The sequence below is a fragment of the Rhamphochromis longiceps genome, linkage group LG19 (assembly GCF_057381845.1).
Source record: "Rhamphochromis longiceps isolate RC_006_pf linkage group LG19, R_longiceps_female_GT1.1, whole genome shotgun sequence".
NCBI lineage: Eukaryota > Metazoa > Chordata > Actinopteri > Cichliformes > Cichlidae > Rhamphochromis > Rhamphochromis longiceps.
Genome location: NC_140575.1, coordinates 24,894,288 through 25,037,298, shown reverse-complemented (window position 1 = coordinate 25,037,298; position 143,011 = coordinate 24,894,288). Strand labels below are relative to the sequence as shown.

General features: G+C 41.0%; 8 protein-coding genes and 2 pseudogenes across 10 annotated transcripts; 9 read left to right on the top strand and 1 right to left on the bottom strand.

Annotated features, from left to right (window-relative positions):
- The first annotated feature begins 36,191 nt into the window (after positions 1-36,191).
- On the top strand, positions 36,192-44,422 carry lbh (LBH regulator of WNT signaling pathway). Its single transcript, XM_085392318.1, has 3 exons — positions 36,192-36,401; positions 40,839-40,941; positions 43,536-44,422. The coding sequence occupies exons 1-3, from the start codon at positions 36,373-36,375 to the stop codon at positions 43,755-43,757; spliced, it is 354 nt and encodes a 117-aa protein (XP_085248444.1). The 5' UTR covers positions 36,192-36,372; the 3' UTR covers positions 43,758-44,422.
- Positions 44,423-51,203: 6,781 nt separating this feature from the next.
- lclat1 (lysocardiolipin acyltransferase 1) lies at positions 51,204-73,567 on the top strand. 2 transcript variants are annotated; one of them, XM_085391156.1, is made up of 6 exons: positions 51,204-51,344; positions 67,766-67,933; positions 68,392-68,590; positions 68,849-68,995; positions 70,330-70,446; positions 71,402-73,567. In XM_085391156.1, exons 2-6 carry the CDS (start codon positions 67,766-67,768, stop codon positions 71,926-71,928), a joined length of 1,158 nt encoding a protein of 385 aa, XP_085247282.1. In that variant the 5' UTR covers positions 51,204-51,344; the 3' UTR covers positions 71,929-73,567. The 2 variants fall into 2 exon arrangements, with proteins under 2 accessions (XP_085247282.1, XP_085247284.1); XM_085391158.1 differs by lacking the exon at positions 51,204-51,344 and adding an exon at positions 59,608-59,756.
- On the top strand, positions 59,770-61,720 carry LOC146646857 (uncharacterized; annotated as a pseudogene).
- LOC146646856 (uncharacterized) lies at positions 61,223-67,755 on the top strand. Its single transcript, XM_085391155.1, has one exon. The coding sequence runs from the start codon at positions 61,998-62,000 to the stop codon at positions 65,094-65,096; it is 3,099 nt and encodes a 1,032-aa protein (XP_085247281.1). The 5' UTR covers positions 61,223-61,997; the 3' UTR covers positions 65,097-67,755.
- Positions 73,568-75,660: 2,093 nt separating the features above from the next.
- On the bottom strand, positions 75,661-79,984 carry LOC146646854 (protein yippee-like 5). Of its 2 annotated transcripts, none has more exons than XM_085391929.1 (3): positions 79,615-79,984; positions 77,901-78,044; positions 75,661-77,794 (listed from the first exon to the last, which is right to left on the bottom strand). In XM_085391929.1, exons 2-3 carry the CDS (start codon positions 78,039-78,041, stop codon positions 77,570-77,572), a joined length of 366 nt encoding a protein of 121 aa, XP_085248055.1. In that variant the 5' UTR covers positions 78,042-78,044; positions 79,615-79,984; the 3' UTR covers positions 75,661-77,569. The 2 variants fall into 2 exon arrangements, with proteins under 2 accessions (XP_085248055.1, XP_085248054.1); XM_085391928.1 differs by having other exon boundaries at positions 77,901-78,072; positions 79,615-79,841.
- A 4,321-nt stretch (positions 79,985-84,305) lies between these two features.
- On the top strand, positions 84,306-98,518 carry LOC146646853 (phospholipase B1, membrane-associated-like). The gene is made up of 43 exons (XM_085391377.1): positions 84,306-84,366; positions 85,085-85,128; positions 85,240-85,303; positions 85,508-85,571; positions 85,719-85,753; positions 86,969-87,035; positions 87,124-87,172; positions 87,840-87,905; positions 88,005-88,070; positions 88,154-88,209; positions 88,328-88,385; positions 88,489-88,596; positions 88,708-88,749; positions 89,102-89,170; positions 89,307-89,384; positions 89,500-89,560; positions 89,653-89,711; positions 90,282-90,355; positions 90,437-90,480; positions 90,784-90,892; positions 91,000-91,051; positions 91,956-92,036; positions 92,547-92,612; positions 92,692-92,792; positions 92,878-92,959; positions 93,588-93,692; positions 93,806-93,901; positions 94,016-94,087; positions 94,196-94,273; positions 94,397-94,457; positions 94,537-94,595; positions 95,206-95,273; positions 95,365-95,408; positions 95,547-95,646; positions 95,747-95,798; positions 95,926-96,006; positions 96,820-96,885; positions 97,035-97,129; positions 97,452-97,533; positions 97,640-97,744; positions 97,893-97,988; positions 98,097-98,171; positions 98,261-98,518. Exons 1-43 carry the CDS (start codon positions 84,306-84,308, stop codon positions 98,516-98,518), a joined length of 3,249 nt encoding a protein of 1,082 aa, XP_085247503.1.
- Positions 98,519-100,939: 2,421 nt separating this feature from the next.
- Positions 100,940-113,844, top strand: LOC146646852 (serine/threonine-protein phosphatase PP1-beta catalytic subunit-like). Its single transcript, XM_085390996.1, has 8 exons — positions 100,940-101,020; positions 104,954-105,085; positions 109,999-110,229; positions 110,304-110,408; positions 110,532-110,603; positions 110,884-111,035; positions 111,757-111,891; positions 111,990-113,844. The coding sequence occupies exons 1-8, from the start codon at positions 100,969-100,971 to the stop codon at positions 112,092-112,094; spliced, it is 984 nt and encodes a 327-aa protein (XP_085247122.1). The 5' UTR covers positions 100,940-100,968; the 3' UTR covers positions 112,095-113,844.
- Positions 113,845-117,949: 4,105 nt separating this feature from the next.
- On the top strand, positions 117,950-123,002 carry manea (mannosidase, endo-alpha). Its single transcript, XM_085391983.1, has 4 exons — positions 117,950-118,571; positions 120,100-120,209; positions 120,367-120,443; positions 120,564-123,002. Exons 1-4 carry the CDS (start codon positions 118,070-118,072, stop codon positions 121,195-121,197), a joined length of 1,323 nt encoding a protein of 440 aa, XP_085248109.1. The 5' UTR covers positions 117,950-118,069; the 3' UTR covers positions 121,198-123,002.
- Positions 123,003-126,867: 3,865 nt separating this feature from the next.
- Positions 126,868-128,441, top strand: LOC146646850 (4-galactosyl-N-acetylglucosaminide 3-alpha-L-fucosyltransferase 9-like). Its single transcript, XM_085391457.1, has 2 exons — positions 126,868-127,088; positions 127,351-128,441. Exon 2 carries the CDS (start codon positions 127,359-127,361, stop codon positions 128,439-128,441), a length of 1,083 nt encoding a protein of 360 aa, XP_085247583.1. The 5' UTR covers positions 126,868-127,088; positions 127,351-127,358.
- A 9,568-nt stretch (positions 128,442-138,009) lies between these two features.
- LOC146646849 (4-galactosyl-N-acetylglucosaminide 3-alpha-L-fucosyltransferase 9-like) lies at positions 138,010-139,151 on the top strand (annotated as a pseudogene).
- Positions 139,152-143,011: the final 3,860 nt, after the last annotated feature.

The following is a 143,011-nucleotide window of genomic DNA, read 5'->3' as shown; positions in this document are numbered from 1 at the left end:
CAAAGAAGAGAGTAGTCGAAGAGAGCGGACCATACGTCAGTCTGCCCTGAGATTACCTTTGACACAGTCCCACCTGTCAGCATGGACCTGAATTAAGCCCCCTTTTCTCTAAACTGTACTGCACAGGCTTTTTGGTGCTGTGCCAGAGTTCTTCTTTCGGCTGACCTGTGTCTATCTCGCTGGTGTACAGACTAGAGTTAAAGAGAAGCAAATAGCTACGCCATCTGGCCGTTGTCTGGCCTTAACTGTCTGTGGGAAAAATGATGGATTCTATCTGGAAAAAAGGCCAAACACAGAACGGCTGAGGTCAGTAAGTTGAGGAAATCCCAAAAGTGGGAGACAACTGTAGATCTTAGTTGTTTAAATGTTCTCCTCATGTGGATTTGGATGGTTTGAGAGCTGCTATTTTATGTTAAACCAGAAGTACAACATGTTTTTGTTTTTAAAGAGGTTTACATATTCTCTATTTTCTGATTGCAGTTTGACTGGCTAGTATCAGCTCCGCCCTTTCTGGTGGTTGGCGGCTGTCGTCATGCTGACGCATGTATACATTTTCCTAATTAGATGGTTGGGGGACCCAGACGACTGTTTGCCAAGGCCAGACGGGGTTCTTCCCTTTCCTCTGTGCAAGATGACATCATAGTCTGATGCTGGACACCCTATCATTGGCGTGATCAGGCAGGACATGATGTGTTTAGGGAGTGACAAAGACGACCACAGAGTCCTGTCACAGTCCACTCCACCGTGCAGACCAGTGTTAGGAGGAAATAGCCCATATGCCAAGGAAGTGTGGGCTGTGCCACTTCAATCCAGGAATTCTTATCATGTTGACTTTTCAAAAGGGATGCACCACATTGCGGTTTCTTCTGCAGCTGCGACAACAAAGTGATGAATAGAGTGGCTAGTGAGGAAGGGATATGCCCACAAACTCACCTCCTCCCTCTTTCTCTTCCCCTTTACGCCCACAATTAATCCACGCGCACACACACACACATACATATACACACCCGTCTTGAAACCTGGGGAGAAAGGAGAAATTTGCGAGCTGTGGGGCTCTGCGCAGCCACTTCTCCAGTGCTGTGGCCATAAAACAAAAGCACTTGTAACATGAAAGAATTCCTGAAATTTACAAGAGGAAGTGGAACATCTGAGAGACTATGTTTGAATTCTCAGTGCGCTCTTCTGGGCAAAGTGTCAAAGCTGGGGTGGTTGCTGCTGGTAATGCCCTCCCCCCCCATCCCCTCCCCGACAATCCAGGATCACCACCACAATTCCCTCAAGCCAAATCACCCTCAGTGCTGCTACACTCTTCTTTTCAATGCTAAGTGTACTTCCTGTTCCCCATTACACTGCCATGTCTTAGTGATCAGTGAGACCTCAGTAAAACGTGTCCACCTTGAGTATAGGCACCTACCCTGAGCTGCTCTGGGGCCTTCAAGGGCTTCACTTTGAACCTGGCAGCTCCAGGGAACATTCCTACTTTGAAAGGTTTATTTGGTTATCTCTCCAAATGTCCTGAGGTGAAATATACTGTTAAGTAAACTTAGCTGATACAAACCAGTTGTAGGCATGCAATAGTTAACAGATTGTAACCGCTCATGAAATGGTTGCTGCCTGCACTGGAATAGCGTGCTGCACATTGTCTGCTTCAAACCTTCCAACATCAAAAATAGCAGATTTTTTCTCATGATGCATCAACAGCCTGGGATCGGAGCTTTTACTCTTTGTGGTTCACAATGTTGTATTATATATGTCTTATGGAAATAAGAGCTCTGTTTGTGTGTTTAAAGTATGCGCAAAGGTACAGCCACTCTTGGCACAAGTAAAAGTGTGTGTATGTGTTTGTGTGTGTATGTGTGCAGTTTCCCAAAATTCAGTCTGCATTCATGTGGATAATTATAACTTTATGTTGATTTTTTTCCCCCTCCCTTTCTTACAACCACATCTGCAGCAGAGGCAAATAGTAGAAAAGGGTGGAGGCCAAACTTTTTAGCTCTCCTCTGTCTTTCTCTTCTCTCTGTTTCTGTCTCTGCACTCGTTATAACTGAACCACCCCGCCCCCTCGCTCTGTCGCTCATCTTCCTCCCCAGCTCAGACCACCTACGCTCTGAGCCTTGGGTGGACCCAGAACCATTGCTATCAGCGCAAGCGTACTCAAACATCCCATAATGACTTCCACTTAGAGCCAGTCCATAAACACTCTCAGATGCACAGAGACACACTCTGAGGACTCAGGCAGGCCCGCAGCGTGATGTTCTCCTCCGCAGAGGCTGCAGTCACTTAGTTTCCTTAATTCCTTTCTTAATAGGAATCTGTTTGTTTGTTTGTGTGTGTATTGGTTCAGTGCTGTTTATTTGGCTGCCTGTTTTATGAGATTTACCAAATGTCTTTTGAGCCACCCTAAGAGCTGTCCTAACCTCGTGTGTGTGTGTGGCAGCATTCACATATTAAACTTAAGGGTTTTTACTGTAACCTGTTGAGTTTTCCGGCAGTGGTTAAACCTGCGGTGAAGCTACCTCCACGAATCTTTGGTCGTCAGCATGGCTTCATGACTTTGTACAATCCCCAAAGCTGCAGTCCACGCCTGTGTGAAATGATGTCACGCCGCGTTGTGTAATTTAGTTTTGCATTATGTTAAATGCCATAAAATTCATGTACACTGCAAGGGTGCGGTCTGACATATTCCTTTAACTCATTGAATGACCTCAAACCATTTTAACTGCAATGCAGTGCCATGATAGGTTTAGCAGCATAGCGAAGAGGATGATGTGTGATTTCAAATGTCAGTTTTTGTTGCCGTTATTTGTTTGTGTTCCCATGGATGTCACTTTTAATCCAAGAAAGCAACAAAGTGATACAGAAGTAATAAAATGATAAAAACAGTCTGACAGTTATGCAGTGATGTGATCAACATTTATCCTCTACTTCAGCCGTAATGCATGTTATCCATAGCTTATATTCAGATATGTCACACACAACTGAATTATTTGATAAGTATCAAATTCATTAGTGGCACTTACACCCTTACACCTTCTCTTTAATTCAAATCAGCCAGTCGCATGGCAGCAAGACGACATGCTGAAGTTCAAGCTGAGCATCAGATTTGGGAAGAACGGTGGTCTAGGTATTTCAGAAAATGCAGAATGAGAATGGTTCAAAAAAGAGGAAACACCCAGTGAGCGGTAGTCCTCTTGGTAAAAAATCCTGTTGATGTCATCAGAGAAAAATGGGTAGTCTACTTCAAACTGACAAGATGGTAATAGTAACCCAAACAACCACTTGTTAAGACCAAGGTATGCAGAAGAATATCTGTGAATGCAGAGCACACCGAAACCTGAAGCAGATGGGCTACATGACCCTAAGAGCACACCAGGTGTCTGCTTGTCAGTAATGACAGGAAACTGGTGCTATGATTAGAACAGGCTCACCAAAATGGAACAACAGAAGAAAACTGTTGTCTGGTCTGACCCAACTTCTGCTGCAACATTTAGATGGTATCTTCAGAAACTGGCGTCCATCCTGCTTTGTATCGATGGTTCAGGGAGCTGGCGGTGGTGTTACGGTGTGGAGGGTATTTTCTTGGCACATTTTGAACTCCTTAGTACCAAATGAGTATAATTTCAGTGACATAGGCTATTGCTGCTGACCATGTCCAACCCTTTATGACAACACTCAAATCACCTAAAAGTGGTTTCTGTACTCAAAAGGACTCCGCAGTCACCAGGTCCCAATAGAGCACCTGTGGGATGTGGTGGATCAGGAAATTCACATCATTGATAAATTTGCAGCGACTGTGCTAAGCTATCATGTCAGTGTGGACCAGAATCTCTGAGGAATGTTTCCAGTACTTTGTTGAATCCATGCCATGAAGAATTAAGGCAGTTCTGAAGCTAAAAGGGTGTGCAACCCAAAACTGGCAATGTGCACCCATCCATTTTCTTAACTGCTTGGGGCTGGAGCTTATTCCAGCTGTCATAGGGTGAGAGGCAGGGTATGCACTTAACAGGTCACCAGTCTATTTCAGGGTGAGGTGAAATTTATGAAGAGGTATCGTTGTGTCTGTAACTTAAGACTGTTGAATATTCGTACTTCCAGATCCTTAATGACATTCTTTATTGACATCACAGGCAATTTCTATTGCAACCACTAGAGTTGTTATCATAGTTCCATGAATCTGCCAGTTAGAATAAGTAGTTTGATTACATGCAAATTCCAGATAATTTTGTTACATAGTTAAAATGTGTAATGTGAAAGTTTATGGAATCAGGTCAAATGAAATGTACTTGATTAGTATATATTCAATCATATTCACCATAACGATTTATTACGTGAACAAATTCAAATAATTCAACTAAATTATTTAAATAAAACCTTTTTGCTCTATTTTTTTTTTACATTTTATATATTCCAGTTGAACTTCACCTAAAATTACAGCTTCATGTGTATGAGGGGAAATAATCATTTCTTTTGAGTGAATAGCCCACAATCTCATCGCTAGTGATCATCCATTACATGCAAGCCAGGTCAGCTTGAAACAGTTAATGTTAGAAATCTCTGAAAATATTAGGTTTTTGATGAAATCCCGGATGCAAGTCTAGAACTAGTGGTAAAAAGAGAACCAGAGGTGCACACGGACCAGACCTTGAGGGGAAGTGAACTGATGCTGCTGTTTTTCCACAGTAAATGAATTCGTTAACAGTTCTGGACTAAGCCAAAGTGCAGAGATGCCAGGAGGGCACTCGCCCTGACAAAGAAAATAAAAAGTAAAGATCCTTGCACACATGTTAAATGTAAAACTATTAAATAAATGGATTTTAATGAGTTAAATAGCAATGGAAGGCAGCTGTTTCCACTGTTTTAAATCTTTATGTTACGTTAAGCTGATGGGAAGAAGCTTTATATTTGACAGTCATGAAAGTAGTATACTTTTTTAATCGAACTGTTGGCAAGAAAACTAAATTGTTTTTCCCTAAATTGTCAAACTATTTTTGCATGAGCAGATGAAATCTTTCACTAACTTGGACTTGATCGTGACAGAGGAATGTCAGAGAAATTCAGGGACACCATCTGTATCATATCACCTGCAGTTTATCTACTGCCGAGATAAACACAAATATTCACACATCATTCTGCGCAAAACTCCTAAACACATCATACACCCCTTGTTGTTAGAGATTAGTCGGGCTATCTCTTGCCTGCTCTGACAGGATTCAAGAGATACGTCTTTGAAAATGGCATTTTTGCCAGCAGACTGTAAAGACTTTTACGTGACAACAGAGCATCTCCTGAAGGCTGCAGAGGAGGTGAGGAGAGAAAAGAGAAGATTGAGATCAGACTCTCAGCTTCTCCGCTCCCATCGTCCATCAGTGTTGACATTTTAGAGTGTTTTATATCATGTCAGAATGTGGTTGTTGAAAATATGCCACTGACACTGTGGTTCTGAGGTTTAGCTGTGGAAAATCGATTTGAATGTGTCTCGCTTTATCGGCTGTTTAGGATTTGAATAGACCTGAATAGACCCTGATATTCTATATGAATGACAGGCATGCACATGTACTCATGGTCACATACAGAAATGACTCAAAGGCAGTAAGATAAAAACATCCAGCAGCGTCTTTCATCTGGTTTCTTTTATAATTTTTCCATCTCGTGTTTATCCCTTTAGTAAAACTATGCATCTTGTTTTGCAATCAGTTTGCGTTTAATCTGTTTGGGACATTGTCTCCCCTTCCATCAGTACACAGGTGTGTTATCGCTGCAGTCCTGCATCCTGCCAAGCGTGGGGTTTCACAGCTCAGGGGCCACTATCTGGACTCGTGCTAAACAACTGTGTTCACATGTGGGCCAGAGGGCGGACATATCCACAGCTCACAAGATCAGACACAGAACTAAGCCGTGCCCTGATATGCCTCCTCTAAGGCGATGTTGCAAACCTCACAGATAAGCAGATTCACGATATCAAGCATGTGATGAGGCAGGTTGGTGTTACTCTGAGATAGGCAAGGGTTCCAAAATAATAACGACATGTTAGGTTGTGAAGTCGAACATTATTTGGGTTATCTGACACATTGTTTTTTTTCTGAGTAACTGAGAAAAGATCGTTTTGCTTAATGCTCCGATTAAAGTTCCAAAGCTGGAATTTAAAAAATCCCACGAAGACCAAACATGGCCAGATAAAATCATTCAAATACACCGAGCTAATTATAGAAATGTACTTAATAAGCAAAGTTGAAGTTGATCATTAAATCTGTCTGAGAGCATGCGTATATAATTAAAATAGGATCTGTCATTGTATGTAAGTTTCCAATTATTGTTTATACTTTTTTAAAAATCATAATCACTGTGTTGGTGTTTGTTTGTCTAGCTCTCCCTTTATACAGAGAGATAGATTATGGGTATTCCAACAATGTTGAGGCAACTTTATGCACAGGCAATTGCTCCAGTGGAAAATGTATATATTTTACAATGCATGTTTTTATCTTTTTTTGTATCGATCACTATGGATACCTAAAAAGAAGCATTTACAAAGCAAAAATCGCACAAACACAGATGTGTTACACTAATCCACATTTTTGTTGTTCCACATATTTGCAGTAGAGTATCATAATTCCATCTTCCATGCTACTGAAGGCTGCTATAATGTTTTTAAAACATGATGTGTGTCATGGTTACAATATATTTCTAATCTCCTGTCTTTATTCAATAACACCTTTCTACTGACATGAGTTACCGCATTGGCATGAAGCAGTAGTTTCCCTCTCAAGGTCACGTAGAGTTCGTTTAGAAGGTGAGTCAATTTCTATTCTAAGTGTCAATTAGTGTTTGTGACTCAGTTTTGGGTCCATTTTCTTTGAGTCACCTAAACAAGCCATAGCTGTTCCCACAACACAAAAAGACTTTCTTGTTCCTTCCAGGTACCCACACAATAGCTGCCTTAATTGACTCGCCTTTGATGTTCCCAGTTAAAGGCTTTGTCTGTGTTGTGTCACTCAGCAGGCAACATGAACTAATGACAGTCTCTGCCTCTCACTTCTGAATGGTACGATGTGGTGGGGGTATTTTTAAAGTATTTTCTTAGGAGACCCTAAAGCCACAGCCACAAAACTGCAACATTAATTAGATGAATACTCCATGGGTTGTTGTAAGTTAGTAAGCCAAGTGAGTAAGTAAACAGTCACTGAAGCCACATCCACACTAAGGTGGATACATCTGGAAACCTTATTTGTCAGAGAATATTGCTTTTAATGGAAACAGAATTTCAAGTTGTTTTCTGAGTTTTCTACCCAAATTTAAAAGATGAAACAAGAGCCAAATGGCAGTGCTAGTCTAAGATTGCACTTTGGTGACCTCTATATCGTCTCATTAATGAACACAGCACGGTTAAATGTTACCAAAGGAAAAAAAAATATGCCTCAAGTCACTGTGAACCTTTCCTGTGTTAAACCACATGTATACATGAAAAAAACATGTTTTGCATAAATCATAAAGAATATCTTACTAATATTATCTTACTATTATTACTATATTGATGATATGAAATAGATAGGAAGCTGCTTCATAAGACCTGCTGAACTAAACTTCTGTCTTGTAAACTGCTCGGATATTTATTTGATTGAAATGTTTCCGTGTATCTGACTTTGATCAGGCTCGGTGATGTTTCTGCAGCTGCCGTTGTCACATGGCGAGTCTAAGCTGCGAACTGAAAAGAGTACAGCCATTATCAACTCATAAGACAAACAGCTGGACGCATTTACACAATATATCTCAAACTGCTGTTGCTCTCATCTTTATACCAGAAACAATTAAGGCTGCTGAGACAATCATTAGCTTATGTAAAATATCATTTTCTATGCAGACTCAAGTGTGATCACGCAAACCATCTGATTACCTCTCCTTGGTATGTGCCTGTTTCCAAAAACCTTTTTTTTTAACCTAAATGAGTACACAACAGTAATTTGATCTGACTGCATCCATATAAACATCTACTAACCAATTTATTGGGTGTGAATAATGGTTGCCCAATGTGGATGGAAAGCCAAAACAGAGAGGAAAACATGAGTTTAGTCAGCTTTCCTGACATGACCCAAGTCACCTATATTTGCACCCTCGCACACTTCATCCCCTTTATGCACCTCTATCTCTGGGGTGCTGAGAGGAGAGATTTTGGCTCTATCATCACAGCCTGAGTGGCTGCAGACAGGAAGAATCGGCCCATCTGCTGAAGTAGTTGCGCTGTTGCTGCTAACTGTTTTTTTCTTGTTGTTTTTCTTATTTAACATTAATAACAGACTAGGTTTCAATTCAGTTCTGTCCAGTGTTTGCTTCGACGCGATAAAATAGACAATATGCATATACAAGGTGTACACGAAACTATAACCACCTGTGCAACTGTATAAAAGACTCCGCTACAGCCCTCTTTGTAAAGGTTATAGTGTTGATATTCTGTCTCCATGGAAACTTTTGTTCTTCACTTCTTATGTCGTAAAGCACTGTATCGTATGTGCGCTTTACTCGATCGATACTCTTGCTACAACTTAAGTGCACACAGTTTCCTACACACAAGCGATCTTAAGGATACCCTCACTGAATACCTTTACTCTAATGTAAGGAAAGTGTATTTCAGAAAAACCACACCACATAACCCAACACCACAATGGACTGGCACACATACGCGCTCAACACACACATACAGAGACTTCAAAGGAAACAGAAATTATAGCCTGCATACTAACTGGGGCCTGGCATACTCTCCTTGGCTTTCTCCTTGGCTTTCCTTCATCTGAAATAAATACACCCACAAATATAAAACAGGCAAATACAAAACCAGTGAAACACATGTTTTGTTTTGTTGTTTTTGTTTCTTGCAGCCCAAAGACATTGTTTTTCCTTTCATTTCAAAAGGATATGGACTTTTTTTATTTTATTTTATTTTATTTCAGGTGATTTCTTGATGTGATAGCAGCAAACGTAATCTGTGGCAAAAAACTTTCCAGACATTTCATTGCTATACATTAATGTTTCTCTCGATTAATGCTAGGATACCCACATGTGTTGAGTTATCTTGACACCTTTTTCCCCTTTGCTTTACTGCTTGAGATTAGTGGCATGCACAGTGCCAATCCTGCATGCTGGAGACCAGATAACAGCCTGTGAGGGTTCAAAATGTTAACAGCTACACTCTTAGCGTGCTAAAAACCGTTACTATCTCGTTACGGTTCTTCAAATCTGATAGACTGATGGTCTCACTTTGCATCTTCTCAGACAGAAGGCAAATATAGGCATCATATTTCCAGGGATCGTCACAATATATTTCTCCCTGCAGACAAAGTTTAACAAAACCATTCCAGGGATTCCTGGGCTCTGAGTATTATCTGCTGTTTGCAGCAAGAGTGCAAAAAAGGAGGCAACCTTTTAAAGATGAACATCTAAGCATTTGGAGTTGCACAAAATGTTTTTGACGTGTCAAGCGAAAACCTTTAACAACCAGGGGGACTGTATGTTTTTTAGTGCGGTGAGTTTATAAAGTACATCTGCTTTCTTTGTTTGGACGGAAATGTTCTCTCTCATCTCTTTCTTCCGCTATAAATCAGAGACCACAATGGCGCAGTGAATAAAAGTCAGGGACAGCACAGCTCTGTTGTACATCTCACTCGCAAAAGCAAAGTCTGTTTATGCTTTCATACATTTGTTTGCGCTGACTCCTTGTCTGTCTGTCAGCCTCGTCTATCCATCTTTTAAAATATCTTCATTTTAAAAACACTTGGCATGCTTGTTTCAGGAAGTAAACACTGCAGTGGGGTGAAGTGGACTGGCATGCCTTTGTTAGTTTAGATGATTAAATTCATTCTCCTTGTTAACTAAATGTTTTAGGGAAATTGTGGCGGATATCATCAATTTGCCCTCTGTCATTTTTCCTTTCTGACTTTGAACTGTATGCCCGCTGTCTGATTGGCATTAAGCTTGTGGAAAGATCTGGTAAGCCATTGTTTTGGCAGTTATTCTCTTCTTTGTCTCGCTAGCACAAAGCTGTTTTCAGTATAATTTCTCTTACAACTATTTTCAATATCCAAGTCTGTTCCAAACACACACTTATAAAGAGCCAGCTGGATGAGGCCCACTCCACAGTCTGATCTTTTTAGCGGTGCAGTGGAGAGCACAACCACACCACTGAAGAAATAAGAGAAAAGATGGGGCAGAAAGAAAGCAGTGCGGCGGGTTCGAGCCCTTGACGTTCTCACATTATCCCGATGTGTGAACTGAGACTGTGGGTTGTTTCTCAGTTGGATTGTTGTACTCAGAATATCCCCCTGTTATTAGAGTTCTTCACTCTGATATTAGATGGATCTGCTGAGATTTAGGTCAACATTAGATTAATGTGTTCACTAGTCAAAAAGACTGCTAATTTTCTGTATCTCTCGTGAGCCTTTTTACTGAGCAAATGTACACCAATACATGTGGCAGTGATCAAACTGAATGGCTACTGCAACCTAAAATACACAAGTTATCTCAGTAAGTGTAACTTTTGGAAAAAAAAAATGTGAACCAATAATTAAATTTTCAGTTTGACCTCATGGTGACAGTATTGTGTTATTGTTGTTCTCTTTCAAACCTCACTCCGTATCTTATTTTGGGATTCTGATGTGACCAATCACAGAAGCCCAAGATAGACCAGTGAGTTCAAGGACACGGCTTTCCTCGACCCCTTTATTATAATAGCCACTGGCTCGACACGAGATAGTATTGCTTTTTCGTTTTCTACCCTATGAAAGCTCCTCAAGAGGTCTGGAGCACGAGTTTAATTGTTAACAAACACGCAGCTGTTAATGTAGTTTTTTAATGTGGGTTTTACTGGTTTCAGGATTAATTGTTATTACACTGTAATTATAGTTTCATTACAAGAATATATTTTTCTGATAAGTTGTTGTATTATTGGAGAGTTGCATCTTATCAAGCTAGCACATCAACTAAGCTTCTGTTTGTTTAGCTATTTGCTAGCCGTCAAAGCTAATGGCTTCCACCTGTTACTATAACCACATAATCCCAGTTTACCTGGCTGTTTCAAGGCATGGGCCACCTGCTATGATTTGAGAGGAGATATCCATCTTATTCTTTGGTTCTCTAGGGATGCAGTGCATGGCTGTGGCTGTGTCATGGGCCTGGCGATGGCAGGGATTGATTTGGTTCAGTCTCTCCAAATGTCCTGGCCAGGATAATCAGCTATCACGGCCAGGGGGTTGAGTGAGGAGGCTGCAGACTAGTGACCTGAGGAAGACACGATGAGACTTTCCACATCTACCTTCCCTCGCCAAAGGCTCTGGAGCATATATTAAAATTACTTGGAGTTCATGGCAGTGTTTCTGACTTTGAGGCACTTCTTGCTGTGCTGAAAAATCATCAAGAAACAGTACAACAAAAGCACAGGAGGGAGTCTACTTTATGGGACATATTGGAATAGATCTGTTTGCACTGTGCAAAAATGCACGTCTTCTGTTTTATTCGCTAAGAAATAACTTTGGAAATGTGATTTTTTTCCCCCAAAACTTTGCCTTCATACCTAAGTTTAGGCAATTGAGCTTTCTCACATGAGATCGTGGGCACACTGCTCAAGAGTTGCCTAGCATATTAGACAAGGCACAACAATTGGTTGCTAGGGAAAAAATGTGTTTTCCACAACTGACCAGCAGATCATGGAGGTTGCTGCTATCAGTGGGTTTAATCAGTTGCAAAGAGGATGGCGCACCAAAAGACTATTGGTGATTGCTTTGGTTGCTAGCAGATAGTGACAGTAGCCTGCAGTTTTTCAGTTTTTCCCATTCTTCTGAAAATATTTGCTAACTACTAACCCAGCAGTAAAACTTCAGAAAGAGCAAATGGAGTTTTGGAGTTTTGCCTTTTAAGCAAAAGTAGCTCAATGATGCAGACAACATTTCAAAAGTTGGAAATTTGACTCTGAAGTTAAACAAGCCTTCTGTTTGTGTCACACTTTTTACACTTTCACTACAGCTTTGAGAAAGTCACTAACACAACCGTTTAGTTTCACCATTACCGGAGACAAGTTCTGAAAGATGACTCATGCATTTTAGATTTAAATAATTGTATTAAACTGCTTGGATGACGTTAGAGGAAGATGGTAATCACAACTAGAAGACACTGTCTTTCACAGTTAATACAAGATGATGCACTCTGCCATCATCACAATTAATACTTTGTGCTCTACATGTTAATACACTGGCTTCATGCTTGTCAAAACACAGCACCTTTTATGCAAGCCTACGCACCAGTCGCATCTTTACAAATCTTTGCAACTCTTTGCAGCTCTTTGCAGTCTTTGCCAACATGTCTAAACATGCTCGTACAGCCCACGTACTGAGTTCTTCTTATCTGTGTGTCACATGCAACGACACTCTTCCAGCATAACACTTGTGTACTTTTGTCTATTGCAGGGGTTTCGTTTTCACAGCTTGGGCCATCAGCCTTATTGGTTATGATGATATTGTAGTCAAAGAAGTAACTGCTGACAGTCCAAATGACACTGCTAAAAATACATTGAATTGAATAAGAAGCACAAGAATATTGTATGGGGAAACAGCTTAAACAGTTTAGCTGTAATTGGATTTTTAAGGTGACCAGTAAATGAAATCTCTCATGATATAATGTATCAATAAGTGCTAAGGGAATCAGCTATGAAAAGAAGCCCAAGTTCTAATAAATCAGATTTTTCTGTTTTTGTAAGGTTTTGTGTTTTTGTAGAAATGTTATAACATTTCTGTCTTTCTTCCATCATTATTTGCCTGACCACAAGAGGACGCGTCACAGTAATACGTAAAACATCTTACTTTAAGTGTTTGAGCAAAACAACTGACGCTTTTGTCTTCAGGAGAGGACAGGCACATGTGTAAGTACAATTTACAGAAATGGGATTTCGATGAGGCTGCACTAATGCATGCAGTTTGCAGCGGAACACAGTGGAGCAACATATTGCCTGGGAGGGGGGTAGAGAGTGATGGAGGTAGAGTGTGTGTGTGTGTGTGTGTGTGTGTGTGTGTGTGTGTGTGTGTGTGTGTGTGTGTGTGTAGGGGGGTGGGTTGGGGCTGAGATCACAGCTGGGAGAATGGTGTGCTAACCTTGCCAAAGCCTCAGCACATGACTCCCACCACTTGTCAAAATCACCATGTGTGCAATAATGTGATTACAGTCTGGATACTATTATGATTTAGAACAACAGCTTGTGTGGAATGGAAGAAACGCACTGCCCCATAGTGTGTGTGTGTGTGTGTGTGTGTGTGTGTGTGTGTGTGTGTGTGTGTGTGTGTGTGTGTGTGTGTGTGTGTGTGTGTGTGTGTGTGAGTTGGCGGTTAAGAGAGGGTCTGCAAGGGGAGAAATATGGGTAACAAGAATAAAGAAGGAATGCATTGGATGTGTGCCTGGACACCCTCCCTTTTTTCTTCCATCTATGCCCTTCAGGGGGACACTGGGTGGGTGTTTCAGGGTGACTGTTTGGGTCTTGTCACAGATTTACAAGTCAGGGGAACGCTTTATGTCATTTTCTCCTTCTCTGTAGCCCCTTGCACCATCCACAGTCCCCCTTCCTTTTATTCCAGGTTACACAATCATTGCACTGCACACAAGGGGTTGTCATCACAGGTGCAGCCGAGATTGGCCAGGATAAAGGAATGTTTCCAGCTCAAGATGTTTTTCCCCCTCTTTTTCTTTTTTCCTCAACCAGCTCCTTCCCTTCCCTTTCTTGTTTTCTCATTTCTGATATCCTGCGGTTTTTTCTATTATTCATGTTTGTTGTGACTTTTCACAAATAAAGGATTGCCCTAATACATATCTCTATCTTGTTTTCTTTCCAAGCATAGTGGGGGGGGGGGGGGGGGGGGGGGGGGTTGCTTATTTTTTTGCCTTTTTGTTTGTTTGTTTTAAACCCTCAATGTTTGCCTTTATTCACCCTGATAAAAACAGGATTCTGTCCCCTCCAACTACCCTGTCCAGTCAGGAATAAACTCCTGCACCAGTCATCAGTGCGTGCCCCTTGGCTAACTCCTCATGAACAGTCAGGCAGCCAACAGAGCAGAGGCGTAATATCACCAATTTGCCAAAATCATGAATATGTGCATGTTTGTAATTATCCACGAAGGTCTTGCAGCTTCTGAGACACTGAGAATAGCGAGCCTCCTTTTTGGTGGTATAGCCTTGGCTACAAGGCCAGATGGAAAAGGGAGGGATGGAGGAAAGGAAGAAGGGAGGGAGTGAGGTAGGGAGGGGTGCAAAATGTAACCAAGCAGCCCAGCATGTAAGAAGCTGGACCTGATCCACACGATGCCAACCGGGCATGAAGGCAGCTCTAACGATTCCCTCCTATGCATCTGGAAGTGGGAGAGAGAGAACGAGTGAGGCCTAGACCCACAATGCCACCCATCTCGGAGCTCAGCAAAGGAAAACAAACGCCAGCGGTCACAGAAAGGGGATTTCCGGTTAGAGTCACCTAATACCTCCCTGGAATTTCAGAGGGTTGGAATCCAGAGTTGTGGAAGAGCCAGGCTGCTGTAAGCCACAAAGCAGCAATATAATTCCACTTTTAAGTTTCTCCTTTCCGCATTAAACTAGGCTTAGCATCAGGCTCAACATCTCCCTGTCTGGCAGCTTAACTCAGATGAAGGAAATAACAGTGGATTTCACTGACAAGAATACAAAGATAAAGTAAATTCTCGAGTTTTATAAAGGAACAAAAGCACAAAGCTTATGACTTCCCAGCTTTTTTTTTTTTTAAATTTGTGCTTTTCTCAAGGCTGGATTCTTATTTGTAACAAGTTTGGGCATTTTGCTAATAAACTCCATGACAGGCACTTGGCACAATCTCCCTAATTACACTGGTGTGAACGAGGTCAGGTGCACAGTCTCAGCCACAACCCAGGTGACGTGATGTGTTTGATGTGTGTGAGCCCTGAGCTGACCAGGTGGTGTAGTTGCTGCTCATAAGCAGCATTGTTCAGTAACCCTGGTAGCGAGGCCCCTCATCCGGGACCTTGCCTTAATTCTTTCACCAAGTCTGTTTTCACAACAGATGTTGTTACAGAGACAAAACCCAGACTCCTAATAGAAATAGTTTCAAAAACTCCCCGTTGGCTTTTTAGGGAGAGAACCGACTGCGAGGCATGTGTAAGGTCGTGTGTGCTATGGGTTTTGGTCCAATTGGTTTTATGACCTCTTTTGTGTCTTGTGATGAAACATCTGTGCCGATTTGTGGACAGACTACAGCTGAGAGCATGTATGCATGTCTCGTGTGTGCTAGGTGTGGCCAAAGCTGTTTACATCTTGGATCTGTGCTGTGTTCTCCCCAGAGTGGTTCATGTACTGTGAGCACTCCAGCGTCTAGTTTCTCTAAGCACTTCAGGCAGGGGTTTGTGCGCTTCAGTGTTCCTGTGATGAGTCAGCTGTGCAATGGAGTGTGCGACATTTATAAAAAATGTGATCGTGTGAGCACGCCGCCCTGGTCCTGCTCATCGTCCATGTGACCCTTTGCTCTGACACAGAATTGCGGTGTGAACGAGCAAGGTCATCGTGCGCTACAGGCTGATGGGAATTGAGGCATCTGTCTGCAGTGATGAATAGCAAGCACCTGCACTACTCACGGAAAGCAGAAAGACTGAGAGCTGGAGATGAAGGGAGGAAAGAAAGTAAATGTTCAGCTCTGAAATTGGCAACAAGAGACCTCACCTGCTATAAGGCATGGAGCAATAAAAAACAGCCTCCCTGCAAACCTCCCCTCATGCCTCCCTGAGAGCTCGGGTCCACCCTCGCTATCATGCGCACAGATGGACGAAACACACACTCACACACACACACATACACACAGACAAACACACACCAGCTCAACCCGCTTTATTTGAGATGTTTGTCTTGCTAATGTGCAGTACCTCTGGGAGAATCAGAGTTAATGCAAGGAGACCACAAACTCTGCGCTCTGTGGTCTTAATAAAGACTAACCACTCGCCGAGCTTGGCCAGAACTGGAAAGGGAGTCCGAGGGGAGAGAACCAGAGAGAGAGAGGAGAGAGAAAATGAGTGTTGATGAAGCGAGAGAGAGAGTGCAGGAAGGGATAGAATGGGATGGCAAGAGAGAGAGGTCGGGGATTGTTTTACAAACAGAATTCCTTTAATTAATCACCCTGTTTGAACAGCTGGCCTCCTCAAGACAGGTCGTAACGGGATCCCTACATGGAAGTGCGGATTACAGACGCAGATTTGGCAGAAAAATATTAGCTGTCAAATGTTGCAGCCAAGAGGTGCGCGAGAAGGCCCCTGTTTCCTGGTGGTGAGAGAGCCACAGACAAGGGGGGTTGCTTAACATGGCTCCCCGAGGACTGAGGCTACTCGAGGCAATACATGAGCCCGCAGAGGGGTGGGCCGGGGCGCAGCAGTCGAGGCCAGCAATCATCCCCCAGGACTGAGACCAGTGCAGCAGTCTGGAAAGAAGGTTTAGTCTTAGTGTCAGGCTTCGATATGAGACTGTAAAATCAGGAGACCCCCATGTTAGCATTTATGTACAAGCTGCGTATAAACAACTGAGAGATGCTGTCGCGAGAGTGTGCAGTATCCTCGTGGTACGTATTTATTGTCAGTGTCCCTATAGACGGCTTCACATCATGATTAAGAATGCGGCTGTGAAACAGTTGGCTAGTGTTACTTTCTAAATAAATATATTTGTATGTAGGTCAGATTGTAGACAGGTCATTAGAGTTCTAACGGAAGGCTCTGCATTACATATATTCATAAATATTAACCAGTAAGCGCTCTGTATTAGTTCCTGCTCAAGGACATAAATGAATTTGTACAATATCATGTCGTTTAATTAATCATTAGTGACTGTATTCTGTCATGAAGGAAGTGCATTGGCATGACACTTTTGCCTAAAGTTAAGTATTTTGCTAAGCTTAGTGGACTTTTGCAAGCACATTGTTTAGTGAAAAATTTTAAGGGATTAAAGGGACATTGAAAAGTTTATATGTCAATCTATCTCCTTTTTTTAAGCGCTTCAATGCTAGATGAAGCAGTCCCATTAATGCAATCTGATCATGGCATTAGTGATACTGGGCTCAGAAACTGGCATATATCAAACACAAAGTGTTAATGTTGTAAAAATTCCATTTCTACTCAAACACAATATTTTCCTCACCCTAGCGTAGGTAGCTGGATGCAACAAACCTGATGAGTGAATTATAATGAAATTAAACCAAAAAAGGTGGCACAAAACACAAATCCAAATGGGATGCAAACCAAAGTCTTCATAAATTTGCAACTTATGCAACCATCACCCAGCCTCCTAATGCTGATTTTGTAGATCTCTAAAATGATGTCATTATCTTACCTGCATCAGTATTACAACCCACGTCGATGCAGCAGATGCCTCAAAGCACTGGTGACAAAAGATGCCCTGCGAGTAATGTGGGGTACTTTGTACACCACGATAGATGCACTGGGGTTTAGTATCTTTGAAAACAGAAGAGAAGTTTCTTACACATTTTTGCCTACTTCCAAGGCACACAGAGAGGAACAAGGATGTGAAAAAGTCAAAGCTCCAGCAACATTTGTAGTATATAGCAGAGTTATGTTAATTGACCTATGGCTTGTGGTGTAATATCTTTGACATGCAGATAGGAGGAGACAAAGATCGAACCTATGATTGGTACGCCACCCAAACCAAAGGTATGTGATTATGCCCTGGAACAAAAACGACTTCATTAATACACACTACTAGCATGCTGTAAATTGATTTTACGATGTTATTTCCTGGCCTATGGTTTACCAAGTCAAATTTCAAGAGAGTCAAAAATATTTTCACAAATGAACTCCAGACAGTGTTAGAAGAATCAAGCTGAAGCAGTCCAGACTTACATACACAGAACAGCGCGCAGCAGGAGATAGTCTGCTTCAGATACATTTTCAGAATGGGAAATATTGTGTTTTGTGTGGTCAAGATAATTTTAGACTTAAATATAGCAATGGAAACAATATATATGTCTAGCATACAACTAGCTTAAGATTCTCAAATAATGCACCCTTGTACATTTTTATCCAAATTTTATCTGTTAAGCCCCAAAATAACCCTACTCGTCTAATTCACTGGGGTGAGGGTATTCTGTGCAGGAGGTAGGACACACAGATCCAGTCAGAGTCACAGGACAGTAAGCCATGCCATAGGCTCAGCTGTACAATACAGAGATAAGTCTGAGCTCAATGGTTTAATCAGCTATGTCAGACATTTGCGTTCTACCACATTTTAAATTGATGCCTGAAGACAAAGTCATGGATTTATGTTCAAAACCAGGGTCTTTTAAAAGTTATGGTGGATGGTATTGATTCTGCTATAACCAGGGGAGGCTAAAAGCTCTTTTCTTGGCAGATTTTTCTTTCACATATGGGACCTTCTGTAAGAAAAAAGAAATTCCCCTACTGCCTCTTCGTCCTCTGTTTCTCTATATCAGTTTTTATGTTCCCTTTTCCATCTTTGCACCCTCCCTCTGTCTTTGCCTGAATATCTCATTCCATCCCGTCGGCGAACGAAGGGAAAAGGGAGTCATGTTAGCTCAGGTGCTTGATTGTCAGAGCTCTCACTTACGCTGTATTTATGTGGAGGGTAAGGTGGAAACAAATGTTCACTGACCACACACGCAGGCACGGCACAGCATACTCACACTTAACCAAGATTTGTCACTGTAATTGTGCATACGGCAATATTATTCTCAGACCTTCCACGCTACCTCCTCTCTGCTTTCTCTCATGACCATGATGTAATTACCAAGGAACTTAATTAGTCATTGAGAGACGTGGAGCAGGCACAGCTTGGAAATGGGATTTACCATTTCATGCGTCTAAATCTGAATCATTTCCTTTGTTATATGATGAATGCCAGTCACAACAACAACAATAATTTGTAGAAGTAAAAGCTGTTTCCTATTTTACTGTGGGGCTGCATATACACTAGAGAAAGTTAAGGCCTGCCTTAAACATCTGTCCAGCTTTCCTTTGAGAGCCCCATAAAATTTCACCACCGAGTGTTATGGTGATTTTTCCGGGTTTTTCTATGTATCCCAATAGGGAGGCGGCAGCTTGCTCAGTGAACTGAGCTCAGTTCAAAGCACAGAGAGGAGCTTGAGGAGTGTAGAGGAAGATGATGTATTGCAAAGTGGACCACCAGGCCTACTGCTTCAGTGTAACCCTTCTGTGCCTGTGAACTTGTGTGTCTACATCTGCAAATACACCTTCTCCCATGACACACACATGCAAACACGCATACAATAATAATTAATACTCTTGCTTAAACATCCTAAACATCCACTATAGAAGATGAATTAGCCTCTATAACAACCTGCTCATTATTGCAGCGGCATTTTTATACTTTAATTGTCGTTCGAGAAATTTTATAATCTGGCGAAGATTAGAGGCAGCTAAACAGAATCCAATTTAGGGCGGAGAGTTACATTATGTTGTTCATATAAACATTAAACATATCCAGGAACCTGTTGCAGAATGTGTTCAACTGTATTGGATCAACATCTGAGACTATCATTAAATGCATTTTTTTTATATAATTGGGTTGGAGTGGGTGGAAAGATGTATACTAGCGATGTTAGAAGACACTACTTTATAACACATTTATGAACCAAACACACACCAGTACTCCTCTCTTCGTTGTAAAACAGAAATACAGAAAATCATTCATCAGCCATCAGACTTTTTAATTCTCTAAATTAAATGGTTGGATGCTGTCAGACATATAAAAAATAAAGATAATCTCATGTACTGTATAAAATCATTTGAACATCATTATATTTCAGGCTGAGCTGGAACTAGGGGTAATTTTGTTGTTTTCATATGTTACAAACTGAATTTCATGTGTTCTTGTGGTGTTTCCCCACTTAGGAAAATGTAGTTTAATGTGATGTAATACTTTATACTTGTTTTCTTCCTTTACTTGGAATATACACCCATAGGGTTTAAAAGGAAACAGTGATGTACTGGAAAAAATGGAAACTGGAACAAACTGAGAGAAAAACAATGAGATGAGTAACTTGAAGGACAGGGATGCTTTACTATGGAGTAGCAAGCAAGACACAACAAGGGCTTCTCCACCAAGTACAAATTCATGTATCACTTGGGGATCAAATACTTAATTTACTCAATGACAAACTGACTAACATATTAGAAATTGTTCATTTCTTCGTAAGTGAGCAAACCAAACTAATTCTGAAGGTCTTCAAATAATTGTCTCCCCCACTGTAGCTTCCATCCATCCATTTTTTTAATTGCTTATCCATTTTAGGGTCATGAGAGTGCTGGAGCCTATCCTAGCTCTCATAGGGTGAATAGAGTACACCCAGGACAGGGTGCCAGTCTATCATAGAGAACCAGACAGTCATTCATGCTTGCACTCACAACTACTGGCAATTTAGAATCCCCAGTTAACCAAATAAGCATGTCTTTGGACTGTGGAGCAAACCCACACAGGCACAGAATATGCAAACTCCACACAGACAGGCCCCAGACTGTTGATGGATATGAAGTCAGGACCTGTTCACTGTGAGGCATCAGTAATAGGCAAACTGTCCCACTGTGCCACCCTCTATTTACATCAATATTGATATTAGTTGTTTTAATCTGTTTATTTTCTTTGACAATGTTACAAAAACTCAGCAGTGAAGTGACCACTCAATGCAACATCACACCCAATTCCCAGGTGCTTTCATGAGACTGTGGTCTCCACCTTCCTGTTTAGAGTCTTGTGTCTGCATGTTCTCATATTCTGTGACCATGCATATTCTTGACCTATTTGCATATTGTTACAGCAGGACCTGTTTTCCCACAAGAGCGAGAGTTCACATCTGTGAGCTCTTGTACGTGCTCGTGTCAGAGGAACGTGTATATTAATGTTTGTTTGTGCATTTGTGTTACGTTAGCTGGATTAGCGCAGCCCATTTGCATCATCGGAGAATGTGCATGTGTTGAATGTCTGTTATCTTCTCTTTTTTTTTTCTTTTTCCCCTCTAAGCACTTGCTTGTGTGTCTAATCTAAATGGATACGGTCACATAATGAAAGAGTTCTATACGTAAGCAAATACTTTATGTGAAGTATAACACAGATAGCAAGAGGCTGAGGGGGAATATGAGATACAAAAAAGAAATCAAAACAAGACAAAAAGACTAAAAGGTGTGAGAAAATTACTTTGGTGGCGCATCTGGGAGACTTGAGGTGCTCCCACGTCCCTCTGGTCTCTCCCTCGGACGACCCTGCTCACCTCTGTCTGCGCTGAGAGAAAGGAAACGGACGAAGGATTTACTGTTGGGTCCTGACTTGTACACATTCCTGGTGTTGTTTTTCTCCCCTCGGCCCCTCGGCCATACCAAAGGCCTCTAAAACAACAGGCTGTCAGGTTGTGACAGCTGGCTTCAAACAGCTCCTACAGCAGCCCTGCACCCAGGTTCCCAGCCGCATTTGTATCTGTGTGTGTGTGCGGATGGTTATGTGCCTGAGCGTGTGTGCGTTGGTGGTTAAGTGTTTGTTTGGTCTGTACATGTAGATGTATAGCTGCTTGTGTTGGTGGCTGTGTGTATCTACCACTTTGAGATAAGTAGGCCTTCACTCGCTGAGACTTAACATTTAAACCTCTTTGGTGTGGGTGTGTGTCATATCCTCACACACACACACACACACACGCACACACACACAGCCAGGTGGCAGAGTGGCTTTGAAGCACTATGAGCCTTCTTATGATATTCCTGGCTATCCAGGTGTGTGTGGGCTGGCCCGCCTGTCTCAGTCAGAGAAGGCCCTTTTTGTCTGCGCTTTGTCAAGCAGGAGAGGACCATTGATCCCCATGACCCCCTCCCCTGCAGAGAAGTACCACACCTCACGATACCAAGATGCTCCCATGCAGCCTCAGACGTGGGAGCATGCAAAACCCAAGATTGTCTGGAGGATGGAGGTGTTTTGTATGTGTGTGTGTGCTGGGGAGCAGAGGCTAGTACAGAAGGTGTGGGCAAGGATATGGGCTCCTTTAGGTGAGCAAGAGCAGTTCTTAATACTAATGGATTAATTGTTTGTACTCCACAGATGCTCATGGTCCACACTCAAATGTGGCTTTTCAGTAGTAGGGAAGGATTAAAATTTTTGGCTAAAAATTGGCAGGCAGGAGATGTTTTTAGTGGGTTGAGAAGACAGCCTAACAGAGGAAAATGTAACACTGAGTTAACTTATCGTCGATCCATTTACAGTATGTGCTTTAAATAAGTCAGTGATGTGGTGCTTGTCCTACAGGCTAGCGCCTCAAATTTATACCAAAAATCTTAGGATGCCGAGTAAATTGTAAATAAAAACCAAAAGCAATGATTTGCAAATCTCATAAGAACATATTTTATTAACAGTATATCACATGAAACATTGTTTGATTAGAGAAATTGTATAACTTGTGAAAAAATATTAGCTCATTTTGAAGCAACATGTCTGAAAACAGTTTAGTTCTACTTACTTTCCACACGGCTGAAAAAGTAAGTAGTACTAAAAGGAAACACCTGGTGGAACATTTTACAACTAATTAGGTTCATTGCAACAGGTCTGTAACATATTTGGGTACAAAAGAGCATCTTAGACAGTTTCTCAGAAATGAAGATGGGCAGAGGTTCACGGATTAGCAAGACAAATGACTCTAGAAGTTGTGGAACATTTTCAGAATAATGTTCATTAATGTAAAATTAAAAGACTGAATATTTCATCTGCTACAGTACATTCAATCATCAAGAGATTCCTCAAATCTGGAGAGATTTTTTGTGTATAAAAGACAAGCCCGTGATCGTCAGAACTATGCGTGGTGCTGCTTTATAAACAGGCCTGATTCTGTCATGCAAATCATTGCATGGGTTCAGGAACACTTCCAGTTCTTTGCAGGTTAAAACTATCATGCAAAGACAAAGTCATGAAAAGAATATGGTCCAGAAACACTGCTGTCTTCTCTGGCCTAAGCTCGTTGAAAATGGACTAAGGAAACTCTTCTGTGCTCAGATGAATAGGGATTGAAATTCTTTGGGGTAAACTTGGATGCTGTATCCTCTGAACTAAAGAGCAGATGATCTATCCAACTTGTTATCAGGTTCAGTTCAAAAGCCCGCATCACTGATGGTATAGGGGTCCATCTGTGCCTATGGAATTGGCAACTTTTTTTTTGGAAAGGTACCTTCATTGGTGAAGTCATGGAATGCCCTGCATATTTTAGCAATATATTCTGTACCTTTACTTATATCGGCCGAGAACAGAACAACGTTCCCATTCTTTCAAACCTCCTGCAATTACTTGCCACAGTCTGGGTGAGGCAGACTGTAAGAATGGCAAATGGACTAGTTCTTATATAGCGCTTTTCCACTCTTCTGAGCACTCAAAGCACTTTACACAACTTGTGCATTCACCCATTCGAACAAGCACAACTGACATTCACACACATTCATACTCCGATGAATGCATCGGAGAGCAATTTCGGGTTAGTATCTTGCCCAAGGATATTTGGCATGCAGACTAGGGGAAGCCGGGAATCGAACCACCAACCTTCCGATCAGTAGATGACCTGCTCTACCACCTGAGCTACAGCCACCCATGTACTTGCCACAGTCTGGGTGAGGCAGACTGTAAGAAGTGAAGAAGGTGGACCCAAGTGCAGACACGCAAAATAACAAAACGTAATATTAACTGAAAACAAGCCGTTTATTAGAGGCTGGATTAAGAGATACAAAACAAAGGCAAAGGCAAAACTAAATCATAACCTAAACTGGGTGAACTAAACATAACAGAACCCTGAAACATAGTGATGTGACGTTCTGTATCGAGGCTTCGAAGCGTGTGTCGAGTAATGGAGGGGGCGTTTCCGCGAAGCGCGTATCGAGGCTTGCTTCATTTATGGGAGGAGCTGAAAATGATGACGTCCGAAGCCTCGCTGCCCGGCTGTACCACGTGACTGGTTCAGGAAGCGGTTCGAACTTTGCCGCAAATAATCATTTTCCATACTGCCAGCATAAATATACACAGTATACTGCCATCACTACAATATAGATGTTTTACACACTCCTTTTGTTGTTGACATTTACAGGCTGTGTGCAAAATGCCACACTCTTCAAATTCATGCCAACTAATATTTTTACGTCCAGTAGGTGTCCTGCTAGAGCAAATGAAGCTTCAAGAAGCTTCGCGTTGGGGTGAACCAATTGGATGAAAAGCTTCAGTGCTTCATGAGGCTTCATCTGCCCATCACTACTGAAACATGGACACCTGGCATAAATTCATAATGATGGAGACAAGATAGCATAACAGACGCGCTGACACGTAATGAATGAACACACACAGACTAAAAGCACACAGCAGGTGATCAGGGGAAGTGGAAACACACGGGGAAACAGCTGACACAAATGAACATAACAATGTCACAGTGGAAGAGTAAAACTAAACACAATGAACACAGGATCACAAGACCTCTTCAAAATAAAACAGGAAACATAATGAGACACAGATATGACAACATGAACTTGACAACACAAGACATGCAGACATGAAACACATGAAGGGCAAGGGAGACTTAACATAGGGGTAGGAAGACACAAGGGGAAGCTAATAACAAAGAGCTATAATGACAACCTAGGCATGATAGAAATAAACTTAGGAAACCTAAAGGACTTAAACATAAACTAAAAGTCAAAACACTGGGGCAAAATGGCCCAGGATCGTGACACTACCCTTCACATTCCCTTCACGTGAGCCTTTCTCAACTTTTTAGAGATGTGTTCCTGCAATCATGTTCTGAGTTTAAACATTTGATGTTTTCTATATTCTTGTCACGGTCCTGGGTCGGTGACCCAGTGTTTTGAGTTGTGCATTCTTATTGAATTTTGATTTTGTCAGTATTTATCATTTCTAGTCTTTTGGTTTCAATGTTAGCGTTCTCAGTATTCTGGTTTATGTCTCTGTGTTCCATGGTTGCTCTGTATCCCCTTGTCAAGTCCACGTCTATGCATTATGTTTCCTGTTTTACTTTGTAAGTCTGTGTTTCATGTCTAGTTTGGCTTCCCCTGTTCGCATTGTGTTTGATTACTCCCAGGTGTGCTCACCTCCTGTGTCCCATTCCCTCGTTATCCCTCCGTGTATTTTAGCCCTGTGTTTCTCTCAGTCAGTGTTGTGTCATCCCCTCTCCATATTGTGTGTGTGTCTCCTTCTGTGCTCCCTGAGAGCGCCATCCCTAGTTTCCAGGTTTCCCAGTGTTTTTGTTATTCGTTCCCAGTTTCTAGTTTTGGTATTGTTTTTGCAAGTTTTTGTTTTGTAAAATATGCTACTGCAATAAAGAAGCCTCTTTAAGTTTATTCCTCTGTTGAGTGTTTTGCGTTTGGGTCCCACATCCTGCCTGCCACACAGCCGTACCTTGACAGATCTCTTGTAAATAAAATATGGGTTTTTTTTGTAAAGCATTGCATTGTGTTTTTGTTTGTTCAATGTTATTGTTCAGTACCTTTGATGATCACATGCAGGTATTTTCTTCATGTTTCCTGCACCACTATACTGAGTCTTGAAGAAAAAAAAAACTATCATAGCTCTTTTTAATATTACACCTCCAGTTTAAACCAGTTCAAAAGTCAAGAAAATGTTTTTTCTTAAGAAGCCAAATGGCTTTGGATGTTTCTTAGTGCCAGAAACCAAGCCATTTTAATTTCACTTGGCCTGCTTTTGAAAAAATCTCAAGGATGTGGTAAACACTCAAGATTAGTCATCACAGTGGTGCACCCCATGCCTCAATCCGATGCCCTCTTTTATTTTTTTATATGCTTCTGCTAGAATTTGTCTTTAGAAATCCTGTATCTGTTATAATTTCTAAGACACACTGCTGTACCTCAGTGAGAAGAAGCAAACAGACATTTCCTATATGTAATCATGTACGAGAAGAAGCTTAAAAAACAACTAAGTACATTCCATGATTCAATAGCTTGTAAAACATCCTTTGCCACTGAGAACTTATTTTCTGCATGACTTTATAAGTCATTCACGTGTTTAAAAATGGAGGACTGTCTGTGGTGTGACACCATATGGCCATTGCTAGCGAGCATGACTGCATGCAGTGAAGTGAATGAACATTTTAACCACTCGATTTCTAATTGCATTCAAATACGGGAAGTTTTGGTGGGGAACCCGCTAAGATAGGTAGTCTCCTAAATATAAGCGATTAAAACAGAAGAGCAAGCAAAAGGGAGAAAAGGGAAGTGACTTCGTTTTTGTCTGAAGCTTTCAGCTGCATCACATGGTTTTGATCAGCAGATGAATGTTGCTCAACTGCTTTGGAACTTTCCAGAATGAATTATTGCATTATTAATTGATAAGTCCAAAGCCAAAATGAACTACTCAAGTTCTAAATATGTTCAGAATAACGAGGTAATTCAAACTGCTGACGAAGACCATATGATAAATGGGTCTTAAGGGGAGATTGTTTTGCTGTTGTTTTAATGGTCTGCAATGAACTGGCAATGTCACAGGCAGCATGTTTACTTTGTTAATAGTTTAGTGTTGCACAAAAGTGGCATCTGTGAGAAATGTTTTCAACTTTTCCTGGTTAAACTACTTCACTGCTCCAAAAAGACTGTGTTTTTTTCTCACCATCACACTGTGGCAGCGTATATGCACCTTTGGTGCATTCAGGTTTGTCTCTTACTGGCCATTAAGTTGTGAGTGATTTTATGGCTCTTCTGTAGTTCTCTGTTTTCACAAAGGAAAATCATATATTAACTTGCTCCCTTGTCCGCAGAGGGGTCAAAGTCCCAGATCAGCCACAGATCAGCTTGCCTGGAGCTGAATAGGAGTTTGTGTCTTGCTCATTGACACTTCAGCAGGGCATTTAAAGTTCAGACAAGAAAAAAAAGAGTACTCTTAAGTGTTTTCTGTGGTGATTTTATGTTAAAATGTGTTTAGAGCACCGAAGTGCACTTTGGAAACTATAATGTGGAATTTAAAAACAGTCCTTCAGGCCCGTCTCTCATCTGAACGGTACTTTAGGCTCAATGCCACAGTGCAGAGCGAAGGCACAATGGGAGACATCACAGAGTCACGGCCTGTAAATGTTAGCTTTAGTTTCTTTTACATCAACAATTTACCCATCTCTAATTGGAACATGGCCCACCTTCCTCTTCTTTCTATCTAAACACATAGACATGTACACGAATAAGCACACGTGCATTCACTCATCTAGATATACGCTGCACCATGCGCGCACACACAACCGGTGGAGTTATGGGAACATCTGGAGGAGCTCATCCAATGCACAGACAAACGTTTCCTGGAGAGCACCAAAAGAACCATCAAGGCGTCTTCAAACGGCCCGCCGCTGCTAACACAAACACGCTCACAAAGCTACACACACACACATACACCTCTTGGCTGCCGAGGTAAAGGTCATATCAGATGAACCAAGGGAACAAAAAGCATCTCTTTGCACTGTGTGATATTGCAGCACTTTAGGTTAACTCTCCAAGCACAAGGGCTAGCTTTCTTCTCCACCAGGGTCCCATATACACATCCTCATGCATGCTTCTCTGTCAGGGTCTCAGACCCAATAGGATACAGACCGTGAGGTATGAGGTGCATCTTGTGAAACACTATGAGTATGTCAGGGTCGGTCAGTCTGGCCTCTGACAAGCTCCTATATGACACCTCGTGTGTAGCGGGGAGGGATAACCGTTGTGCTGCATGTGGATCCCTGATAATAGTAGCTGTTTATCACACATCCACATACAGCATGGAGTAGATTACAATATATGTTTACTCTCCGTTTGTTCTGGAAATTTTTCTTCAGTTCGCCAAACACCAAGGATAAAATGTAAAAAACAGACAAGCAATAAGTAAAAAGCAAGCATGTTCAGTGTGACACTAGACATTTAAACAGTTTCTGTAAATGTCTGCGGCTTAAAGTTCTAAAACTCCTCATCAGTTGCCAAAATTTCCCATTGATACAGTAAAACCTGAGCTGCTAGTGAGCTAGTCAAGTGTAGTTATTTTGGTCATTTAAAGTCTGACTTGTCATAGGGATTGAGAACCAGACAAACAGACTTAAGCTTTCACTTTAACCACCACAGCCACATGGTTGCTGGCTGTGCTGTAGAATTGGGCTTTTAAAAGTAATTCAATCAAGTGCTTTCTAAACCTAAACTCACTTTAATCATCTTATTCTCTCGTCCCATTTTTTCCATCTGTCTGTGAGACACGGCAGAGAAGCACAGTTTATCATTATCACCCCCTCTCACCTGAGACCTCACCTCTTGTCTCCCCATTTCGCTCTACTTCCTGACACCCCCCACCACCGTCCACCCCTTTGGGCCCTTTCACCCTTTCTCTCCCCTGCCACTACCCATCTCTTCACACATTCTCTCCTCCCCTCTCTCCCCCTCTTCACCTCGCTACCACCTAGTGAGCACATTTCCTTACTCCCTCCCTGCCAACAAAGGGGAAAAAAAGCTTCTACTCATTAGCGGATGACCCTTGCCCCTAGGCCACATTTTAAGAGGCTCTACTTGACTCCTGACATGGCCGTCAGCAATCAAAACACGCACACATAGACCTGGAAAAACGAGGGGAAAGGCCAGCGTGTATTGATGCTTTCCCTGATGTGTGTGTGACAGCAGTCTGACAGCAGACAGACAGGTTCATGAACTACCGCACAAGCTCTGCGGTGGTTCCCCTGTCCCCAGGCTGGACTGAGGAGAAGGTTACCTACAATGGAGATGGATCACTCCCTCTCTCTTTGCTCCCCGTGTGGCTCGTTTGCAGGAGCCCCATTAGCTTTATCACCGATCTGTGTGTTTACTCATTGAGAAAGGTGAAGGGTTTAAGCCTAGCATGTCAAAGTCGGTGTGTAATGTTGTCGATACTTTTGTAATTGCTCACAGAAGTTGGATGGTGTAAGCTTGTTTAAGATCGGATGTGTTTGTGTTTCTAATTTCACAGACAGGATGCAAACACACACATATGCTGTTAATCGCGCTGTTGTTCTCTCTCCCTTTACCACGCACACACATTCTTCTAGACCTGGAAAAAAGAGTGCGATTTTGAAACCTTCTTTGCATGATTGTGATCACAAAATTTTGCTAAGTAACAGCAAATCAGCAGCAGTGTGCGAGCTAGCCTGAGGATTCTCCTGTGCAGGTCAGTCCTTTAATGACAAAGCTGACAGCATATTCCCAAAGGCTGGGTGCTGCTCCTACAGTAATAGCCCTTCATTGTTGACAGATTCATGTACTCCCCTCGTTTGATGTGGCTCTCTCCTCCTGCTTTAACCTCTGTTTGTCTGCTTTTGGAAGCTTTTTTTTTTTCAAGGAAAACTTGGCTTTTCAAAGGACAGCAACCAAGCAATTAAAGTCTTCTTTTACCGGTTTTACTGTGTGGTAATGAGACGTACCTCTCTGTGTCGCTGACACTAATATAGGCATGTCTGCTCTTAATATGGCAACAGGGCTGGCATTGTACCAGCATATAATTTTTCAGCTATAGTGGAATCAATAACTGTGTTTTGCAGCACTTTAAGAGAGTTTAGATGTTTAGATCTGAAGCAGAATTATGGTCATGTAAATATTTATATCCAAATTCATAAACATCAGGCTGCAACATCACCTAAACTAAGTCATTGGTATTATAGTGAAATCTGGAGATGAATAGAAATATTGAAGCATTTAAGTCATTCAGAGTGTTTTGAGGTGAAACTTTGAAGATCAGGGTTGGTTTTCAGCCCTGAACTGTGAAGAAATCCTAGCTGAGGCCTGTGTACGTCAGTCCACAACTCTAACTCTGTATTTGGTTTATTTTCAGCCTATGTGTCGATGTTTAACACGAAAGACTGCAATATCCAAGCACTGAGCAGCACCAGCGACATGTGGCCACCAGACTCCTTCGCTCTTTCTTTCACTCCTCCCCACCCTGTGCTGCTCCTGCTGTTCCCCTGAAAACACTGTGTCCCATGGCATGAGCAAACATGTTTGGCCATCTTTCCTGTGAACCGGGAGAGTGACTCCCCTCTTTGCAAAGCCCAGAAGACATCCTGACCGCCTCTCAGTGTAACTCAGAACTTGTGAGACAACAAACCTTGATGATGGCTTTGGGTGACCTTTTAAAGGTATTTTAACAACCCAATGTACCCACTATTGAAATATTTGGTGGGGTAGGGTAATTTTGCCTGTGTGAAGTGGGGAAAACAGCTAATCCTGTTTGAATAGGCTACCCTAGTGTTTGAAGTCATTATGGCTCGCAACAGGGCAATGAAAGTCACCGTCCTCCACACCAACCAGGATTAATCATGTAGTGCCACAAATCAAGAACACACCAAAGCTGAATCACAGATAGGACTGTAACAACGCTATGCTTCTGGATGGTTGTTCTCTCCTGCATAATAAGCATATAACTTTTACAGTTTTAAAATTTAGTTTAGTTTTTTTTTTTTGTCTTATTGTCCTACAGATCCAGATGCAGAGAAAGATGATTTGACTTTTACAGCCTTGTTGTTTTTTGTTTTTGAGGTCACCGTGCCGGAGCCTTGCCTCACTTTCATCCTACATCTAGATTTAAAAGTGTCCACCAGAAGATTGCTTTGCAAACATGGCTATTTACTCGAAAATCCAAAATAGCCAGGGTACAGACACTGTGAAGTTGTTGTGAAAAGATTTCTTTTTAATTGACAGATTTTTTTTCCTTTCCCCAAATGCAGCAGTTCTTGAACTTTTCCTGGCAAGCTCCACCTCAGAAGCAGGAACAATTTCACGAGCCATACGCCACAATTTTAAAGTTTTTTTTTCTCTTTACATTTATTAGGATTTTTTTTTTAAAGAATCCAGTTGAACTTTTCTGGAGAAAAGGTCTGCATGATCGCATCGGTAAACTTTATTTAATAAAAATCCATTTTTATTTAGCTCCTTAATTTTCCCACTAGTAATCCACCACCTGCAGGGGCACCATATAATGAACCATTGCTAGAGCTGAGCAGATCTATCTAAATATCGATAGCATTGATACTAACGCTGGTATTGGTATCAGACTGATATCAAATTGACCTTAAAAATATATCTTAAAGGACTATTAAAAAATATCAGAACCTTTTTGTTCTTACTGTCGCATGCATTTTTGTGGTCTATAGAAAGAGCCAGGCACATTTACATTTAAGGTCTAAAAATGAAACAATTTCAAAATATATGACAAACTGAAAGGTGTTTCTTCTTTTGTTAACTTCCTTATTATTATAGAAAGTAAAAATCACAGTGATTTAGTGGTTATTGTGTTCAGAATTTGCAAATTGGATTATGATTCATCTCATAAATCATGAGACACTGCTCTGCCCTACAAAAGCTGCATTTAAAGCTTAAAAGTATTGGTATCAATATTGGTATAGTCAATACTGGCCCTGTGTTTACTTAGTATCGCTTAGGACTGGTGTCTGAAATAATATGCGCTCCAGCCCTGCCATGTAAAGATGAAACTGGGTAAAATATATATATATAAATATTTATGTCAGCAATCAATGTGAATTAAAGATCTATTAAAGACCAAATCTCATGGGGGAAAGCCTACATAATCTCTGCTTTGTGTTTGCTTTGGTCGGTCTCCCATGGTTCTCTCTCACGGACGATTGTGTCACACAAACGCGCCACAGCTCTGAGACCAGGTGATGACAGCATTATGGTAGTTAGATCCCTAAAGGGTTATAATAAGTGTGTTAAAACATTATATAGTGCTCGGCGGCTTAAGAAGCGAGCAACAGCTCTTTCACCTGCCCTGCTATCCGCTCTATCTGGAAGCAGCAGACTCCCATGGATGTGTGAGGTCTTCATTTGTCTCCCTAAGCACTGATAGCGGAATACAGTAAACATCTGAGAGAGTTATTGCTGGGATTGGATTAATTACATGCAATCTTGAGTTTCTGCAATGCATCTTTTGTTCCCAGACAAGTCACACAACATTAACAAGCTGTCAAGCTGTGAATTGAAATGGTTTGTCTCAGCGACTTGTTTTGAGCGCCCGTGTGTGTGTGTGTGTGTGTGTGTGTGTGTGTGTGTGTGTGTGTGTGTGTGTGTGTGTGTGTGTGTGTGTGTGTGTGTGTGTGTGTGTGTGTGTGTTTCTTTACCTCACCGTTTACCCCACTAAAGAATACACGTCTTAATGGTGTGAGCGACACACATAATCATGTGTTATAATTTTCATATACATCCACCGAGCTCAGTTTGTGAATAAGATGAAAAAGAGAAGTGAGGTGGGATGGGATGGAGGGTGGGGGGGTAATGGAGCTTGACTAAACCAAGTGCTTGTACATAAATTGACATGTGCAATTAGGGAGATGTACACAGTCCCCCTGGTCTGTTTAAGATCTGGAATAGTTTCCTAACAGTTTCAAGATGCCCTGTTTTGGCTTTGGTTTCAAACCTAAATCGGGTTTGACCTTGCTGAATAATGGTGCCGGTGAAGTTCCTTCTGTTCTCTTTGGCCGAAGTCCAATTCCACTGCGTACATGACGGCAAATACAGAGCAAGGTTTGGCCTCGCTGGAATGTGACAAATGGTGAAAGAAATTCTGACCTGAGCTTGAAATTCCTAACACTGGATTTTGCAAGGTGGTTATAAACACTTTTGGTTTTGGTTTCCTGTTTATATGGTGAATAGAGGTTGGAGGGGGCACTAAAACTGTTGGAGCTGAGGGTTTAGCTTGCATGCTCGCACACTCAGTCTGGAACCTCTCAAAATGAAATGCTTTGGGAAACTCTTGCTGTTTTCTCTTCTCTCTCTCTCTCTCCTTTTTTTTCTTTGTCTGGCTTTTTCTTGGCTTCTGCTTTTCTTTCTCTGTAAACCAACACACGTTCTGGTAAGTTACCTGACCTTTATCTACATTTCACACAGGATAAAATAGCAGATTGTAATAACAGAGTGGCACATCAAGGGTTAAAGACAGCTGCCAACATCTGTAGCTGTGGCTAGCTTTTAATTGTGAGGCCCAGCAAGTGAGCGAGCAGCATGGTGGAGAGGGGGCCGGCAGGCCGCATATTTCAGCCGAGTGTTCACAGACCAGCTTTCTTTTTGCAGGACATGTGGACTCAATGACGGCGTCCAGGGGTGTACTCTGCTCCTATGAAATATTAAATGTTCTCGGCCCCTAAGTGCAGACAGACCACCTGCAAGCGGTGTGGCGTGCGGCAAGCCCGGTGATCAGATGTCCCTAAGCAACACACATGCACAAACACACATGAATGAATAAGAAAAAATTACAAGCACTCATATTCCCAAACAGGGTACAACATACAGGAATGCACATGCTTACACTAATGGATGTAAACACATATTTTTTTAAAAAGAAAGGGGATAAAAAGCAATGTGAAAATGGAAACTGTCAGGCTGATGTATGGAGGAGAGATTTATTCTGCAAAAACATGTTTCCTGGCTGTAACACACAGAACTGCTGCGCATTCTTGAGACTGAGAAATATGTCTTTACTGTGCTTCTCCAGTAGGTTTCTGTTCAAAGCTGTGCTCAATGTCAGCAAAGGCAGAGAACCATGATGATGAAAAAGAGAACGAAAATAAATAAAAGAAGACCATGACAGATGCAGCATTACTTGGTATGATCATAGTCCAAGAAGAAACCTAAGCCTACTTTGAAAAGCAGCCAGGAACACAACGGGTGCTTGTTGACTGCCGTCCCCTTCAGGGCCTCGTTCATTTACACATTGTGCAGTTGGTCCTCGGCCTCCCCTCTGCTCCACCGAGACATCCATGCCTGGCCAGATGTACAACTGTTTTTGTGAAGCCATGAAAAAAAAGCAGCTGGTGAGCACATCTGCAAATTGAACAGTGGGGGTCGCCATTCTCTTGATTCTGTGCTTTTTCAGTGAGGGAAAGGATTGCTTTAGACACACTATCCATTCTACTGTGTATTTGGACTGTTCACATTATCAGATTTAACTTTTCATGGTTGTGAGATAAGTTAATGTAATTAATCCTAAAATCATTTACAATTAACTAGTCATCAATTATAATTAACCAGTATCAGGGCTAGGAGAGGCATTGATGCACAAATAGAAGCGGGTCTTTTTGTTTCATGCAGTGTGGTTGCAAAATAAATCATGTATTCAAACACTGTGCTTTATGCTGACAAACAGTGCAAAGCTCACTTCACAGACACATCATTTCTAACCTATTCATTTGCAGCATCGTAAATATTTTCCTTAACCTTTTTTGTCACAGTTACTTTGATAGGTCAGGTTTTTTATTTCTATATTTAGAAATCAATTTTTTTTTACAGAAAAAAGGCATAAGGGCTGTAATAAAGGGGGGGGAAAGAGGTATTGAGTGCTAAACTTTGAGGACAATTAACATAAATAATATTTTTTATATTTCTATTTTATAAACTCAAATTAAATGTGTTATCCTAAAAAAGTAACTATAAACTGATTATGTTTGTTTTACAGCACAGCATCCAGTTTTACTTGTGAATGCGGTAACATCTTACAGTTATAGTTTCATGCAGTTATTGAGAGGGCTGTAAAACAAATCACTTTAGTTTAAATTAGTTCATGCAATTACTAAATATGAGTTTAACCTGGCTAGCAGCATTTTCCTGTTGGCTGCCACCCATCTTGTTCAGTCCCTTCTCGGAAACTTCTTTGACACTGGTGACATCATGTGGGCATTTGGTGTCAGTGAATCTTAAATCTTGCATATGTTGTTTCTTGATGTCTTGTTAGGGGATGCCAAACTCAGTGCTGCCCATGACATCATGTGACAGTGATGTGATGATGTAACTGGCTGAGTCACTCATACCTAAGGTAGCTGCTAATGGTATATAAATATAAAGGATGGCAAAGAACCAAGTGAAAATACCTGTTTATATTTGTAACAATATGCTGCAATGACATCAGTGGCAAATGCTGCTAACTTTAGCTCCAGCCTATTCAAGGGTGTGAATGTTAAAGTCCTTTACTATGCAGGGGCTTTAAATAAAATATAACTGCGGTGAGATATGCAGCCCTTCCAACACCCACACAGTGCCCACAGTGCAGGGGCTTAAAACTACATGGACACATTGTTGAACAGCTTTGTGCTTGCACCACAGGAGTTCATACCCAGAGGAGCTATATTGTAATGCTCAGCTTTCTATCTGTTGCTGAGGCATTACCTTTTACCTAAGTCTCAAAGAGCTGGCAAGTGCCAAATATAGCATATAGACTTTGCAATCCAAATTCTTTTTTAGTAACTAAGCCATGCCTGTTTGACATGAATTTGCCTGAAACAAGATGTTGTGTCAATGGCATACTGAAGATGTTTTTAAATAGGAGAACCGTATAAGAAATATTGTAGATACTAATTGCTGTATCATAAAGGCGTTTATTTCAAAGTGTTTTGAATGAGTGGGGCAACAAATCAAACTTGTTTTTAGTTGGTCACAAGGGGGCAGTGGAGTCCTACCTGCATTATATCACCAGCCCCTGAAGAGTGCACCTGCTCTTTCTGAAATAAATGTACAGTACATGGCGTGCTCGGAAAACGCAAATAGGCATTCTGTGAGGTATGAAGGTCGACTATGTGATATTGACCAAAAACACAGAATAAGCATGGTGAGGTCATGGAAAACAAAATCCGCTGACAATAATTTGATAATAATCTGTGGTCATCTTGTGCTTGCATTCTATGATATAACACAGTAAAGGCTTGCAAAATAAATAAATAAATACCATCCTGCGTTGTTGCCGAAGTCTACAGACATTGACTTGCCCTTGGAATATATTTATGAATGAGCCTTTCTTTCCTCCTCATTTGGATAAATGTCACGAATAAACTAGCGGGCGAATTGGAGTGCTTTTGTCATTCAAGGGGAGGTAAGGCTGTCATTTAGTTGCCTTAGAGACTGCAAATCATCGCGCAGCATCTCTTCGCCCGTCCCCAATGAGCGGGTTCAGCCGCGTTTGCCGTCATCAGGGCTGGAGGCTGGATGAGCTCCAGTCAGCCTGTGCTCTGATTGGCTCTTGTCGTTAATGAGCTGCCATTGAGGATTTTTGGCTCGTGCTGAGGAGAGGTGTGTCTCTGGCTGCTCGAGTACACGCCTCTCGCATAAATGCTCCGCCACAGCTGTGGATCTGATCAGACGCACCAATTTGAAGGGCAGGCTTTCGAGACTTCGCTGAACAGTGACTTTCGCTTTGCGTGAGCATCCCGTTTTGCTTTTGTGGTAGACAAAGAGAAAAAAAAAATAAATACATACATAAATAAATAAAAGTAAAGAGAAGTAAGCGGCAGCAATTAGATCCCCCAGCAGAAGTGACAGCAGGTGTGAATTCATGTCTGTATTTTCACCGCAGATATACTGGTGAGTACTCTGTTTTCCGTTCGTACCTGTTTATGTGTGTGCTTTTGTTTATGCATTTTAAAAATCGTAACTAATTATATGTCAGGCGCTGGATTTCTCGGCATTGCACCTGACAGACAAGAACAATGAAGGATTTAGTTGTTTCGTTTAGATTGGTGATTTCCCTTAAAATCAGCCACCCTATTTTTGTTGCTACACCCACTCATGTTTCCTTTGAGATTTTCTGTGGGGTGTTGCCCCTGAAATTGGAAATGTCACAGCACTCAGATTGGAAAACGAGAATATTGTAGGTCTCGGTCTTAAAAGAAAAAAATCAAATGGTTACCAGGATATTCGGTAGGTTTAGGTACTGCTCCATGCGCCAGTTTAGAAAGGTGCATTAGTCTCACTGTGCTGTCATCATTTTCAGCTTATTTCAGTCCATTTGACAGTAAATGTAAGTTGATCTCTTCTCACTTTCATGCCATTTTTGGAAGCTCGGAACAAATAGGCTTACTTTGCTGTATGTGAATGTAATAGGACCTTTGCTTTCAGTTTTTGGTCTTAAATACTGAACGTGCAAAAAGAGAAGTGCGCCCTATCTATTACTAATATCTGTTATCAGTGTTACATTTTCCATAGCCGGCAATCAGTAGCCTACCATGACTCCATAATTCACTCTTTGATGGAGGAATAAGGAATGTGTCTTTGTTTGTTCGGGCATTTTTAATTCTCTTCTGTCAAATATTTTCCTTTCTTTACAGAGGATATGCAAGCTGCTTTGAAAAAAATGGTTTTGCGAGCACTGTTAAAACCTCAGTAGGCCTCTGTTTGTCTCTACCAGGAAGTTCAAAATCGACCTCTTTGTTTTAACCACACGTTGCTTTCTCGCCTGAACTTACTTACAGTAGGCTTGCGCTTCTGTCAGAAACCTTCACTTCTTTGGTTTTATCAGAGTGGTGTAACTGTTTCAGAGTGCGAAACAAGATTGTTATGCTGCACTGAAGTCTTTGCCTTTCTCTGTGCCAACAAGAAGACATTTCTCTCCCAAAATGCCATCATCTTGTATAAAATACTACATCACATATAAAGAGAAAAATGTCTTCCATTGGTTGAGTTTCTCAAACTATTCAATATGAGTAAGCACTTGGCAACAGTGTAAAGAGATAATTTTCCACATACATCGCAGAGGACACTGATATATGATGTGTTTTCAGTGATGGTCAGCCCACAGGAATCTGGATTCAACTCATTTGTTCCTGCTCACTTCTGAGGGTCCTACTCATTGAGCCCCACATACCTGCAGAGCTGGGTGACTTGGGTGGTGGAAAGCACAGCACTTGGCACTGAACCTCATCAGCTTTGCTCTGTGTTTGCCACATTGCATTAGATTTATGATCGTCGTAGTAGTAGTAAGGACTAGCAGGGGTGTTCAGAGGGGAAACAATGTTAATAATGCAAGTTGCACATTCCTCTTGTGGCGTGAGATTGTTGCAAAGACCATTTGGGCTCCAGTCAGCGTCACTACAGAGAAGCAAGGAACTAGCATGGAGCTAGCCTCTTTGTAGTTCAGGGACAGGTGAATAAAACAACAGTCACATTTGTTTAACAAGCAGACTCAGTTTTTGTTCACGTTTTGAAAAGGAAGATTTTTGACAGCAGTTGGAAAGGCTTTCCTGTAGAAACCCAAAGAAGTTCATGTCGTTTGTATGTGAAAAGGCTCCAGCGTAAGGTCAGCGTTGTTAGGAATAAGTAGAGCAGATTTGGTACAGCAAGCGCTTTAAAGAGCTATGCTTGAACCCAGCAATCAACTAATTAACTGAATTGCTCTAAACTTTGGACATATGGTCAAGAACATATTGGACCGTAGTGGCCTCGTGATGGTACTGGCTATCTATCTGTGGCCTGGCTCGCTGAGGCATTAGGAAGCTGGCAGGACCAGGTATGCATTAGGCTGACTGGGTCAAGAGGTAAGAGATTAAGTGCCATCTGCACCACCAGCCTCACCGATTAATCATTGAGATCATGTATCTTTAATGTGTTTCTTGCTTACAGAAATAGGCGGTCTGTTCCTTAACTCTGTTAAGGTCACATGTAAGCGTGCGAGTTGCGGTCATGCTGAATGCATCTAATCTATACCACTTGGTTGCTTGGATAACTCCTGCGTCCTCTTTGAGAGGGGCATGTCGTCGATCCCTCCCTGACACCTGAAGCAGTAATTCCAGGACTATTTGTGCATGTTTGTTTCCTCCCAGGTTGACTTGTTACTCGTGCACCCCTACTTCCTCCTCATTGTGCCCCTTTGTGTTTTATTAGGCTGATGTTCTGTTATTCTTAGCTGAGCAGGATGTTTATAGATCCCCGAACAGAAATATGACTGGCAAGTCCTAAGTGTTTATCTTTCTTTTCCTTCTCTCCCTCCCTTTCCCCTCTTCTCCTCCTGCTCAGGTCTTCACTGTCATCCTTCTGTCTCCACCTCTGCTGTTTTTGCATGTCTGCCTCACGCTCCTCTGAACCCCACTCAGCGATGATATTAGTTAAAGAATAACCTGAGCTGACTTTTTTTTTCCCCATCCTAAACCTTGCATATCCCTCAAGCCTCCTCGGTTTATTTCTGGATATCCGGCTATTGTTTCTGGCCAGTCGTCTCACTAGCGCAGAAAAGGTTACTTAACAGTGATTCAGACGGAAGCTTTTTAATTTTAACATTTTCAGAGCCATTGTACACCCTGCTATGATGGCAGTCTTTCTTCCTGAAACAACAAGAGGTTGTGTATATTTAGGGATGGAAAAATTGATTATTTCTATGCCCCAGGGGTTAAAGATCTCGGTCTTATATCTCATGATTCAGTCCCCCTTGTTAATAATCCCATCTTAATTTAGGCTACATAGAAACTGCAGTATGTGTATAGGTACATGTGTTACATTCAAAAGTTGACGGTACTGATTAAAGGTTCAGATACACAAAGCGGAGACCTAGAAATCCTGGGTTGTACCAGGGGTCAGTGAATGATCTGAGTGCTGTTCTAGCCTGTGGCTCTCTTAACTTTTTAATGTTAGGTGTTCTCAGTACAAAATGTAATAAAGTTCTTGTGGGTTGGTGTCATCTTGACAATTTCTCAAACAAAAACAAAGGTCAACAATAAAAATCTTCCATTCAAACATCGAGGTTGAAGCAATGCAGAGGGGATTGTCAGGACGCTGTGCTTTGAATGAGTCATGCATGGAGATAATAAGGCAGAACAGTACTTTACGCAGAAATTCCACATAATATATTCCATGTAATGGCAGATGAAGTGAAAGTGAGGGTTTGACAGATTTGTTTGTAGAGAGACTTCAGTTTTTTTCCCCTTATCAATATATATTTATTTCTTTAATAAAATATGTCTCTGTCAGAGAATTCAGCAGATCCTTAAAAAAGAAAAGTTATACCATAATACCATTTTCACCAAAGCCTACCTTTTAAAAAAATATAATTTTCATGCTTCTGATGCATCTAAAAATAAACCCTCCGTCTGAATTTCTGATTTAAAGTAGGTTAAGTGAAGCCCACACATCTTGTCCCAAAAAATAAATAAATAAGCAAGCCCATCAAACTGGATAATGTGAGCATGTGAGTGAGCTTCTTGGCATGCTCTATTTTCTTTGTCCTTTTTAGCCAGTGACCACACAAACCACAAGCCTGTGGCCACTGACCACTAGGCACCAGGCTTTAAATAGAGAGCGTGAGAAGGCCGCTCAGCATCTTGTCTCAAGACAGCATCTATGCGAGTCTTGGGACCTGCTTTAAGCGTTACTGCGACAATGCTGGATAGTGAATGCACTGAGCTTGGATAAACAACCTTTTGCTACTTTCATCTAAAATGGAAAGTTTGGCCAAGCTTTGATGGAACTGAGTGCATCAAGTTCCTCCCCAGTCAAATACCACAGCACGCCCCCAGCACACTCTCACAATGACTGTTCTCTGGTTGCTAGCGCAAGAGCACATCACTCTGTATTGAGAAACGGCCACCTTATGCAAGCCGCATCATGAGCTCTGCAGCTTTGCAGTGCATTAGCAAAGCAGACGGACTGGATGCGTGTTGTGTTGTGGTGGAGATGTGCAGAGTATAAACAAAACTGTCAAACATCAGCAGGGAAATAGATCAACCATAACTTTCAGACCTGGGCTGCAAATAGATGGTTTGATAAGTGTTTCTCTCTCTCTCATTGGCATGCTTGTGTTAGTTATTATAGCCTTTGAACTTTTATCCGTTTATCTTCACTGTATACAGTCTGCGCAGTAGTATGCCATACAAAATACACGGGGATTACATTATTATTGATTAGAAACATTTGGATAATTCAACACTATAAATCTTCTTAGTGTTTTTATTTTCTCTGCAGATGCCGGGCAACTGTGCTATGATCGTCACTGTGTCTAATCACATTGCTTGTCTTCTTCTTTCAACCCTACAGTCCAGTGTTTGTGCCCAGCCGAGATATGACTGAGGTGATGATCAACAGCACCCCCATGGAGGACATGAGGCTCAGCCCCAGCAAGGACAGACTCTCCTTCCAGGTAGGACACACGTGCATGCATGACAGATAAACAGCACTTCCTTCCAAATTCCCAGCCTGTGCATTTTTATGCAGCATTGTCATTTCATATCTGCTTTTATCCATTTATTATCTTGAATCTGAGTATCATCTAATGATATAGTGATTATTTTCTTTCTTCCATCATTACGAGCGAAGCAAATATTAGAATTATTACAGATAAAAATCTGTGTTTTAAGATAAAGCAAGAATGCCCACCTAGATACTGAGATTACGATGATAAGAAAGCATTATAGCTAAATTGCACAGCCCTTGTGCTGTTTCTTTCTTTAAAATTCTAATATGTAATGGAAAGGACATTGCAGATTATAGTTGTTACAGCCTAAAAGTCTGTCTATCCGACTGACTTGTCCGAGGTCTGCACATTCAAATTATCCGAGGTACGTCACAAAAATAAACCCTCAACAGATTAGTGTTTTTAAAAGCGGCTATCAGGTGGTCTTGACAAGTTGTAGCCAAAGGCTTTGTTTTGCTGTCAGCTGAGCAGGGTCATCTTAGAAATGAAATTATTTGAATATGCAGCTGCTTCATTATTTTACTGTCTAAAAATTAAAAGGCTTTCTGTCAATACTCTACGGGAGGGAAATTAACATGAAGATGGAATACTTATCAAAGAGGTCATCTCCTGTTAAGTTCATTTTGATTATTTAAAACTTCATTATAGTGTCAAACTGTGTGTTTGGTGCATTTATAAACCGTATAGAGCTGTGTGTGAAGACTATGACTCAGAGAGGATGTAGACTGACCTAGAGGAAAAGGCCCACTTCCTCTCCACTCAATTCACACCACAGCTGTGAGTCTGTCTGAGAGGGGCCAAGAGAAAAGGAGGGTGCCAGTGTGTCACTCCCTCACTCTTTCTATCCTTATCCTGCCCAATGTCCCAGGATCTCCTTAGAGAAGCCCTGTATGAACTGGTGATGCTCCATCAGTAGCTTCCTCTATTATGAGTTCCTAGGACTTTGACTCTAGTAACCATGGCCATGAAATCCCAGATGCTATTACAAAAGCTACTAAAATAAATATGAGCTATGATACTAGATGGTGAAAACTGAGTAGATGTTGACTTTCTGAATTATCACAAGGCAATGTCATGATTCACAACTAACCACGCTAGAAGAGCTTAAAATAGCCTACATTGTGCCTGGGTGATGTGTCTTCACTTCCTGTCATTGGAAGTGAAAGTGATTACATGTTTTAGCTAGGGGTCCGAAGGCAAGGTCACTCACTGCCCAACTCCCCTTGGTGCTGACGCACAGTGAGGATTAGCGATGCTGGCCAGAAATGCAGATCGACTCAAGCATTACACATAAATACGGATCTGCGTGCACACATAATTACATGGCATTTACTTGGCACAGTTTGTTATGCACCTGGGTTTGAAGAATGTAAAACAAAAATGACTAATGGACACGTACAACCTTTTATAACCTGGGAGATTTTCCTCGTTTGCTTTCTTAGCTCTTTTTCCTCCCTTCTCATCTGTCTCCTATGGAATTCATGGAGACTTGGACACAGCTGGATCTCCTCTATCTCTTGTCTCACTTTCTCTCCTGCCCCATCTAATGCTTTCTTTCCACTCGGCTCTATGCCCAGACAGCGACATCGCCCCCCTTTACCCCACCCCCAAATGTCTAGGAATGAAATATGCAGGTCTAAAAATATTCATCCACTTTATCCAAACAACAGCAAAAAAGAGGGGGGGAAAAAATGCTGTTCTTGGACCAGGAGTGGCAGGCTTTTTTCCCCTGGGCCATTCCTCCTGTTTCTGAGAACAGAGAAAGTCTGAGGTTGATGTCAAATCTTGCCAGGACAGGGAATGCGTGTAATCTCTGTCAGTCTGTCTCTCATGCCCTTCAGTTCAGATCCAAATATTTTAGTGTGACACGCCACATTTATCAGCATACATGGATTTGCAGATAACGCAACAGATTTCGTGTTCTTTCCGAGGAGATTTTTGACTTTACATCCACAGAAGTGTTCAATATTCAAAAGCTGACTGTTACAGAGATAGGTTTCCTAATTATGCACAAATCATGTCGCAGTGAAATTTTACTTTTTTTAACTCTTGGTTTAAAATGTTATGATTATGCTATTGTATAATCCTCAGAGTTGCGGGTGACGCTCATAAGCGGCTATGAGGTGCTTGGCACAATTCCTTCCAAGACATTGAGATTAAACATGAGGCAGCATTTATCCTAAGTCCTGCTAGAGATGCCTCATTTACCCATACAGACCCTTGTGCAGCATCTATGCAGAAAGCTGGTATAACTGAAGGAATGTGGGTTGGGTAAGCACAGGTATGCCACTGGGATTTTAATCAACCCGTTCCTATCGCAGATGTTTAGTCTTCGCATCACTTCCTCCTTCGTTGCAGCCCTATAGTGGTGCCTGCAACACTTGCACAAGATTCAAGTTAAGTTGTAGGAATCCAAAAGTCTTGCTTACAAATAACTTTTTTGGGGGGGATAGCTGACGCTCCACTACATTTCAGAGCCCAACTAGTATCCCCATTCAGTTAATGACAGATGAATAACCATTTGTGTATTTTCTCTACAGATATTCCCAGACCCCTCGGATTTTGACCGTTGCTGTAAGCTCAAAGATCGCCTCCCATCCATTGTGGTTGAGCCGACAGAAGGAGAAGTTGAGAGCGGGGAGCTTCGCTGGCCTCCAGAGGAGTTTTTGGTCAGTGAGGAGGAGGAGGAGGACGAAGAGGAAGAAGAGGAACAGAATAGCAGCATTCAAAATGGACAGCCAGCACAGAACTCGCAGCACTAGAGGCTGTGTTATAGCACCCATACACTCTTTCTTCTTTCTGATGGACTGTCCCGTTTCATACACTGGTTATACTTCACATCAGCACTCCAGTTCACTCAACTGACAGATGCCGTCTCGTTTCCCATGACACCAAAAAAGAAAAACAAATCCCTCCACGCGAGAAGCAATATGCACACATAAACACACTTTTATGACATCGTAACGTATCCTCCTGGACTGCAAATCAATCAAAAACAGACTTGGAAGAGATCAGACAATGCACACCTCTAACCTTCACCTACTTCTTACCACCGTGTGTGTCTCGGCCCAGACCAGATGTCCTGTTGGACAGCGGCAGCTCAGTGCTCCATGGACAGGTCTCGCACTGCAGGATGTTACTACTGCTCTGTACCTAACTTCAAAATGGCTGGCGTCATGACCCCAGAGGCTTCCTACTTGTATGCAGAACTATTGTGGTACCCGTGGGAATTATTGTACAGTACACTGTCAATGTTTGTGTTCAGAATCTGGTTTGCTATGTTATTATTATTATTATTGTAATTGCCACTGCTGTAGACTTGTCTGTTCTGGAGAAGCTGAAACTTTGTGACTTGTCTGTTGAATGGATTTTGTGCAAAATGTTGTTGGGAATGTTTTAGTTTTGGGAGGTTTTTGTTTTTTTTGGGGGGGGGGTGTCCTTCACTGTCAGCCACTCGCATTTAAAGAAATTAAAAAAATAAATGGGGGGGGGGGGGAAGAAGTGTTATGAAAATCAGAGGTGAAAAATGGTATGCATGATAAATATATGTGGGACGTCTTCATTTTCCCCAGTTATGTACCAAAGTCAAGTTATGCTATGATCCCCCTCATGACACTGGCCTCCTGAAAGCCTTATGATGGACAGTATTTTGATGATGCAGCAAAATGATCTGACTGAGAACAAAAAGTGTCACCGACAGGCTGCTGTTCAAAGAGAAAAGCTGAATAAGGATATGTAAATACTTGTTCCTAGTGAGCCGACTCCCGAGGCCTTGTAGTGCACTGATCGTCTTTTTTTTTTTTTTTTTTTTTCTTGATTTCTTTCTAACTTTTTAGAAAGACAAAGTCTGAGATTCACTCTGAGCTGTACACATTTGATTGTCTTTCCCAGTCTTCCTCTTTTTTTTTTTTTTTTTTTTTTTTTTTTAAACAGCCATACTTTTGAAGCAACACCATGAAGTACAGGTTGTAGAGAATTCGCACCGTGGGCCACAGTTTGCAGAAGTAATCTTTGTTCACGTCGCTCTTGGAACTCCTGATGTTTGCCAAACGCTGTTAATATTGTTACTGGTTCTCTGGTAGTAATGTCAGTTTATTTGCCTACAGTGTTTCTGTGTTCTTCTCCACTCAGTCATCATGACTTGGTGTATGTGGGGTCAGTTTCTAACTGTTGTAGAAGCATGTCTGAGATATTGTCTTTGTATTTTCTCATTTTGTGGCATTAGGGCTGTGTACAGAACATCTCTCTCTCCTGTCACCTGCAGGTCCCACATTGTTTTTGTAAAGCTCAGGGAGATAAGCCGCCATCTTTCTCTTGTGTTTTTTTTTTTTTTTTTTTTTTTTTTTTTTTTTTTTTCCCCCTATTATTTTTGTATTTAGACCACTCTTCTCAGTGACTATTACAAAGGCTGTAAATAAACATTTGAATTTGCTATCCAGCTGTGTGAGTCTGACTTCCATGTTTACAGTACAAGTTAATGGCTGTTTTTAGAGGGGTAGTCCTCCAGCACATTTGAAGTATCTTCCAAGAGACTTTACTTCAGTGTTTACTTACATTCTCTATCTTAACCCCTACCCCCCCCCCCCCCCCCCCCCCCCCCCCCCCCCCTCTCTATTCACTTCACCTGCAATGGTTAGAGAAAAGCGGTATTACTTCCTGCTTCGCATCTTTCGCATACAGAATCTCTTTCTCTCTCTCTACGAAAACAGATGCATGTATCAAATATATGTGTGTGTGTGTATATATAGAAGCGAGAGCAGGCCGCATGTTACTTCCTGTCTACAGCTTGCACACAGTGTTACACCTAGTATAAGCAAAACCTCATTCCTGAACACTGAACCGACTTCATTTTAAGTTCTTTAAAAATGTATTTATTTTTTAAATGGTACGTTTAAAATAAGGTGGTGCTATCCAGCAGTATAAAGAACGATGGGTTTCCCTGCCAGTTTTTTTTGAAAGACTTCACCATTTTCTGCAAAATTAAGGATAGAACGCTGTCTTACCCCGAGGAAGCAGCTCCTCAAGCACTACTCATAAACACTCTCCAGAATGAAACGAGACTAATAAAATGTGGTTGAGTGGAAAAGCTGTAACCGGGAACTGGGGGGGGGGGGGGAGTTAAGGGACTAAGCAAAAAGCTTTCTGATCACTGTTACAATGGAAACTTCTCAGGTGATTTGCTGCCATGTGCTCTATTTGTGACCCTCGAGGTCAGCTTGGATTGCCTGGTACTGGGAATAGTTCATAAGAGTTGCTGCAGTAGGCCCTTTGGGGGCCAAGGGCCTCATATACTGGCCAAGGTGGTACTCTTGGGGCCTTAGGGTCACTTCCTGGAAATGGAACAATGAAAGGTCATTCTGTCCCGCTTCCTTCTTCCTGGAAAAAAATGGAACATAAAGAGTTATTAATACCCCCCAGCTGATAATGGTGGTCGGCTGCAGAATGTGTGTGTCTGGCCCAGGAAGCCGCCACGTCTGGTTTTGAATAGACTAGAAAATGAATGTCCTTTGTGACATTCTTAATAGCTGTTTCTTGATCTCAGTGGAAAAAGTCATGAGATCATGGAAAGAAGAAATTACAAGAAGTTAGAAAAGGATAACTACAGCCCTTGGGGAAGCTGACTGAACTTGCATCCAGCTACGCAATCATATGACGTCAGCCAGAGACCTCTGAACTCCACGGCGTCCGTCAAATATTGCTGAAGAAAGCAATATACGTCAGGTTTAATAAAGAAAGGTCCTGTGTTTCCGAGGTTAAGGGAGATATGAAAGCGGGCCCTCCAGCATCTTTCCATGGAACTTTGACATTTTAAGCAGTTCTTATTTTCAGCTCTTTTTCGTCAGTCACTTTGGAGCTGATTAACTCAGTAAAGAACCTTTGAAGTTAGACTTTTTGCAACCCTGCAAACTGTATTTGTTTTTCCCCCTTCAAACCTAACTCTGAAAACCAAACTGAGACAAGCAAATGGCAGAACAATAAAGTTATAATACCCTCATCAGGACAAGTTAAGATCTGACTGCAGAAATGTTTATCCGTAACACCCTAAAATGTTCCTTGAAACAAGTTCAAGCTGTTTCCTCATTCGTGTTTTTTTTTTTAATAATGCTGAAAAGTAAGAAAGTGAAAAGACAGGACTTAACACCATTTGCATCAGATTTTTTTGTTGTGTTGCAAAGCCACTGTGAATTAAACCTATCACTAAGGACTTCTACAGCACACCAACATTTTGCTATCTGAAAAAACAGTGAAAACTCAGCTCCAACTTACTCAGTTATGTTGTTTTTAGGTAAATTAAAGTAAATGTTTCCCAAAATGTGCATCATTTCTAAGCATACTTTTCTATTAAATTTAACTGTGGCCTGTATGAATTTAACTAGATTCATCTTATATTCAGTCAAAGTTTCTTCACACTGTAAATCTTTTTTGCTAACTGTAGCGTTTGTGGTCAGAGGTGACAGCATTCATTTTGTAAGATGACTGCTTGGTCAGAGTCACTGAGAACCCTGTGACATGAGGGGGGGGGGGGGGGGGGAGTGTGTCTCGCACACCATTGTTGGCATGAGATGCAGTATCTTTAAAAGTGTGTGAGAGCGTGTGCGCCTGGCTGTGTATTAAAACTGCTGTCAGAGTCCTCCGAGTGAAGTCACTGATAGCTCTTCTAGCTCATTCTTGGAATTCTTTCCAATGGAAACAATCCCATCGCTGATCCCGGTGTGTCAGCAGAGTCTGACCTGCCAACCCCTGAATTCGCCTCGACTCCCAGCTATAGTCCACATTAACACTGTTTCACTATCACTCCTCTGCGCATAAACTCACAAGAACCCCTTTTTATTTCCTAAAACATATCATTAAACAAAACGCTTACCCTTGATGCAACTTTAGATTTTTCCCTTTTTGCTCCACTTTGATTGTTTTCTTGTTCTTTCGCTATCCCATACTTTTAATCTATTCTGTTGTTCCAACAACATTCCCATACTTACACAACAGTAGAAATGCTCTCTGCATTCCCACACTTCAGGTTTTGTTTCATTATAAACAGTTCCCTTGCTATTTTAGTGCTACAACCTTACTCTGTAAGCCACTGAGTTTTATTCTTTGTGTTCATGCATAACTGTGCCTCTGTGTTTGTGCGAAGCTTGCAAAGGGGTGCAGGGGCTTGAAGGTTTTATGTACAACTGTGTCTGTTATTATGAGCACCATGTGCGTAAGGGAAAGATTCTTTTCCCATGGTTCCTCAAGTGTGAGAAGAAAGTAGAGCTCTCAGGACATGAAGCAAAAACTCAGATAGTTATTTATAACCTGTCTGGAGTCGACCTACCAAGCGTAGACACATATCTGGCACTGTTTGCGAGGGAAGAGTTAGAATAAGATACATGGAGAGGGATGCAAACAAGAAGGGGGGACTAAAAGGTTAAGGAGTCAGGGGGGTAAAATGAAGGATGATGAGGAGGGAGAGCATAATGACACCTGCGCCTTGACATTGCTAAATCATAGGTCAAAGAACTTTCGTCTCTCTTGGTGGCCAATCTAAATAAGGCTCAGTGAGATAAGGTAAAAGGCAACCATAGTAAAAGTGACACCTGTGATTTTGTTCAGCGCCATTATTGCCCAATAAAATGTAACCAATGTACTTTCCAAATTACACTACAGCATTGATACATGTGATAAACCAATCAAGAACAAAACACCACAAATTGCTATTTGAAACAAATCCTGCATCCCTGCAAAGATAACCGGACTCAAACATGCGCAACTCTGCAAATCCGCTCTCTGAAACTCATCAGACAAGACATAATGCAACAGTTGGATGCACAGCTAAAAGCCCAGAGGACTGATGAGTCAGAGCACCCCAGGACTGAGCTCTCTGTTTAACAGTGATGCAAGGTGCATCTCAGTTTAAAGCTTTTAAAGCTTTGATCAATACAAGACCGCTGGCGTCCACTTTGTGTCGGAGTTTTGTGCGTTAATGTGCTAAGCCACAGGCTGCTGCTATTCCGTAGAGATCAGAGTGGAAAAAGTGAGGACAGAGAGACGGGGACATGGAGTTAAACAGACAGAAAATAAAAATGGAGTGACAGCGTTGTGTGTGCCTTGTTACAGATGTAGAGCTGAGACATGTAAGTTTGTAGAGGAAGAGAAGTGAAAGGGAAGAGGATTTAGATCTAACCCTCTTTGAAAAACCAAAAAAGCGCAATAGGTCATCAGAGGCAAGAATGTTATATAAAAAAACAAACCAAATGGGTTTTTTTTTCTTTCCAGTAAAACCTCATTAAAGGGCTATCAATAGATTCTATTCAAAATAAACCAAAACACAGCGTACTATGCCTAAAAAGTCACTCTCTCTCCCACATGGACTTATGTAAGCGGAAAGGCATGTTTAACTTAAATCAGTGTTGTTGCTCATGTCGAGCGCTATCAGTCAGTTTGGTCATAACTTTCGCTGTAAAAAAGAAAACAAAGGTGAATTACACTAACTACACTTACCTCCCAAGTTGTCTTTTTATCAGCAAACAAGTGTTTGTGTTTTAACTTTTCCGTGGATTAAAAATACTTGAGCTCTCAGATAAGGGGAATTCTCTTAGGGAATATGTTTGGGAGAAAATGAGCAAAATTCTTTTGCTAAATTTTCTTAAACAACCGTCATCAATCTTGTGGAGCTGCTGCTTTTTATTCGAAGGTGAGCTGCCACCAGTCTGAAAAAAGTGATGGAGCTGACCCTTGAAAAGTTTATACTGATAAAGCCATGCAGTTCAATTAGTCTCTCAGATAGAGTGCATGCCACAGGGAGCAAGTCATGGAAAAGTCTTGAGTTTAACTAGGTGCACTCTCTCTTTTACGCTGTCTGTCAGTCCATCTCCACCTCACTCCCCATGCGTGCACACAGAGTAGGCTGCCGTGTGCATGCTCTGACACACTAAGACGCATCGACCGCTCTGTGCACACGCATCCCTCAATGCTGAGGTAATTTGTATTAGTAGAACAGCCCATAACTGTGGGTAAAAGAAACAAATGACATATGCAAAGATTTACACTACTTTAAAAGGCTGCGTTGGAGGACTTGAGATGTATATCATCAGTACCTGAATGACGTCTGATATATGACTAACAAGAATCCTACTGAAGAACAATTTAACATAAGTAAAAAGATTTTAAGCTCTGAAGAGAGAGAGATTTAATGTGCACAAAGGCAGTTATCTATGGAAACATATCTGTTCATATCTGAACATTGTTTGAATTTAAAGAAATTTAGGCCACTGCAAAGGCTGCATATCTTGAAAGAAAGCCTGATCCAGCTTCAACCAAGAGCCTGAAATGATTAAACTTCTGAGTGTACTCTGTACTTTCCCTGTTTAATGCTAACCAGTTTTAATGTTTAAAGGAATTGTGTTTTGATTAGTGAAATCAAAACACAGGGTTTTTTTTTATGTTTTCCGTTGGTTATTTCTGCATAACTGTTTACTTTTCAAATGATCTGTTCTTACCCTTTGTCGCCTGTGACTGCTGCTTTGTTAATGATGCACTGACCTCTCAATGCGTTATGATGAGGACTTGTACAATAGATAATGAGCAAAATGTTTAAATATGCATTGCATGCTTTTCTATAAAATAGTTGAAGCAGCTCACCCTGGGCAAGCAGCAATAAAAAGCATTTCAGACCTTTTTATTAATTAAACCATAATACTGCTGAAATTATATATGATGAATAAGCGTAAAATGCATAAAACCATACTGTGCACAAAAAGTACTTAAGTACTTCTTTGCTGGATTTTTCTCTATTGTCAACTACTTTCTTTTTGCACAACCTACGACTTCAAAGGTGCAAACTAGTTCGACTGCTGCTAAAAATATAAGAAATGTGTCAGTGAAAGTCACTATCAGCTTGCGAAATCTACGCTGCGTTCTCTATGAGGGCTCTCCTTGGCAAAACCTGCTCCACATGGCACAGGTCTGCGGTTTTGAGACCGTCATTTTCCTTAATGAAGCTATCCTGTGCAAACAGCACCCCCCGTCGACTCCTGTCTGTAAAGACAGGTGAGAGGTAGCAAGTTGAGAGGTCGGCTTCAGCTAGCTAAACGTTATGGCTGATGCTGCAAGTTTCTGTTTTAATAGTAAGTAAATGCTTTCGTATAAAGCGAAGCTGCCTCGGCTCCGTAATTAGAGCAGCAAATACTTCACGAAACAAAGCGGGTGCGAGGCAGTTTCAGCCGGTGTTCTACCGGAGCTCCTCTTGCTAATGTTTGCTAGTTAGCTAGCTGCTAGTATGTCGCAACCCAGCGTTTGGACTTACCGGAGCTAACGTGACTAGCACACCCGCACCGATCGTTGATTGTGAAGGATAAGCACGAAAGGTGGGTATGTTTAAATTGTATGTGTTTCACAAAACTCGATGCATTAGCCATCACCATTGAAAGTCTAGTAGTTTACCTTAAGGTAGCTTCTCGTTTAATAAATGTAGCAGTTAGCGTGTACGTTGGGAGATGAGCTGTTCTGTAGCCAAGTGATTTTAAAGGCAGTTTGTGGAAAGGCAAAGTGGTGCTTGTATGGTTACCCCTTCCTCATAATGTGTTCACCGTAATAGAGCACACACTGTCAGAATGTAAACATTAGCGTCTCCATTAGCCAATCCATTTGACTGCAGTATCTCCTCGTGGTTTATTGCATTAAAGGCTGCTGCTAGGTCAATATTTACGTAGCAACATTATTATTTACAGATAAAATATGGCACAATTCTTAGCTTAAACTTAAATCTAGGCTAATCGAGGCTTTCTTTCTGGCTAAAGTCCTCCTTCCTTACTCGCCCCACCCTGGTATAGTGGAAAAAGTATGGTGCGATCGATGGTCCATTAGCTACTTTTATTGTTGCTTTAAAGGTGGCGTAAGTTGCTGTCAGTTGCCCTTGTATGATATTAGTTAAAAGATATCGTAGTTTGGAAACACAGGTACCCAAAGTAACTGCATATCAGTTTCCTTTTCAGGCAGCCTTAGTGGTTAATAAATTTCTATAATTTCAAAACAAACCAGCATATAGATTTTATCTGAGGCGATTGAGCTTTCCCCTTATCTAAAATAAAGACTTGCTTAACATGAGATTGTTATAGTTATTGATAACACTGCTCTACAAAAAACTCTTTTTTGTTTGCTATTGGGCACCTCACACCTGCTTTTTATCTGTTTTTTTTGTTCTTGTTTTTTACACTGATTTCAGAAGTACAACCAACTTGCGTCAGGTTTTTGAGATACACATCACTTTTGAATATCAATATAGCAACACAATATCTGGAATTTCAAGCATTTCCCCTACAAAATAGTTTTAATGTGTGTATTCTGATAATAAACCAGAACACAACACCAGACAAAGACGCTAAAGCAAATTCCTGTCAATTTAGCTCAAAATTAAACATGTTAAACAATGTTTAATACATTTGCTTTTGCGCTTGACTTAGCAAGAACCAACAGTAGTCACCCATTATGCTAGGATTGAATTTTCCCTGATATCATTTTATTCTTGATGAAGACTTTCTTCCATGCTCATCGCTGATTTGGTGGGGGGAAAAGTCGAGATGAGAACGTAAGAAGTGCATCTAAAGTGAAGTTCTGCAGTCATTAGCTGAAATGCCTTTAGCATGTTATCCATAAGCTGAGCACAATTCTGTGATTTCCAAGAAAATTCTGGACAACCTGCACGAAGGCTTCCCATGCCGCTGATCCATTTGGCTTCTGAACTCATTGTCAAGCATCATTTCACCAATTTCAGGACCAACACAAACACCTTCCTTAATTTTGGCTACATTTTTCTTGGGACCAGACTTAGGCAGCTCCTTATTCAAAGTCCTTTGTCCAATATATCCACTATCCATTCTCTGCACAAGCCCAAACCATCTCAGCCTCGCCTTTCTAACTTTCTCTCAAATCCGCTCGACCAGAGTTGTGATTAAACAGATTTATACTTCAGTCTGAATAGTTTAGTTTGTGTGGAAGCAACTCTGTTTTCTTTGATTACCTGTTTGGAAAGCGCTTTTGTAGCCTTGCATTTTTAATTTATTTTCAGTTGTTGTTTTGGGGTTTTTTTTGCATGTACAAAATAGTGCAATTAATTAATTAATTGCACTATGTGGCATAATGTTGCAAGCTGCTTGCCACACCTCTTAAATGTGGTGCCAAAGAAAGATGGGAAGGACAGGAGCCAAGTGGGCACAAAATAAGAGAAGCGAGCAGGACTACTTAATATGTCTTCCTCACCTGCGTGCAGGAAGTATGCTTGCAAAGAATGTGGAAGTTGATTGACAAAAAATGGTTTTGTCACTAAAGTTTAGACCAGATTTTCCATCACATCCTCTTTGACAACAGCCACCAGCTTCCTCTATTAAGCCTTCTATAGTCAATTGTGTTTTTCCAGGAGCTTTTGTCACATTTCTGATACAACAAATGTATCCTGTGTATTGATTTTATGTTTATTATCTTCCCTCGCTGCTTTCTTTTTCTGCCCTTAGAATGAATATTTTGGTCCAAAGTGTGTGTGTGTGTGTGTGTGTGTGTGTGTGTGTGTGTGTGTGTGTGTGTGTGTGTGTGTGTGTGGGGAAATTATTTCAGGATCATTACTATGGTGATTAAATAAATGTTAAACCAACCAAGTAGACGGGAATAAATCAAACTCACAAGCAATGCTGGCCCTGGAGTATGAAAACAAGTTTCCCTGGATGTCTTGCACAAATAGTGTTACCAGGCCTCATGTGTATATGCCAAGCAGGAAAAAAACATGTTTATATAACAATTTAATTTTCATAATTCCACTCAGTTCTCACATCACTGGCTCCAGGTGTGTCAGGCCTTTTTACTGCATGTATGAATAGCCTTGTCTAGTTGTTTCAGCAGCCACCCAAGGGTGTGTGTTTTATTTGTGTGTGTGTGTGTGTGTGAGTGGAAAGGGACGTAGCCTAATTGTGGCAATTGTGCTGAGCAAGCTTGTTGTCCTCAGCCCTCTCATGCTTCACATTTTCCGTTGTTAAAACCAGCAACCCTTAAACCCTAAATGCCAACATAATCATGCACAAACACTCTTGGATTGCTTAAATGCAACTTCTGCCACTTTGATTGGTGCCATGAGACCTGCTGTGTCATGATGCCGCAGAAGGTGTCAACAAGGGCAGGATGATGAAAGTGTTGGGGAAGGTAGTCTGAACCAGAAGCCTGTACAGTCATAACAGTAATTGAGGTGTAAGGTGAGAGCTGAAGTTCACGTAAGAGAGGAAAACACCTGCAGGAGAAAATTGCTGCCAGTGTCAGCAAGGGACTTGCTGTGCCTCTCCGTTTAAACCTTTCATCTTCTTAATAGTAATTGACCAGCTTTAGGGCTTAACTGTAAAACTAGTAAGTCTTACAGATTATAAGGGTTTCCACGCCCTTCTCTGTAATGTACACAAATCATTTGGCATGGCTTTTTCTCATCGAGCATCAAATCAGGTTTGCCAAGCATGCAAAGGTGCATTACATCAAAATATTTGACACTTAGGTTACTTGCTTACGTGCGGTTTTAGTAGGTTAAAAACTACTAATACAGGAAGGTGTGTAATGTCTCAACTTGCCCAACTTCAATAGGCTTGTTTGAGATGAGCAAGGCTTGCGTGGAGATGATCACAAGCGATCCCTTGGAATGTTTTCTGGTTAGATTTCTGTCTAGTGACTCAGTCTGAAATCATGCAGATATCAGTAAAGATAACCTCACAGTATCTAGGTGACTGTACCCTGTATTGCTTTCCACCAAAACCTCGGGGTGTGGTGGAAAATGACAGGCTCCGTCTGATCAGCAATACAAAAACATTTCTAACTCCTTTCGTTAAATTAGTCAGACTTGTTTATGTTATCTTCTTTGCAGTCTGATAGTTTTCGTCTACAGAATAAATATTATAAATGTAATTATTTTTTTATTTATTGGCACAAAAGCTTTTTTTCAGTAAAGTAAAATAGCTTTTCCTTATATACCCAAATTCAGCACGTGTTAGAAGAAAAAATGTATCGTTTTAAAAATTGCACCAAGTGAAGTGCATAAAATAGTCTTTCCCTTCATTCATTGTACCTGATCTGAATAAAACTAATAGCAAAGTGCTTGACAGCTGTGAGATCCCTCTGTATTTCCCCAGTAGTGTTTTACATACGGCACTGGTATTTCCACTTTAGAAAAATAATTGTGTGCACCCTGCCATGGAGTGTATATGGTCTTCCCACAGCTACACAAGACACTTTCAATCAAAAGATGGCCAGCATCTTTTGACCAGTATGTTAAACCTTTCCCTGAAGCCATCGTTATGCTCCGTGTTTGGTTGACCCTTGCATCTTTGCCCAAATGCGACTGCGTTGGTGATTTCACTGCATCATTGCTCACTTTTATGGAAGTCCGAGCTGAACAGTGATTTTCTTGACCTGCCTGCAGTTTGTGCTTTGTTTTCAGGTGGCTGAATAAGTTACCTGTGTGGTTTTGCGGTGCAGACACAACTCTACAGCACTCTTTGCATATAATTTGTTCCTGGTTAACATCACTTGACCTAAATTTGCAATATTTCCGAACAGCAAATGACGATTCAATTCAAGGGAAAAGCTCTTTACCTCCTGCCGTGCCACACATTTGAATTTGGTTATGTATCTCTCTTTTAACGCACTTTTACTAAGCCCGTCTAGTCCAGGAAACCTGAAGCTGCACAGTGCAGGGAACAGCTGTGATTGGCTCATGGAGGCATGTTAATCTAGCGACCACTTGATTTGCTTTTACTTTCTATTGGCAGAGCATACATTTTCAGTGGCACTCAATCATGTTCCTTTAATTGTGAGAAGCCAGCATCATGATTGAGATTAACATTTTATTAATTGCACAGCCCTACTGTTAAGATACGCATGGACTGTGTTAGGGCTGTTCGATATAACGATATATATATCGGATGACGATATAAAAACGTCTATCATTTCATTTTACGCTATCGTTTGTTTCGTGGTGTCGCAAAATAAACTGTTTACGGCAATATTTTTTCATCGTTTTGATGGTCACTGTAGTGGCTATATTAATTTCTTAAAGTTCTCTCTTTCTCCTATATTTAATATAACCACGCTACCGATGGACAAGTGCCTGTTTTTTATGCGTTGTCGTTAACAACGACGATGGTAAAACCCTCCATGTCTGCTTATTTATTTTCCACATAAACCTTTCACAATAAAGCTCAAGATCCTGTTGAGACTTTTCAAAATAAACGGAATAATGTGAAAGAGCAGATTATTTACAGATGAGAATTAAAAAAGAGCCGCCAGGTGCTAAAAAATAAACCTTAGACTCAAACGTTAGAACGGGCTTTTCCCCGCAGCACGCTGTGTAATAAATACAAAGAAAACGGCGGCCGTTACAACTTATGTCTAAAAATGTATCGTTTCATGCATCGGTTAAAACACTCGACTCCAGCCACATGACGCGCAGCTGGAAACACTTCCCGCAAGACGAGCTGCCCGAGATTCACAGAATTTACAGAAAATGTTACATTTTTGTGATTTATATCGTTATCAGGACGATAGAATTTCTTATATTGGGATATGAGATTTTGGTCATATCGCACAGCCCTAGACTGTACAAGATTGTATCGCTTCTACTTTGCTGGTGTTTTGTTTTGTGTTTGTTTTTTTTTTTTGTTTTTTTTTTTTTTACATTTTTTGATGCATTTACAACAAAACAATAGGCAGACAGCTAGTGCCAGCTACTCTGAAAAAATAGAAAGCACACTGTTTTGAGGCTTGATATCTTGTTGTTTATCTCCTGAAAAAAAAAAAAATGCAGAGACCTTAGATCACTGTGTAGAATTTATTTTCAGCCCAGCTGTTTTGTAAATGTAATCTCTGCATCTCTGTCTGCAAGATAAGGAGAATGAGCCTCACAAGTCACAACAATATGTAAACTATATACTTAAGGAATGGCATGACACAGTGTTGCTCCTCCACTATGACTGCCTGACAGATCAATAATGAACTCTTGTTTTGTGTTTAGTATCAGAAGGGATAGTACCAGCTTGGCCATGACATTTATTTTTTGCAGCAAACTGGTATAATGCTTGCTTTCATCGTGATCACACTGGCTGTGTGACTAGATCACCCTAGAAACTTTTGTAAGACAGGTTTAGTTCATCTTAAATTAACCAACTATTTTGTATTTGATTGATCAAAAGACATTGGTCTACACTTTGTCGTTTTTTTCGAAAGGTGATTTTTTTTTTTCATAAATATTGAATTTTTATGTCAATGCCTTGTGCAATAACAGGTGTTTAACATTTTTCAGGCTAATTCAGCCTTTTCCCAGGCTTTGGTGGAACCATACTAAGAAATACATGGAGGTCTCCAGTCTTGGTACTAATGCTGCATTCAGTGGACACGGGGAATCCACTCTTATCTCTCCCCAGGGAAAAAAATCAAACAAACAAGCCTTATTAGCTCATCTGTTTCTTCAGTTAAGTGATGGGGGTTGTTATTCATAAAATGGCTAAAAAGCAAACCAGGAGGCAGCCAAGAAATTACATAAATCAGTTAAATCCAATGAGATTCCTGATTAGATTTTCCAACCTTCCACTTCTGATGTGCCATTAATGCAGCATAAGAAGGGGTGTAATCAGGAAAACTAAGTGAAAACACCTGTGTGAAAGTTTGCGAAGCACAAATTAACATTCAACTTTCAATTACCATTGGAAGTTGAAATGTTTACCTCTCATATCTCTGAAAAGACAAGGGCTGAATTAAGTCCCTTTTACCTTGTGTTAGAGTGATGCGATTGTTCTTGAGCGTTTTGTTGTGATTTGACACCATTACAAAGTACATACAGCATCAGGTTTCAGTTTTGTTTGCAACCATGTCAATGACAGTTTGTACGTGGGCTTATAATGACTTCAAAGGATAATTTTCCTAACACAATAAAATGTAAGTGTGGTTTATCAAATTTTCCTTTGGTTCATTATCATGTAATGTTTTAATGCTTCTTGGTAGCAGGGTTAGTGGGTCAAAGGTTCATTAGCGGCCTACAAATGTTCTCCTCGTGCCTGCATGGGCTCTCACCGGGTACTCCAACTTCCCCTGACAATCCAAAGACAATGGTGAATGATTGTGTGTCTTTCTTTGGAAGCCATGCAGCAGACTGGAGAGCTATCTATGGTGTACCCCACCTCTTGTCTTATGGTAACTAGGATAGGTTCTACCCACACTCCTGACCCCACCTACACCTGAGACCCTGAATCTGATAAGCAGAGGAAAAACTTTACAATACAATAAAGTTTAAGTGTGGTTCAACCAATTTTTCCACGAGTTTATCACCTTGTGATGTTTTTAGTGCAGTCAGTGGCTCAAAGGTTCAATAACAGCCGAAGTTTATGGTGTAGTTGTTTTTGTCATTTCCATTGTGAAGTTTTTAGTCTTGCTTTTTTTAACTACCGGTTCATAAAAGCACATTTTAAAAAATGTGTATATCTCATGAATAATAACCACTACCTGGAAATTACACAAATGAGTAAGTCTCTGTGTCCCAGTCTTTCACCATACTGAATCCATTCTTCCAGTTTGGAAGTACATGTACAGTATTGTGGAAAATTTGCAGCCACTTGTCATTTCTTGATAGTTTGTTTCCAAGTAACCAGTCTTCCTTGTAATTTCTAAAGTAGTCAGATGTGGCAAAAGTACAGACATTCTGTACTTATGTGGAAATACAGATATTAGTATTAAAATATACTCTAGTAAAAGCTGAAGTACTTATTCAACGAGTGAAAAGGTATAAGTTCTGAAATGTACTCAAAGTAAAAAGTAGCTCTCTGGGAGGATATTCTACCATCTATCTTTGTGCAAAGTTAACTGAACCTTGTGCTATATTAATACAATAATAAAATAATATTGGTAGATGAAACTTTATTTCAGTCTAAATTTTAATTCTACTGAATGCACTCAGTTTGAATCAGTTATGTAGAATATGAACAAACAATTGGAGAAAATAAAGAAATTCCTCTGTTTTCTGTTGCTTACAGAACAGAGGATGACTTTACCTTTAAACTGAAAAATGAGTACAGTTGGGGGTTAAAGTGGGATTCAACGCGTGGGGTTGTAGTGGCTCAATGTGGGGAAATGAGTAATAACTCTTAATGGTACAGGCTGTGATTAGGTGATCTGGGCCACTGCAGCTCTGAGGTTTACTCGTCTTTGTGGATTTGCACAACTGAATTCAACAAGATATAAGCACATGTCTCATGAGTTGTCTTGGCATCCTCTGTGATGACAGTATATTGTGCATGTTATTTTTATACTAGGCTGTATAAGGTTGGTATGAAGGTGGAATTGAGTGAATGAATCTAAGATTCATCAGCTTAACTTCAAATTCAACTGTGCTACACTTGATGTAACCGAATTCTCACCTTGAGCACCACAGCCACTGTGCACTAGTCACACACAGTTCTTTTTCTAGCTTCGCTCGGTGTTTCACTATGGGAATCGCCTCGGCGTGACCAACTACGGAAGCTCCAATGACACCACGTCTGTCTATGACAGACCTGTCGAGCAGTGCTCAGGGCTCCGCCCCCTCGTACTAACACGGCCGACCAGCTCCTCCTAACTCATTCTCGCTTTCTTCCCGTGAGAAACTACTTTGAGCTCCCTCAGCGCATCCAGGCTAACTTGATTAGCTGCTTAACAGTTCTCAGGCATCCCGTGTAGGAGTACGTCGCCGAACGCAGTTTTTCCGGTTCCAGTTTGGATCGTGCTGAGTAAGTCCTTCGAAAGAAGTGTACTTAGAGTTGCACTGTGGAACAGCAACCGCGTCAGGCGAGCTGTCCCAGCGGTTCCTGGTTTTAGTTAGCGAGGTAGCCGACGTTGTGTGACTCGGGCTAACGCGTTACGGCGAGCTGTTCGTTCAGTGTCCGGCTAGCATTAACTTGTTAGCAGGCCACGAACCACATTAGCGTCTCACTAGCATTAGCTTGTTGGTCGACGTAGGGTTCGGTTAGCATTAAGTTGCTAACGATATTGGCTAGCGGAGTGCAGCCAACGTGTCACGACGAGCTGACTCCCGCCGCGACTAGATCGGATTTAACACCCGCTGCTAGTCCTAGCTACTTACGGGCTAACGTGTCGAGACGAGCCTGGTGTAGCCTAGTCTCACCCCTTTCCGCTAACCATGTCTACGGCTCCTACTCCCGCCAAAAGGTCGGAGCCGAAGGCTAAAGAGGCTGCATCCCGCCCGTGCCCCGCATCATGCGGTGCCACCATCTCGGGCAGGGACCCTCATCCAATGTGCATCGTCTGTATGGGTGCCAAGCATGCTCAGGCTTCACTGGCGGACCCTCAGGGATGCCCACACTGTGCTTTGATGCCAGAGAAAGTCCTGGAAAGGAGGCTGAGAGTAGCAGTAACGAACAGTCAGGACCCCTGCCTGTCGGCTGCTACTGCTACGAGCGATATCCGTCATCCGCGAGCCTCCACAAGCTGGGCGGACATGATGGAAGAAGAGTCCCCGCTCATGCCCCCATCGTTCGAGGACCTCCTCGATCAAAACGTGGGCGAGCCGGGTGGCGAGGACGCGGAGGGCGATGCCGACTCCGACCTCCTCGACCTGGAGGACATGGATGAGGAACAGGAGGATGACTCTACCTTTCCTCCCCAGTAGTCCAGGCCACCGAGTGGGGCTGAAGTTGCACCCCTGGTGGACAGCAATTTGTACGAGGTCTGTAAACGGGCTGCTGCCAAGCTAGGCATCCCATGGCCAGCCGCCCAGGATGCCGAAGGGGCAGAACGTGACTTGTATGACGGCAAGAGGCTCCCACCAGCCTTGCCGCCATCAAAGCAGCTTCTGCCAGCAGTCCCAGCCTGCATGAAAGAAATGAGTCGCTATTGGTCAAGCCCTTTTAAAAGCAAGCTTCCGACCAAGGGCTGCTCTAAGCTTGAGATCCAGGGGATGGGTGAACTGGGGCTGACTGAACCCCCAGCAGTGGAGCCTTCAGTGGCGTATCACCTTCACCCTAACCGCAGGGCAATCTCAGCTTCTTCTAGCATTTCTTTGCCCAACAAGATAGATCGCCTCATGGCATCTATTTATCAAAGGACATACAAATATGATGCACAGTCAGTGTGCTCGCTTAATGCAGTCACACTGCTATCAGCATATCAGGCAGAAATTCTGGAAGACATGGGCCGTCAGCTTGACTCGGGTTGCCCGAACCCAGCCCTCTGGGATGAAATCTGCGTGGTTAATGATCTCATTCTTCGCTCCTCCAGGGGAGCAGTCCAAGGGTGTGGTCGCGTTATGGGCCTTGCAGTCTCGGGTGAGAGAGCCTTGTGGCTAAACCTGTCAGGCCTGGGTGATGCTCAGAAGGCTGAGGTCATGGATGCAGCCTATGACCCAACCAAGGGTCTCTTTGGCCCAGCCCTGGAGAGAATGAGAGAAACAAGCACCCGCAGAAAGCAGGAGGGTGAAGCATTCAATCTCTGCTTACCCAGAAAACCTAACTCTCAGCCCCAGCAGGTGCCAAGAGCTGGCTTTGCAGCAACAGCAGCAGCTGCGAGAGGGAGACAGAGTGGGGTCAGAATGCAGAGAGGAGCAGGAGGCCAGCAGGGTGCCCACCAGGCCAAGGTAGAGAACCGAAGACCTTGGGGCAAGCATTCCTTTGCAGCAGTTGCTGCAAAGAACAAGCCGTCACACCCCGGAGAGGGGAAAAAGAAGCGGTCAGCCTAGCACACCTGCAGCATTCTGTGTCACCCCTCTTTTCTTCCCCAAAGAGAAGGAAGGTGTTAGAAGGGGTAACCAAATCACTCCAAAGTTCAGGGTCTCCGGAAGTTTCCAGTTCACCAGGAGCACCCTCTCAGTCTCCTCCTCCAGTTCAGGGAGGACAGACTTGTGGACAAATGGCGCAGTGTCACCAAACACTTCTAAACACTCTGTCTGTGTCACCAAGCACTGCCCAGAGTCACCAGACACTTCACTGTGGTTTGGGGGTAACAAAAGAAATAAAATGTGCATTTCTGCAGCCAGGCAGTTTGCCAAGGGCAGAATGTCCCCCCAGTTTCAAAATAAAAACAAAAGAAAATCACTGCAATTTGTCTTTGTTCCCAGCGGGGGGAGCTCACGCTCTTCCCGAGGGGGAGAGCCCCAACTCCTTCCGGGAGACAGGGGTGACGTCACGCTACCGCTTCTTCAGAGGCCCGCTCGCAGAGCGGCTGGAGCGGTGGCGCGCATGCGCAGTTCATCCCTGGGTCTTGTCAACCATTTCCCATGGTTACAGACTACAGTTTGCGGCAAAACCACCGAGATTCGGCGGAGTGTTAGCTTCTGTGGCCAGTCGCGATTCAGCGAATGTGCTGGAGGAGGAAATATCCTCCCTGTTACACAAACAGGCGATCGGAGCGGTTCCGAGCGAAGAAGCTCAGCAGGGCTTTTACTCCCGCTATTTCCTCATCCCGAAAAAGGACGGAACGTCGCTCCGTCCTATTCTGGATCTGCGTGTGTTAAACAAGCATTTGAGAAAGTACACGTTCAGAATGCTCACACACAAGATGCTTTGTCGCTCAATTCACACAGGCGATTGGTTTGTTACAATCGACCTATCAGACGCATATTTTTACATCGCCATTTATCCTCCACACAGGAAATATCTCAGGTTCGCTTATCAGAGCGTAGCGTACGAGTTTCAAACTATCCCATTCGGGCTATCCTTAGCTCCGAGGGTGTTCAGCAAATGTGTGGAGGCAGCGCTGTCTCCGTTAAGGAACAGCGGCATCAGAATATTTTCTTACATAGACGATTATCTAATATGCTCACGATCGCGCGAGCAGGCGATCAAAGACTCCGAGGTGGTGGTGAATCACCTCACGGAGCTTGGGTTCACTATCAACCTGGAAAAGAGCCACTTGGAACCCGCACAGTTTACAGAGTATCTGGGGCTCAGAATAGACTCCATCTCTTATCGTATCGCACTTTCAGAGCGGAGGATCGCATCCTTCACTCACTGTCTTTCCCGTTTTCAGCTGGGGAAAGTCGTGCGGTTCCGACTCTGTCTCCGCCTCCTCGGCCTCATGGCCTCGGTGATATCGGTGGTACACTTGGGGCTGCTTATGATGAGAGATTTTCAGCGGTGGGTTGCTTCTCTGCAGCTGTGCCCTCGCCGACATCTCAGTCGTGGTGTAAAAATAACACAGCCGTGTATTGCGGCTCTCCGGCCCTGGAGGAGCCCGACAGCTCTCGCGGCGGGGGTACCGCTCGGGGCAGTATCATCCAGGGTGACGCTGACCACAGATGCATCCCTGTCAGGTTGGGGTGCAACTATGATGGGCAGAGCAGTGAATGGCGTTTGGTCACAGAGACTCACTCTGAATCACATAAATGTGCTGGAGCTCCGCGCGGTGCTCCTAGCCTTACGGCATTTTCTGCCGTATCTCCGGGGTCAACATGTTTTAGTGAAAACAGACAACTCCACTGTAGTTGCTTATATCAACCGCCAGGGCGGCACCCGTTCCCGGCAGCTACACAGGTTAGCCAGGGAAATAATTATGTGGAGCAGCACTCGGCTCCTCTCCCTTCGGGCAACTCACGTGCCAGGAATTCTGAACAGGGGGGCGGACCTCCTGTCCAGAGGAAATCCACTGTTCGGAGAATGGAGGCTTCACCCACAGGTGGTGGAGCAGATTTGGCAGAGATGCGGCCGGGCTGCCGTAGATCTCTTCGCCTCGCGAGAAAACACACAGTGCCCCCTGTTTTTCTCCCTGTCAGACGCACACGCGCCACTGGGCGTGGATGCGCTGGCCCATCCTTGGCCAAAAACTCTGCTGTATGCTTTCCCTCCCCTCAGCCTGATCTCCCCAACACTGATCAGAGTGAGGGATCAGGGGCTGTCTCTGATTTTAATAGCTCCACGGTGGCCATCCAAACACTGGATAGCAGAAATCATCCAGCTTCTGGTGGACGAGCCATGGCCACTCCCCATCCGCAGGGACCTTCTGTCTCAGGCGCGTGGGGAGATATACCATCCCCATCCAGACCAGGTTGCTCTCTGGGCCTGGCCCGTGAAAGGTGGAATTTGAAGGCAGCAGGCATGCCTCCGAAGGTTATTGAAACCATTCAGAATGCCAGAGCCTCCTCCACCCGTTCCATTTACAGCAGTAAATGGCGTGTTTTTGAAGAGTGGTGCCATGAAAAGCAGATTATCCCTTTTCAGTGTTCAGTGGTGGAGCTGTTGTGTTTTCTTCAAGACTTGCTGGACAAAAGGAAAGCTTTTTCCACTATAAAGGTCTATTTAGCAGCTATTTCAGCCTGCCACGTGGGGTTTGGTGATAAACCTGCTGGGCAGCACCCCCTTGTAGGTCACTTCATGAGAGGAGCGCGTCGAACGCTCCCAGTTTCTAGACCACTGGTCCCTTTATGGGATCTGTCAGTCGTTTTAGACGCCCTCTCCCACCACCCCTTTGAGCCTATTGGGGCAGTGGGGTTGAAGTTTCTCTCTCTTAAAACCACTCTGCTGTTGGCTCTAACCACAGCCAAGCGAGTTAGTGAATTACAGGCTCTGTCTATTCACCCCTCTTGTCTACAGTTGGCCCCGGGACTCACTAAAGCACTCCTGAGGCCTAACCCAGCCTTTGTCCCTAAAGTGTTGGAAACATCATACAGGTGCCCTACAGTAGAGCTCCTAGCTTTTCACCCCCCTCCATTCTCTTCCGAGAGGGAGCAGAGGCTGAACACTTTGTGCCCTGTCCGGGCCTTGGGGACTTATGTTGACAGAACAGCTGGATTCAGGAAGTCGGATCAGCTGTTTGTTTCCTGGGCCTCCCCTCACAAGGGCAGGCCCGTATCACGCCAGAGACTAGCTCATTGGATTGTAGAGGCCTTAGCTCTGGCTTATAGCTGTAAGGGCTTGCAGGCCCCCCCGGGACTCCGAGCACACTCCACTAGGGGTGTGGCCACATCCTGGGCGTTGTTCAGAGATGTATCAGTCCAGGATATTTGTGCGGCAGCAAGCTGGGCTACGCCGCACACGTTTGTCCGGTTTTATCGGCTGGATGTTGCACAGTCATCCCTGGCTCAGACGGTGCTGGATTCTGGTGCCTCAGGTTCGACCTGAGATCCTGGAGTAGCACTGGAGAGTAGCTTCGGGAGCTGGCGCAATCCGGGAGTGGGCCATATCTCCCATAGTGATACACCGAGCGAAGTTAGAAAAAGAACGTTGGGTTACTTAACGTAATCCCTGGTTCTTTGATAACAGAGTGAGGTGTTTCACCAACACTTCCCTCCTTGCTTAGGCACGGAAAGAAATCTGCTTGGAATGAGTTAGGAGGAGCTGGTCGGCTGTGTTAGTACGAGGGGGCGGAGCCCTGAGCACGGCTCGACAGGTCTGTCATAGACAGACGTGGTGTCATTGGAGCTTCCGTAGTTGGTCACGCCGAGGCGATTCCCATAGTGAAACACCTCACTCTGTTATCAAAGAACCAGGGATTACGTTAAGTAACCCAACGTTCTTTGCTTTAAATCCATCACAGTACGGCAAATCTAAATTGTTTATGCTGCACTAAGCTGCAGAGTATTTTCATGCCGCTTTTGAATAACACAAACTTGGCATACCTCAGTTTGTTTTGCAGAACGCTTCACAATATGAAAAGTCATTGCTTCACATATACAGATAACATCTGACATAAAAAAATCAGGACTTGCATGTAAGCTTTCAAGTTCCAGTTGATCAACTATCATGAGCAGTTATTACCTTTAAATAGAATTCTCTCTTCTTCCTCTCCGGTCCCGTCTTTCTCTATCTTGAGTGGTTTTAGTTCTCATTCTCTCCCCTGTGAAATATAGCAGCTGTAGCTTTTAAGGTAGAAGGCATATTGTGACAAACTGCACAGAAACAATTTGTGGGTTTGCTGATGTTTGTTGAGGTGATAGAAATTTTGCATTTTTTTTACCTGCCACGTAAAAAAAGGTATTCCCTTTATACTCACTCCTCTTTCTTAGAGCTAGCTAAATACTGAAGTACCACAACTGCAAATTATGGACATCTGCACTTGTTCCAGGCCCACTTTAACCCCTAACTATGGCACACCGTTTTGCCTCTTTGATCCCTTTTTATGCAATGTCGCCTGGTGATTAATATACAAATAGGACTGGCTTTCATGTGTTGTTTAGGCTCAAATCAGTTTGCTGTTTGAAGACCTGCAGTGACGTGAAATAATAACTCCCCTTAAATGTTAAACCAAAAACCAGGAGCCTGTTTTGAAAATGTAAGAAGTAGAAAGTAAAGATATTTGTTTAAAAATGTAGGGAGTAAAAGTAAAAAGTTGTCAGAAAAATAACTACTCAATTACAGAAAATTCTAAGTAAGTAAGTATTTGTACTCATTACTTCTAACCTTTAAAAGTAGTCTTTAGGTTCTTTACTTTATACACTGGCTACTTTTTCACTCATTTCATTCCATTCTATTCCTTGGTAGACCAGTTAACACTAACTTATAAAATAATTCAAGCATAAAAAAGGTCCCTAATGCAAGGGATGAAGAAACAAGTAAAAGTGGAGTGTAACACAATTTTTGGGCCATTTTCTCCAGCTAGCGGTCAGCGCAGCACATGTTGCTTTCTATGTGAAAGGGGCTTAAGTACGCTTGGGCAAGATGCGGAACCCTAAATTGCCCCATCGGAGTAGGAATGTTAGATAGAAAGGCACATAGCTGTAGAAAAAAAGTGCTTGTGTGAATTGAATAAGGCATGTTGTATAAAGCGTTTTGAATGCTAGAGTAGAAAAGAGCAGAAAAGTACAATATATGAACCAGTCCATCCACTGTTTGCCCCATCAGAAATGGTCTCAGTGGACTGAACCAAAGATCACTAGCAATCACTGGAAAAATCGGTGGCAATCAATCTTATAGCACCTTCGTTCAAATAGTCATCAGTTTGGAGGTTAAGGAGAGAGGTACAACAGCAAGCAGCTACAGCAATCTGTTAAACATGGTGGAGGCTTTGTCATGATTTGGGTATGTTGACAAAACTGATGGGATTATGAACACTGAAAAGGACTGTCAGGTTTTCCATCATCCATCATACAGTACCATCTGGAAAGCATCTGACTAGCAATAGCTTCATTATTAAGCATGACAGTGATCCTAAGCACACACCCAATGCAGTAAAAACATACCTAGCATTCCTAATCAGTTGAGACTTTCAATGTAAGAGTATCATTTTCCAGGCTTTTTTGCTTTCAGTGTCTTAACACTCCATATATTGCCATATTGATTGCATCCAAGTTCCTGTTACAATATTTTAATTCTTCTGTTCTGTTCCTGATTATACTTGAGTGATAGTTTAAGATCTTCATTCAACAAAGCCATTTTATTAAGAATAACAGAAAGTTTCTCCAGCAGTACATTCAGTGAATAATTCCAAAACCACAACAAAACGTGATTTAGTGACTGTGCACCCACAATCTGTCACCCACAGACCAAAAGGTTCCCCCATTTACATTCCACCCTAGGAATGTCTGCCCTGGATTTTCCACTGTTTGTGGGTAAATATATTAAAAGAGCAACAGAACTGCAATCTTTGCTTTTGGCAAGACCGCTAAAAACCACATTTGTTTCATATTATCAATGTTCTTCTTCTTAGCTTCTTTCCATAGCAGAGATCCAAGTCTGGAATACAGTGACTGTCATCATCCACCCACTTAATAAAACAGTGTTTCTTTAAAACTGTTATGTTTATTCTGTATGGACTTGTACTCAGCTAATCTTGTCTTGTTCATCTCTTGCAGATGGCTGTGTCAGTGCGGGGCCTGTACTTTGTGGTGACCCTGTTTTTGGGTAGTTTCTTCGGGAGCGTCTTCATGCTGGGGCCAGTTTTACCCCTCATGTTGTTGTCTCCTGCTTGGTACCGCTGGCTCAGTGATCGAATTGTGGCTACCTGGCTCACCCTACCTGTGGTGCGTACACCAGCTTACCCTTTTTTTAACCTACTTGTGTGCGACAGATGGTCTTAAGTTACCTGTGCATAGGCTGATGAAAATATGCCTTTTCTCTTAATTTGTCAAAACTATACTTCATTTATTCCAATTATGCCTGAGAACAAGGCAAAGGTCTTGTGTATCATGACTGCAACAATTGATGATCGTATACCTGCTCGTTATCAGATGAAACACAAGGTGGTGCCATGTAAAATCACCTGTGATTGGTTATATGACCATGAACAATGGCAATAATATCCAACCAGTACCAGTATCTTATTATCTTCTCATTCTTTTGGCTCTTTTACCTCTTCCTAGTTCCGCCTCCTCCCTTTCTATGATTTTCCTGTCATCATCCTTGACCACCTTCCTATCTGTCACCCTCGCTTCCCTTTCGGTTCTTTTATGCTCCCTCCATCCTTGTCTCTCTTTTCTAGTCCTTGCTGGAGCTAGTATTTGGAGTGAAGGTGGTAATAACAGGTGATGGTTTCATTCCCGGAGAGCGGAGCGTGATCATCATGAACCACCGTACCCGCCTGGACTGGATGTTCCTTTGGTGTTGTCTGCTCAGGTACAGCTACCTTCGTCTGGAAAAGATCTGCCTCAAGGCTGCGCTTAAGGCTGTTCCTGGCTTTGGTGGGTATACAGTGGGTGCCTTGCCCTTTCCTACACACAAAGACACTCGTGTACACTTACACAAACTATAATGTAATATATGCTGAAAGAGGAGATAAAACCATTAAGACTGACTTGGCTGAATGTAAATATAAAAGAGGAACATTATGATGTAAAGTTAGAGCACTGATGTGTTATACAAGTTCAGCTCCTACTTTAAGATGTTAGCCAGTTTACCTTGATAAGCAGACATGTGACAACTTAATATTTGCTTTGCAGGTTGGGCAATGCAGGTTGCCTGCTTTGTCTTCATTCAGCGTCGTTGGGAGGAGGACAAGAAGCATTTGGAGAACATGCTGGACTACTTTTGTGACATCAGAGAGCCCTTACAGTTGCTGCTCTTCCCAGAAGGCACCGACCTTACCGGTGAAGTGTAAACCTTGCAGTGTTTAATTCATTCATGGGGCAGTCTGTCCATATTTCAGTTATTACTCTGAAAATGTGTTACCCACCAGTCGGCTTCCAGAGCTCAGCGTAGCGCTCCACCTGTTGCATGCCTTTGCGCTCGACACTGTTATGCAAACACAATTTCAGAGTGATAAGACATATCTAAATCTCTTGTCACTGCCATTTCTGCAAGAATGCTCTGATCTCTCGGTCTAAGCAAGAGTGACACTTGTGCCTAAAGGCCCTTCAGATCCCATTTGAGCCAGTCAAAGTCCTGAGTAGCATTACTGGGAGAAGCTTAACTCCCATTTACATATCATGATGTCATGTTGAGCTGAATGTAGTTACATCATAATTAGCCAGTAGGGTCTAAGTATTACTTTACAGTTGGTGTTATGTTTGCACCCTTGCGAGTGTGTTTGCAAGTAAGCCTCTTAGACTTCAAGGCTTGATTTGACGCAAGAAACAAGGGGATATATACACGGTATGTTGACTTCTTACGTGGAAGTTCATTAGTCCCACACTGCTTATCCTAGAGGCATACAGACTAAAGGATCAAGGTCAGAGCAAACTTTTTAATAAAGCTTTTAAAACTGAATTGAATAAGAGACTGTGTAGGAATGACAAACAGCTTTGTTTAAGAGAACAGGTGTGATCAACAGAGCTGTCTGTTGTCTGAGTACTCTGTCTGAATTTGCTTCTTGTTGCATAATATAACTTATGAGTCATGATATAGTTTACATGTTCCAGCAACAAGTTCCCAAGGAATGTTTGGCTAATAAATAGTCACCTTTCCTGTGTTTATGCCCCCCCATGGATTTTTATAAATGGATAAATGTTTATCTTTAGTGGGTGTATTAATGAATCTAATCATATCCCGTAACCCATGTTGTTATTGTTACTTCTATTTTTATAATAGTACACTGGAATTTTTTGATTATGTATCCCCATGAGTTCGGCTGTTGTTATTATTAAGGCTATCTAATATGCAACAGTTAATCTTGTCCATGGTATTTTGGTTTGACAGTATAAATTTCATCGTAAAGGTACTCTAAGTTTAATAGTTTTAAAGTACAAAGTCAAAATGAATACAGACAGCTAATACTCCTAGCATCTTAAAACAATTCTTGGTTTATTTACCTTATTTTTTGTGCCTACATAAAGGTTTATGCACTCTTCTTAAAGCAGTCATATGATACAAACTTAGAGTCTTGATTGCATCCCAGTAAAAACATTTATCCTGGAGAGAATGAGTAACATGATATGTTTTTACAGAGTTTTTACTCAAGTTTTATGGTGTGTGTCTTCTGCAGAAAATACAAGGGCAAAGAGCGACGCGTTTGCTGCACAGAACAGCCTGCCGAAGTTTGAGTATGTTCTTCATCCCCGCACCACAGGATTCACCTTCATTGTGGACCGACTACGAAAAGGTCAGCTTTGAAGGACATTAACAGCTTCTGAAATCATCTACATTAAACACGTGACCGATTTACTTGTAATAGACACGTTAAGGATAGTTGGCAGCCAGACAGTGTAATGCGTTCACATGAAAATAACCAGGACACAAAGCCTGTCATGAGGACGGAAATATTTTATCTCTAAAACCAACTGAAAATGACACGCTGCTACGATGACTGTACTTATTCCACTGACGCTGTTCATACAAGGAGGGATTATACCTGTTATTCTTCAGAGTCTCAGACATATGCTTTCATCCCAATGCCAGTCATTACAGCTACCCGATATTATCATATTTCTGTGTGAGCTCAACCTGGCAGTCTTCCAAAGGTCTTAAATAAATACCATCTCTGGTCCTGCTGTCTCACCCCCCCACCCCCCCACCCCACCAACCCTGCATGCTCAGCAGTGACACAGACTCTCCAAGCAGGTGTTGTGAAACACTGTGATATCGTCAGACTAAGCCAATTTTCATCTCCCTTTCTTTATGCCACTGACTGACATACTCATGCTGATCATGTTCTCCCTGTCCATATCCACTATGCCCCTCTAAGCTCTATTTTTACTGTGAGAGCAGGCGCTTGCGGGTGTCATCCTGTGCTTTTGGTAATCTATTTTGTTCCCCCTGTGTATACAAGGGCACTGTAGATCAGTGATGACGGTAGTTTTAAAACGGCGAGTTACTGGATAATTGGAGGTGTCTGAGTAACGGGGCCAGTGAACTAGTGTGGTTTTGTAAGAGAGATAATAATTCTCCCTGCAGTGGCTTGTCTTCATGTCTAAAAGATTTACTGTTTGTGGTTCTGGATCGGAAGTAGAGTTTTTCACACTTCTAAATGAATTTGCTTTCATCTTTTTAAAATAGTAAGTCGTGTTATTCTCCCATTCATCATTTTAAATTGTACTTGTTTTTTACTTTTTTCCTAGGTGATAATTTGGATGCCGTCCATGACATTACAGTCGCCTACCCTAAGAACATCCCACAGACAGAACGCCACCTCATATCCGGCCATTTCCCACGTGAGATCCATTTCCATGTCCGGCGCTATCCAGTGTCTGCACTTCCCACCTCTTCCTCTGACTTAGAATCTTGGTGTCGGGAGCGCTGGGCTGAAAAGGAGGTCCGGTTACGGGACTTTTACTCAGGGCAGCCCCGCGCCTTTGACAGGGATGGCATTGCACGAGTACCACCCTGTAAGTCAGAGCTGCGAGTTACTCTGATCAAAGCGGCCTCGCTGCTGTATTGGAGCAGCTTCATTGCTCTGTGTTTCACTGGCCTGTGGCTCTGGGCTCCTTTCAGGCTTTACTTCCTGATCATGGTTGGAGTGTACATAGCTCAGCACAAGCGCTTTGGAGGGCTTGAGATGCTGGAGATGGCCTGCCATCGATACTGGAAGTCGATGTCTGCTGACGTCAGTGAGAACAATAAATTGCTAGATGGAAAAATGAAGTGAGGAAATACAGTTGCGAATGAACAATGACGTGTTACCACCTGTACTCAGCAAAGACTGAGGACTCATTTGTCTACACTTGTTCAGTCCAGTGAGCTAAAGGATCCCATGGTGGGACCTAGTGCTCCATGCCTTAGAAAGACAAAAATAAGTGCACCCACGATGGTATGCATGGCTTCAGTGGAAAGAGCTTTCTGGGGGGGGGGGGGGGGGGGGGGGGGGGGGGGGGGAGGAATGTTAACCATATTAAACTGTGTTGGGTTTAGGGAATTCATCGTAAATGATGTATCACTTGCCCTTTCTGTGACTTTTCTTGTGTAATCACTGTTATTTAGCTTGCCGTCTGTCCATTTTTATCCGTTTCATGTAGTAGGTGTTTATCATGGTTTGTTGTTTGGGACCTCGGTATGGACCTGTGTCAGAAAATACTGCTGTTGGTATTTGTCATACTTGTTAGATATTCATATTTTTGAAATGTATTTTATTGTATGCTGTAATAATTTTTTTAAATCATGAATGGAGCAGAGCCATAGTACAGAACGTGTATGTATGATGATTTGACTTCTGCTAATATTCACATTAGCAGTATAAGCTGGATTGTTTAAATCAATCAGCTTCTGTTAGAAGTGTTCAGCAAGGGGAAAAAAAGGACAGATGTAATTCCCAGAGAGTTATTAAGGCACATATGAGTAAAACTGTTTACGTTTAGTGGGTATAATTACCCTTTTAGCCTATATGGTGGTTTCACTGTATATGTCTCAATTGCTCAAGTCAATATGACAATGCAGCTTTTCCATGTAAACCCAGCAGTGAGAAAAGCAAATGTCAACTTTAAAAACAAAAAGCAATCAAAAGCAAGTAGTCTGTCATGTGAGGAAGCGGTAGATCTACATGTCAGTGGCAGGGTTGCCTGTAGCTATATTGAGGCAGCACTTGTATTATTATCAAAATTAAAGATCTGACTGATAAGTCTGGCTTACTGTAGAAGCAGATGGGCTTTGTGCCCTTTCTGGGGATGAAGAGACACCTTGTAGAGACGGGATGTGTGTGGTGCTGGGGTGGAAGAATGTCCTGTTGGGACAACGTTACCCCTCAATGTGCAGGGTGGCACAGAGAACCAGACTTGGAGTGGAAAACTGGCCCTGAACTCAACCTAATCCAAAAAAGCCCTGTAATGCCCACCACTGCTGGTATCCCTCTCCAGAGGACTGGCATTGATGCGCCGGCTAAACTCAATTAGCAAATGACAGCTGAGAAAGCGACTCCAGTTGTGCCAAAAAAGGAGTGAAATTGAAAGAAGATTGAAGCAGTTCTTCAGCTGCATGTTTCACCTCTTGTTCTCTTTGCCTTTGCTCTCTGTTCAAACTCAATTACATTTTTACTTGAGTGAGTAAAGAAGCTTTTTGTGTTTGGAGGTCTACAGCAGTTTCTGTAACACTGTGAAATGTGTGATCTAGCTGACGACTTCAATCCACTTTTGAAGTACTAATTGTCTGGCACACAACAGAGTCGACAATGGGGTCTTTTTTTGTTTTGTTTGGTTTATGCAAATCCGAAGCTCCTCGAGTTTATGTCAAAAGGGGCTGTTTCTAGTCACTGTGATATAGTTTTGTTAACAACTTGATCATCAGCATGTTTGTTTACCAAATATGGTACTATATAAATGTTTTGTTTTTTCAAACCACTTAAAACTCCCAAACCAGCTGGAAATCTGTCTCTTTCACCTGTGCCGTTTTGTGTTGCTCATTTTTACATTTACTTGTCGATGCTGGACCTCTTTAAAAATCACTGTCCTCAGGTAAACGCAGTGGACACTGTTATGAGTCAGTCTTTTAAATGAAGAGATATATATCTAAATAAATATGCTGTATCGACTCACTGATGTCTCCCGTCATCTTTTGTTTTTTTAAGTTTAGGAAATGTTGACTCCCAACTTAAGTAGTAACGGCGCTTTTGGTGCCCCAGTGTCATGTGATCGGCAGTTTCATTCATTGCATTTTTTTTCCACTGCAGTCCTTTAATCTTGCATGTCCTGTAACAACTACTGTATTGCAGTGGATGACTCAACAAGACCTTGAATGCTCATGTTGCACAACACTAAGGATGGAAGACCGTCCTGCCTTGTGTGTTTTGTGCGCATACACAAACACTCATATACATGTCACAAATATACATGTCACACACATTCTAGTCTACCATAGACAACCAAAAAGGTCAGGAGCTTTGAAGGTGAAGTGCAGTCGCCATAGTAACTAATGTTGACTCCCTTGTCTCCTGGCAACAGTATGTGGAGTGATGTCAGTGGAAAGCATGCCATTTTCTCCCAGTGACAGAATGTCACTCCTTTTGTGTGTGTGAAGAGAGAGCTGGAAAGAAAAGTTTATTTCTATATTATACATATCTGCTCTCCTGTGGGCACGGGAGAGCGGGCAGACACATCCAGTCGAATTAAAGACAAAAAGTGAGGACATACTAAATTAGCTGTCCGCAGATGATGAATCATTGGACAATTACAGATGCATTTATCCACCCACTTTTTCTCTTGCCCCACCCCCTCACCCCTCGCTTTTCCACCTCTTCATCTGAATGTATCTTCGTCTGTATCTGAATATAACTTCAAAATTGCCCTGATGGGTTTGACAGTGGGTGGAAGGAAGATGGATGATTCGCATAGGCTATCATCTACCTTTTTTCTCTCAATTAGATTAGCTTCCAAAAGTCGGACTCTTTTATTAGAACAGTACTTTGATGGATATGTAGGAGGCATCTGGGGTCAAAGTTTTCAGGAAACTCAGTATCCCAAATATAAAGTAGCACTGTGACTTCTCTGGAGCTAGGAGTCTCACTTTTGCCTCTGGTTCTATCCAGCTTTTAAATGGGTGTAAATAGCTGTGGAAACCATAAAGCCTCGCACATCCATCAAAAAATGGAGAACAAGCAACTACGATGGGTACGAAAATAGCCGTGATCAGAAAAGTATATTGTGTTCAGCTAACTTAATATTTGTTTGAGCTGGGTTTAGTGCATTGTGCCTGCAGGAGTGACTGCAGAAAAGCAGACCTGTTGTTGATTCCACCACAGTGACACAGACCATTACAGACACACCAACAAAGAAGCCCTCCTACAGGAGCTGAGCTATAAATAACTCTACAGCGGAGATGCAATATTAGTGGGTGGATCAGAAGTTAGTCGTCACTTCCTATTTATAAAGCAAATGCAGTCAAATTTTACATCGTGGGTGATTCATACTGAGTGGTGAATAGCTGGGATTAAAATGGGACTTGTTTTGATGTGGTCCATTCTTGATTTCCTTTTTAAATGACATTTTCTCTAACGGTTAAGTAAATATTTTCAAGTGTCAGACATCTAATCAAATATATATCATTTTTGAGTTCTCTTATTTGTTTTTATCTGCTTCAGGGAATAACATCTCTAATATGTCTTGCCAGACTGCAGTGAAGCTCTACAGATCTTGCCAAGCAGGTTTACGTCAGAGGCAGGCAAGGGATTCAGCATCACCCTACCAAGGAAAACATCTTTAACCTGGTTCTCTGTATTCTGCTGCCACCTAGCGGAGAAATGCTTAGGTTTTGATCATGATGGCACCTACCAAATCCTGGTATTTTCATGTCCCAATGTGTCTTTCATTTTCAGAAATGTTAACGTAAGAAGGTTTTGCCAATTGATAGCAACTACAACCACACCTGCCTTCTATTAAGAGCATTAATACATTAAAATATTCAGTGAATACTGTCATAAGGTTTAAACCCAGGTACTACATCTTTATTTAGAAATCACATCAGAGAAAATCTAGCCATAGCCATAGAGGAAAACAAGTATCATATTAATCCCCCAAACAAGAAAATATGTCATAACATAAACATAATCGATCAATAAAACAATAATCAGATAATATAAAGTAAAAACAATTGCTATCAATAAAATGCTAAACGTGAACAACAAAATGATGATATTCAATTGTGGCCACTAGCTGTACACTGCACTGACTTTGGAACATGAGTGGTTTCAGTGTCCTGGATATTTTTTTTTGTCTTCTGGAAATTAAAACTTGCACCGTCAAGCATGACCTTGCAAAAAACAAGCAAAACATTAAGTGTCATTAGTGAAGGCTGGACCATTCTGGTAACGCCCAAAGCATAAACAAGGTAACATCAGGGCTGGGTGGCTGTGCTCCAACCCAGTCCCAAATTAACCTCAAATGTCAAGTAAATTATTTTATTTTACAGTTTGACAATATAAAATGCAGGCTCTGGCCTACTCCAACAGCAAGGGCTTGACTTTGAAGATAAATACTCAAAGCTTGCCTGGCTTTGTGTTCTAAGAAGCGATTCATCTTATGACCAAACATGCCCCAAGCCTAGGATTATAAAGAGGATGTGTCACAAACCTGAAAGTAGCTCAGCAGCATTTGCATTGATATGTTTAACGGTTTAAATACATGTACGATGGTCAAATACAGTACTGAACATATTTTTAGATTCAAGAAAATGCTGTTTGATGAATGCCCACTGCATTGTGTTTTTAGTTATTCCTTCAAAACCTGTACACTTGTCCCACACAATCACTGAGCGACTTTCAAATTTGACCTATTCTCTAAAAATCCTTTCCTTTAAGCTGCCACGCAGTCAGAGAATGTCTCCATCATTTTTCAGACGCACTGTGTCACACTGAAGGCGAACGGCTGAAAGGAACATGCTCCTGACAAGTCACTAAAGTGGCATGCTGCTCTTCACACGCAGAGGCACAGAATCCATGGTAAGCTAAACACAGGTGGAACTGAAGTAAACAGGTTGTCTACTCTGTTCATTTGAAATACGTCATGTGTTTAAAATAATGAGCCTAATCTAAAGAAAACTACTGTTCAGGCACAACAATGAATACTTAAATATGACATCAATCTGTGCAGTCCTCACTGTATCAGTGGGATGAGAACACAATTACATCCACTACACTGCAAGCGAAGAAAAGGTAACTGACACATAATCAACTATCATGATATTGAATGCATTCAGTGCAACCAGTAACAGATACATTGGGTCAACATTCACAATACGGAAACACAAATACCACTAAACCAGTATGTTCGGCTCATTTAACAGCGGTATGGAGCACTGGCTGGTCGCTTTGCCCATGCCTGGATAATGATCATACTAAGCTCCACTAGCTCCTGTTACACAAACAAATAAAACAGCTAGCAAATATTCTTTAAAATGTGACTGATCTGCGTATTATCATGAATGTATTTTAATTACCATGAAAGTGTGGCACATGCCTTGTGGATCAGTGATGACAACTGTGTGTGAGACAGTGCTTAAATGCTTTAGCGAACTCTCTAAGAGCATTTCCAGCTGTTTCAATTGACTGCCCTGTGATACATCAATCAAAAGGTATTTTGGGGAAGTCTATTCAGCAAGAATAGATCAAGCACACCAATCTTTTAGTCAGCAAAGATCTAAGATCATTGGCCAGAGAGAGAAGGGGAGTGGGAGGGTGAAGCCAGAACTTCACTGACCACTAAGTCTGCAGGTGGTGGTGTGCAGCACAGAGGCAAAGGGGGCAAAGGAGAAGGAAAGGAGGGCACAGGACTGAGCCTTCCCACTCAACCTAATACCACTTCAAGGACTCAGGAGTTATCTGAGGGGACATGCTCTTCAAAGCCCTCACTCTCCCTAACCAATGCCCTCTCCAGGATGACCCGGCCCTCCTTGTACCGCTGACTGTCCTCAGTAGCAAACTCATAGATCCAACCCAGCTTGCTGTTGCAATTCTTGCAGCTGACGTCCCTCACCATGTGTCTGCCGGTGAGCATCACTCTGTCCTGCACCTCACTGTACTGGAGGTTCACCACCTATAGGGAGGAGTTTAAGTTAAAGTATAACTAATGAATGCCTGTATTTCATTTGGTTTAGAGAAACATGTCACAGATGGTGTGTTCATGGCTAATTTCACTGTACCTTATTGAAGAGGAAAGCTCTGCCTGTGGCTCCTGTGAATCGTGTGGAGATTAGCTCAGACCTATTAGTCAGGATTGTGTCACAGTTGGCACAAGAGAAGAGACGTGTTCCGCCGATGTGGTCCAAGAAGATGCGCCCCATTGTCTGTTTACCGGGATTGACTAAATTAAGGCTAAAACATGAGAAAATTAAATAGTACGCTATGTATTCTAAGACTGTATTCTGGACTGATTGTAAACAGTATGAAGAAAGTGACCCCTTATAAAATAATACCCTTTAGCTGGCCAAAGTAATAATGCATATCAGTCTCTAACTTTTTTCTGGCATGTTCCACAACACAGAATTGTTTTTTAATCAATCATTAACAATACAAGTTGAATACACATATATAAAGGAGTCATTCAATCTCTGTTCATCAAATAAAAATAAATACATTAAAACTTGGGTTTTTTAAAGATTTGTTTGTTTAGGAATATGTGGAAAACTATCTGAGCTCAGTCACTCACTTATCATAGCTGTTTTACAAGTTAAGAAAGAAAGAAACTTGAAATATCCAAAATAATTGTACCAAATAAAAAAGAGGGTTGTTCTCAGAGCTATTAAGGCATAAGCATAATTTAAGCATGATTATGGAAAAACAAACAAACAAACAAACAAACAAACAAAAAAACAGTTTCTGTTATTATCACAAAAATCTATTATGCGTTCTCTCTATATGGACTGGGGAAGATGAATGCACTAGCTTACGATTCTTAACTATGTTTTGAATTGTACACATAATACAATACTTTGGTAAAATTGATAGCACAGCCACTGAAAGAGTATCAGTAAAAACATGAATGTTTCTACTGATACTGAGAAAAAGTACTGTTTTCTCAGTTCCCTTAAAACACAAATATAATCCTTAATAATAATAATAATAATAATCGAGATAAACAAAAAGAAGGAGCAAAGAGACAAAAAGCCACAAAAAATAGAATCAAATGGCTTTTTCAACTTGCTTATTGTTACTTTGATTACAAACAGCTGCCTTTGCCCATTTGTCTAATTTATTATCAAAAATACTGTCCTTTATATAACTGCTTACAGAAGCTTAATACATCCGTCTATGTTTTAAAAAATTCCTATAAATAGGATAAAAACATTTTCATTTCATTAATTTTTCATTCGTCTTTTCTATTCTCATCTCAGGTCAGGCTTTGTAAGAACCGGGATCAGTGGCACATCATCCCAGCCCTCTGAAAAATGCTCATCAATTCCCATTATTTTGTATAAAATTTGGTTTCTTTTGTTTGTTTGTCAGTGGAACATGTGGAAACTAAGGTGTAAATAATCTTAACAAAGAGCACTCCAGTCGCCTTGGCACAGTTTCTCCCTGTTTCAACACTTTAGTCGTTACAACCACAGAAGTACTTCTTGTTCCTGGATGCCTTGTTGTAATACTGGCTGTAGATGGCAGCTGGGCTTTGCATGGTGTCGATGCAATTATGAATAATGGAAAACAAACGAAGCAGAGATTTTCCCAGCTACCTAAAGAGAATACTTCAGAGGATTTTCATTGGGATTTTAGATAACCTAACCGACTGGTTTCGTAAAAATGCACCGAGCCAGCGTGTGAATGGAAGCTAACGCCAGGTTAGCCATTCAGCTAACAGAGTCAACAAGCGACCACAAAACAGATAATTCTACTAAACTCCAAATGACGGCTGCCTACCTTTTCAAATTCGGTCTGGTGACACAAAATGTCGTGCCCAGCGATGGTGTCACCGACTTTTTAAAGTAAATTTCAGTCGCACATCTGCTGTTTATACCGTTGTCGTCGTCGTGGCTTTGTTTTTCTTTTTCAGCTGTTCCTGTCCTCTGAGCTGAGCTCCAAACTAGTATCAACATCCGGTTTGTGACGTAGCTCCCTCTGCAGCAGCGACATACGGGTTTTCCGCCAGGTGTCAGCATATAACATCTATTCTCAACTTCTGAAAAATATGCTCCGTTCTCATTAAAATCGTTAAAAAATAATACTGAAGCTTATTTTTTTTAAAAAAACAAACATAATATCTGGATATAACAAAAATTTTAATATACCAAATAAATAAAGAAAAGCTAAACTACAGTAACTCTGATCTGCGGGCAGTAATAATATAATAATAATGGATTGGATTTATATAGCGCTTTTCAAGGCACCCAAAGCGCTTTACAATGCCACTATTCATTCACTCTCACATTCACACACTGGTGGAGGCAAGCTACGGTTGTAGCCACAGCTGCCCTGGGGCAGACTGACAGAAGCGAGGCTGCCATATCGCGCCATCGGCCCCTCTGGCCACCACCAGTAGGCGGTAGGTGAAGTGTCTTGCCCAAGGACACAACGACCAGGACAGAGAGCCCAGGGATCGAACCGGCGACCTTCCGGTTACAGATACGCTTCCCAACCCCCTGAGCCACGGTCGCCCCAGCCCCCCAGCAGTCTATCCTTCAAGCTCGGTTCCTCTACCAGAGGCCTGGAAGGTTGAGGGTCATGCACTGTATCTTAGCTGTACCTAGGACTGCGCTCGCCTAGCTTGGGAGTCGCCGCACCTAGTGCTCCTATTACCATGGGGACCACTGTTACCTTCACCCTCCACATCTTCTTGAGCTCTTCTCTGAGCACTTGGTACTTCTCAGGCTTCTTGTGCTCCTTCTTCCTGATGTCTCTATCACTCAGAATCGCTACATCTATCAATATGGCTGTCTTCTTCTATTTGTCTACCACCACTATGTCACGGTGAGTGGGATGAGCCATGTGGAGGAAATGAAGGAGGATCCAAACGCAGGCAGTAGTGGAGAAGTGAGGGTGGTTTATTGAGCACAAAATAAGGACAAACAGCAAATGGAGCTCGAACTAAACTATACTGGGAAACAACTAAACTATAGCGCAGAAACCAGAACATGAACATGAAGCAGGGCGAGCAGAGGCAGACGATGGTAGACAGCAGGGTGAACACACGAGTGAGACACGGTGGTTACACAGACGGACCAGCAACTACAATGACGGAGGACACGACTTAAATACACACAGAGAAACACGGGAATTACACACAGGTGGTGGACACAGCTGGGAACAATCAGTAAGATGAGACAGAGGTAAAACTGAACACACTCACATGAGACGCAGACCTTCACAATAAAACATCACACGCAGGCTCGACATCGAGAGACAGACAGGAAATGACATATGAAACTAAACCCACATCTTAAACCCAGATAAACAGAAACATGGAACTCTAATAATAGACATCATAATCATCACCATAACACGACAAGAGAACAAGAACACAATCCCTGATGCAAACTTAAATCAAAACACAATAAACTCAAAATACTGGGTCCAACGGACCCAGAACCGTGACACACTATGTCCGGTTGGTTAGCCACCACCATTTTGTCCGTCTGTATCTGGAAGTCCCACAGGATCTTAGCTCGGCCATTCTCCACCACCCTTGGGGGCGTCTCCCATTTTGACCTCGGGACTTCCAAGCTATATTCGGCACAGATGTTTCTGTACACTATGCCGGCCACTTGGTAATGGCGTTCAATGTATGCCCTGCCTGCTTGCATCTTGCACCCTGCTGTTATGTGCTGGATTGTGCATCAGTTCCTGATGAAGCCTCTTAGGGTCCTGTTGATCTTGTATAGGTGTAGGCATTCCAGGATCCAGGTGTGGGGCATTGAGTCATAGGCCTTCTTGTAATCAATCCAGGCAGTGCACAGGTTGGTCAGCCTAGTCTTGCAGTCTTGGCTGACTGCTAGGTTTCGCGCCTCTGGTTTTCTTGACAATTCCTTTCTGTGCCCCGCTTACGTATTTACTCGTCAATTAGCAGCTGGTTCATTTGTGCTCCCATACGCTCATGGAGTGCAGTCAGCTTCTTCAGCCAGTAGGCGTGAACCACGTCGGCGCCTGGTGCTGTCCAACTCTTCATACTGGAGACCCTTTCTTGGATGTCTGCCACTGTGATGGCTACTGGACCCTGTTCAGGGTGGTTGCTGTGGTCTGCTCTCAGATCCACCATCCACTGAGTATTGGGTTGTGTCCTTCTCCCATATGCTCTTTTAGTATTCTGTGGAGAACAGCTGGTTTATTCTCATGCCTTTGTTACGTAAGGCCCAAAATGGCCTCCGTACAAGAAAGTAGTAGCTCTAATATTGACCAGTAACGAACCACCACACGCACACTGTAATGGGTTACACAAGATTTATTTGTTCTTTCTCCGGGTAAAACTACTGGCTGAAGACACAACTCTGGCCAGGAATCCAAGGCCCAAAGCCACCACGGTCAGGGTTGTTAGCCTTTTCAGGCCTGACTTCGTTCGAGGCTGGGTCTCCACATCACATCCTGGGAGCTGGAACTTCCCCAAAACTGGTCCAGTTTCCTTGTCAGGGGCACAGAGAGTCTCCAGTCCAGTGTTTGTTTTCCTGCCTTCCAGCACATCCACTCACATCCCAATAAGAATGAGTCCTCCTTCCAACATCCTCAGTTTATTTTAAAAGCAAAACCAGGCCAGGTTAAAAATCTTTTCCATTAAAATGTGCACACTTCATCCTGGATCTTCGAGGCTTCCCTGCTACACTAATGTCCTACTAAAAAAAACAACGACAACCCCTACTTCCTGTTTCCTCTCCCCTTTATAGAGAAGGGCTCCAATCCTCCCCAATCAGCTGCTCCCTGTATTCAACTCCAAATAGCTGGCAGCTGGACTAGAGTAGAATCTCCACTCCCACATGGGTGTGGCCCACACCTCACATCAAACACAAACAAACACCAAAGCATGCAATTAATACAAAACAAAATCTAAAGAAATGCCAACCCAAAAGCTTAGTGGGGGATTCTCTCCATCCTTTTCCACCATGCTATACTCTGTAACACCTTCAATCTCTCTGGTGTATCTCTTCAAGCGGCTGGCCAAAGCTGTGAGTCTTTCCAAGGCTGTACTTCTTAAGCACCTTCTTTGTCACACTTTTCTGCAGATCCAATAGCTACCATATTCCACTGATATGGAATATGAGAAGCTGCAGCAGCGAGAGAACTGGGTGAACATGAAAAAAGAAGGCAGTTGTGTTGAAGTTGTAGACCTTAGCTCTTTCAGCTCCTTCCCAATACACCTTCAGGCTCTCCAAAATGCAACATCCTTAAATCAGCAGTTGTAACACATATGTAGTGTGTGTAAGTAAGATATCAGTCAACTGGACTAGCTCCATTTTTCATAGATCAAAAAAGTCCCGATCTCTAGTGAAGCTGTTTCTTATCTTTTTCTGCTTAGTTATTCAGTTTGTCCTTATTTATAACCTGGCTGTTTATGCCTGTTTTGATACAACATGTCATAACATTATAAACCTAAAATGTTTTGCTTGATGGAAAACTCCTGACAACTCGAAAACATCAAGATATCTTGATTGATTATCATGCACTGATTCCAAGGGTCAGGTCTATCTGCACAGCCATCTCAAAGGACACAACTCATAAAGTATTTAGCAATCTAATCATATCTCAAAACATCTCCAAAAGCGAACTTGCTGGTTGTTAGCATAAAATTATATAACCTGGGTGAAACACATACAACACCAGGAACTCCCATTCATCATTATTGGTTAAGAACCGTCTTCCGACAAAGTGAAGCATTAGTCCAACTATAAATTGTGGGGCAGCATATTTAAAATACACAGAAATCATCCCTGAAAGCTAGAAAACTATAAACCTGCAAATAATTTTCTTAGTTGTGTCTTTACACCCACGTGAGTTTTACTGTGAATCACTAATGTGATCCTCACGATGTGTCATTGTGTCCACAAACCCCTTCCATGACATAATGGAACAGAAACTGGTAAAATTTTAACTTCAGAATAGTTATTTGGTTTAAAATAAGCAAATTACACACAAAAAATTACCTAAAATCATGACATATGGATTTTATTCATTCAGTTGATTCACTAATATGCCAGTCATTGTTATATAAAGGTATTTAATCTCTGACTTAGAAGTCCAAAAACTGATACTCATTTCATGGTCCTTTGATTTATGTGTCCCAATAGGTGACACAGCACAATTATAGCTGTAGAGATAGAGAAAGGGATGTGATCGATTGTCATTTGGATAAACTGATAAGAAGGGGTTATAAAAGAGAATAAGAGCAGATGTGTAAAGGACAAACATAGCAGGGAGGACTCTTTTCTTTTCTGTTTGACAGGGTTTCCTCTCTGGCTCCCTTCTTTGCCTTTTAAAACTTTGCTCTCTCTGGAATCCCGGTCTTTTCCACACTCTTTATTGATATGCTGCACTTTTACAGCGAGTGAGAGTTTCGTTCTCTGAGTCTCAAAGGTAAATAAGGAAGAACTGCACAAATTCCCCAGCGTGGAAAACACTCTGACCACATCATGGCTCGAGCTGCGCTCCTGATTGTGGCTATCCTTGTTGGATTATGCATGACATATTCAGGTAAGTACTGAACAGGTTGGACTACTTTAATGTGCTCACTTATGTAGCGAATTTTAAGGGCAAGAAGGCACAGCATGAGCTGAAATCAGAATGATCTTTTGACTGAGCGGTCACTGCTGGCTCATGCATGATTTACCTAATTTGACCAGTTTGACAGCATTGTTTCCTTTACAGAGTGCCTTGTGTTTAAGCTGTGTTTTATACTAGAATTATCTCGTGTTTGCTGATGTACACTTTATACACTGAGTATAAAATGTTTGGGTTGAAAATGCAAATGTAGTAAATTACACAGAAGTCTTGTTAAGTTGCAATTTTAAAATCTGAGAAGCATCTATGAGGGCACTCAGAGAGAGTGTATTAGCTATCCCAGCAAAGCTAATACTTTATCTTTCTGTTTTAAATAAAGTAGAACTCAAATAAATATGAGTTTTTTTGCCAATCAGTCATCTCTCCACCTGGCTTAGATTTGGAGTGCGCAAACATTAATTTAGTTGATTATTCACTAAAAATCTCAAAGAGTTTTACAAAATTAAAATAAGAAAAATGCAACTTTTTTATTGTTACCTGCTAATATTTTTTAACCTAATTAACTCTTTTTAATTTAAGATTTTCAACTTTTATAAACCGCCTAACTTCTACTGATTAATTTCATGGGTTTGGTTTCATTTCAGTATTTTAGAAATTTAAACGTGTTAATTTTGACTTACGTCCCATCTAGATGGTGTTGAAGGTGGCGACCAGACAAAAGTAAAAACAGAAGAGGTACTTTTTGCCAGTTATCACACCTTTTTGTCTGCACATTCATATTTTATACTATCATCTGTATATTGCTCTTGTAATGTACTAATGTACAGACTTTTTTATGTGATTCAGACGGAAATGTACATGTCCATACTTTGCTCACCATTACCACCGCACTTGTCTCCATCTTCTTCAGGTAATGCTCCCTGCAGACATAATCAGTGACGGCACTGAGTTAAAATTCAATTTTATTTCTATAGCATCAAATCACAACAACAGTTGCCTGAAGGCGCTTAGTCACTACTTTCATCCTTCTATAATAGGTCTGCTTTTAAATATATTTTCTAGTGTTGCATTATGAGATTGCTGACATTTCATTTCCTTGCTTTTCCAACACCAGTTCATGCTCTGACACCTACTGATATCACCACTGTTTATACCTTGGGAATACCAGATTCAAACAGGTATATTGCAAAACAAAAAAAGCACAAATCTATGTAAGTAATACTGAAGAATGAACACTGAATGGGTCAGCACGTACTGTGGCTTTAAAAGTAAACCTAACTGAACACAACCACCGTCTTATACAATGTGTATGTCTTCATTTTTAGGGATGAAGCCTCCAGAATTATCAGTAGACTAGCTGGTAAGTCTCATTTACAGCCAGTTGTACTATTTTCAAATATCAAGAGATGAATGTATAAAATGAAAAATGTACAATGCAATCTAATATAAATAATCACATTGGTTATCAACTGTTAACCTTTGAAATTACTTTTACATGTAGTATTTGTAATCACAAAACTGTTTTCCCAAAATACTTTGTTACTTTATGACTGAACTTCGGTTTCATGGTTTCAAAGTTAATAATTTCCCAACTAATTATTATTATATCATTTAAATCTCCTATTATTGTTACGGGAGTGATGAGTAAGAGAACCCAGACGCGGATCGCTCGTTAAGATTGAACAGTGTCTTTATTTACAGTGAAGCAAATCCAAAGTAATCCATAGTGCTAAGTCCCTTCCGTGCTCCCCTCGTGTGTCCATACGACTTTCGTAAACAGTGACGTCTCTCCTCTCGTATCTCCGTCTCACTCGTAGCCTGGAAAAAAGGCAAACAGATGCGGTTAGCCTCCCTCCGCTATCAAACGTTTGTCTAACACTCGCTGAATTCGAGTCACTACCCGGCTTGGTGGAATACTCCAGCGCTGTCTGTCACTCAGCCACACCATTAAATAGTTCTGTCACAATGGTGGATGATTGGCAGCAGCTGGCGAGGAATCAGTTGCAGGTGGGACCACTCAGAGTGGCGGAACTTCCGGGTCGGACATCTCCCGTTGCTACGCAACCGCGTAACAACTACAACGGAGACAAAAACAGAGCGGGAGAACAAACACACACACACACACACACACACACGTCGTCGGTCGGGGCACCGTCGAACCTGACAATTATGTTATCAGGCCTAGAACTTGACCATTAATCTTGTTTTAGTTAACCACTATAAACCTGCTTTATCATTTCACCTTTCACTGCCAACTTCAAGTGGATTAAAGCTTTTTTTAAAAATGCTTATCAAATCATTAAGGCCTTTGTGATTATGTTTTATGTACTTTTACAGTTAATAGTTCAGTTCAAGGTCAGGGTTAATAAACATAATAGTTTCCTTTATCTGTAAGGATAAGATAGGGGCCATAAACATTGGTTAGTGACCCTGATTTCACATGAACATAAAAGAAAGCAAGCTTTCTTTTTATCGTCAGTTATCATCTATGTCATAATGTACATTGTCTGTACATTATTATTGTGTGTTAACGCCTACCACAGTCTTCACTGTAATGTCTTTGTGGTTTGAATAGAGTTGCTGTCCATGTTTAACCCCACGGTGATTGCTCAACAATCAGCTCAGAGCTCATCACAGTCCAGGTAAAACACATTATGCCCATTTTACAGATAAATACTGTTTAAGAAGACAGATGCAGGGTTCTTTACATGAGAGTTTCTGTGTTTGCAGGAGTTTACTGGAAGAAGCCGAGGATCTTTCACTCTCCCTTTCACATCAGGTAGAATTAACCCCTGTCATATTAATTTATGCATTTTAAACATCTGAATGTTTCTGTGACCTTTACAGTGAATGAGCTTATCCACTATTAAAACAATGGCATATACATAAATACAAATGAAACAGATGACAGGATACTTTCACTAAAACCTCAATCTCAGCTTGATATCTCAACAAGGAGACATGGTGTGCTTGGGTACTCCCATAATCACTAACTAATTTAAATCCCCCAGTCATGGTTATTCAGGAATGTCTCTGGTGGTGAAATGCCACAGTTATTAATTAATTTTAAGTTTCATTTTTATAACCAATATCACATACAGAGGTTCAAAGAGCTTCACAGGCATAAAAACGTATTGATAAATGAGGCCACTTTAATTTAAGACATTTTAACGCATGAGTGAAAATCAGTCATATATAAAATCCTATGAAGCACAACGAGAGGAATGAACAAAAGCATCAAACAGAAACAGAAAGTCAACGTGAGATTGATGGAAACTGTTACGTTTTCTCTGGGTAGATGTGAACAATGACAGGTTAAGTTCATAAACTGCAAGCATTCGCCCAACTGAGGCGCACTGTGTTATCCAAGAAAATCAAATCTAACAAAGTGTGCATGAAAAAGAAATAACTTAGACACTCATACATTATACTGCATGTCCTTTCAGGTGGAAGACTGGAAGCTTGTGCTGCTGTTTGTGCCCGCAGATTTCATATGTGCCTGTTCGTCACATGTAAGATCTCTTGTTTAATTTCTGCTGAGGCTCTATTTTTGGTGCCGCATGTGACGAAAAGGAAAAAATACAAAATGTTGCCATTTCTTTGTTCTTCAGGTTGAAGAAGATATTGAGGCTGCAGTGCAAGAAGTGGAAGCAGCTCTGCAGATACTGCAGAAACGGGTATGGTCCTTTTTTTGGATTCAGTTTTTCCATGAACATATGGATTGGCAATCAAAAATAACACTCTGGGTGTATGCTTACAGCTGCATCGTACTTTAGTTCATGTGGTCACCTGGAGTGGATATCATCAGCAAGATAAGTGAGTGTTTCCCATAAAAATCTACCAAAAGCAACGTGTTAAAAACTCATGTAAAACATGTTTCAAGTCTGTTCTGTGTTATGCATGTACAGTTATAGGATTGTTTTTAATTTTGTAGCACGTGTGAGTGTAATGCCAAACGCCTATATAAAGCAACTCTCCTGAAAGCACTGCAGGTAAACTACTTGTAAATAAATGCATTTTCTGTGCATCCTTTTTTTTTTCTCTCTGACATATTTTCCTGCCTAACTGACTATTTTATTTGGGATTTGTTTTCAGGATACTCTGAGCCATGTCTTCAAAAATCCAAAGTGGAATAACAACGGTGCAGACTTCACTGTTATGTTGCATTCAGCCCCCACTATCCTTGAGCCCCAATCAGACTCTGTAAGTAACATTGTTCCTATCAGCTACGTTGCATAATCTTTCCTTTATTAACAACTCATCAAATATTGCTGACTAATGTGTACCTTGCATATGTAATGTGCTTCCACACAGTCTAGCCTTGACCAGTTGACTATTCAACTCTGGACAAACCTGGTAAGTTCTTAAACCACACTTAGATGCAAAAAGGAAAATGTATAAAATGAAAATAGGCAGTGTGAAAGAGCAGCAGACTTCTAGAAATTCATTTTATTCTGACATTAAAACCATCCCTTCAATTTAAAGGCCAGAAATAACAAGTGTCAGATTAAACACAGATTAAAGTGTTAATATGCCTGACAAAAGATTTAATGATTTACTTCACGGGATTATCTACACGATGATTACTCTCAATGTTGTTCACTCTGAATGCACAGATGAGTGGATTGTACTTTGTAGGCTGCTGGATGCAAAATAGCTGCACATATAACCCCAAATCTTAACCACTCATTGACCTTTTCTTCTCCAGCTTCAGCCACTGACAAGTGAGCCCAAGGTTACAGACAGAAATGCCATAACTTTTCCTTGCCCTAACCAGGTGAGTCACTGCAGTATATTGAAAAATGCCTTTGAAGTGTTAATGTGTTATGCTTTCATCTCATAGAGTAGACTTTTTAAGTTATAAAATTCAATGTTAAACTGTTAAAACTGTGAATTTTCTGTTCTCATCCCAGGAGCGTCCTTTCCTGCGTACACAGATTAATTCCCCTCCTGAAACAGTGGGGGAATTTTACAACAAAGCAGCAGTTCAAGTAAGAGTCAGATATGTAAAAAAAAAAAGAAGAAGAAGAAGAAAGAAAAGAAAGAAATAAAGTAAAGAAGATAATTTAAATCTGTAGATAAACTGACCTGAGTATATTTTTTTAGGAGATGGGTACCGAGATACCTTGCACAGACCGTAACCCGTCTAACACCGTACCCACATCGGGTGAGAAATGATTTTTAAATTCCACTACTACACTGAGGGATATGTTTCTCAGTCCAGTCATGCTCAGTCACATTGTTCTTTCCACTGTACAGTTAATGAGCTCAAACCTGGAGACATCAAGGTGGTGGCAGCGCTTGGTGACTCTCTAACAGTGAGTGTTTCCCTTCTCCTACAGCCCAATTTCATCTAATGGGAGTCCAAACAGTAAAATCAATAATACTACTGCTACTACTACTGGTAATGATAATAATGATAATACTAATAATTTTCAAAAACATTAAAATTTAATAAACAAATAATTTCAAAGGTAGGAAAGGGTGAGCAGTCTGATTCTTAAGAAAAATAATTAACTCTATCTCTCATTTGCACTTAATTTACAGACCCACTAGATCTAAAAAGGCATAAAACCTTCATTAAAAAATATTTTAGAAGTAAACAATCATAAAAGTATTTTATGATTTTATGTTTTTAACTTTTTTACTGTCATACTTTTACAATTTTTTGTAATCACGTTGGATTTTCTTGAAAAATTGCAGTTATTAATGACTTCTCTGCAATCTTTATACATTTGGGGTAGAATAGGATGCAAGGCAGGCTAGTTGTGGCCCAGGAGCCATATGTTTAACACCTATGGTATAGTACCTTGCAGGACCAACCAATTCATTCCTTTGGGTTTTATTAGCCCGGCTTTTTATTGTCTTGCATCTGATGTTTCCTGCAGGCGGCCAATGGCGTAGGTGCAAAATCAGATAACTTGTTGTTACTGCTTAATCAGTACAGAGGATTGTCATGGAGGTAAGACAAGTTAAAATACAAATTTGTTTACATTTTGGAAGAGTTACTTTATAAAACTAACTAAATTTCTGCAACTTTCAGCGTTGGTGGTGACCAAAACATAGCCACTGTGACAACTCTGGCCAGTATGTCTCTATTTTGCACTCATGTTTTTGAAGTTGAAAAAATGGTAGTTGTATTTCACTTATTAAACTAAATTGTGGTTCTCATCACCATCACTAAAGGATATAGGCTTGAACAGGCCTATCTTTTATGCAATCTAATGACCTGAATCAACAAAATGAGTTTGGTTGCTAAAATGAAAGGGCACTTTTGTATACTTAAGAAATCTAAATGCTGTCACAATGACTAAATTACAATATAAGAGTATAACAATTAAATCATTATTTGAGGGTTGTTGTTTTTTTAACTTCTAATCATTTTTTCAGACATCCTGAGGGAGTTTTCCCCCTCCCTGACTGGATTCTCTACAGGAATCAGTGGACAGAACGATGCTAAAGCCTTTCTCAATCAGGCTGTTCCAGGAGCAAAGAGCGAGTAAGTCACATTTGTACTTACTTTCAACCTTAGCAGGATTTGCAGCATGCTATACGAAAAAAACATAATCAGCAAGTTTTAAAGATAACATTTGTTGCTATTTCTAGTGACATGGCAGGACAGGCGCGCATCCTAGTGGACAAAATGAAAAGCGATTCGGTAAGTCAGCAATAACTGCAGGAGAAATATGCATACTGGGGACTTTATTAGGTACACCTTCCTAGTACAGGTTGGACCTCTTTTTCCCAACAGAGCTGCCTTATTTCTGTGTGGCATGAATTCAACAAGATGCTGGAAACACTCCTCAGAGATTTTGCTCCATATTGACAGCATCATGAGTTGTCTGGTTTACATCCATGATCCATGATCTCTTGCTCGACCACATCACAAAGATGGTTTATTGGATTGGAGCACAAGCCGACCCAAGAAAATGCCAAGACTGTCGATATCAGGCAGAATGGATCCATGTTTTCATAAAGCATTAGCATTCGTTTCCTGTTCTTAGCTGACAAGAGTGGCACTTTGTGAGATCTTTTGATGCTGCTGTAGCCCTTTTTGCTTCATGGTTTGATTTGTTGTATATTCAGAGATGCTCTTCTGCAGACCTTGGTTGTAACAAGTGGCTATAGTTCCTTTTTCTATCATCTCAAAGCAGTCCGGCCATTATCCTCTGATCTCTGGCATCAACATGGCATATTTTCTCTTCATTGGACCATTCTCTGTTAACACTAGTAGTGGATGTGTGTAAAAATCTCTGTAGATCAGCAGCTTCTGAAATACTCATACCAGCCCAACTGGCACCAACAACTATACCACATTCAAAGCCACTTAAATCACCTTTCTTTCTCATTCTGACACTCAGTTAGATCACCTTGGCCACATGTTGATTTGTTGCCATGTGATTGGCAGATTACATATTTGTCTTAACAAGAAGTTGAACAGGTGTACCTAATAGAGTGGCCGGTGGGTGTACATTCAGACACAGTGTCATGTGTATTTTGTCACAGCTTTAAGTTAATAATGAACAAATTAAACACAGAACTTTACCTCTTATGTCCTCCAGCGTATCGATTTCAACAATGACTGGAAAGTTATCACCATGTTCATTGGTGGAAATGACATATGCGACTACTGCAAGGACACTGTAAGCGCTCCACATGTTGTCTTTGTTGTTTTATATATTGTACTTACTTACTTTGCCATCATAATCAGGCGGTTTCATACCATTGAACTGCCATAAACTGCTGAATTAGAAGAAAAAAAGCTGTTAGAAATATAGTTTAAATTTCAAATGTCAATTTTTGGTCGAAATCAAATTTAGAGATATTTTTCATGTTGTTCATCCAAAATATTTTATTATTTTAATGACAACTTAAAATTATCCTCATTATCATAACAATCTTTCAGAGACAAAAGCCTAAAAAGTTGCTTGCTTTACTTGATTAACAGTCCAAAATAATCATTAAAGACAAGTAATCATAGCCAACTCCTGCATTAGTGAAGCTAGAAGAAATTATTCGGCATTCAAATTATGATCAAAATAGTTTAATTGTACGTTTCAGTGGAATAACTAATTCAATAATTTACCAGATATTTGTTTTTCACATTTATGCTTGGGATCTTTTGTAATAGAGATTTTGTTTCCCCCCTACAGATCTATTACTCACCCAGGAACGTGGTCCGTCGGATCAGTGAAGGTCTAGACATACTCCACCGTGAAGTATGTTCTCATCTTCTTGCACCTTGCTGCCACAGCCATTCAGTATCCCTGAATGTTTTCAATGTCGAAATCTTTCCAGGTGCCTCGTGCCGTTGTTAATCTGGTAGAGCTGTTTAGCGTCAAACAGCTACGTGATCTGCACAGTGATTCGACTTTGGGGTGTCCAACTTGGCTTGCAAAGTAAGCAATATTTTCTTGTGTTGGACAAACAGTTTGACCAAAAATCGTAAACCACTAATTGACACTCTGTGCATTTATGTTCCAGTATGTTTTGCTCCTGTGCCCTGAGTCCTAAAGACGGATCAGCTGAACTCGAGATGCTTGAGACCTACAACACAGGCTACCAGGTGTGAAAGAGAAAGAAGTTAAAAAGAAGGATTTTCCATAATTTCCACATGTCAAGGTTCAGGGTTCCTTTATTTGTCATTGTACAATTTTAAAAAATTGAAGAAAAAAAACAAAATTTACTCCTCCACTGCTTACAATAATGGCTCTGGAGTAAAGTGATAAAATAAGAGATGAATACAGAAAGAAAATAAATAAACTAAATAATTACAATTCTCTGTGCTTTCTTATGTGCATTACACATTTCTCAAGCTTACTAAACCTGACAGCAGCATTTTCAAAGGCATAAATAGACTGACTCTACAGTCAGTCTATTAAGGAATGAAAGTAGATTTCAATTATAATAACAGATTCTTTGTTTCTTTGGTTTAATAGCTGCATTGTATAGTAACTGAATAATTATGACTAAAAATTAAAGACACCTCTGTATTTTAAACAATTTCATGAGGTCATAATGAATTTATCTTGAGGTTTAAAAGCTTGCTACAACAAATAAGTGGACTTTTTAAAGGCTAAAGAGGGCGATATTATGATGTTATTGTCCACTGAATATAACTGTCACTGCAAAGTCAAAAACTTTATTTGCTTTTTATTCTTGTGAGGTCATCTTATGACTGTCTGTCCTCTCAGGTTGGCATGCAACAGCTCGTTGACTCTGGGCGGTATGACACGCATGGTAACTTCACTGTGATACTGCAGCCCTTCCTTAGAGGGCTTTCTCTTCCCAAGTTACAGGTAATGTCTTACAAATGTGAAACACCACACTTTTACAATATTTTTGTTTTCATTTAGGAATTTGTTTAACTTGAAAAAAAAAAGTCTTCCTTTCTTTGGCTTCTTTATAAAAGGACGGCCGGCCCGATCGCTCTTACTTTGCCCCTGACTGTTTTCATCTCAGCCAGAAAGCTCACACACTCATGGCCCGTGGTCTGTGGAACAATATGGTAGGAGTTTCTACGGCCATTATGACATCAAAATTTTCTCCATGCGGGTTTTTTTGTTTTGTTTTGTTATTTAACTTCTCTGATACTAAGTAACCGACTTTCATGCTCTTTTAGCTTGAGCCACTGGGCAGCAAGACTTCTACACAAAACTTCACAGCTGGTGTTGATTTGATTTGTCCCTCTGAGGTAAAAATGAATCTAAATCTCAACATTCTGCATTATTATGTTATTACTTTTATGCTTTCATTAGCTTTTTTTTTTTTTTTTAATTTCCATTTTTCTTTCCAAATACAGACAGTCCCATTCATTAGGACGGCTGTTAATAGCGGCTACACCTTTCCAGGCCCACCACCCACTCCTGCTCCAGTCCAGGTAGGTTATAATTTAGGTGTTTCATACCCCCCAAACACTTGTGGCAAACATTTATTATTTACATTATGCACAATGGAAAATGATTGAGTCTTAATTATGAAATATATCTTTATCATATTACAGAACTGGGGGAGTGACTTCTCCTGTTCAAACACAGCACCGTCCAACTCTGTGCCCACTTCAGGTGCTCATCCTGTGTTATAATTCAGTTCTGAAATACAGTGATTACATGTCAAATATACTCATGTTGACTTTTTTAATAGCTCACAAGGTGCGACCAGCAGACATCAAGGTAGTGGCTGCTCTGGGAGACTCTTTAACGGTAAGCTCAAGAGCGTGACTGAAATTTTGTCATAACTGAATAAATCCTCTAAATAACTCCCAAAATTTTCCGCTCACTGTTTTTCATCCAAATCCTTCATTTGCCTCTCACAGCCATAGTCAACTATTTGGCAGCTATGCAGTTATCTGCCTGTGGTTTATGCGTCTTGTTTTTTCTTCTCTGTTTGTTCTCAGTTCTTGCAAATCTAATTTATTTCAAAGTTTCTAAATAAATCAAACGTACTTGCTTGTACAATAAAAACTGAATGCCAGAAAAACCCATTAATACTGTAATATTTCATAAATCACGTCACTAATAGACAAAGTAACAGAGTTACTGTCTAAAGGACGGATTTTCTTTGTTTTCAAGTACTTAAGAGCTGAAAAATACTCACTGGCACATTTTTTGGTCTCTGGGACCAATAGCGAGTAGATTAATCTGTAATAATTTATAATGGTAATAACAGTGTTACACATCACACCTTTTCTAGGTACCTATAAATCAGTTAATGTATAAACAGATAGAGTAATATCAACTTAATGAGAGAGTGGTTGAAACGGGGGAATTCTGTTAATGATTCAGCTGTAAAATCACCTTTTCCCAAATGTAGGCCGCCTTTGGTGCTAAATCACAAAGTCTGGTGGAGCTAAGTACTGAGTACAGAGGAGTGTCGTGGAGGTGAGAGACCAAAACAATACTTTGCACATTATAAAGTATAAACGTTGCATTCTAAACACACATTCTTTGTTTGCCTATTTTTTTTTATTAGCATTGGAGGTGATGATACTCTTGAGACTGTCACAACATTACCCAGTAAGTCAGAAACCTCCTGTGTTGAACTGTAGTGCACATAAGCACCACTAGATGGCAGAAATAATCTGACAAAAAATTGTATTTTGTCTTTAACTGAGTAAACTCTGTACCCTAACTTTTTTATAATACATACTTTAGATATCCTTAAGAAGTTTAATCCTGATGTCCAAGGAATGTCAAAGGGGACAGGAAAAAAGGAGGCTGGTTTCAATGTGGCCGTATCGGGCGCTAAAATATCGTGAGTTCTGACGTTGACGTGTTATCAGATATATAAACGGCTTTATTACTATGCTATCTTGGAAGCATTGCATGGGCTAATTATGTGCAATTCCATGCAGACAAATCCCTGCACAGGTCAGAAGCCTTATTGATGCCATGAAAGAGGACCCAGTGAGTTTAACATGCATTACCAAGTGATTTTTAATGTAGCCTTGTCTCAAGCCTTGCCACGTTTTCTGCGGGAAAACACATGTAATTAAACCTGTCTCTCTGAATCTGTCACCACCAATCAAACTAGGCCGTGGATTTTGAGAACGACTGGAAGCTTGTGACCCTCTTCATCGGAGGGAATGACCTGTGTCAATACTGCAACGATCGGGTGAGTTGCTTTAAGTCGTCACAGGAAATGTGGTTTGAAGGGCATTTCTAAGGGAAAAAATTATTTCCCTCTGCAAGTGTAGTGCTTAAACATCCAGTGGTGTTAAACGCCCTCTCGAGATATCATCACTCCCCAAATGGAACTAAGCACTGGAGCAGAATAATTAAGCCTTGTGAGCACCCCCCCGTTTATTGTTTTATTGTGTCAGACAGGGATGAGAGCAGACATGGTTTGTTTTCAATAAGCACATTCTGTCGCTTTAGCCCTGCAACACAGATCACCCCCTCCCTCCTCTACCCCGGCCTATGTCTGCGTTGAACAAGCACACAGAACACAGTGACAGGCCTTGTTCTCTAAGAGGCATAAACAACACAGAAGTCAACCGAGACTCTCTTCTTCCTGTCTCTGTCTTGCTCGCTCCCGCTTTTTCCTTTCTCATTTTAAACCCACCCCACACCCCCTCTCCCATTACACCCCTCAAGCTCCACTGTCAGGGTAGTCTCTCTTTTAATGTTTGTGCTTTGAAGCAGAATATCAAAGTGCAGCATCAATTTAAGATGAGCTCTGAGACTGTAGTGACAGCTTAGGGTTAGTTGTTGCTAGTGCGCTCTTACATGTTGCATGGCTCTCTCTTGGTGGATTCAAACTTGGCCACATTCCCCTCATATCTGCCTTAATTATGCTGCTGGCTACAACAAAAAGAAAAGAAAACACTAATGGGGTGTGGTGGGTGGGGCAAAAAGTCGTGGCTGAACTGAACTAAGTTCATGTGTTAATAAATAGCCTTATTGATTGCATCTCTCCAAACTACAGGCCATGCACTCACCTAAGAACTACAGCTATCATATGATGACAAGCTTGGACATGCTGTACAATGAGGTGAGACTATTTTTATTGACGTAAAAAGAATAATATTATATAGTAAGCTCATAAGTGAAGATACCTTTAAGAGATTCTGAACCAAAAAAATATTTGGGTTCATCCAGTTTTTTAGCTCCACTCTTCTATGATTTTTTTTTTAATTGTAGGTTCCCAGGACGATTGTGAACGTGCTGGGGATCCTGGAAATTGAAGGTCTTCGCAAGATCAATAAGGACACCCTAGGGTGCAGTGTGGTGCAACAGTATGTTCATCAATCTAAGCAACTTTTCATGAATAAGACCATTGATTACAAGGCAGTCTAAATCACTTCTCGTCTATATCTAGGGAATCTGTCATAAGACATCAGGTCTAGGTGATAGATTGAGCAAGCGACTATATGCTGTAAGGCTAAATACAACAGCCGAGGTTCTCCGACCTGAGGCCCTTTCCTGTAGATCCCCTCCTCTTCATTGCACTGTCTATTGAGAAAAACTAGAATATCAGATATAATTTGTATTGTATGACACAACTGCCTCATACCAGAATGAATAACAAATCAGTGATTTTTCCCTGTGTATCCCCAGGTTTGTCTGCCGATGCTTCTTGGACCCGGGAGAGAATTCACCAGAGCTGGCAGAAGCAAAACGAATCAATCGGGAATACCAGGTTAGCAGGCTGGAGCCTTGATAGTAAAATGTTTGATTCTGAACAAGTGTTGATGAATCAGGATTGTTACATTACCTTAATAACATCAGCCATCTGTTACTCCCAGACTGAAACCGAAAAATTGTTGGATGGAGGTCGCTATGACGACAAAGAGGATTTTGCTGTGGTTCTCCAGCCTTTTTTTAAAAGCACCATCTTACCTTTCAATGCTGTAAGTCTTCCGTGTGCGCATCACCCTCCACTACGCTCTACATGTATTTATATGTAAACATTTAGTTTGCGGACAGTAACACGTCTGTCAGTGCTCAGGATGCATTTTACCCACAAACAGGGATGATTGTGTGTTTTCCCTCGTGCAGGAAGGCCAACCTGATGTCACATACTTCTCCCAGGACTGTTTCCACTTCAGTGAACGGGGACATGCTGACATGGCTGTAGCTGTGTGGAATAACATGGTGAGTCTTTTAATGTGGGTAGTAAAGGGATAACTGTTTGCCTTTATAATTACAACATCTCCCTGCAATTTATGCTGAACAGACATGCATTTGTGGTTTTGTCTCTAGATGGAACCAGTTGGGGAAAAACAGACGTATAACGCCTTTTCAAATGGCAGAGACAGAATCAAGTGTCCCACTGAGGTAAGGAATCAGCTGCAGAAGCACTTCTTATTGCAGCTTTCTTACAGGTTTATGGAATTGAACTTTGACATCCTATTTATATGTTCCAGGAACATCCTTACATCTTCACAAAGATAAACAGTGTGGCTCCTGCAGTCACAGCCACACCACCCATAACTGACATCACACCACAAGCCTCGGGCAATCCAAAGTGTCCTAACACTGTGCAAGCATGGCTCGCTGCTGTGCTGGCGGTTGTTGGCCTTCTGATTGGTTCAGCTGTCACCTGGCTCCTCTTCTCCTACAAAGCCAGGAAGAACAAGAAGAAGATGATGACTTCGGGGCAGATGAAGGGCACAGAATTTTAACTTTGTTATGTTTTTTCATGGGACTAACTAGGGGGGGAGGGGGGGGGGATAAAGAGCTACTCAAACATTGACAATGAGGCTGTTTTTCAAAACTGTACAATGTTATATATGATCCTGTTTGCTTTGATAAATTAATGTTGTAACTTAAATACATATGTCTATGTATATATAAATATATGCAGTAAAATAAACACTGAATTAAGTTTCTGTGGTAATTTTGTGTATACTTGTAATGTGTTTTCATTTTGAGACAAATACTAGTGGGACTGTATGGTGTGGGTGGTGGGAAATGGAGGGTTAATTGGCAATAATTCATGAAACAGTGTACTGTAGTGTGACTGCTCAATCCTGACCCAGCTTAATACACTTGTTTGTGCAGAAAAAGCACTGCAAAACAGAAACTACTAATGCTCCAGCTGGTTAGGTTGATTATTACCTCCAAAGGCCGAGCCTGCTGATAAAATATACACAGGAATGGTTTATGATCCCTTTAGAGTGATGAAATATGCCGACAGCTTCTGTTGATTATGTCACAAACTTGTGACAGGGTGAAAAGTACATTTACTCAAGCATTGAGAAACATTTTCTGCGGTTTCCCCCTTCATTCAGCACAAGCTGAAATACTATTCCCCTGAAATACGATTCCCCTGAACAGCTACCCTGAGGTACCCCTGAGCAAGGTACCGTCCCTACACACTGCTCCCCGGGCGCCCAGTGGCTGCCCACTGCTTCACTGAGTGAATGGGTTAAATGCAGAGAGGGATTTTCCCCACGGGGACCAATAAAGTACACTTTCTTCTTCTTCTTCTTCTATACTTTACGCCACTTACATACGTATTTATTTTGACACATTGCAGACATAATTACAAACCAGATCAGTTTACTATGTGTAACCTGATGTAACCTTTACTTTGTTTGTTTTTTGAATCAGTAATAATGTAGCAAGTCTATACAGGGGTGGCTGCTTACACATCTACATTGGGTGGATGCGTCTCTAACAGCATCACCATCAACACAGGAGCACCTCAGGGATGTGTCCTCTCGCCACTGCTCTACTCCCTCTACACTTCAGACTGTGTGGCCACCCATGGCTCCAACACCATTGTGAAGTTTGCTGACGACACAGTGGTGTTGGGTGCCATCTCCAACAACGATGAGGCGGCCTACATGGATGAAGTGAAGAATCTGGCATCATAGTGCCAGGACAACCACCTCCAGCTGAACGTCGGCAAGACCAAAGAGCTGGTGGTGGACTTCAGAAGGGGTCAGCACAGAGACTACAAGCCCATTATCATCATCAAGTGGAGAGGGTGCAGTCCTTCAAGTATCTTAAAGGACTGCACATCTCCTCAGACTTGACATGGGCTGCCCACATTCAGGTCCAGACCAAAAAGGCTAGGCAGCGCCTGTATCACCTACGACAACTGAGGAAGTTCAGGGTCTCTCCAAAGATCCTCAGGATTTTCTATACAGGCGCTGTGGAGAGCATCCTCACACAGAACATGACATCGTGGTTTGGGAACAGCTGTGTGAAGGACCAAAAAGCTCTCCAGAGAGTGATCCGTAAAGCAGAACGCTGCTGCAGGATTGCTCTCCCCCCGCTCCAGGACACCTACACCAGGAGATGCCGGACTAGAGCAGCGCAGATACTGAAGGACCCGTCCCATCCTGGCAACAAACTTCTGCAATCTGGTAGAAGTTTCCGCATCATCCAGGCAAGGACAGAGAGACTCAAGAGGAGCTTCTATCCCCAAGCCATCCGGGCCCTAAACACACACACCCGCCCTCTCACATCATCTATAATTGACTGAGACAAGATTCTCTTCCAGACACTCTAAACCAAGGAACAATGTACATTCCAAATTCCTTTAATTTTAAATATGTTTATATTGTCTATCCTGTAAAATAGTCAGATGTCTATTCATATTAATGTACAAAATTCGCCTGCTTGCTGCTACTACTGCACATTCACCCAATGTATATACTATATATATATATATATATATATATATATATATATATATATATATATATATATATAATGTTCTTCCTCTACCCCCCCCCCCCCCCCCCCCCCCCCCATTTTTGCACATGTCGAGGAGCGTGTCAGGCTACATTTCACTGTGTGTTATACTTGTATAACTATGCATGTGACAAATAAAGAACCTTGAACCTTGAACATGCTACTGTACCTTTCATACTTTTCGTACGTTTTTAGATTTCATCCCAATTCCTATTTAAACAATTGTAATTTTATTAATATTTTTGTATAGTTATAGTAGATGGTGGGTGTATATAAAGGAGGTAAAAAATAAAAAATAAAGTGGATTATTCACTAATCTGCTCCCTGGTCAAGGTCTTTGGCAACCGGTTTGTGAGCAACAACCCCCCCTGGTGTCGGCTGGGGGAACTGAAGCGGCCAACACTGTACGTACAACAGCAGTGTGAAGATGGCGGAGGGTGAATTGAACGTGGATAGCCTCATCTCTCGGCTGTTGGAAGGTGAACAATTTGAGTTATATTTACTGTGTGTTTTGTGGGGAACAGGTGAAGGGTTCGGTGTTCAAAAAATGGGGTTTAAATAATATCCGGTAACTGTCGCGGTTGCCTCGCAAAATGCAGGAAAGTGTTAGCTGGTAGGGCTAACGTCAGTCCATTTTAACGCTATGCCCGGCTAGCTTCGGCCAACGTTACCGTTAGCTGGTCGTGTTTATAAACACTGCAAGCGCTGAAAGCCTAGCGTGTGTTTGCGCAGCAATAATCTGCGGTTACGTTTGGCAGATAACGTATCGTGTCGTGGCCTTTACTTTAGTGTGTAATTAAACTTTCGGTCTGCTGTGTTTGCGGCATTTTTCGTTTTACCCCATTTGCCAAATTATGTGGGGCTGATGTCAAGAAGGAGGGGCGGGGACGTTTTCTTTCCTCCTCGTCCTGCGTGCATAGTATAAAGTCATTGTTACTGTTGTAGGTTGAATCGTTGTACTGTTACGCAGTAGTATTGCACCTCCCTTTGGTTTAAACGCGTTTGCCCCACATCCGCGGTGCTGACGGTTGTCATTATTTTATTTGCTGCCCCCACAAATTTTTGTGTATTAGTGACCTGGTTATTAGGTGTGCTCTATAAATAAGTGGAAAAGAATAATAATAATAAAACACAAATAGCTTTAATGGGTGTCGTTTATCACTAGATCCTGAATGAATCATAGCTGGTTAACTATTGGGTTGTTTTTTTAAATAAAGTTACCTTTTTTGGAGTGACTTGGTTTGGAGGTGTCTTTTTTAGTGGGTAGGTTGGTGTGATTCAGGACACTCATGCTCACATATTACCTTTATATATCTTTGTTCGCACTAAAGGTACATCAGAATTAAGAAACACACATGTGATAAAAGAATATTAGTGAAATATGTGTTTCTTTGGCTCATCTACAGGGATGTTTAAGTCATACTGTGTTCACAATGACGTTGTTTGCTTTTATACTTTGGGGAATTTTGGTGATGTCTAAGAATGAGGATATTTGGGCCAAGCAGAAAGAAGGATGATGGCTGACCAGCTGCTTCATAGAAGACCGTGAGTTTTCTGTTCCCCTGAGATATCCTTTGAGTCATAGCAGACCACTACAGCGAATTCAGCTGTCCTTGGCATACTTTCCACTGCTGTCTTTGACTCTGGGGGAGGATGCTAGGATAATTCTTGGTGGTAACTGCATCTCCCTGGGTTTCTTACCATTTCAGATTTAAAGAGTTGTTTTGAATACAGAAAGGTGACTTTGAGACAGCTGTGTGTGTGACTTTTGGCCAACCATTTATCTCTGCTAAAAAGTCCTCCGCTGACGCACTTTTCCTTGGCACTCAGCTCCAACTGTGACTTGTTGATTACATTGCTCATATTTGTAATGCCAGTTGAACTTGGCATTTGACGTCTTTCGTAAGTGATTAGTTTGGTAATAATCTTTGCAGTCTACAAAAGTTTTTTATTTTATTATTATGTTATTGTCTCATAGATAAGTATTTGGTTACCCTTTCAGTTACTGATGTGAGCATCATAAATAGTTATAACTGAGTATTAATTAAGCAATAAATACATGACACATCTTCTTTAATCAAAGGTTTTGCCTCAGAGCTGATTAGAATACTAAAGTAATACAAAACACAAACTCTGTTTTCCCAGTGTTTACCACAGATTCCCAGTTATATATCAAGAGACTCATAATGGTCTTGTGTCAAGTTTCTGAAGAAAGCCCTTTGAAATGCCTTTATTCTGCATTCCAGCATAACAAAGTAGCTTACTGTTTGTTTTTCTGTGTGAGAAAAAGTGTCATTGAGACTGCTTATTCATTCTTATAAAACATGTGAACGCTCGCACAGTTTAGCAAGACAAACAAACAATGATTCTGATTCTGATTGTTGCAAAATCCTTGTCATTGCTTCAGTTTGGCCTTTGCCCCCTCAGTAGTATTAAGTACATAATCTCTTTTAAAAGTGCCAGCCTGCAGAGTGCAAGTGCGAACAGTAAAAGGTTCACTGTTAAAGCTGAGCAGGCTAAACATCCAAGCTTAACTTGCTCTGCTCTGATGAGGCTGGGCTGTTGAGGAAAGAGCCTTACTTCTGCGATTTCATGCTCCGCACTCTGAGAAGCAGATGGGAAATGTAGCAGTGCTGATTCAGTAGATGGAGAATAAGAAATATTAACGGAGGAGCCGTTGAACAGTTTTTGACACTGTGGATTTGGTTTATATTCCTGTGATTTACTCGCTTAAACTCAGATTTGGTTGGATTTCTTAGCTAATGAAACACTGAGAGTCAGGGAGTTTCACTCTCAGTGTAAACAGAATGCATATAAATGTTTATATATGTACAGAAACATCAGGCACTAAGCTTTAGGAATTCCACACAAACACATCAATTTGAACTGCTCCCTTGTGGGGTCATTCTGTGGTCATTCTGTAATGGTATCCATTAAATACAACAGAAAAAGCTACATTGAAAAAGGGTATAGAAACTCATTCTCTGACTAACATGCATTCGCTTCACTAGGCTCAGCTACCCCTTATTGGGCTCTTTTGTGGGCGTCTAGCTTAAAGGCAATAACAAAATGGTTAGTTATTGCATAATTCCTCTGTTGTGGATTTGTTCATCACTTTTGTTTCCATGCAGAGAATATTTTCATGCCTTGCTTTGATTTGCTTTTTGTAATGTCAACCTAGGAGTTAAAAGAGAGTATTATGAGATCATTATTGAGTCTGTTATCCATTTATATTCATTTCAGCTTTTGTTCACAGTTACTACCATAACAAGTGGTTTTTCCTGCGTAAAGAAATGTTTGCCTCGCCTACAGGGTTTTTAGCCAATGCCAAAGGAACATGACTAGCGCCAGAATGATAAGAACTGAGAATAAAAATAGCAGTTGAAACCCTCTTTGCATGAGCTGTATAGCAGTTCAGCAAATTACCATTTAACAAGCAGAACGTACACTTAAATACTTTGTATCTTGACTTTCATCAACTCTCATTTAACCATAGCTGCCTCCCTCAAACGCATTCTTATGCTCTCTTCCACTGTTGCAATTAAATAATTTTAACTACTTTTGTTAAATTAAGTTTCATTTTTATCAGATTGTCAGTAATAATAAGAAAATGCATAGATTTCTGTCAAATAAGACATTACAGTCCAATTGCCTTTACTTTACATAGACTAGTCACGCTTACTGTCGTGCGTAGTCATCTCCCAAAGGCTGATTCTAAGCCAGGGATGACTCTGATTACTGGTATGATTTTGCATAGCTATAATGCTGTGTGACTGATAATGTGCTCTTTATAGACAATCTTTAAGAAATATTCAGAAATATTACATTTTTTTTCAGACCTGAAATTGAAAATGTCAAATATATCAGGCACAGACTATTTCAAACAATATAAAACTTAACTTTTGTCTATTCCAGCCTCCAGATAAGATGGCAAGCAAGTAGTTCTTAAGTTATAATCTCACTTTTCATATTTTTGTCTGTTTCAGCTGCTGACTATAACCAGCGTTTGCATTTCTCACTCCCCTTTTTTATCGTTATAAGATAAATCTTCACCCAGAGCTGTGGCGGAACGCCAGAAAGTAGGCTTAAGCTACTGCAGCTACACAGCCAATAAACCCACACCAGTGCTCAGATGCAAGCTGCTCTCACAGAATAAGCAGCGTGTTTCTAAAGTATGGCTGAGAATAAGCAGCTATAGGCTACAGAATCATTACGCCCTCAGTTTATTGGCTTTTGTGATACTGCCACAAGTATTTTTCCCTTAGGTGAAGCATTATTCTGTCATGGCCTAATTTTGATGAAGTTTGTGTTGCTGGTGTTGTTTTGTTTTTTGGGAGTTTTTTTACACACTGATTGTTGATAACTCACTCACTTGACAATAGCACTGACTGTGTAGTTTGTCTCCTCCTTAGTGCGGGGATGTCGCCCGGGGAAGATAGTCCAGATGACAGAGGCGGAGGTGCGGGGTCTTTGCATCAAATCCAGGGAGATCTTCCTCAGCCAACCCATCCTGCTGGAGCTGGAAGCGCCCCTGAAGATCTGTGGTCAGTGTTTTCTGCCCTGACCTAACTCTCAATTAAATTGTTTACGAACACAGAAAATTAAAGGAACCTAAAAACATGGGCACCATTGATATTTTCTCTGTTTGTTTTCCCTTTGGTCCAATAATTGGTTTAACACGTACTCTATAGGTTTTGATTATTTTTCTGCGGCCTTTTGAAATGTCAAACAACAACATAATCTGAATTTTTAATGCTATAGTCTGGCTGCAAAGGGTTGGGTGCACTGATGGCAAACCCCCACTCTGCAAAGCACAGACCACAAACTTTGCATAGCCCACAGCAGCAATCTATTTCTTTGATGCAGCTCAGACTTATGTAACCAGACCGGGTAACACTGTCTTATCCTGGGTCATATAGTAAGTCACTGTTACTCTCTTGACTCAGCTGCTCCATGTATGTAACAGAGAATACATTCACACATATGCACAGATTACACACATACTATAGATAAATGAAAAACAAGCAGAGAAATACACTTTTACAAGTGAGCTTCTTTTTTCTGCGTTTGAAATAGCCATCACTGTTGCTGTGCCTAACTGGCTCCTGCATATCTCTGCACACTCCCACATGCTTTATCTCATTCCTCCAGTGTATTGCAGCAACTTCAAACAACTCTGAACTGTCTATTACATGTGTCTGCCCTTGAAAGTAATACTGTATACCACCTAAACACTCAGCCTCAGATAGCGCTATTTATATTGTAAGTGAAGCAGTAAGGAATTTTAATTGAATGCTGACATTGGTGGTGTCTATATGTCTAACATCTCAGTGATCAGTACAGCTAGCTTTACAAAGGCCATGTCTGCCTTTCTCCATACAGGTCTAACTTTGATGAGTTCTAGATGGTGCTGTTTGTAATTGTAACTTTATATGTTTAGTTCTTGAACCTATAACCTCAGGCTAATTAGCTGCCTTTAACCCACAGCTGTGATGGCAGGCAAGCACTGACTATAAAGACCAAACAGTGAATGTCTTCAATTATTTACTTAGGTCACATGGATCAGGTTCTGAACTTACTTGCACACGATCTCATCTGCTAATCGTAATTCTACTAGTGAATGTTTCCCAAGCTTGCAGCTTTGCCACTGTGTAAACTTAAACACAGACTTCTAATAACCATCATTATGAGGGTGAGGATTTTTATTTTTTTTTGCTACAAAAAAATAATCTATGATTTAAAAAAAAAAAAAAAAAACCCCACCATCTTGTAATTAGAGTTGTCTGCAAAATAACCAAAGGGTTAGATTTGTTAATCAGTTGAATTAGTTGAAGAAAGACCACAAACATCAATGCTGTGTGCTCTGTGTATGAGCAGGCCTGAGGTAAATCGTAAATGTGAAACAATTCTCCAAATCCTTGGTTTATATTATGAGCCTCAGTTTCAGAATTATTATACCCCTAGCAAATAAGATACCTTTTATTACTTCTTGACTACAAGGAGTGATTGAGAAGCAGCACAAACAGTTCACAAATTGAAGAGAATAATATGAAAGTATTATGATATGAACTATGAAACAGAAATTGCTTACGATAATTATCTCTCTTTTCCATACTTGCCCAAAGACATGCTATCCTTGTGTGTTTTTAATGAGAGTGATAGAGGATACTTGAGCCCCTGTTTAGTTTAGTTATAGAGTAAGTTTATTATCCTTTTGCTGCAGCTAGAATAAACTCTCACACTATCCATGGAAACATAAAGAGGACCTAAAGCTATTGGAACTGCAAAACATCACTAAGATTTTACAAATTCTGCCAAGGTGCAATATAAACTTCACTTTAATTTGGTGCAATTTTGCTCTTAACGAGACTGTGGTGTTTGTCCCAAGTAGGGAGCACATTAGGCGGGTGTGTGTTGATAGTTAGTTAGAACAGAACACAAGATTGCACCACAAATCAGTTTCAATTGTAGACTTTTTCCTTTAATTAAGACGTCTCTAGTTTTCTTGATTAAAGACCCTGGATTAAGTTGATTGCAAGTCTGTCTGCGATGCTAAAATAGATTCTTTTCTTGCATTTACCATCATTATCGTTAAATCACAGAATTCGGCAAGGTCAGTCTTTAACCAGACAGCTGTTTATTTTGTTTTTGTTGAAGGAAAGTGGTAAAGGACAAACTTAAGGAAGAAGGGAAAAAAACATGTGACAGGGTTTGGCCTCAGCCAGTGGAGCAAGAGTGTTTCTAGAAGCAGGAGGAAACATTGCTGTATTAGGCTACTGTAATATTTTAAAGATCACGAAAACTTGATCTGTGTACTGTACCTGTTTTATTTACATTTGTTGTTTTTCTTTAAATTTGACGTGTGCGTCATGATCCCCAAGGTGATATTCTTACCTGAACACACTATACTATCGTTCGAGACAATAACCCTGTTAGCTTAGTGTTTACAAATATACTCTGAGCGGTATTATTCAGTATTCCTAAAACACCTGTACTCTAATGCGTGTACCACAAATGGACAACATAGCCCATGCTGTTGTGCACTGTTGTTTTTCTAAAAATGTTTTATGAACTTTTATATTGCGTCCTCTTGGAAGATAAATCCTGCTAATTTGTGGTTCTGCATTGTGTTTTGTTTTGTTTTTAGCTTTCCTTTTTCTGCACTGGTTTTGAACCCATAATCTCTGTGCTTCTACTGTCTGTTTGTTTTGACGGAACAGAAACAGGCCAAGTAAATAATTCACTCACTGACATCCTACAGTTTCTTGTAAGAGTGCAGGCAGAGGCTGCCCTTTTTTTAAAAAAAAAAACAAACAAACCAAAAAAAATCCTGCAAATTCACATTCATATCAGTATGTTTCATTTCATTTTTTTTTCTTTTTTTTCATGTTAGTCATACAGTAGCTCTTAGTGTGGAATTGATCATACCGAGTGTAAAATGAACCTGGCAGACCTTTGTGAGCAAAACAAATACTGTCTGTGACTTGTACTAATAGTAATTTAAAATATATTAAACTTGTACAGGTAAAATCTGGATATTCAGCATCATCAGTGGAGAAGGGAGAAATAAAAAGTTGCCATAGTATCACACCTCAGCTAAAGTTAACATAATAGTAAGCTATAGTTGACCTCCATCAGACATCCATCCATTTTTCTTCTTCTTATCCAGTCCAAGGTCATGAGCCTATCCCTGTCATAGGGCAAGAAAGAGGTAACACCCTAAACAGACACAACAGAGACAAACAGCCGTTCATGCCTATGGCCAATTTAGAATCAGCAGTTAACCTAGGATGCATGTGTTTGGGAACTTCAGAAAACTCAGTTATAAACCATCCAGGCACAGGGAGAACATGCAATTTCCATCCAGAAAGGCAGTGCTAACCACCATGTCACTATGCCACCCTCCACAACTCAAAATGGGAAAATAACAAACAAAAAAAATGCTGATCCCTCTCTTACACCCCAGCCCACCCACCAACTCCTCATGTCTCTCTGATGAGCAGGTTAAACTCCAGATATCACTTTAAAAACAGCAATTAAAGTGGTAGTTTGGACTTTTAAGAAGCTTTGCTGATTTCATACTGACAGCTTATGACCTGGATTTTGTGCATTAATGTCTGCATTAATATGTAATTCGCTCACGTTTCAATATTGTAATATTAATGTGAAGGATTATGAAGTTGTTACTACAGTGTAAATGCCTTAGATCTTGACCAGTGGGCTGCATGTCTGGAGCAAAACTTTAAATAAATAGATAAAGTAGGAGGCTGTGAAACACAAGCCAGCCAGCTAAGAACACCAAAAACAGAAAATAACATACTGCCAGACTTAAAGCTATTCCATAAATTATTTATTTGCATGGAAGAATGTGCCTTTGCATGCTGTCCTAAGTGTAGGCCTGTAGCCATATACGATTTGGTGCCAGCCTTGGTTTGGGTTTTGGTGCATGGATGCCTGATGGGCACCGTGAAATAGGGGAAAAAATCATGCCAGCCAACCTCAATATGACTTCAATATAAAATTTACTTTTTCATTGGTCATTTTATTTTAAGGCCAGACAGCTGGACTGCTTAACAAGGGCTGTCATTTCATTGTAATTTGTGCCATGTTGTAATGAGTGTGGTGCATGAATTGGCTTTCCGTTTTGGTCATAATAAAGCCTGTTATTATTGCAACGCTTTTCTGGTAGGCCTCTCTGTAGTCATCTGTGTCTGGAGCACTTAGCCCAAATTAGAGCATCTCTTTAGCTGGTGCAAGAGGATATAAAAGGAAGCAGGTCTTGGCTAGGTGATGAAGTGAGTCTCCTCTGCAGAGACCCTGTGCTCTGGTGAGAGCGACTACCGCTCATCACTGCCTGTCTAAATGTCAAAGAGGAAGGAGATTGAGCGTTAATCCTCAGAGAGTGGTTAAAATTAAAGCAAGTTTGTGTAGATATGTGTGTGTGTGTGGATTTTTGGATGGATGTCCTTTTGTAATTAATGTGGATTGCGAGCGTTCGTTGCCTCAGTAGCTTACTTTGCGTGCTCTGGTGACAGTTTTAATGGTTTTGTGTGTGTGTGTGTGTGTGTGTGTGTGTGTGTGTGTGTGTGTGTGTGTGTGTGTGTGTGTGTGTGTGTGTGTGTGTGTGTGTGTGTGTGTGTGTGTGTGTGTGTGTGTGTGTGTGTGTGTGTGTTGTTTGGCTTGCTCACGCAGTCCTAATATAGGCTCAGTCTTATGTCCCAACCAAACTACATGTCTTGCAGATCTTATCTTAAAATCCAAACAACTTCAGTGAGTTGTGCATGTAGGAGCCAGGAGGTAGAAAAACACAGCATTAAAAATATTTCTACACTTTTTTTTCCCTCTAGGCAGAATTCTCCTCCTGCCTGTCTCTGTTTAACTACAACATCCTGCCTTTAAACTGTCAAATTAACACCCTTACTTGCCTGTCCCCTCATCCCTTTTACCTCTGTTTCAGGTGATATTCATGGGCAGTACACAGACCTATTGAGGCTGTTTGAATATGGTGGCTTCCCTCCAGAGGCAAATTACCTTTTCCTGGGTGATTATGTAGACAGAGGGAAACAATCCCTGGAAACCATTTGCCTTCTGCTTGCCTACAAGATCAAATACCCAGAGAACTTTTTCCTGCTCAGGGGCAACCATGAGTGTGCTTCCATCAACCGCATCTATGGGTTCTACGACGAGTGTAAGTACTAATAAACTGAGGCTTTACACAGGTGCAGTTCAGTTCTGAGAATATCTTTTGATTTCTTTCACCAGGCAAGCGCAGGTTCAACATCAAGTTGTGGAAGACTTTCACTGACTGCTTTAACTGCCTCCCCATTGCTGCTATTATTGATGAGAAAATCTTCTGCTGCCATGGAGGTGAGGGAGCTACCGTCGACACTCGCTGCCCTGAATCTGAACTGCAGCTTTTTATTAACCCGTGTTTGAAATAGCTCTATAGTTTCTTTAATCAAAAGCAATCTTTTTGCCTTTTTGTTCCAGGGCTGTCACCGGACTTGCAGTCGATGGAGCAAATCCGCAGGATCATGAGGCCCACAGACGTGCCCGACACAGGTACTGTGTGTACCTGCATGTTCTTAGATGTATGCTCGTACTTGACACTGAACATGTTCACTTCCTCTGGATTCCTCCCAGGAATTTAAGTTTATTTTTAAATAGAAAAAACAGCCTCGCTCTTCCTGAGTGTATGACTGTTTCATCAGTAGATCATCTTTGTTACATCAGCCAAGGTTTTAGCAGATTTTTCCATTTGTCTGTTTATTCTCTCCTTTCCACTTTTTTCCCCGCTTTGTGTTCCTCGGGTCCATCTATCTTCTACCTGTGTGTATCCCAGGTCTGCTGTGTGACCTGTTGTGGTCAGATCCAGACAAGGATGTACAAGGCTGGGGAGAGAACGACCGCGGGGTCTCCTTCACCTTCGGAGCAGATGTGGTCAGTAAGTTCCTAAACCGGCATGACCTGGACCTCATCTGCAGAGCCCACCAGGTAATTGGGAGTGGAATTGGGTACGAGTCTGATTGTGAAGTGAAAGTTCCTGTAGGCACAAAGCTAGGATATTGATTAGCCTTTTTCTTTCTTTTTTTCTGTGATTTAAAATTGTTTATCCATTTGCTTCAGTTATGTCCATCCTCAATTTTAATTAATGTTGTTGATGAGAGGACACAGAAAACAGAGCAGAAAACATCTATTAATAGAAGCTTTCTAATTTCCTGCTCCCATTCGTTCTCTGTATTCCTCCCATGTATTGTACATACAGGCACTCAGTTTATAATATTTTTTCTTGTTTAAAATATTATTATGCAAACTATGACGAGGCACTTTATTCATTTACGGCCTGGAGATAGAATAGATGTCTCTTGCTTAACTTGATCTCCTACCAGTGGAGTGGAGTGCATGGAGAAAGGTAAACAGGAGCAACACTTGTAGTATAAAGAGTCATCCACTTATGACACTGTTGCCTGTTGATTGTCACAAATAAGACTTTCTCAAAGTACTGATCATACAACTGAACAATCAGGAGACTGGTTCCTAAGTTACCCACGGTTATTTCAGCTCTGCATTTGGTTTTTCTTATTAATTTCAGATGTAGGTGGTTACGTACACTCAACCTTGATAGCAAACTTGGATTGTGAAACTAGCTGAAGGCCTGTTTCTTGGTATTGATTTTTTTGTAGGCGCTGGAATAATGTCATCTTTCTTTTAACAGGTTGTGGAGGATGGATACGAGTTCTTTGCCAAACGCCAACTGGTCACACTTTTCTCTGCTCCAAACTACTGCGGGGAGTTTGATAATGCAGGCGGTATGATGAGTGTTGATGAATCCCTCATGTGCTCCTTCCAGGTAGTGTGAAAACCATTTGCCTTTTTCGGGTGTTTGTGTGTGTGTGTGTGTGTGTGTGAACTGACAGTGACACATTTCTCTGTGTTTGTGTTTTAAAGATCCTAAAGCCCTCAGAGAAGAAGGCCAAGTATCAGTACGGTGGTGTAAATTCTGGCCGGCCCGTCACCCCACCCCGCACCACCCAAGCCCCCAAGAAGAGGTGAACATACAACCGTGGCTCTCCCTCCTCCTTCTCACCTCATACAACCCCCGTCTGCCGTCATGGCACCCCTCTGTAACTCCCCTGTATAGTGAAGATACAGGGCTTATCTAATTGCCCGAATCTTTTTTTCTCCTCCTTCCCCACTCAACCAACCCCCCGTCAACTCCACTGACAGCTCTTTTCTTAATGTGTACGTGTACATAAATTTGCTGTGACCAATCTTTTTCTCTTTTTTTGCCTGTTTGTTGGTATTTTTGATATTATTAACAATAATCTTTTTTGGTGGTTTTATTTCTAATGCTTTGTTTTCTTTCTTCTCTGGTTTTCTGGGCTTCTGTGTTGTGTAAAGGAATGGCTACTCTGTTTAGAGCGGCAACATGACCAAGTCACCATAAATCTTTTTCAAAACAAAATGAAGGTTCAACGTTATTTTGCCTTGACCTCTGAAAAAGCCGAGAGAATCTTTTCCGTGTGTTTCAGTTCAGACTGCGGTTTCTGTGCAATGATAGTTCCCTAGACACAAATAACATTTCTTTTAATCCAGTTTAACATCTTAAACTCGTTACAGCATGTGCAGTGCACTTTGTGGTTGTTGTGCACAAGCCCATTTTATATATTTAACCAATGAGAAAGCGCAACTCCCAATGAGTAGCAGAGAATGTGAACAGACCGACTTGAATGAAATATAGAGGCTAAATCAGATGCTGCTGGCAGTGACACGCTCTACCCGAAAACAACGCCCTCTGGGCATCGATTTCTCCACTCTGTTAATGCCTCCCTGCGCCACAGCTCCACTCCCACACAAAAACATGCCGCTCTCCACAGAAAGCTGGCATTAACCTTTTCTTTGGTGTATTTAATATTTGTTCTGATTAGGATAATTTGCCTTCATTAAAAAAAAAAAAAAAAGATCTTGATTTATAGTGAAAGGTGAGCGAGAGAGACTTTTTGAATGTCTGTGGTGGGTTAAGTTCTTGCAGAAGCATTTATGACAGTGGTGGGTTTTAAATGGGAGCAGCTAATATAAGGAGATTGTGCTCTGCAAAGCTGGATCTTTGTATGGAGAGAATAAAGATAAGAAATGTTAAACCACTGGCTGCAATTTCACAGGATTCTAAATAAGCTCTTACATTGTTTAAAAAAAAAAAAAGCTTGACAAAATGCCCCACAATATTACAAGTGTTTAGTTCAACGTGCATGTAGCACAGTGAAAACAAACACAAAGCTTTTTAGAAGCTTTGTGGGAAAATGCCAGCCGTCCAGGATAAACTGATCGAGTTGGGCGTGGGTGGCGGAGCAGGCAGTTTTAGCATCACTGTACGATTGTGTTGCCACCTGGTGTGTAAATACAGTACTACAGTTAAAAAAATGATATGATTTCAAATTAGACACTTCAGGATGGAGCTTCATCATATTAGCAGTCCACACATGGGGTGTCCTTTGCTACAAGAAGGTACTTAGACACTGGCCAGCAATAAGCTTGGTTGGTGAGTCAGCTTTAGTGTGCTGCACATGAGGTGCAGTTGAAATTTTGTGAAAAACAGTTGCCTCTTTTCTTTCATTCTTTCTACTTTGTTTTGCTCTTTGTTGTATTTTTATGTTGTCTGTTCACATTGTTTACTTTCATTTCACTTAATTTATTTCCTAATAATGATAATAAGAATAAAATGAGGTGTTACCAAAATCTGTTTTGCAATTTGTACAAGTTTGTTTGAAAGTCTTTAAATTCAATAAAATGGATGGAACCTAAACGCTGTTTTTAAATTATTGACTGTAATGTGTGGGCAGCTTTTACACACTGTACACTTATTTGTCACAATATATAGTTAAAGTTTTATATTCTCCTGGCTTAAATAAGAGAGGGTCCACATTTGCGTGGTCATTTTGTCTCCTCCTCCATCACCCTATATCTAATATCCTCTGTCACACCAACCCTCTCATGCCCTCCTTCACTACATCCATGAATCTTGTCTGTGCCCTTCCTCTTTTACTCCTCCTGCCTGGCAGGTCAATATTCAACATCCTTTGTGCAGTATATCTTTTTTTTTTTTTTGTCAAGGGCACTGTTTCCAAACCATGCATCATAGCAGGCCTCACTACCCTCTTGTAAACCTTTCCTCTTACTCCTGCTGCTATCCTTCTGTCACCAATCACCCCTGGCACTCATCTTTACCCACTCCACCTTAGCTGCACTGTATTTCACTTCTCTGGTCTAATATCTATTGCTTTGGACATTTGACCCCCAAGTATTTAAACTCGTCCACCTTCACTACCTCTGCTCTTTGTATCTATATTGTTACACCTGCCTCCTTGTCATTCACACACATAATCTGTTTTGCATCTACTGACTTTCCTTTCTCTTCTCCAGAGCATACCTTCACCTCTCTAGTCTCTCTTAGACCTACTCTCTCCTCTCACTGCAGATCACAATGTTGTCTGCAAACATTAATATTTGTCCACTCTTGCCTGACCTCATCTTTCAGCCTATCCATCACTGCTGCAAACCAGAAAACCTCCAGAGCCAATCCCAGATGTCATCCCAACCCTACTTTGAACTCAAAGGTCACGCCTTCCACATACCTCACCCCTGTCTCACTGTACTCCACCACCCTCAGATACTTCACTGCCACTCCCGAATTCCTATTGGCACCCTATCAAATGCTTTCTCTAGATCTACAAAAATACACAGTGCAACTCCTTCTGAGCTTCTCTGTAATTCTCCATCAGCACTGTCATAGTAAACATCACATCTGTGGTGCTCTTTCTCAGCATGAGGCCATGCTACTGCTCATTGATCACCACCTCTGCTTAACAAAGCTTCATCAACTCTTTCCCATGGCTTCATGATATAGCTTATCATCCCTCTGTAGTTACTACAGGTCTGAACATTGTGCTTCTTCTTGAAAGTCAGTGCTAACACACTTCTCCATCCCAAACAAAAAACAATCTGGAAAAAAAGTCCACGGCTCTCTCTCCAAGTCTCTCCAAGACATCTTCATACCTCCACAAGTATGTCATCTGAATCAACCATCATTCCTACTCTTCATCTTCTTCATAGCTGGCCTCGCTTCCCTTCACTCATCCTATGCACTAACTAACTTTCCTTAATTTGTCCTCCTCTCACTCTCATTTCCCTCATTCAACAGCTCTTCAAAGTGCTCTACTCCTTTCATATTTTCAACACACCCTCTTCACTCATTCATACATTTCCATCTCCATCCTTTTGTATGCAGCAGAAGTGAACCAGTGTGGCAGTTTAGGCAGCTAAAAATGCCAAACAACTCTAAGCCCATTTCAGAGCCCTCTGGAAAAAAAAGGCCTGAACACAATGAGGTCAGTGACAGAGAAAACAGTGAGGGTCCAAGTGGAGATGAGATGAGAGCCAAGCAACAATGAGCCATAGTACCACTTTCAGAACAATAAAGAAATAGCAATGGGGTTTTTATTTATTTGTAAACATGTGCACAAAATAATCTTCTTTCATAACCTGTGGAAACACTGCTGGAGGCTATCATCATCACTGGATATATTCACTGTCCACAGACTTCACATAGGAAAAGGTCAGATAAGGAGGAGTCCTCTGTTTCTCCTTTGGTTGTGTCACTGGTTTTTCCATTCAAAATGTCACTACCCAGATAATTCTGGAATAACATTTGATTGAATAATCACTCCAAACTAATTATTGTACATATTAAATGTTAAGATTATTCACTGAAACAAATCTGATCTTTGAAGTTAAACCACTGTTTCAAATGAGGTTTGTTGGTTTGAATAGTGATGTTGCATTCACAGAAATGCTTTGATTTACACAACATTACAATATGATATATAATTAACAATGAATATGCAAGGAGTGGAGTCAGTGAAGGTAAATGAGTTTAAACCTGTCAACCATCTAAAGCAATGGACAGTACACATGAGGACTAAGGGAGTGCAGGCAGCGCGGTGTGGATGAAGACAAGACGATAGACCTGCTGTGATGTTTGGTTTGTAGACAGCAGCCATCATGGGGTGTATCTGGGATGATCAGGAAGAGGAGTACAGAAGTCTGGTGAGGAACTTTGTCGCATGGAGTCACACAAACCACCTGCAACTCAACACCTCAAAGACTAAGGAACTGGTTGTGGACTTCGGGAGGTCCAGAGAAGGTCCACTGCCGGTTCAGATAGAGGGGGAGGAGGTGGAGGTGGTCAACAAGTACAAGTACCTCGGGCTGTGGGTGGACAATAAACTGGACTGGTCATGCAACACAGAGCACCTGTATAAAAAAGCCCAAAGCCGACTGTACTTCCTTAGGAGGCTGAGGTCTTTTAACATCTGCAGGAAGCTCCTGAGGATGTTTTACCAGTCGGTGGTTGCTGGAGTACTTTTCTATGCTGTGGTGTGCTGGGGGAGCAGCACAGCAAAGAAGGACTCATGCAGGCTAGAGAAACTGATCAGGAAGGCTAGCTCTGTGGTCGGCATGAAGCTGGACACTCTGGTGACAGTGGCAGAGAAAAGGACACTAAAAACGCTGCTGGACATTATGAACAATGCTGGGCATCCTCTGCACACGGCCATAAACAACCAGAAGAGTCTGTTCAGTGACAGGTTGCTTCTCCCCAAGACAAGAACTAACAGACTTAAAAACTCCTTTGTCCCACACGCCATCAAACTGTTTAACTCCTCTCTGGAGGGGAGAGGGAGGGGAAACAGGAGGACAAAGGAGGGGGGAACAACTAAGCTGTAGTGCCTCTTCACCTCACTGTACAATACCTTGTGCAATACTTTTTTGTAAATAGTCAATGGTGCAAATAGACCTCAATACTTGAAATGTGCAATTCACTTGTATTTTTATTTTTATTCCTATTTATTCTATTTATCCCCTTCGTATATTTTATTTATATTTGTCTCTGTATTTATATATGTGTGTGTGTATGTGTGTGTGTGTGTGTATATATATATATATATATATATATATATATATATATATATATATATATATATATATATATATATATATATATATATATATATATATATATATATATATATATATATATATAATATTCTGTAACTGTAACTTCTGTCGGTGCTGTGCTTTTTGGAAATCGAATTTCCCAGAGGAACCCACCCGAGGGATTAATAAAGTTCTATCTTATCTTATCTTATCTTATCTTATCTTATCATTCATTCCTGTGGTATTAATTTTATTATTTTCTGTAATGAACCCTCCACGGCGATGGGGGCGCTGTCACTCATTGTCATTCAGTTAAACCGCCTCTATGACTGTTGTTAGCTAAAGAGGAGGCAGCTTCCTATACCGCATGGATGGGTAACAGTGCAGTAGCAGTCTCAGGTCAGTGTGTTTGTAGATCTGTGACGTTTTCCAGGACAGGCAATAAACCAGAAGTGCAGGTTGTGTCTCGTCCTCTGCATCCCAGCAGCGAAAATAATTTATGAGGACTGGGTCGAGCCATTGGACTGGGTGTGTTTCATGTGAGATATGAAAATGTTATAGTTTTAGTGCAAGAAGAAGCTAACTGTTAGGCTGTAGACGAATAAAACGGATGTCGTGTCAGCCCTGTGGTGCCTGTGTGGTGTTGACAAGTCTGAAGTTCAGTGCAGGTAGAGTTCATGTGGCTAATGCTGCTAGCTTTTTAACTGTGTGGTGCTAAGCTACAGTAATGGACGTACTGTAACCAGCTATTGTATTTATAGTGTAAATAAAACTTGGTATTTCCACTTTTTTATTTGCTTTATTAATTAATAGATGGGAAATTACTTAGCTTTACATTATTGCAAAAATAACTAAAGCTGCAATTTTGTCTATTATTTAATGACTGGGCACTTCTGGGAAGATCAACAGACGTACTCACATCTCTTATATCATTCAAAACACTCTCCGGCTGAGCTTTACTGGCTCCCCATCCAACCACAGTCACTCACTGGTGTCTCAACAATGAACTATGGAAAGCCTCAAGCACTAACTGAAGAATGGCAAGATTTAAGCGCAAGCCTTGCATCACATTAATTGCTCTGGTGTTGCTTATACTCGCCATAACTGTGTTCTTAAGTGAGCTAATATCACGGGACTCTCCATTCAGCAGCCCAGCCGATATAAAGGGGTTTCCCAAACCAGAGAGCCAGGAAAACCGCAACAAAAAACCAGAGGAGATCAAAATGAGCAGCGCAGCTCAGTCAGACAAGGATGCAGAACTGGAAGCGACACTGAGGAAGTTCCCTCCTCCAAATTACTACCTCCATGCCTTCTACTACACGTGGTATGGAAACCCAAAGATTGATGGAAAATACATACACTGGGACCATCCACAGCTGCCACACTGGGACGTTAAGGTAGCTCAGGGATATCCACAAGGGAGACACAGCCCACCTGATGACATTGGAGCCAACTTTTACCCTGCTTTAGGGGTTTACAGTTCTAGAGACCCCTCTGTTATAGAGGCTCATATGCAGCAGCTACGTACAGCAGCCATCGGTAAGACATCAAGTCACTTTTAATTATATACCACATTTAAAACAACAGGAGCTGAGCCAGAGTGCTTTCCAGGCAGGCAATGCAATGATGGCAAAATATGAATAAAAAGAAGTCATAAATAAAGTATAACAATAGAAATAACACTAGAAATAAAAGACCAGTAAGAAAAATTTAAACGCATACTTGACTAAAAGCTAGTGAAAATATATACAGTGCTGTATAAAAAATATTGCTCCCTTCCTGATGTCTTAATTTTTTTCACACTGTACACATTTCTTAGAAAACATCTTGATCCCCAAAACCTTCAGGAAAATATTTTTGGAAGGTTTGAGTCCAGTTACATCTGGCATGAAACTAACACATTATTTTATTTTAAAAAAATCATGCCAACAGTCAAACACGGCGGTGGTAGTGTGGTGGTCTCGGACGGCTGGATGACTTGCTGTAATTGTCGAAACCATGAACTCTGCTCTCTACTAGAAAATCCTAAAGCAAAATGCCCGGCCATCCTTTTTTTCCCTGAGGCTCAAAGAACCTTGGGTTTTGCAGCTGGAAAATAATCTTAAACACATCAGCAAGTCCACCTCTGAATGAAACAAAAACAAAATGAAGGTTTTGAAGTGGTCTAGTCAAATCCTTAAACAGGCCGTCCATGCGGGAAAACCCTCTAATGTGTCTGAATTTTTTTTTAAAAATGCAAAGAAGAGTGGGCCAAATTCCTCCACAGGGATGTGAAAGACTCATTCCTAGTTATTGCAAAAGCTTGATTGCAGTTATTGCTGCCAAGGTTGGCACAACCAGTTATTAGAATTAGGAGATAATAACATTTTTCACACAGGGCCAGTTAGGTTTGGATAGCTTTTTTTATTATTATTTCACCCTTTTAATAAATGAAATCATTTTTTAAAAAACTGATTTTTGCATTTATCCTGGTGTGGAAATGTATTTGAAGTCTGAAGCATATAAGGGAGCCAATACTTTTTCACCACACTGTATGTCTTTAGAAGTGGTTTATTGTCAGTTAGACATGTGCTTATGTGGGTTCACGGAAAATTCCAGCTGTTGTTGCCCTGGTGGCAGTAACAGCTGGAAAAGCCTGTTCGCCTTTGGCTTTTAGGCGAAAAGGTGGCGCTGAGATAAGCTGATGGAGGATGACCTCAGAGACCAGGAGGCCAAATAAATCAATGCAGTTAAGCTCAAACAGGAATGACATGTTGCCTATTCTTTGGATCATTCTGAATCTATGTAGTGAGCTGCAGACATTTATAGGTTAGTGTTTAGTTTTTCACACAAAATAAACATATTGTTCCCAACTATCAAACAAAAACTCTTCTAATTGAATTGTGTCGGCAGCTATGATAATAGTGACACACTGATACAAGGAAAGCCTAATAATATTGCTCCAGGCACACATTTAATACAGATTTATTACACATTTACATTAAATGAATCCAGTTATCTTTATGAATGTCCATCTAGGTGTTTTTCTTTTAGATTTCATATTGATACTGTAACTGTTTATTTTAAGGTGTCATTGCTGTTTCCTGGTATCCTCCCAATATGAAGGATGACAACGGGGACTCAACAGACGACATTGTGCCTTTGCTGTTTGAGGTGGCTCATAAATACCACATTAAGGTGTGTGTGTAGAGATTGCAGCAGTTGCTTGAATGAAACGTCATTATATTCCTAATGAAAGGATTTGTGATTGTGATCCCCGGTGTGTGTGTGTGTGTGTGTGTGTGTGTGTGTGTGTGTGTGTGTGTGTGTGTGTGTGTGTGTGTGTGTTTTATAGGTAGCTTTTCACATTGAGCCATACAAAGGAAGGGATGAAGTCAACATGTTTACTAATGTTAAATACATCATTGAGAAGTGAGTAGTGATTTCGTCCACAGAGTCATTCAGATGTCATCATTAATGTTATCTGCATATTTAGATTCATCTTTCTATTCCTTTGACATCTGGTTGTTTTTCCCATCCCATCCTCCACAGATACGGAGAGCACCCGGCTTTTTTCAAGTACTTGACAAACACTGGCAAACTTCTTCCGCTCTTCTATGTGTATGACTCATATCTGTTGAACTCGGAGCAGTGGGCCAAGCTGCTAAAGCACACGGAGACCAACAGCATCAGGGATACCCCGTATGACGCCATCTTCATCGCGCTGCTGGTGGAGGAGAAAGACAAGAGAGATATCCTGACAGCAGGGTTCGACGGCGTTTACACCTACTTTGCCACTAATGGTTTTTCCTACGGTTCCACGCAGCGTAACTGGGCCTCTATAAAAGCTTTCTGTGAAGATAACAACCTGATGTTCATTCCAAGTGTAGGCCCGGGATATATCGACACGAGCATTCGACCCTGGAATTTCCAAAACACTCGAAACCGCATCAATGGCAAATACTACGAAACCTCGCTGAGTGCAGCACTGGAAGCCAGGCCTGATTTTATCTCTATCACATCCTTTAACGAGTGGCACGAGGGGACTCAGATTGAAATGGCAATTCCAAAAACAAGCCAGACGGTGTATCTGGACTATCTGCCCAACAAACCATCAATCTACCTGGAAATAACTCGCAAATGGGCGGCGATATTTGGTGGTGAGAGACGAAAGTGGCAGGAATGAAAATGACTAAAAGCCATAGCAGATGTTTATTCATGGGGGTATAAACAAAATGAAAGCTAAATGGAGTTCTGCTTGCTGAACGCAGAGCAAAATGCAAATGAAGACCAACTTTATGAGAAAAGCCAAATGATTTGCAAAGCCGTAGGCAAGTGAACCACTTAATTATCCTAATTTTGGCTGCGCTGATGTATGTCGTTTTGTTGCACTTGAACGAATTATTGTGAATTTAACTGATGTCTTATTAACGCTTGTTTGCACACCCTTGTGCATTTTTGCTATTCCTGGATTTTCACCAGCCGAAACAGCATAGGCATGTTTTGCAGTTCTGTGATCTGTGACTATATTAGACCCGAATAGAAATAAAGTGCACTCTGGAACGAGGCAGAGACACGAGTAAACAAAGCAGTCTGGTGGAATAAAGCTGTTGCCTCATTCTGCTTTCAACTCGGCTTCAGCCCAAAATACAGTACAAGAAAATAAAAAAACCCTGCAACATAGATTTTGACATTTCAAAGACATGTCAGTTTAAAATCTGAGATGAGTCATAATGATGCAAACAGCGGCGGGATGGAAGGATAGCAGTTCAGTTGTTGAAACAGATTTGTAGCTGAGGGAATGGAGGGCAAAATCAAGATTGGTTTTTATCTGTGCAGTAGATTGCCTTCTTATTTATGAGCTGTTGCCATGGTACAGTACAAGTCTAACAGATACTTCTCTTACTAGACGTGCTATCAGTGCATACAGCTGCGTGGCCACAGCTGTTTGGCTGCATCTGCACAAATCACGCATTATGTTAAAACTGCCCCCGCAGCAAAGCCATCTCTCCACTGAAAACATACAGTGGTCTTTTTATTCTTGCCTCTTAATTTTCAGCCCAGTCCTTCTTCCAGATCACTTGAACTTGTGAGAATTTTTGTTGGTGGTGTTTCGGCTTCCGCAGCCATACAGCATGTTTACCCACAGGTTTATAAGCAAGCATGGCTGTGAAAGCCATTCAGCTTCAGCTTGGATTCCTGGAGCAGTTCACAGCAAGTTTTAAGGACTGCTATAGATCACTGTCTAATTGTACAACCCAGCATCTTCTCAGTTGTACGTCCTTGGCTGGCTGCGGAACATTTGCATCCAGAATTTGCTGACTTTTATTGGAATTTATTTTTGCCTCGATCCAGGCAATTTTCCCGACGCTCCCAAATCAGAATATTACTGCAACAGCTTTCATGCTTAAAAGTTGGCAAGTTATGTGTGTGTGTGTTTGCTTTATTTTTCAATTAAATGCTTTTTACTAGTTTTTCTTAAACGGTACCTTTGGTGATTGTGGCCAAAAAAGCCAAATGAGCTTCACCTGCACACAGCACTTGTTTTCCAATTGGCTCTGGCTCATCCAGGTGTTGCTTTGCCTACTGAAGTCAAACTCAAAGATCTCGTCTTCATGTCCTCTTGCCTTGCTGTTGTGCAAGGCTGCCTTTAATCCGACGCTGTGTAAGAAAAGTTTTTTGGAGTTTGACCCATGCAAAATCGTGTTGATGCACTTCTGAAATTTAGTCGTTAATTTTGAAATGAACCCTGTGATGATGACTCCAACTGTTTTGAATTACAACATTAAACCACTAGAGCAACCCCGTAAATGATTAATTGACTGGCTAAAAGAAATCACAGGGCATGCTCAAGGTTTAATGGGGCAAACTGCATCTGTGAGCCTCTGTATAGATAATTGAACCTACTTTTTTTGTAAGTTGTTTTTGCATGTGATTTAAGAATGCGAAAAATATTAAATAAACTCGCTGAAAATTAACAGAATTGTGTTTTTGGGCCTCTGAAGGTGGCTGTGGTGCATTATCCTCGCTAACTGGCAATCAGACTTCAGCTTTTACATCACTGAAAGATTAATTTGTACAGACCAATTGAGGTGAATCCTTCAGAGATGACTGACCTGTTTATTCAAATGAGAACCTTAAACAAACGATTAAAGTGTAATATGGTACTAAAGCGGAATCGCAGCATCCCACTCAAACTAGCGCTCCGCCACAGCCTGCAGCTGCATCCACGGTAAACAGAGCAAGGTAGCGCATGGGCAGCCAGCAGGGAATTATTCCACATCGCATCACATCCCTGAGCATACATGGCGCCCTCGCACACCGAGATATGAATTTAGTGTGCAAGCGAACGAGGTAGTCGCGATTTCCCCCTCTTTCTTCCCCCCTTTTTTTCACTTGCAGCCATCATTCTCTGCGTCGGTGTGCAGTAGCGGAGAAGATTCAGCGCACATTACTACAGTAGGTATCATCATTTTTTCGGGATCAAGACGATGGATGCGGGCTCTATTGCTGCAAACACGGCGTGCGGGCTCGATTTTTTATTCCAAACGCATCCACATCTTCCGTATGTTCCTATGTGTCTTTGAAAGTGAGGAGGAGGAAATGAGAAGAAAGCTTTATTTTGACTCACGCCTGTCGCGATGGTGAGTAAAATGCTTGGCTGAGTCTTTCTCCCCCCCATTCTTGCATCCTATGTCTGATCTTCTACCTGATTTTAAAGGCAAATCATCTGTAGCTAATTGCAAACGCCAAAAAGAAAATGCGCAAAACAAATGTGACAAATATAGACCGCTTCTCGTTTTCCCCGGGGTGTTTGATTGTACACTGCATTTTTAAATGTTTAATGCACTAGACAGTTCACACACTGCAGGGGACATGGATGTTTTTCTCCCGTGAATGTGACTTGTATTTCAAACCTTGCCCTCATAGCTGCAAATATTATGCCCACGGCGCGCTATTATCTAGGTTCTGTTAGTCAGCACTGGAAAATATTCCAGTGTATCTTTATTATTCCCATCAACTTCAATGCAGTGTCACGCCAAAAGACAACCATTTTAAAGAGTGGCTCCACTACAGCGTCACGTTTTGAAATGACCTTCAGTGCTCGGTGGCTGGAAATTAATTCTCACCTGAGATGGAGTGTCCGTTTTCAGCCAGTGCGGAGCTCCTTCCAGAAATTATGAGTTGCAATCTAAAGACAACAATTTTGGTGTACATGTGCAGCTTTAGCCTTTGCATACCCGTTACAAAACGCTGTTTGGGATTTGAGATTTCTGTGACTGATATTGCCACAGAAAATGTGTGACTGCGTTTTTTTCCTCCCCTTACTGCTCTCCAGCCACTTCAAACGTGGCCTCGCTGCAGACTACTCACCCATGCGGTGCTCTTTCTGTGTCCCAAATACATCACAATGCATTTAACAAAATCACAGCTATGCTTTTTTTAAAATGTGAATGAGCTGCAGGAGTCTCCCCTTAGTCTCATTTTGGTGGTTTAGAGATAGAAAGACATATCTAAATAAATAAATAAAACATTGTGCACCTTCTTTAAATAATCACATTGGAGACACTGGAACTTCAAAGGCCTGACCTGATCACTGCAATACAGGTCAACCTCCATCCTATGGGGTGTTTTATATAATTGACACCAGCACATCATGGCATGCATGGGATGCATCCTGTTAACCACAGAGCTTATCACTGCAGCTCACAGGAGGCATGGTTGAGTGCTGTAAGAGGATTGTCCCTACATGAAAATGTATTGATACCATAAGCCTTTAAAATGAGTGGCACTCATTTGGCTCTTATCTCAATCCATCTCTGACTTGTGTGTCCGCTTGGTGCATATCTGTGTAACAAAGTCAAAGATTTGGATGAAGCATGGATGCATGTTACCCTTTCCTTTGATTTTACTGATTCAGATATGCTTCAGGGATGCATGGAAGAAAAATCGTCTCTCAAGCTTTGATTCTGCACTTGGCATGTCAGGCTTGTGTGGCCTCTGTGCCAAATGCAGGTGTGCTGAGCCCCAGAGAGCTCTTCTATTCTTCTCAGCCTTAAGATGGCAGCATTCTCTTACAACACACAGTGGATACCCAAAATAACAACCTACATCCATGCCTAACTGGAAACTTTTAAAAGATATCTAGGACTATCTAGGACTACCTGACTATTTGTGTGAGAAGTTTTGTTTTGCCTTATACACTTGTTTGTAGAGATTAAGCTCATCTCTGCATGCATGCTGGAAATACAAGCTTTCTCTGTGGCGCTATGAAGTAGCTCAGTGGGCACAGAACATAGGGAAACCCACAAAGTAATGGAGTTTGAAAGAACCACAATTGAATTAAGAACTGTACAATGCCTAGCTCAGTCATGGTGAGTGTGTGGATGCAGGTATTTGACAGTTAGCCAAGCGATGACAGATATGCTTCTTTTTTACAAAAAGCCATTTCTCTGGCACTTGTCATGTTAAAGATTATAGACTGACAAATACTATAGGCCTATTAAAAAGTTTTATATCAACTCTGCTAATACTGTCAGCTACTCTTTCTACAGTCTTGATACTTCTAGGAGCATTTTTAAGAGAACAGAACAGACCAAGACAGAGGAGGAATAACTAGAAAGCAAACAGTGACATGCTAGGTAGCTTAACTGGACAGTCATATCCCAAACCTCCATATGGTTCCACATGTGAAAAAAGCTATTTTCAAACCGGAAGTGCAACATGGCGAAAAGTCAAGGACATTCAGTGACTATGGGTGAAATTATCACTGCATGAAGTTAGTGGAGCCTGGAGTAAACATTTTTCAAATCCCAGGCAACTGACTGAAGTGACTACTAATGAGAATGCAGGATATCACTAATTAACATATGATCTGGTGGTAAATATGGCAACCAGAATTTGAAACATCCGCAAGCCACCAGCTGCCAGCTTTAAAGCGACACGCAACAGGAGAATCAGTTCCAGTGTGTACACAGCTTAAGGATGACAAAGTTTCTATGCTGGACACAGACAATAGTAAGATATCCAGAACAAAAGAGCATAACAGCCAAAACCCAAGTTACAACCAAAAGCAGCAACAAATAATCCTAACCAAACGCGATATGTTGTCGCAATATTAAGGTCCTACACCACAACAAGTTACTAACAAAGTGTTCTACAGTTTATAAGACAAAAGCCTTTGGGCACTGATTCAGTGACTCTAATGAAGGAGCCGATTACAAGTCAGGGACAAGCCAAGGAAGCTGGAGAACAGTCCTCCTACTCTCGCAACCAAAACCATCTAACTTAACCCTAGCCTTTAGGCAGTTAAAAGTAGGGGTTAAGTGAGTGGCAACTGGTTAAACCAGTGATCCCATCAAAACCACTGAGGTGTTCCCAAGCATATATCTCTACCCACATTAATGTAACAGGTGACTCAGTGGATTCCCTACACATAACCTAGTGTCTTAAACCTAGTAAGTGAGTTCAAGAACCACCACTGCACTAATGAACTCAAAGTTCATGAGCTAACAAGAATTGGCTAACGAAGCTCTCTCTGTCCAAGCTTAAAACCTGTTTGTATCCCCGAGAAAGATTTTTTTACACTACTGATAAAAAATAAACTTTCATAGGAGCCAACTAACAGGAAAGTCCAAAATAAATTCATATCACTACTAACTAGGAAAAAAGCCACTAAACTAATTTGTTATGCCAAGACTGATTATAGCATACCTGTGGTCAAGTATGGAGAGAGTAGGCAAAATGGGAGGGGTCATCAAAGTGCTTGCTTTTTGTCTCTTTTTCTGGCTTAATAGATTCTCTCTCATTTTCTCTTTTTGCTTGTATAAAGGAGGCATCATTAAGAAGACCAGTAAATTCAAGATCAAACACACTTCATTCAGTCATTAAGGATCGTTATTATTCAGCCTAAGAGCAAAGAAGCATCTTCTAGCTCCATCCTGCAATTTGTTTTCCTATGAGCACCGAATCACAGAGGAGGTTAACCCAAGCTTCGATCCGATGTAGGAGCTGTTCCCTCAAATTCCCACAACCTCTACTCTTGCTTGGATTTCAGCATTCAGTAAAATCCGCCAGGTTTGTATTGCAATATGTTGTAGGAGGCATCACAGTTTTATTTAGCAGTTTTATTTGAGCACCGATGCAAACTATTGCCTTACACACCACACAGTATATATTCATACCACTAAGTATTTAAAGGCACAGATTCTGTTCAGAGTCAATGATCCAGTAGACATTATTACATGTTGGTAGTATGTAAAGCCCGATAAGATGATCAGTCCTGATGTTGTGTCCTGCTGACTGTGTGGTATTTTTCTCTTTGGTTTGCCCTTTTTAGGACAGAGTATGCCATCTGCACCTTTTCACAGAATTCTGCGACCCCTTCTGCTTGGTACTTTTATACTGGGATGCTTTGTGACTCTGTTTTTGATGTATTTTAAACCATCTACAAGCTGGTTATCAGGTCCTGTAGAGTCAACAGTATCCACAGACCGGGTCAAGAACCTCTTCTCCACCAAGAGCGATAAAAACGTGACCACTCTGCTGATCTGGCTCTGGCCCTTCGGACAAACGTACGACCTGAGCGTCTGCAGTTCTCTCTTTAACATTGATGGCTGCTTCATCACAGCAGACAGGAACTTCTACAATAAGTCTGATGGAGTCGTCATCCATCACCGGGACATCAGCACTGACCTGTCCAATCTGCCGCCGCTGCAGCGACCGTCGTTCCAGAAGTGGATATGGATGAACTTTGAGTCGCCATCCCATTCGTCCCAGCTGCCTGGGATAGAGAACCTGTTTAATCTGACTCTCAATTACCGTCAGGATGCTGACATTGAAGTGCCTTATGGGTCCATCGTAGCAGCAGAAGGGGAAGAGGATTTTGTACCACCCAGCAAAAACAAGCTGATTTGCTGGATTGTAAGCAACTGGAACCAGGATCACGTGCGGGTGAAATATTATAATGAACTCTACAAACACATTGAGGTTCATGCATATGGACAGGCCTTTGGGGAGTACATCTCTGACCAAGACTACTTTCCCACCATCGCCAGCTGCAAGTTCTATCTGGCGTTTGAGAACTCCATCCACAAAGATTACATTACTGAGAAACTGTACAACCCACTCTCAGTGGGGACAGTGCCAGTGGTTCTCGGCCCACCCAGGCAGAATTACGAGAACTTTATCCAGGGAGACTCCTTCATTCATGTTGACGACTTCAGCTCGCCCAAGGAATTGGCTGATTACCTGCTGCTCCTGGACAAAAATGAGGAAATGTACCTCAGGTACTTTGAGTGGCGGCGACACTTTAAAGTAAAGAAGGCCTATTTTTGGGCAGAGCACACATGCCTGGCTTGTGATTACTTGCGAAGGCACAAGGAATACAAGGCATTCAATAGCCTTGATAAGTGGTACTGGGGCGGTTAGAGATTTGAAGGGCTGTGTGTGAGGGGCTAAGCAGCCAAGAACACAGGTAAAAAAATTTCTTCAAAAAGGGTTTTCTTTATTTTAACCCTCAAAAAGTTCAAAAAAGACTAAATTCAAAAACATAAGTAGCAAGCCCATAAAAGAGGTCAACTAAATGTAACTCTACAAAAAGTAATTTTCAGAAGCTTAAACAAACAAAGTGGACATAACTTAACTCACAAACCACCCTAATTACAAAGACACAAGAGAGTAGCTTTTATAGTGGTTTGGCCGTTTACACACAATAGGGGGAAAACAAAAACACACTCTAATATTAACTAAGCACAGAATAACCTAAGTAAACCTAAAACATCCCTGTTCCTGATGAGCACATGGTTGGTCCTTCTGAGCAGGCCTATTGTTCTCAGAGTCCTCAGCCATGCCTTTTGCCCCCACAACCAGTTGGCAAACAACCTTTCAGTTGTTTGCCAACCAACAATAAAAATTTAGAAGAAGAAGGTCCCTTTTTCCCAGACAGGAAACAGCCACCGCCCAAACCCAGGTAACTCAAAAAAAAAAAAAACATAATTAATATAACAGAAAACATTTTTAGAAAAACCACACAACGCTATTATGTGCGCGCCTCATAATATCAGTGTTAGGTTTAACCAAATGATTAATGAATTATATTAATGAAGAAAACTGCAAAACAAACTAATAAAGTGAACAAATGGACTGATTTACCCATGTGTGGCTGATGCCATCACACTGTGTGATTTTTGTTATGTTGTTGAAGGCAGTACTGTAAAATTTTTGTCCTTCAGTTAACACAAAGGTTCGTTGCTGTTCTGTCGTGAGCAGCTGAATGGTGTCTTTCTATTGGTTCAGAGGCCCAGTGACACATCTAGCTTGTTCTTTTTTTGTCCTTTGAATTTTAGTTAAGCCTTACTTTGCCTTTTGAGTTTTTAATTTATAATTTTTAATTTATTTTTTATGATTTACAAGTGCACAGTTTTTTTTTAAATTATTTCTGACCATGTTTTACTTAACATAACCTCATCTGCTGCTATTTTTTTAAATGATTTTGTCCTATTTTTTAGTGTGATTGCATGATTGTATAAATGTTCTGATAACATTCATGATGCAAGTTTTTGTTTTTTATTATCCCCTGCTTATGAAGTGGCACAAGCTGAAATTGGGGAAAGTGTTAGCTGGAGAAGAGGGGCTGACATAAAAGTGAAAATATTTATGTAATATTTATTCAAATGAGGCATTATATGATAAAAAACAATCTCATCTGTGCTAGTGATGAATTCACCTATGCATTGTTTACTAAACTCCAATGTGAAAATGGTTCAATAGGGTCATGTACATATTGTGTATTTTTGGAATTATGTAGCTGTAATTTTTTTCCCATATTTTTATAAGTTTGCATTTGCACTGCTAATCAAACTGTTATTTTCACATACTTACACTAAGGCAGATGGTCAATGTATTTGTAGATTGGATTTGGCGATCTTTACCTTGGTATCCGACAGAAGATGTCACTGTTATGTGAGAGGGAGGTTGCTAATTAATATTGCTGTGAATTGTTCATTGTCTTTTGTAATTTTGTCACGGTGTTTTGGATTCCATGTGGATGATGATGATAGAACAGCACAGAGCCATTGTACTGCAATATGAAACTCCCACACACACCTCCTCACATTGCATCTTAATTTGGAAAGTCTGTCATTTTTGACTGACTGCATTAAGCAGAAAGAGCACAAAATGAGCACGTAGTACAAGCATTTGCTTAAGCTCTTCACTTAGGTGCTGTACTCTCATCACACATTATAACTTAAGATGTGAAAGATGTGATCTTTATGGCTGCTGCAAGGTTACCCGTATTTTTGTATGAATCATCATACCTCAGTGTTGTCTGGGAGCGAGTGTTTCCATGTGATTCTGATTGTTTTAGCACTGCACCACACCCTTGAGACCACACTACAAAAAGACAGCTCGGTATCTGCATATATCGCAGATATTGCATCACATTCAGATGTTGTTGGAACGGCTAATTCATTGAACAATGCATTGCAACAGCACTCAGCAGCTATTAACAGAAATTTATGTTTTTTACAGAAAGTACTGTACAAATTCTTGTCAACATTTTATGCAAGATGAGCTTCTGTGTCAAAGTATAAAAACAGTGAGGTTAACATTTCTTCAATTTCAAAGGGACCATTGATGTAAAATAGGATGAAACCAATTATTTTTCTTATGGAGTACGGTTCCAAATGCCATAGTGGACTCTGTACATAAACACTGTAGTGAACTGAAGCAGGAATTGGATCAAACCAGCCCAAAACACAGATCATTCCTTTATGTCTAGCAGACAGTGGGAACTCCAGCAGCATTGTATATATTTTTCATGGTAAATCTCTTTATATCATGCAGTTGTTGTCTGGAAGTGACTGTGACTGCGCTGTACATTTGTAAGTAATGCCCGGTGCTTTGAGTGGCTGTGAATTAAGTTAAAGGGAGAGACACTTGAAAAAGAATTAAGAGCATCTGAAATGATGCTTTTAACGGTTTTGAGGTGGACATTTTCATCAAGGCAGGCACTTTTACATTTGAGGAGTGATTTTTTTTTCTTCTTTGTTTATATTTGGTGGCAATCCTGTTGGCATGACCTAATTGAAAAAGTTGTGCCAAAATGCAGCAGAAATACAGCACTTTTATTCATTTCGAGTAGTGTGACTCACTGTGCCAGTTGTCGTCTTAGATGAAGCTATTGTGAGTTTATAAACTGTCCTCCAAGACCTTGGCACGTCCCACAGGATAACTATGAAGCTGCCAGTCATGGTTTCATATTGTACAGTCCAATCTCATGTATGAAAACAAAGCTTTCTTGTCCAATGTGGTTGGTGACTTTAAGAAAAAAAGTTTTTTTCATTTTATCTTTTTGGGCCGCATAAGTCTTCTTTATCTTCTCTCTCTTTTTTTTGCACAAAAACAAAGAAAAGGAGCTGCGGCTTCTCTGTTGTCCAGTTTGAATCTGTGAGAGGTTCACTGATGCACCCAGAAGTGATTCTCTGGATGCTATATGACTGGGTATCCCAAAAAAATTTGATTTTAATGCCAGTTCACTGAAATAATCTGTTAGTCAATCAATACTTTTTTTTTGCCAAATCATTGTATTTTGCCAAATGTTGTGTTTTACTGTATATGTCTGATAGTGTCAAAATGAAAATAAAGATATGGACAAATGAGCAAACATTTGTAAAGTGTACTGTAGTATTTCTTTATTTTTGTTTTTTAAAGAGATGCCTGATGTGTATTACATGACATAGGCTGGATTATGCTGAAACTGTCTGGAAAAAACATGTATGATGCTTGCTTTTAAACATTTTAAACAAGTTTATATATAAGTGGATTTATATATAAACTTGGCTAGCCAAGATAGCTTAGCATAATGGCTGAAAACAGGACAACTCTGAGCTGAGCTGTACAAAAAGCAGAACAGCCATTTTAAAATGGCTGTTTAATAACCATACATTGGTTTCCCCTGTAACTATGCTATGCTATGCTAAGCTGAGCTAAGCTAAGCTAAGCTAAGCTAAGCTAAGCTAAGCTAAGCTAAGCCAAGCTAAGCTAAGCTAAACTAAACTAAGCCAAGCTAATGTAAGCTAAACAGCTGCTGACTGTAGGTTCATTTTTTTGGACAGAAATCACATTGGTATCAGTTGCATAATTCTTTAATTGCAGGATAGCAAAAAAAAATATTTCCTATTACAGTAAAGGGGCAATAAAGGGGTTCCTTTAGATCAACTTCAATGCAGTGTCAAAGGCAACCATTTTAATGAGTGGCTCTACTATAGCATCACATTTTGAAATGACCTTCAGTAGCTGGAAAGTAATTCTTACCAGAGATGGAGTGAAATGGAAGACTATTCATGCATCGCTCTTTCTGTGTCCAAAATACATCACAATGCATTCAATATTTTAATTCTAAAATGTTAATGAGCTACATGTAGTCACAGTTTGGTGGTTTAGAGATAAAAAGGCAGATCAAAATAAAATGCAAAAAAAGTGCTCCCTCTTATGATAATCACAGTGGAGCCACACATTATAACTTAACAGGCTTGATCTGATCACTGCAGCTAAACCTCCCACATATACATATATTATTTTGTAATCTACTAAAAGTTCCAGTTTTAGCCAAATAATGAAACAGCCAAAATATCAAAAAGGGTCACATTAAACCTTGTAGATTGAAAGACACAGTAGACTTATTAAAAAGTTTTTATCTTACCTCTACTAGTACTGTCAGTTATCCTTTCTGCACACTTGATATTTCTAGGAGCGTATGTCCACACTGGAAGCAATTTACTGCAATGTGGCAACCAGAACCCACAGAAAGTCAAGGATATTCAGTGACTATGAGTGAAATGATCACTGTGTGGGATCCGAGATAAATTTTTTTGACTACCAGTGAGAACACAGGATATCTCTGATTGACATACAAATACAGTTACTTAAAATGGTGAGCTGATCTTGACAACACCATGGTGGATCCTTGGCGGATCCTCGGCTGGTTCTTGACCAATGAGATCCCCTGCCTGTGATATGTATAAAGCCACCACAAGTGTTAATGCCCCTAAACAGCACTGAGGAAAACCAGTGCTAATATCTTATGTATACACCAGTAGAGGTAGTGACAATGGAAGCTCATTCATTTACATCTTTCTACACTGCTTATTAATCCATTCTATGTTAAAGGGTTCTATAATTCAAAACACTGATATAGGCTAATTGGCAGCATACAATTTAGAGGTTGTACACACTGAACAAGCGACATACAGCAGAAGACAAAAAGTGATGTCTAACGAGTTTTTGGAAAGAAAAGCATCTGGACTTCTTTAAGTTGCTTGAAGATGTTTCACCTCTCATCCAAACAGCTTCTTCAGTTCTAAGGTCAAATGGTGGACAGTCCCAGATTTAAGTCCTAGGGGAGTGTCCCCCAAGTCAGTCAAGAACCCCCTGTTGATCCTCTACGTTAATCAGACGAGCCCAGGTGTGAAAACAGGTGTAGGCCACAATCAGCCTATGGCTGTATCCCAATTCAGGGTCTGCAGCCTTAAAGTACTCATTTCAAGGCCGATTATGTCACAGCGGCGCGCCGAAGGCTGTCCCAATTCAAAGCCTGCTCGAAATGTGGCCCTGAAATGTGTCCTACATTTCCCTGAATTTTAAGGCTGTGGCAGTGTAGACTTCGTGGCCCAACATATCCCAGAATGCATAGCGCGGCGGTGGGTGTGGATAATTTTGCTGAAAAAAAACGGCAGATGAGGGGCGGCCGAAGAGTAAACTTTAAGTAAGTACTGAATATTATGTCACTTATTTATGTGCAAATGTTTAATAACGAAGAACATTAAACATTACTGTTGGCCACATGTCGGCAAAGTTATGTGACATTAGTGACGTTTGTACTAACTTGATTTTAAAGCCTTTACTTTAAAATATACGCCGTTCAATAGCTGAGCTTAATCTTACAGAGAATGATCAAAGCTCATGTAGAAACAAACAAACAAATGAACCAAAGATTTTCTCCTTCATTTCTGTCAAACAAAGCTGTATGACACGTTATCAGCTGTTAGTATCATGGTTGCTAGGCAACCTGGGCAGCGCAACGGAGGCTAGACCGTCCCATTTCACAAGCCTCGCACTTCCGGCCTTAGCGGTCTTTGAGTACGCGGCCCTTGAGGATCGTTGAGGCTGCGTACTTTAAGGCTGCAGACCCTGAATTGGGATACAGCCAAGGTTTCGGGTGAACCCGCAGTGAAACCTAGCCCCACCCTATCATGTGATTTCCTGAGGTCAAATGGCCCAGGATGTGAGTGGGCGTTAAGGGGCCTGGGAAAGGATCTCAAAACTGGCCTTAATGCCCACTATTTAACTTCACTGTCACATGTTTCTATACAAAAAGTGTAGTCAAAATTTAAACTTGAATTGTCAGTGACAGGTGTATTTTAGATGTGACGCAAGGGCAAGTGAGAAAAAGAGCACTCAAACTGCGCACCAATAATGTATGTGTTTGTATTCTGTTCTAAATAAATATAAAAGAAATATGTGGGGGGTCTGTTCTAAAATTTTAATAAGATTTCAATTCATACAGCGTCAAAACACAACCCCAAGGTGCCTCAAGGGGCTTTTTATTGTGACGTAAAATATTACAGAGAAAACAAATAAACCGTTCCTCTGAAAATGATCAGTTAGCTGTTTAATAACTATTCTTTCAGGAATGTTAGAGAAAAGGGAAGTTTAAAGAGCAGTCCATGCAGGTGGGTTGTGATGGCTTTTTAAGTAATGGTTTAATTACTGGCACCTTAATGGATGTAGCCTATTATTAGAGATAGGTGACATTTGGGATTAAAGCATTTGTAGTTATTGAAGTTAACTCAGAAGAATTAATCAGAGTGCAAGAGTCCAAAAAATATTAATAGTGTTTAAAGCAGCTGTACGTAATGATGAGTCTGTGAGATGGTTACTAGTAATTTTTCTCTGATGGTTGAATTTTTATTTGTGAATAAATTCATAGAGCTCTGAATTTTTGTCAGTGCTGAAAAGAGAACTAGAGGGTTTTTTTTTTTCCTTTTTTAAAAAAAAAAGGGGCAAAAAGCTCTTTTCCAGGTCTTCTAAACTACTGACATGCCAATTTGACTCCAGCTTATCTACTTTAAGGTGAACCTTTGAGAGTTAAACCAGGGAGTACAGTGACTTTCGAGAGTTTAGGTAGCTGCTCTGCACTGTGTTGGCACATGGCATTGAAGAAGATAAAAGTGGAGGAATTATATCCTTCAACTTAGTCACAGCACTTTCAGAACGACATCTACTAATGAAATTTATTTCTCACCTTAGGGAAATCTATTATTGTAAAATTTAGATGTTAATAAAAATGATCAGATAAAGAGAAGCCAATTCATCTAATAACAGATTAAATGCAGAGTTGAGGCTGTCATTTTCAGCATCTAAATGGATATTAAAATCACACACTATAATTATTTTATCAGAACTAAGCACTAAATCAAATAAAACCTCTAAAGTCTAAAAATAAATCTGGGGTGAGGTGAGGCATTATAGTAGAGAGAACCAGAGCTTTGCACTTGCAACTAAAGGCAATCCTCTCATGTATGGAATCAGAACGATTAAAAGTCCTAGGAGCATCAGTCACAGTCAACATGCTTGCTTTAGAGATTCGATGCAGTTGTCTGCCACTAATATTAGTGTATCACCTCAGTGTGATACATTTTAATACTTATATGCTTTAAAAGGTATACTCCAAACACAACAACATATATTTGCTGCACAAAAAGTGCCCAATCTTTCAGTCACTAAATTAATACCGCAGTAGTTATGGATATATAAATGTGTCTATATATGTATGTACTGTATGTATTATATAAATATCTTTATAAGTGCAAAAACAGCACATTCTGACAGTTTAGACAGTTAACACATTGCATTTTAAAATGCAACAACTGGCTGAGGCCCTTCCCTGCTTTCCTAAGATTGACGATAAATAAATTAATAAATAAACACATTACTCATACAATTCATAAAAAGTATCACAAACAGTAGTTGTCTTGACACTAATTCTGACAGTTCAGAAATCATAAAAAGATCAGAAAAATCATGTATAATTAATCCAGTGGGGAAAAGTTAAAGTGTGATTGCAATTATTTTGAGTTTGAATCAACCATCAGCTATATTATTGAGGAATTATCTGCAGACACTATGCACTAAAGCACATTGTTTCCACATTTCTCTTATTTCATAAACAAAGTCTTGTTTAGCATTAACACATGAAATGAATGAATGAAAAGTAGTGATGTGCGATACCACTGATTTCCTTTCCGATTCGATACCAAATAAAATTCAGGGTGGTATCGACGATACTGATCCGATACCGATACTCTGTACAAAAACTTTTATTTATGGTATCTCAAATTATAGCATCATAATGATTACAGGACATCAGATTACTTGTTCTTATCACTTAATAATGCAGAGTTCATCATGTAGAAATAAAAAACCTGAAGTTGTGCTATTTGAACTGCTTGCCTGCTTGCAGCACTAAAGGACTCCGTGAGAGACGTCTGTCTCGCCCTAGCAGCACCTGTCCCTCTCCTCCTCTTCAGTTCGCCTCAACATACGCTCGTCATATTCTGTGATATGATTTACTCTGAAGTGTTTGACAAGGTCAGTGGTGTTGCGGCAACACCTCACTTTTTTGCCACATGTATCGCAAACCACGTCTCAGCTGTTTGTGGAGGTAAAATACGTCTGCACATGACTCCAATTATGCTCAGCCATTGTTATGAGTGCGCACGCCAAGGGCTGCCACACATTTATACAGCCGTATTTCGCACATGACTATGAAAGGCGGAAGAAGAAGTAGTTCCTTCGAATGTAGACAATCCGAATGTTATAGTTCCTTTCCACTGTGTTCCTGTTAATGATAAACTACAGATTTACCCTAAATTACTAAAATATCGATATTTTAATGTGAGAATCGATTCTAGAACATAAATGACTGGTATTGGAGGAATCGATATTTCAGGATCGATCCACACATCACTAATGAAAAGAATGGGCTAGTTTTGGATTTGCAGTGAAAACAGGGTGGAAGGTCACTACATAAGTCATAAGTCAGGTCAATTATATTTCTACTATTGACAATATTTCACCATAAAATGCTATCAAAACTTTTGGAAGCTAGAGAAATCAAACCTTGTGTGAAGAAAGTGCGCTCACTTAGAGGCACTCTACAACTAAGTGAAACGGGCGTGTTTATTGTGGAAAGTAGATACATCCCAAGAGAAAAAAAGGAGGAATCCAAGAAACTGGGAAACCAGTTCGATAGCGTATCTGTCAAACAGGGTTGATAGCATACCTGTAGCCAAATAAGGTGAGATTACGCAGTGTGGGAAGAGTCATCAAAGTGCTTTGTGTCCACCAGGTTTGTATTGTGATAGTGCGTAAAAGGATTCACATTTTTATTTATGATATTCATACCACTAAGTGTTTAAAGCCATCGATTCTGTTCAGAGTCAGAGGTCCAGCAGACATTATTACATGTTGGTAATATGTAATAATGTCTCAAGATCACATATCGGGATCGCGTTACCAATGAAGAAGTATATTGCCGTGCGGGAGTAGAGCCGCTCCATGTCCAAGTCACCAAGCGTCGGTTCAGATTTGCTGGTCACATCCTTCGGCTACCGGACCCGAGACCTGCCCGTGTTGCAGTTCTGTGGAACCCGAAGAATGGAAAGAGACGGCGAGGAAGACCTAAAATAACACGGAGGAGGATTTTCCTTGAAGATTTACGTTCAGTCGAACTGTCATGGGATGAAGCAACAACTGCCGCGATAGACCGAGTTCAATGGCGTTCTCTTGTCGCCCGATGGGAGGATCTAAGTCTAAGTCTAAGTAAGGTAATATGTAAAACCTTAATATGATATGATGGTTAATCTTGATGTTGTGCCCTGCTGTCCATGAGATCATGTTCTTTCTCTTTGGTTTTCTCTTTTTAGGACATAATATGGCATCTACAACTTTTTACAGAATCCTGCAATTCCTTCTGCTTGGTACTTTTATACTGGGATGCTTTGTGACTCTGTTTTTTTGGATGTATGGTAAACCCTCTACAAGCTGGTTATCAGGTCCTGTAGAGTCAACAGTATCCACAGACTGGGTCAAGAACTTCTTCTCCACCAAGAGCAATAAAAACGTGACCACTGTGCTGATCTGGCTCTGGCCCTTCGGACAAACGTACGACCCATGCCTCGGCAGCTCTCTCTTTAACATTGATGGCTTCTTCATCACAGCAGACAGGAAGCACTACATAAAGTCTGATGGGGTCGTCATCCATCACTGTGACATTAGCCCTGACCTGTCCAATCTGCCACCGTTCAAGCGACCGTCGTTCCAGAAGTGGATATGGATGAACTTTGAGTCACCGACACATTCGTCCCAGCTGCCTGGGATAGAGAACCTGTTTAATCTGACTCTCAATCGAGATGCTGACATTGTAGTGCCTTATGGGTCCATCGTAGCAGCAGAAGGGGAAGAGGATTTTGTACCACCCAGCAAAAACAAGCTGATTTGCTGGATTGTAAACAACTGGAACCAGCAACACATACGGGTGAAATATTATAATGAACTGCACAAACACATTGAGGTTCATGCATATGGACAGGCCTTCGGGAAATACATCTCTGACCAAGACTACTTCCCCACCATCACCAGTTGCAAATTCTATCTGGCGTTTGAGAACTCCATCCACAAAGATTATATTACAGAGAAACTTTACAACCCACTCTCAGTGGGGACAGTGCCAGTGGTGTTTGGCCCACCCAGGAAGAACTATGAGAACTATGAGAACCACGAGACTCCTTCATTCATGTTGACGACTTCAGCTCGCCCAAGGAATTGGCTGATTACCTGCTGCTCCTGGACAAAAATGAGGAAATGTACCTCAGGTACTTTGAGTGGCGGCAACACTTTAAAGTAAAGAAGGCCTATTTTTGGGCAGAGCACACATGCCTGGCTTGTGATTACTTGCGAAGGCACAAAGAATACAAGGCATTCAATAGCCTTGATAAGTGGTACTGGGTTAACCAGAGATTTGAAGGTCTACGTGGACCTTGTTATATTGTTGAAGGCAGAGCTAGTGTGTACTAATGATGAATTCACCTATGCATTGTTTACAAAAGTCCAATCTGAAAGGGGTTTAACAGGGTCATGTACTTACTGAGTCTTTTTGAAAATATGTAGTTTTCATTTGCAATGCTAATCAAACTGTTATTTATCTTTACATACTTACACTAATGCGAAATCAGGAGTGACTTCACTCCCAAGTTAGTGTGTACGAAAAACAGCATTTGTTTTTGTCCATAGCAAGGTAGAGTCATTCAGGTATCACAGGCAATATAACATAATAATTGCTTTTTGTGCTTAAAAAAGACATTCATGGCTTATTTAGTAAGTCGCAAATATACAATAGTGGCAGTACAGATTAAAAGTTTAAAATTTTACTACTGTGTACATTTAATGCAGCCATCATGGACCCTTAGTTTCGGTCTACACGGGCTGCTCCAACTATCTGAGAGGGAAATTCCACTTGAGGAGGTGTTCCAGATTCAAATTCCGACTGGGAACTCTAAAATTCGGATTTCCAACCTCTCCAGGCACGCACCATCAGACAGATGGTCATTATGCATTTGTAGATTTGAATTGGAGATCTTTACCCTGGTGGAATCTGACAGAAGGTGTCACTGTTATGTGAGAGGGAGGTTGCTAATTAATATTGCTGTGAATTGTTTATTGTCTCTTGTATTTTTGTCACAGTGTTTTGGATACCATGTGGATGATGATGATAGCACAGCACAGAGCCATTGTACTGCAATATGAAACTCCCACACAAATTTGTCATTTCTGACTGACTGCATTAAGCAGAAAGAGCATTTAATGAGCACATAGTATATCGACTTGATTAGGCTATTTATTTGAGTGATGCACTCTCATCCCACTTTATGACTTCAGATATATAGACTGATATTGTTTCATGGTTTCGGGCAGACTTTGACATATGGGTAAAGTAAGTATTAACTAAGATCTAATGAAATTGGCTCCCATGTGAAGAAAACAGTGAAAGATGTGATCTGTTTTCATGCTTGCTGCAAGGTTATCTATGTTGTTGTATAATCATCATACCACAGTGTTGTTTGGGAGTAAGTGTCTGCATATGGAAAATGTGATTCTCGATTATTTTATTTATTTATTTTTTTAAAATATAGCGTTACACCTCATCCTTGATGTGTCCACTGATGCAAAATAGAATAAAAACAGTTGTTTTCTTATGGAGTATGGTTCCAAATGTCATAGTGGACCCTGCATTCAAACAATGTAGTGAACTGAAACAGGAATTGGTTTTTTATCTGTTTTTTGGGTGTCTTCTGTCTCCTTCATGTTCTCTCTCTTTGCTTTTTTTTTTTTTTTTTTTTTTTTTTGCACAAAAACAAAGAAAAGGAGCTTTAGCTTGTCTATCCTCCTGTTTAAATTTGTTCGTGGATCGCTGCTGCACCGGAGAGTAATTCTCTAGATGATATATGACCTGGTTTCCCTAAAAAAAAAACGCTGTAGTTTTAGGGGTTAGGTGGGATGTTGTTTCTCCAGAAGGTACCATTTGAGGCCAGTTCACTGAAATAATCCATTAGAAGTCAGTTAATTTTTTTTCGCCATCGTTGTATCTTGCCAGCTGCTGTGTTTTACTGTATATGTCTGATAGTGTCAAAAAGAAAATAAAGATTTGGACAAACTAATGATTTTTTCTTCTTTTTTCCAATGATGCTCGTTCATAATGTATTACATGACAAAGGATGGCTGGATTATGCTAAAACTATCTGGAAAAAAACATAATGCTTGCTTTTACACATTTGGAAATCCACTTCTATATGAGCAAGGTACCTACACACTGCTCCCTGGGCGCTGGATTGGTGGCTGCCCACTGCTTCACTGAGTGAATGGGTTAAATGCAGAGGAATAATTTCCCTAAGGGATTAATAAAGTATACATTATTATTATTATTATTATTATTATTATTATTATTGTTATAAACCCAGCTAGCCAGCATAACTTAGCATAAAAATTGAAAACAAACAAACTCTTGTAGTGAAGCTGAGCTCTATAAAAGCAGCACAACCATTTTAAATGGGGTTAAACAAATACCTGTTTAATCCCCATACAGCTGTTTCCCCTGTAACTATGCTAAGCTAAGCTAAGCTAGGCTAAACAGCTGCTGCCGTAGTGTCATAGCGTTTACACAGACATGACATTTGTATCAGTTGCATCTTGGCAGGAAAGCAAATAAGCTTATTTCCTAACTATTCCTTTAAATTTGTCTTATAAATATTATGTCAACATTCTCATTTTTCAAGTTAAAAATGAGAATTGGCTTGAAATATTTTGCAGGATGCTGCCTAATGTGCATTCTTGCATCTATATCAAATGTCATTTCCACACTCAATGCCCACACTGTTCTACATTGCCATGTAATGCAGGCGGCGGTATAAATAGCCATCCAAAAGCCTTGATAACTGATTGATGAGAGGGACGAGAGAGTGTTGTGGTGGTTACAAATCAATCTTCCGGCTGTTGTTAGTTACCCCATATCCTCACTGGTACTTTGGTATTTCCAGTCATCCAATACACCACGCAGAGATGACACAGTTTTGTCAAGTACCTCCACTCAACGCCACAGGTCAACATGGGTGTTGCTGAGATCAGTGGCAGAAATAATCCATCCATGTCAATTGGGGATTAATGTGAAAGTTCAGACGGTGGTGGGGAGATTGTCCGTGCCACAGACAAGGGTCACTGTCCCTAACTGTAGATTTCACATTTGCTCTGTTGCACACAATACAGAACATTTCACAATGGTCATATCAGAGATGACTTGTACCGATGAACCTGGAGGTAATTATCACTCACTTTGCACTTTGCATTTCCTTTCATCTTCCTTCTAGCCTCTATCCTAGTTTTTTTTTTTTTAACAACCCCATTTCCAAAAAAGGAAGCTGCCTAAACTGTAAATAAAAACAGAATATAGTGATTAGGAAATCTCACAAATCCACATTTTTCACTGTATAAAACACAGAAAACTGAGAATGTTTAATCTGAGAATTTCTCCATAAGATTCTCCCAGAATATTTTGATGATATTATGCAGTCTAGACGATAACTGTTATGTTAGATGTAGTTTTTTGTAGACTGGTGAACCTCTGCCCACTTTTGAAAAACTATGCCTCTCTAAGATACCCAATACCAACACCCAAAACCAACACTGATGTGTTGCCAATTAACCTAATTAGTTCCAAAATTTCCCACCAGCTATTTTTTTAAACATTTAAATTCCTACCACACTAATGAGTGTGTGGGTTTTTTTTTTTATAATTGTCTAAGAATCTGAAGCATGTTTACATTACACTTGTTTATTTATGCTTCACTGCTTGTCTTTCAGTAAGCATGAAGCTACCATTACAGGACGGTGTTGCCGAACACAGAAGAAAGAAGAGAAGCTTTCTAGAAGGCATGTTAGAATTTAAATACTTCCAAATGCCTACAAAAATTCTAACATTCAGCACTACACTGTCATTCGAAGTGAAACGCTAACTTTACCTACAGCTGATCCAAATACCACAAAATAAGGCAAGTCACCAGAGAACATTTCAGTGGGTTGTATCAAAGTCCTTCTTCTACAAAGTCTCCGGCTCTACATGCCTAAGAGGTGACAATTCTGTCTCCTCTTTAGTAATGCGATCAGATTTCTGGCTCTGTAGCACATCTTGTCACTTGCTCATACCATGACTCACTTTGGTGAGAACTAGAGTGTGGATTGAGGAGCAGAGTTGGTGAAGGCATTACCCCGGCATTCACGGGGCCTCCCTGAAGGGGTGTAATGTTTTGTGAGATTGTAGACTTAGTAGATTGTATCTTCCTCCCCCCAGCGACCCCCCAGTGTGGCTATCCTGTTCAGTTAGAAAT

What these genes read in the sequence shown, in the direction of transcription:
- lclat1 (XM_085391156.1), top strand. Translation starts at nt 67,766, where the DNA reads ATGGCTGTGTCAGTGCGGGGCCTGTACTTTGTGGTGACCCTGTTTTTG. An exon ending in AGAAGGCACCGACCTTACCG is followed by an intron (nt 68,996 to 70,329) that starts GTGAAGTGTAAA and finishes TGTCTTCTGCAG; the next exon opens with AAAATACAAGGGCAAAGAGC. An exon ending in TGTGGACCGACTACGAAAAG is followed by an intron (nt 70,447 to 71,401) that starts GTCAGCTTTGAA and finishes CTTTTTTCCTAG; the next exon opens with GTGATAATTTGGATGCCGTC.
- LOC146646850 (XM_085391457.1), top strand. Translation starts at nt 127,359, where the DNA reads ATGCCATCTGCACCTTTTCACAGAATTCTGCGACCCCTTCTGCTTGGT.
- LOC146646854 (XM_085391928.1), bottom strand. Translation starts at nt 79,790, where the DNA reads ATGTTGATACTAGTTTGGAGCTCAGCTCAGAGGACAGGAACAGCTGAA. An exon ending in ACCAGACCGAATTTGAAAAG is followed by an intron (nt 78,073 to 79,614) that starts GTAGGCAGCCGT and finishes CTCATGTTTTAG; the next exon opens with CCTTAATTTAGTCAATCCCG. An exon ending in GAGCTTTCCTCTTCAATAAG is followed by an intron (nt 77,795 to 77,900) that starts GTACAGTGAAAT and finishes TCCTCCCTATAG; the next exon opens with GTGGTGAACCTCCAGTACAG.
- LOC146646856 (XM_085391155.1), top strand. Translation starts at nt 61,998, where the DNA reads ATGTGCATTTCTGCAGCCAGGCAGTTTGCCAAGGGCAGAATGTCCCCC.
- LOC146646853 (XM_085391377.1), top strand. Translation starts at nt 84,306, where the DNA reads ATGGCTCGAGCTGCGCTCCTGATTGTGGCTATCCTTGTTGGATTATGC. An exon ending in ATTATGCATGACATATTCAG is followed by an intron (nt 84,367 to 85,084) that starts GTAAGTACTGAA and finishes CGTCCCATCTAG; the next exon opens with ATGGTGTTGAAGGTGGCGAC. An exon ending in GTCAATACTGCAACGATCGG is followed by an intron (nt 96,007 to 96,819) that starts GTGAGTTGCTTT and finishes TCCAAACTACAG; the next exon opens with GCCATGCACTCACCTAAGAA.
- lbh (XM_085392318.1), top strand. Translation starts at nt 36,373, where the DNA reads ATGTCTGTATTTTCACCGCAGATATACTG. An exon ending in TTTTCACCGCAGATATACTG is followed by an intron (nt 36,402 to 40,838) that starts GTGAGTACTCTG and finishes TCAACCCTACAG; the next exon opens with TCCAGTGTTTGTGCCCAGCC. An exon ending in AGGACAGACTCTCCTTCCAG is followed by an intron (nt 40,942 to 43,535) that starts GTAGGACACACG and finishes TTTTCTCTACAG; the next exon opens with ATATTCCCAGACCCCTCGGA.
- manea (XM_085391983.1), top strand. Translation starts at nt 118,070, where the DNA reads ATGGCAAGATTTAAGCGCAAGCCTTGCATCACATTAATTGCTCTGGTG. An exon ending in CTCATAAATACCACATTAAG is followed by an intron (nt 120,210 to 120,366) that starts GTGTGTGTGTAG and finishes TGTGTTTTATAG; the next exon opens with GTAGCTTTTCACATTGAGCC. An exon ending in GTTAAATACATCATTGAGAA is followed by an intron (nt 120,444 to 120,563) that starts GTGAGTAGTGAT and finishes CATCCTCCACAG; the next exon opens with ATACGGAGAGCACCCGGCTT.
- LOC146646852 (XM_085390996.1), top strand. Translation starts at nt 100,969, where the DNA reads ATGGCGGAGGGTGAATTGAACGTGGATAGCCTCATCTCTCGGCTGTTG. An exon ending in CTATGGGTTCTACGACGAGT is followed by an intron (nt 110,230 to 110,303) that starts GTAAGTACTAAT and finishes TTCTTTCACCAG; the next exon opens with GCAAGCGCAGGTTCAACATC. An exon ending in AATCTTCTGCTGCCATGGAG is followed by an intron (nt 110,409 to 110,531) that starts GTGAGGGAGCTA and finishes TTTTTGTTCCAG; the next exon opens with GGCTGTCACCGGACTTGCAG.